This window comes from Cibotium barometz, chromosome 18 (genome assembly GCF_041138505.1).
Source record: "Cibotium barometz isolate CiBa-2024 chromosome 18, ASM4113850v1, whole genome shotgun sequence".
Taxonomy (NCBI): domain Eukaryota; kingdom Viridiplantae; phylum Streptophyta; class Polypodiopsida; order Cyatheales; family Cibotiaceae; genus Cibotium; species Cibotium barometz.
The window spans coordinates 1,706,555-1,850,733 of record NC_141063.1 but is presented as its reverse complement, the minus strand read 5'-3'; the positions used below and the strand labels follow the sequence as shown (position 1 = coordinate 1,850,733).

Below are 144,179 nucleotides of genomic sequence, written 5' to 3'. Positions count from 1 at the left end.
ATGCATAAAAGGATTTTTTTATAAAAGTGTTATTCCCATTGAAGTTGATTTTTATGCATAAATAGATGCATAAAGAATTTTTATATCAAAATTAGAATTCTCTTAAATTTTATGTTTAAATTCTATGAGTCTGATAAATGAATAATTAAATACTCTAAGAGAGAAATTTCTATCGTTTTATATTCACCCGGATTGTAAAAAGAAAATTCAAGAGATCTATCGAGATTGAAATATTCAGATAAATGATTAATTTATTCCTCATTGGAATTCATAACTAATTTAGGAATCAATTAAGTGTATATTCAAAGAAAGAAATTCGATAAAATAGTAACTGAATTTATCAAACCATTTTTGAGAAAGATAGTTCAAGAAAAATCTTATCAGACTCAAACCGTGAATCAGACTATGACCAAGAACAAACTCTTTTGTCAGTTTCGAGGGAAAGAATGGATGTGGATGTATGTGAAAGAATGGATGTGGATGTGTATGTGAAAGAATGGATGTGGATGTATGTGAAAGAATGGATGTGGATGTGGATGTGGATGTGGATGTGGATGTGAAGAATGGATGTGGATGTGTATGTGAAAGAATGGATGTGGATGTATGTGAAAGAATGGATGTGGATGTGTATGCGAAGGATAGATGTGGATGTGTATGTGAAAGAATGGATGTGGATGTATGTGAAAGAATGGATGTGGATGTGTATGTGATGAAAATGGATGCGAATGTGTATGTGAAAGAATGGATGTGGATGTATGTGAAAGAATGGATGTGGATGTGTATGTGATGAAAATGGATGTGAATGTGTATGTGAAGAATGGATGTGTATGTGTATGTGAAAGAATGTGATATGATGTAAAGAGATGTGATGTGACATGAATATATATGGATGTGAAGTGATAGATATGAATGAATGGATAGATATGGGTAGTCATACATGTGAACAATTGGATGGATGTGGATGAATAAGATGAGATGTGTATGAATGAGACATGATGTGGATGTGGTGTAATGTGAATGGGATGAATGAGATATGAAATTGATAGATATGAGTGAATGAGATATGATGTAGTGTGATGTGATGTAATGTGATGTGAATAGGGATGTGAATGAATGAGATGTGATGTGATGTGAATCGGGATGTGAATGAATGATATGGTATGTGAATGGATGAGATGTGATGTGATGTGTTGTGAATCGGGATGTGAATGAATGAGATGTGATGTGATGTGAAATGGATGTGATGAGATGTGATGTGAAACGGGATAGATGTGAATGAATGAGATGTGATGTGAATGGATGAGATGTGATGGGATGTGAATCATGATAGCTGTGAATGAATGAGATGTGAGGTGAAATGGATGTGATGTGAGGTGATGTGGATCAGGGTAGATATGAATGGATGAGATGTGAATGAATATGATGTGATGAGATGTGGATATGGATATGGGTAGATGCGAGTGGATGAGATCTGATGAGGATAAATGAGGAAAGAAGTGATGAGATAGAAAATGATGTGATTGGATGAGAATGGGAATACATATAAAATGGATGTGGATTATATAATATGGATTGATGTGGAACAATGTGGAAAGACGAGAGTTTGTTATAGAAACTGTATTTATGACCTGTTTTTAAATGACTGTTTTATGTTCAGAATGATGGGGAAGCATTTTGACCGTCTTATGAATGAGGTTGTGGAGACCTAACTGATAAAGTTGCAATAGCTGACGGAGAGTCAACGAAGGACGTCTCGCGTAGCAAGGTCAGCCGAGGTCTTGACCAGCCTCGGTTCGATTAAAATGGTGAGCTTCCGGTACGGTGGATGAGGGACCAAGGAAGTGGCCTATGAGTGATTCGCTAGGTGACTTGCGAAGGATCCTAGAGGGTGCTGACCATACGGTGCTCAGGCTTTGGGTCGCCGAAGATACCCACCACACATGCGTCGGGGAAGATATTGGAACAAGGAGTAAGAGTTGTTTTCTGAATTCGGGCATGGATTTGGTTGATTGACCTTGCTGGTCCTCAATGGATGAGTCCATGGCTCTTTATATGGATATGTTGGTTGATCTTGTTGATCTTCAAAATCGGATATTTTGGAGGATTATAATCAGTGATACTATGGTTTCATTAAATGATTGTTTTAAAGACAGCTGAATCTGTGATTGCCTTTTTCACAGCTGAATCTGTGAAAAAGGCAATTTCATATTGGGTGTGTAAGTGGTGTGACTAGTTTTAAGTTTGCATGAATATCCGGCTAGGGGGTCTGGGAACTCTTTTCCCTGGTACCTGGGATAAAACCTAACCAAATTCGTAATTGGATCCCATCACTACAGTGGTTGGGCGGTTGGCTAACCCATGGGACTGGATGGGGTTAGGCTTGACTGATGGATCCCTAAATGAGACTCAATTCTGTTATGGTACGATAGATAAAGTAAATCCCAGATAAAAATTGTTCTATGGAAAAGAATCAACGGTTGTGCCTCTCAATGAGGAAAAAAGTGTTGGTCTCTATGATCCAAGTGCAAGTTTCTTCTTTGATCTGATTAAGTGTCGTTACAGGTTCGGTCGGATCAGTTTGGTTAGTGAGACCTTGACTATGTTAGAGTAAAAATATCCTCGGGGAATCGCCCGTGCTTTCTAGGCGAGGGAAGTTTTTTTGGGTTCGGTTTTGGAAGAACCGAGGGATTAGTCTCTTGTCCAGATATCCATGGGCAAGGCCCCGAGTGAGGGACCCTACCTTGTGCAAGAAGTGCTACTCCCGTTGCTAGCACCCCAGAATTCGTTGCGCGGAGGGGGCACGGATCTTTTAGTTTGGGACCCTCCTTGACATTGATTGGCGCTGAGGTTGCAGGTTTGAGACTCGTGGGTATTTTTGATGATGATGAGACTAGAATCTCTTGTGGAGTGGTTGTCGATGTTGAGGCTTTCCCGAGCATGCGGTTGTCTCCTTTGATGGGGTTTGTCGATGAAGAGGCATAGACTCCAGGGCTTTTCCTTTGAGTTTCTTGTTAGAGATAGACGGTTGCATTGTGGGAACTTCTTTACAAACAGCTATTGATTATGAGGTATCGAAATCTAACTTCATTGGTGAGAATGGGGTTTCCTCATATGCTTTCTCAACCGCATAATTCATGCAATTTGTCTCAAATGACTCTTTTGTTAGAGAGTGTGTCTTCCTCTTGAAAGGGAAGCAGTGTTCCTTTGGGTTTTGTATTTTGGTTGTTTTTTTAAGTTTGGCATTATTAGGCTCAATCACAATTGGTGATCCTGTAAGACACTCAACCATGCTAAGTATGCTCTCCTAAGCTTGCTTTTTGCGTTCCGCATATGTCATATGATCATGATTTTCAATTTGGGGTGGTTGGGTGGGTTCTAGTTTCTTAATTGGTCTCTATGAGGTGCACTAAGTGAAGAGTCAGAACTTGTTTCATCCTCACTTAGCGACATACTAGAACATGTTTCATCTTCTGACTTCCTTTTGATTGTCAGGTTTTCATTATGTTTGTCCATGCGACGAGATCGAATTCTCTTTTGGGCTTTTGGATCCTGTGTCACACATATGGGAGTTGGGGTTTGTGTGGTAGCCTTTGAGGTGGATGCTTCTGTATTATGTGTAGCTTTTGGCTCTTTTGGGTTTATGTTCTCCATGGGCTCCTTTTCCCTATCCTTTAATTCAACCTTGGATTCGATAGTTTGTTGTCCCCTGTTTTTCTTGGGTTTAGAAGGTTTTGTTTTCTCGTTTGGGTTCTGCTTTAAAGCATGTTCTTCTACCCATGTTGATGTATTGTCTTTAAGGTTCTTTTTTACCGCTTCTTGTGCCTTAGCTTGTAAGCATGTAAGCACATTCTAGGGTACCGTGCAATTACCCATTTTGTACACTTAAGATGTTAAGAGTTGTCTTTTGTTAGACAAGTTGTATTGAAGCAACTCGTCTTGGGCAATCTTGGAACATGTGATCGATGCCACATCGTTCACACATGGGTTGCAAAGTGTCAGCGACTATGGGCATGGAAGTATTCCAAATTGTGTAGTCTGCCACTTTGTGAGGTCCACGACAATAGAAACACTGAAGTGTTCGATTAACTGCTTCCTAAGAAGTTTCTACCCTTTGGACTGTTTCTATTTAGTGCACGTGAGATGGGGGTTTTGAGTCGATTGTTGATGAATTGGGACACTTTTTAGTATCATGATCAAAAGATTTACAATATATGCAGTATAGAAAAATAGGTGCCTTGTATATATGCACAATGGGGATTGGGATGGTCATAGTGATTGCACTGAACACAAGGCATTTCGCTACTCACTTGTAGAGGCATTAAGGATGGTTGGTTTTGAAGGAGCTCATCTTCTCTTAGAGATGTGGATTGAAAGCTTTTAAGCAAGGCTGCATAGAATTTGGGGAATAACAATTCTAAGATCAATCTTTCTTTCGCCATTGCTTCACTTGGTTTAGATTAGGAACACCTCATAGCATGATCATCTTCCAGCATGTTATCATCTAAGCGTACTACTTCTTCACAACATTGATCAAATGTTCCCGAGTTGGATACAATGATCAAGTTGTGTAAGCTATTTTTCTTTAAGCCCATCATGAAACATCTCTTCAATTGAAAATCGTTTAATTTTTCCCATGACTCACATCGTGAGTCCAAAGTTTTATTCGAAGGATAAAGTCTCTAATGGATTCATTTGGTTTACACTCAATTGAATAAAGTTCTTTTGCTGCACTCCACCGATCACCTTGTCTTGAAAAACCGTGGATAAAGGCTATTTTCAAGGTGTTGAAGTTGGTATTGATTTCCGACATCAATATGACGACCCATTGACTAGCTTTTCCCTCTAAGCATAGGTTCAACACATGTACCTTAGTGGGGAAGTTTGGGTTTCAAAAGGCCTCGCATCACTGTTCAAACATTTGTATAAATTGAATAGGATCTATTATTCCATCGTATTTGCCCATGATTGTGGAAATCTGTACGGCCGTATTTCTGTATGTCACTAAGGCCGTATGTGAGTGCTCTTGTAAGGGACTCACTTAGTCCTTGGGCAACCCCCCTTCCTAGACTAGTCAGTATATCTAAGGGGTTGAAAAGGGTTGGTATCTATAAGATTGGTGGAAATGTTAGGTAAGGGACCAAAGCCCGCTGGTGGGATCAAAGTTAGAGGGAGTGTAAAACCCGATGACACGCTTGTTATAGGCATGGCCAATGGTATTGGTGGGAGATGCATTTGAGGCATAGATCTCAATGGCTCGAAGATGTCAACCATTGGGTTCAGTCCTTGTGTGATCCCTGGCAATCCCTATCATTACCATGTCTAATTGCCTAAATGCTCCTTAGTGAGCAAGTACACGTTTTTTTTTTTGCTTTTTATATTTTCTCACAGCCCTACAGCCTCAAGAGGCGTGGCATTCTCTTTGTTGGGTCAAACGAGTGTCCATTCACCTTACTTAGCTTAAGCGTTATACGCACGTAAACGACCTTAGAGATATTTTATGAAAAAATTGCATGCTAGTAACTTCCCAAATGGAAGAGGAGGTCCTAAAACCTATTTTTCATCTCACTGTCTTAAGATGAAAAAAAATTCCAAGAAATTTTTCCCTATTTCGTAGCACGTTTTTGAGAGGGTGTTCCAAAAGGAATTTTGAAAAACTTTGTATGAGAGAGTTATAGTATTTTTGAAGTACTACAACTTTGTCTTAAGTGGTTCGTGATTTTATTGTTTAGAACCTACCAGGTAGCCCGAATATGGTTCGAAGTTGTTTTCATGCTATTCAGACTTTTTTTTGCCTCGATTTTCCGATCGAATTTTGAGGCTGCTAGTGGGAGGCCAAAACGATCGATTTTGACTTCGGATGGCCAATACCAGAGTTGAAGAGCTCTATTTCAGCTTTTCTCGATGATCCCTAGAGGGCCTTCATCGGATTCATGATTGAAAAGATACGAGACTCCAAACATGGGTGTTTTTTTTATCGTCGGACCTCCTTTCATGTCGTGAACTAGTAAGGTGCAGTTTACAGTGTGAAGCGGACTTCACACATTTTATCAAATTTGATTTTTTTTTTGGTATGAGGTCTTAAGGCATGAGACCCGTGAGATGCTTGGCCCGTCAAAGGCTTGGCCGTGAAAGGTTTGGCCGTGAAAGGATTGGCCATGAAATGTTTGGCCATGAAAGTTTTGGCTATGAAAGTCTTGGCCATGAAACACGTGTCTCATGCATTTTTTGGGCGCAGACTCCTAGGACATGAAACCTTAGGTCGTGAAAGTGCAAAAATGGTTCACAGCATGAACCCTTTTGTTTTTGCCATAAAAAACACTCACCGAGAATACCAACGAGCAAGAATGGCTTGTTTGAGTGGGTACCATACTCTCTTACCATTTACCACTTCCTTTTATCTTGCCTCTTCAATTTATTTCTTCTCTTCTTCACTAAAACCCTCTATGAAGTGACTAGCATCACAAGTGACAAAGTGTGCCAGTATGGTAAATACATTCTTTAAGATTGGTGACCACAATGGCATCCTCATTTAGCCTATCAATTGAGCAGAGTTTAACTGTCATGAAAGATGTATTAAGAATCTTACTCTTTTAGATTGAGTATCCCACAACAAACATATTCATGATACCAAATCAATAGAGAGATTTTGTAAAACAAATCAAACATTGATGTTCAGGGAAAAAACCATTACTTACAAGTTAAATCTCTGTAATGTGACAACAATGAGGCCCATCTCATCCTTGGCTTATGGAGAGATAATTTGAGCTTTGTTGGTAAAAGCATAATGAGTGATAATGCAAGCTTAATGAAAGGGATGATAAATGAGCTATGGTGGTTCAAGATAAACCATGGTGGTCACATGAGCAAAAAGGTAATTAACTAGCACTTAATCAAGGATTAAGGGAACACAATGGCAGCATAATAAGGAGCTTCACATAGCATAGAAATTCGTGTTTTTCTCATTAGGAGGGCCATCATTTTATAGCCAAAGTGTACAAGGTTGAGTGACATCATTGCTTACATATCATCAAGGGCATCCAAGGCCATCTCCCCCCACATGGCTCCCTAGAATATAGCCTCCAGAGCATCTTCTGAAACTCGCCTATTCCAAGTGGGGGTTTACCCTTCATTCACCTAGATTCTCTTCATATTACATGGTCCTTTTACATTTCATTGTGTGCCTTAACCTTAGGCCATGACATTGATCACATATTCCAACACCCTCCCTTGATCATGGCATGGTATATTGCCCTCCCTTGATCCAAACATTACATGAAAGAAAAGAAGCTTAACTCATAAGGAGTATAGCTCTATAGTACATAAAAGAAGTTAGCATAGCTCATAGGGAGCATGGCTTCTACATTGCGAAAAGAAAATAGCATGACATGAAAACATTCCTACATGAAAACATTCCTCTCCCATACCCCATCATCATCATATCCATGGGCATCATCATCATTTCTTGGTCATGGAGACCCAACCCCCCATCCCCCCTTTAGGGCTACATGGCCTACTGAGAGATATTGTGGGCATCATAAAAATAACACATAACCTACATCATCGGTGGTTAGAGGTGTCCATACATAAACATTTGGGTAAGAGAGGGCATAAACATTGTTGGCTTTAGAAAGCCCAATCTGCATCTACCGCTTCATCAAAAGAGGTAGTAACATTGTTACATGCTTGAATTGCTTCTTCAGAATCATTCGAAGTGCTTGCCATATTTGCCTGGTTGGTGTAGCATTTGTCGGCGAGGTGACCTGGCTTTCCACATTTGGTGCACATTCGTTGGTGCACATTCGCTTTGGCTTGTCTTTGTGGTAGCAATTCTTGAGAAGATGGCCTGTCCTTCCACAATGTGTACATTGGAGTGGTTTGCCGGCTTGCTTTTGAACAAGGTATGCCTGGGTTGAGACAAGATCAATGGCCCTACCTTTCAACTTCTTCTCTTCTTCCAAGAGAACACTCTCTATTCCCTCCAAAGTGGGATCCTGGATGTACTTTAAGGTCGGCATAAGTGTATCATACTCGGATGGCATTAACTTTAGGAGGATGGCTATGGCATCACTCTCCTTGACTGGTTCATTGATGGCTTCGAGCTGGGCCATCAAGCTCTTCATGGTGTTGATGTGAGACGCAAGTGTCTCATCAACCTTGAACTCTAGACTGTAAAAGTCTACTTTGAGACTGATTTTGCTGTGGAGGCCTTGAGCACCAAAGGATTTATCCAATGAATTCCAAGCAATTTGTGAAGATGTTCCATTACTAATGTAATGTATATAACTATCTTCAACTCCAAGGGCAATGAGAGCTAATGCTTTCTCATCCTTGGTTTGCCAAGAGACTTCTCCTTCTCGTGTGGCAGGTTTAGGTATAGTACCATTGACTATGCCCCAAACTCCTTCTTTCATTAGTAAGAACCTCATTTTGACTTGCCAAGTGTGGAAGTCATGACCGTTGAATTTCTTGATGAAAGAGGATGATATGTAAGTTGACTCCATGATTGGAATTGAACAATGCAAAGTATTAAAAGTTAGAATCCCCCTTCACCATATAGATGAAAGAGGATGATATGTAAGTTGACTCCATGATTGGAATTGAACAATGCAAAGTATTAAAAGTTAGAATCCCCCTTCACCATATAGATGCATGATATTATTCAAGAATCCCCCAAAGCCATAAGCCTTTGCATAGTAATAATAACTGGGCCTAGACTTGATTTTCATCCTAGGTTTTCTAATTTTGCTTTTGGGTTTCAATGATTTCTTGATATAAGCTTCATTAGATGATTCCGCATCCGAAGGCATGAGTGATTAATTCAAAGAGGGAAAACTGCCCCAAAAAATAGAGTAAGCTTTGAGCAATTGAATGAAGCTCTTCCCAAATGAGAAACATAAAATGCTTTAAACCAAGTGAAAACCAAGGTGTTGGCTTTAAACTCAGCACTCAAACATGTCAAGATGCTGCTTCAATCTCTGGAAATCTTCTCTGCAACACAACATGTACTGCTACTGATAAATTAGTTCAAACAGCAGCTACAGTGGACCATTGCTCATGAAAATCAACACGTGGGGGCTTCATAGCATCTACATTATGCTCACAAGAGGAATTAGCAAACCATTCACCGTACAGCGCGAATTAGATGAATTTCGCTAGAAAGCAGCGTGCTGTTGCAGAGTTGATTGCGCCGCGTAGAGTGCGTGGGAGCTCACATGGAGCTAGGCATCAATGGAGCCGGCTGCTAGCTTTCTTTTGAATCAAGAAGCTTGTGATTTGATGGATTATAGAGCCCGTATGAAGCAAAAAACCAGCAGGGGGTGAGTTGGAGCTTTAATGGAAAGCTTGCAAAAATGAGAAATATGATTAATGTGGTTAATTACTATGCCTAAGGATAACCAAGGCTCTGATACCATGTTGGTAAAAGCATAATGAGTGATAATGCAAGCTTAATGTGAGCAAGGGATGATAAATGAGCTATGGTGGTTCAAGATAAACCATGGTGGTCACATGAGCAAAAAGGTAATTAACTAGCACTTAATCAAGGATTAAGGGAACACAATGGCAGCATAATAAGGAGCTTCACATAGCATAGAAATTCGTGTTTTTCTCATTAGGAGGGCCATCATTTTATAGCCAAAGTGTACAAGGTTGAGTGACATCATTGCTTACATATCATCAAGGGCATCCAAGGCCATCTCCCCCCACATGGCTCCCTAGAATATAGCCTCCAGAGCATCTTCTAAAACTTGCCTATTCCAAGTGGGGGTTTACCCTTCATTCACCTAGATTCTCTTCATATTACATGGTCCTTTTACATTTCATTGTGTGCCTTAACCTTAGGCCATGACATTGATCACATATTCCAACAAGCTTGCATCCTAATATGTCGATAATTTATGTTACTATAAAGTTCTTCTATATTTTGCATCCAAGAAGATGTCCAGTGATTCCCTTTCCATACAAAAAACATCTTGTTGGAAAGGAAGGCCCATGCTACATTATTTGCAATTTCAACCTCAAATTCATCATTGACCATAACCCAATATTTTCCCATGTAGCCCTTATTTATCGTCCACATCCTTTGAGGTTTCATCTGGCATTGCGATTAAAAGGATGACAGAGCCCTTCGTGCTAATACACCCCTCTACTTCAAAATCCCTCTTTAGAGTGGTAAGACCTCCCTCTCTTCTTGCTTCTTCTTCTTGCCACCTCCTCTAGATGTGCTAGCAAAAGCTCTCTTCCCTATTTGAAGAGATCAAAGACACAAGGAAGACACAAATCAATATAAACAATCCTAAATTAAAATATTTGTAAAAAATGATTTTATAGAGACCTAACCTTCGCAGGCATTGTTGCAAGTGCTAAATCTCTAAAATGAACAATAAGAATTAGAATAAAAATATTAATTAGTGAAAATCATAATAGAAGTCAAATATAAGCGTCACTCCCTTTTAAAAAAACTTTGTTAGCAAAACACATTGGGAGGGAGTACTATTTATATCCACAGAAGGAAAACCCAACACAATATGACCCTAGCAAGCATTTTGAAATGAACTTGAGAAGTGAGCTCTATTTGGCCACATTAAGGCTTGCACTTAAAGAGAGCAAAGATTGAGTGAAATATATATTTTGCCAGCGAAATACTAAATCCCAAAAGGCAACCCCTCACTATTGTAGACTCTCTCTCACTCCATATATATTTCGCCAGCAAAATACATTTAAGAGGTTGCTAAATCCACAAAAGGCAACACGTGACCACTATTCTCATTAGTCTCTCTCACTCCATGATTTTGCCAATGAAATACATAAATAATGTAGTAGGGAAGGGGATAGCTGAACCAAGAGGGATTATTTTTTGTTGATTTCCACATGTTGTCTAAAAAAGGCCACTAAAAAGGTTATAACCTACAAGGTTTAAAAGCCTTACATGTAAGGCTTATACTAAAGCCTTTAAGCTTATGTGTTAAGCTTTCTATTTAGAAGTAGCCCAAAAGGAAGATTAGATGCACACAGACCCATGTCATGTCATGTGTATGGAAGTAGACCCCAAGAACTAGGTTGGGCCCCTAAGTACTTGAATAGCACAAAGATCATGATTGGAACTACCTAAGTGCTCCTTACTCTAGCTCTCATCGTAGCCAAATCTTTGGAAAGATTGTGATTGGAGTTGTTAAAAGATTGTGGTGGTCGGAGCTGCCTAAGTGGCCTCATCCCATATGTATAGCTATCCTCCCATAGGCATAGCTACTCCAAAATGTATTTCGCTGGCTTGGTTCTACGGCTTGGCCATCAGCCTCGTTGAGGCCATTGTTGCCCATTACAGTGTGCTCCTATGCCTAACTTGCACTCCCCAAAGGTCACTCCTCAACTGTCTCGTGATTTCTATTTTGCCAGTGAAATGCTAGAAGAGGGGGGGGGGAGGTTACCTTATTGAGATGTTCCTTTGGAATGCTCTCCATGTAGACCTGTGTGTAGTAGCTCCTACTCCTCCTCACGTTTGTAATGAATAGTTAATGAAGGGTAGGTGTAACCCTTCACTTCTCATCTTCTTTGAAGGCATGCAGTAATATTTTAAAAGTATGAATCTCGGTAATATAATAAACTACTTTTTACTTTGTAGATTTAAAATTCTGGAAGAATATGAAATTGTTTAGTTTTATTTAAAATTCTGGAAGAATATGAAATTGTTTAGTTTTATTTTAACTATGGTGGGCAAGTGAGAATAGGGGAAAGTATACGTGTGAGTTATTTGAACAATGGTAGGTAACGATTTATAAAAGTGGCCAAATCATGAGAAATTTATTCTCATTAAATATTTTGTACGATTAAACTCATTAGTTATTTGCATGTGTTAGTGGTACATACAAAATATCAGCTGTCTAAAATGTGTTAAACTCAATGCTCTTAAAGAATCTTGATTCAAAATCTTTATAATCAATTCGTGCACGTCTTGTTCACATATAATCAATCCTCGTTTTGAAAGCAAACATTTGTGTTTTTTACTTAAATAAAGTGTAATCATTTTAAGTTATGTAAAAACATATCTCTTAACTATTTATTATGAAAATATGTGCTAGCTAATTTACAACTTAACTATATAAATAGTCATCTAACTCCTACTAAAAAATTATTCCATCATTCACTCCACCCATTTTCATATTAACTTCTTTACATTTAAACCATCACCCACTTCACACCCTTGTCTCTCCACATACAAAAGGGAGTAATGGAATTAGCAACCTTAACTAATGAAGATCGTAGAATTTGCATCTTGTTATAATGAATGGAATTGCAACTATTACTAAGGAGAAATTATGTTCTACCTTTGGTATTTCAAAAAGTTCTTTGATCCTCTACCAATTATCTATGCCCACTTGCAATAATGTGTCTTTTGAAGTGCCTAGTGTATACCATGGAGAGAACAGTATGTTTCACTTAGATATTCAATCTGGAGACACCTTCATTGTCAAGGGAGTGAGAGTGATACCTGCAGTAACACCCAAACAATAATAAATCTGGAATCTATTGAGGCTTCCTTAAGTGTGGTGCCTTTAAGACAGTTGCCATGTAAGAGTTCACTAGCGAAAAGCATTTGATATGGTCAACAATCCAACAAGTGGATGCGCTTACCTCTAGATATAATGGGAATCTATTGTTTGAGCTTCCACCTAAATTGTATGGGAGCAGGGGTGAAGGGATTGAAAGTAAGTATGATAGTCATGTGTGGATAGATGAGGTAACAAGTAATATATCTAGATTTGAAGGTGTTGTAAGAATAAGAAGATGTGGAGGCCATTTACAATGCTCCAACAATTTTTACCCCTTTGTTGAACGGGCTCAAACTGTTTTATGAAAAGCACTGGCAAGGGAGATTGGCAAGAAATTGTCCATTTGGTCTGCATTAAGGTTTGCCACCTCTCTATGTCTCTGAATGTCGATGTAGATTGATTATTTGATACCCAACATGTGAGGATGAGATAAAGGTCAATAGATGTGTAATCCATAATGGGCATCATATGCATCCTATTGGGGAAGGGAGCTCTAGAGGTGTTATTAAAGAGGTGAAAGCTAAGTTGAATGACATTATGAAAAGAGATGGTGGTAGACCCAAGGCATTACAAAAGACACTAGCAAAACAAATTGTCCTTGACTTTGTCATCAAAGATGAGCCAAAGGCTATGATGATTGATGTGGAGTTGCAAACACTATTGGAGAGTATTAGACCCACCTTAGACACAAGAAGGTAAACATTGTTTTTTATCAATCCCATGCTATCTTTAGGAAGAAAAATGATGTAATCTTTCCTTGTCTCTTGTCTAGGTTGGCGCATTGGAAGAGGGAGGCAGAAATAGAAACAAGTTCTTCTACACAAGGACTTCATGCTATATTACAACTTAAGAGAAAATGTACTTATGACTTCTTTTAGAGCATGGCTTTCTCGAGACAATTTACCTTCTCTTCTTTTGATCAATGTCATGTCTTCATGATTTCCACCAAGGGGCCAGGGACTGGAGTTGACCTAGTGGACAAGATGAGACCAAGAGGTGATCTTGGTAGCTCTTGGGTGTGCTTTGACTTTTTGAAAATTGGTCAACCATGGCATGCCATGTGTATAACCTCTATGTCCAATAGTTGCAGACCATTGCAATTGGACACTTTAAGGTAGAGGACACAGGATTAGACATTGTTTTGGGAGTTACTTAACAAGGTCATTGGTGAAAGAGGGCTACCAAAAGGCAAAGTTTAGAGGCTTCATGGGGCTGATGAAGCTCAAGCCAATTGGAAAGCCATTAGAATTGTGCATAGATTTTGTTTGTTCCATTGGGAACAAAGCCTTGAAAATGACTCAAAGAAGTGCATACCTCCCACCAAGAAGAATTCAAATTTAAGTGCAAGAAATGGCAAGATGCACCATCCAAAGAGGCAGTAGAGATAAAACTCAAGAACCTTCGTGCATGGTTCAAAAAGGGACATGTAAACAAGAAAGAGACCATGTTGGAGACATGGATTACATGGTGGCATGCAAGAGTTGTGCACTAGAGTAAATACATGCTGAAGGTAATCTCTTTTAATATTCTACTTGTCTACTTGTGATATTAGCTTGCCCTCCCTTGCTTTTTTAACATATGCTGTGTTGGAGCCGGAATGCCGGTGAGCCGGAACATCAGAGTCTTGGCTTGGTCCGGCGCATTTAACATTGTCGTAGTTGCTCAATCTAGGTAACAGTAATGGACCAGCCGGTTAATTGGCCATTATGGATATAACTCAACCATGCTCAGAGCATGAGGCCATCTCTTGTACTACTTCTCGTAAACTGTGCATTTAGCAGTATAAAGATGTAATGAAAATCTGTACACGGGCGTTGCATGAAGCTAGTGGTGTTAAACAACTTCCACATGTTGTTTATGTTGTCTATGCTTTCAATCGAGTAGTATTTACGATGTTTTCTCTTGTAAGTTGATTACACTGTTTTCCATGTCTTTCTGTGTATGTTTTTTGTATCAAGTTGGTGTATTGCTGCGCGCATAACCAGAGACACTTAGTAGGTTATCGCGGGTAGCATCACCCGACAACACTTTAGCAACCATGATGCATCTTGCTGCCTGTTTCACTTGCTGTTTGATTTTCATTGTGTTCAAGTCAATCATTCATTTTCGCACACGTGAACTGCACTACTTGGTGTGGCTAGAAGCTCAGGAACTTCAGTTTGCTAGATCCAGCTCGAAATCATCCCAAGAAGAAGAATCGATAACTCCGCAACCACAACCACTATTCATAGCACCAACACCACACACCCCCTCCCCGACTTCTATGATACAACATGCTTCAGTGATTAGCTATCTCACGGGCAACCCCGGTGAAGTATCCAAAATTCTTTGAGAAATCTTCGAAGGATGGGAAGCCCACATCGTTCTCTTTGACAATGCATGGCGTGAACGTCCCCAACTTGTGGATCGGAACCTCAAGAAGGGAAGTTTTGTACCAACTTTACAAAAAAGTGTGGCTCTCTAGGTTGCTCAGTATGAGTATGCTCAATTCCTGACGTACAATGCAATCAGAGATGCCTTTCTTCAAAGATTTTGAGAAGATAAAACAAATGTGCATGTGCTTGATAAGCTATGCCGGATGAACCAGAAAACCTCACGGTCAAAGACTATGCCGCCAAGTTTCAGAAGCATCTTCGCCAAATGACTAGAGGTAGCGAATCGACCATCGGAAGAAATCTTCAATTCCTACTTCATGAAGGGGTTAAGCAAGTAGTTGAAAAGGGAAGTTTGTTGGTGCCAATCTCACCACTCTAACTCTGGGAGTAGCTGATTGAATCTACTCTTCGCGTGCAGAGCAAGTGTTGGTGGGTATGTCAAGAGAAAAGGCAAGACAAAAAGCAAGAGGAAGTCAAAAAAGTTCACTTACGACTCTTTGGAGGAGGAGGAAGATGATTTTTATGACTCAACTTCAAGTGGGGAATCGGAGGAGGAGGAGGAAGATCACAAAACCAGGTCAAAGAGCAAGAAGGCAGGAAAAACAGCCAAAGAGATGGTAGCTGTGGCTCAGTTGACAAATGAAAGAGCGAAGTCCCCTCCCAAAATCCGATCAAGCACTCGGTGCTCAAGGTGTCAGAATCACGGACATGGAGCCAAAGAATGTGGCTTAAATGAGCTCCTCATGTGCCATTTGCAGGACAGCCACACACAGCACCAATGCATGCAGATGCAATGGGAGGAGAGCGCCTCAACAACCTGCAGTACAAGTCCCAATGATGGCAGCAATTTAACCCACCCCACCAATGGCTCTGTAGGATCCATACCAAAGGCCACCATTCCGCCCACGCGGGAATTTCCCTCCCAACAAGTGCTCAATGGCCCGCTTTCACGTGCTTCTATTGCCATGCACCAGGTCACCAAAAATCCAACTCTGAGATCTAGAAGAAGCATAGAGCCAAGGTGGAAGAAGCCCAAGCCTCAACATCAGGCCCGCCAGTAGTGAATGCCATGGAAATCCAAGCTCTGGAAGAGCACAAAGGAATCAAGTCGACCATAGAGGTGGTGGAATCATCAGCCATGGTAGTGACCAGGCCCATGCAACCCGAGACTCTAGAGGTGGGGAAATACCCAACCTCAGATCAGAAGGGGAAGCAAAAGGAGATCACCTAGAAGGAGAAACACAAGGTTCACATGGAGGTGTCTGATTGGGTAGAGAAGAGCCAAAAAAGCTCAGCCCGATCTGTCCGGCAAGATGCAAAAGTTAGCAAACATCCGATTAATATAGTACAACAACCCACAAACCCGGGAGGAGAAGTGTCCTCAACACGGGCAAAGAAAAACCCTCAGAAAGGTGCAGAGGCACCGAGGAAGGAGGATCAAACTTGCAAAGGGAGAAACATTGCCGTATGATCTGTGGGAAGATCTGAAGCAGTAGTCAATCCATATGTCAGTGGAATGGCTCCTCATACTAGTGCCGAACTTCAAAGAGTAGCTAGTACGCCACCTGATGCCCCATGAGGAGACGACGAGACCATCACAAACTCTAGAAGCCATGCACATTGAGAAGATGGAGACTCCAATGAAGGAAGCCCTAATCTATGATGAAGCCATCCCAATGATACAAGTCAAGCTGTTTGGAGTGGACATAGAAGAAGTACTGCTGGATGGTAGATCGGGAGTCAACATTTTGTCTGATACGACATGCCCAAAGGATCACATTAAGAAATTGGGATCAAGCCCCATTCATGATAACAATGGTGGCTGATCACCACCGAGTCCAGCCGCTCGGATTAATATGCGGGCTCACTATATGGAAGTCTCTGGATTGACCTTCTAGATTACAGTGGTGGCGCTCTGCATGGAGGATGTAAAAGGTGCCTCCCTGATGTTACTGGGAAGACCATGGCTCAAACAAGTATGGATCAAGCTGGACCTGGGATGCGGATAGAATAACCATCCGGAGAGGCTAAAGTCAAGTCGTAGGAAAATGGAGAACCCTTTACGACCAAAAATAGCCGAAGGACTAAACATGCTGGAAGGACTGGACTTGGATGAAGAAGAGGAATATCTCCAGCAAAACGTAAATTTGATCAGCCTGTTTGAGGTTGATTGAGGTTGATCATCCAATTTGAGGTTGATGAGCCTGTTTAAGGTTAATGTGGTCCGTATCATGGAAAAATACCAACCAGCCTATAATCACAAGAAGGGAGTTGGCAGGGTTCAGCAGGATCTGAGCAAAGGGGAATCTCCTGATGAGGCCCAAGATTTTTATGAAGACTTACCCGATGATGGTAGTGTATTGAATCATTGCATCAATAGAAGGCCTTTGAAAGGGACTTGAAGCAATCCAAATGGGTGAGCTGATCAAACTGAATCTCGGTACAGATGCCGACCCAAATTTTGTTTGTATTAGTGCTAAATTGGATACTGTAATCCGAGAAGAAATTTGAGTATTGCTCACATCCTTCAAGGATGTTTTTGCATGGAGATACACTGAGATGAAAGGGATTGACCCCCAATTCTACCAGCATCAGATCAATGTGAGGGAGGATGCAGTCCGTATCTGGCAACAAAGATACCGGATGAATCCAAACTATGCAAATGGGTCAAGGAAAAGCTGGTTGGACAAACTGTTGCATGTCGGATTCATCTATCCGATCGATCGGGCAACGTGGCTGTCTCCAATCATTAATCGTCCCCACCAAGAAGAATCAAAAGCTCAAGGTCTGTGTGGATTACAAAAAGCTTAATGCCACTACAATTTCGCACCCTTTTCCTCTGCCGTTCACTCACAGATTCCCTACTGGGATGCAATAGCCGACCATGAGATGTATTCATTTTTGGATGGCTTGAGTGGCTACAATCAGGTCCAAATGGCACTGGAAGATCAAGAGAAGACATCCTTCATCACCGAACGCGATGCCTTTGCATCCAATGTGATGACCTTTGGGCTACAGATTACTCAACAACATTTCAGTAGATGGTTCAGGAAATTTTTACCGAGTATTTGACAAGCTTCATGCGGGTGTTCATCGATGACTTCAATGTCTTTGGGAAATCATGCCAACACCTGATGCAACTGGAGTTGTGCTTGTCAAATACCAAGGTTCGAGACTGAGCCTAAACCCTACAAAATGTGCATTTTCCATCCAAAGCGGTATGCTCCTTGGCCACATACTATCTGAGGAAGGCATTGTAGTGGACCCGGCCAAGGTGGAGGTAATTTGGAAAGCTCCAGTCTCGACCAACGTGAAGGAGCTGAGAAGGTTATTGGGCCAAGTCAGATGGCATAGCTGGATGCTCCGATATCTAGCACACGTAGCAGTCCCACTGAACCAACAAATAGCACAAATAAAAATACCACTAAACCAGAGCTGAAGCATGCCAATCTGGAGTGGACAAAGGAATGTGACATTGCATTCAAGTGACTCAAGTTGATGCTAACCAAAGCTCCTACAGTCTAGGCACCCAATTGGGAATTGTCATTCCATGTCTCATGATGCATCAGATGTGGAAATAGGGAGTGTCCTGATGTAGGAAGCCAAAAAGAAGTGGTTCTGGCCTATCTATTATGCCAGCCGGAGATTATCAAATGCGGAGCGGAAACTGCATTTTGCCCAAAATACAGCCTTCACAAACATGTTTCAATGGTGCCTCAAGAGGGGGCAATGAAGCAACCATATCAAATTTCTGCAAACGCAGCAAACTAGCAAAGTTCAGATGACCAAAACGAGCATGCCATAGTTTTGCATCTGAAACTGCCTTTTCATCAGAAACTGCATTTGCTGAATCTTCCACACACTTGTCATAAGAATTGAGCCTATACAGCCCACAAAACAAGGTGCCAGATGTAATAATCGTATCACCAGAAGTCAAATCATAAACAGTACATCTGTCATCCACAAATTTGACTACAAATCCAAGTCTAGCAAGCGCAGAGACAGACAATAGATTCTTCTTTATCCCTGGCACATACAAAGCATCTGAAAGTGTGAAAGCGCTACCATTTGCAGCAATAAGCATAATTTTACCAATGCCCTTCACTGGGTAAGAAGCATTATTGGCACATGTGATAGTATTCCCATTAGGGACAGCCTCAAGAGAAGTGAACATATCACGATGCGAGGTAATGTGCTTTGTAGCACCACTGTCAAAATACCATACATGAGAGTCAACAGAAACTGCCAAATATGCATCATGTACAGATGGGTCATACTGGCAATACACGCTAAACGCCCATTCTGTATCCTGCACAACATTTGCAGAATCTGCATTTGTAGAAGCATCCGCTATTGTGGCTGCATTTGACTCTTTCTTCTTTGCCTCTTTAGCCTTTAGCTTAGGGCAATTCTTAATGACATGATCATTTGCCTTACAATAGTTGCACCTGGTCTTTTTCTTGCCTTTATCAAGAGCCTTCTCAGACTTATTGTTGCTACTTGTGGAAGGAGAAGAAGTTGCAGACCTACTAATAAGAGAAGAAACAGTGGAAGGGGCTACCTTACCACTTCTTCTCTGCTGCTGAGCAGCAATAAATGCTTGATCAACTGCACGCTGCCTGGCCCTGTTTTGCCTGGACTGTGCTTCTTGCAAGAGCTTGTTGACTAAAGTACCATACTTGACAGCATCAGGTCTGTCCTCATTAAGAAGTCTCCACGTGGAAGCAAAAGTCTGATATGTCTCAGGTAAAGCATCAAGAATAGTCTGCACAAGAGAATGATCAGGAATAATCTCACCTGCAGAAATTAACTGTTCTTTGAGATCTTTAATCTCAGCAAGAAAAACATTCATGTCATCATCTTCCTGCATAATCTTCAATTCTAGCTCTTTACGCAGGTAAGCGATTTTTGCCTCGTTACGACCTGCATACAAACCAGCTAGAATATCCCAAGCCTGTTTTGCTATTTTAGCTGAACGAATATGTGGGGTGATGTTACGTTTGACAGAAAGTGCAATCAAGGCATGAGCCTGCGCATCTTTACCATCCCAACGAGCTTGTTCAGCAGTGGGTAAAACAGCAGCAACAGTAGAGCTGCTAGAACCTGCAACATCCTCAACAAATCCTACATCCACAGAACCTGGACGTACATCTGTACCCTGCACAATGTTCCACACTCCTTTTGCAACCAAAACATGCTGCATCATGTATGCCCAAAGTGGGTAGTTGCTGTCTCCATCGTTTGTCTTCAGCAGACAACATGCGAAATACATCATTACTGTTATCAGCCATGGCCATTGACTGAAAACTGATGCAAAAGCTGCCTGTAATGAAGCAAAGATTGAACAGAAAACAACTCGTGCTATGTAGCACGGTCCACAATAGAATACGTATGCCTGTTTTGCAGAAAACTGCACTGTCGAAATTTCTGCAAAAAATGACGAAAACACCTCAATCAGAGAACGTGAGTCGGAGGGTGCTAGCGGCGTAGCCCTCGGAGCCGATGCCTGCTCTGATACCAATTGTTGGAATTAGGGTTGCAGGAAAGCACACAAAGCTTGGAGAAGAAGAAGCAAGAATGCACACAACACAAAGTGTATTAGATTGTGTCAATGTACAAAAGATAAGTTAGCCCTAGAGTGATGGGCGTATATACAAGCCGGGGGAAAAAACCTCCTAAAGAGGGAAAAAGTGCCCCGACGGTCCTAAGTGTGTTCACACACATCACTGCCTATATATATGGCAACATGGAGTTGGGGTGTCAAGCCTCTGGATCACATAGCCAAAAAGCTAAGTCCTCAAGGAATCCCTACACATCGCTTAGATTAGCTTCTGCCAACTAGATGAAGATAACCACAGTCATCCAAAAGTAGAGAAAGAAGTGGCTAGGACCGCCATTCCCAGTTTCGGCTATTCGAAGAAAAAGATCCGGTCCTACTATTCCAATCTCGGTTGGGTCTGCATTCGGGGAAACTAAAGGTGTAGTTGACCCTTCTAGATTGTGGAAAAGTTCTATGATGGAACATTCCTACTCGAGACGCTCACAGGGGAGTGCTTCCAAAAGCCGGTGAACGACTGCCACCTAACCCTTTCATTTATGGGGCGGTGCCAGTAATCCACTGCCTAGAAATTGATCACATTAATATAGGCGTGCTTCTAGGGACAATCATCGTAGATTTACCTAGAAAGTCAAATGAATTAATACCCTTTAATTCATGATCACTCAATTGTTGCATGGCAATCATGCACAAAACAAGGCATGGTAACTATTTTTAACTTTTCATGTAATGCTGTTACTTTCTTACTAGCGCCTATCTTTTGCATGTAGAGTATCTTATTGCATAGAGCTTTCTAAGATACAACCCTCCAACTACGCTAAGCTTTTCACAAACCATCGCCTTACTTACATCACTTGTTGCACTCTCTTATGGCACAGCGCCTTCTTCTCCTCTCACAGCCATGGTAACCTTCGAGCCCTTTAACAACATCCTCACAAATAGCGTAGAGGTGAAGGGGTGGTTGGAGCTGCTGATTTTCTTAACATGCCATGGCACATAATCCCATTGCACCCTGTAGTTGAACTTGTTAGGCAACGGCGCGGGGCACAACCATTAACTTGCGGGGCTCGAGAAGAAGCTTACAGAAGCCTTGGTGGCCAAACGCCTCAAGCTCTCCCTTGAAGGCCTTACAGAGATCGCCCCGGCAAAGCACGAATACATGGTCCGGCATTTTGGGGACCGAGTCAATGGAGAGCACAAACTAGGGAACCACAAGAACGCCACAACCATCCTCTGCTACATAATGTTCCTGGAGACCCTGTGGCTGTAAAACAAAACACAGCACATCTCTAAAAGAAAGTGGCAACTAGATTAACCTAGATTTAGCCTAATTAGCCTTGGATTAGCCTAGATTAAGATGATTAGCCTAGGTTTAGAGCAAGAAGAGAAAGTAAGAGACTTGTGTATTTATGATTATCAAAAGGTATCAAAAATATGGTGTATGTGGCCTATATACATGACCCCCCTTTCACATTATCATAAGTGTTGTCCATGGCCATGGTCAATTGGCCTTGGGCCCATCATTCATATGAGACCATTCCACTTTGTTACAAACCATCCCCACCTAAAAGGTTTGGTCCTCGAAACCATTGATATGTACAATTACAATTCTCATGGATGGAGTATATGTCAATGGACTCATGTCAACTTGAAGCTCATGCTCACACCATGTATGGGAGATTAAAATCACATGTATATAGTTGTAAACTACTCAATAAGCCCTCAAAATAAGCCATAACTTCTTCCCCATAATGGCATAAGAACCTTGAGTAGCTTCCAATCATTTTGCATCCAATTTATAAGGGTATAGGGTTGTCTACAATGAATTTACAGTAATTTCCAGTAAGTTAATTCAATGTTCATGACCCTCGTTGGACTTCCAAAATGCATCCAACAACCATTCAAATCCTTCCAATGTAGAGGCGGGTCGCTATGAAGCTTCTTCCTTAGGTAGCCCTCACCATTTGACCAAGTACTCCACTAATGTACGATTGTTGCGAAGGACTCTTTCTCTCGTACCCAAAACCACTTCCGGCACATACTCAATCATTCCCTCCTCATCCACTAGAGGCAATTCATCTTGCACAAATACCTCCAGCCCAAGGTAAGCTTTGAGATGTGATACATGGAACACATCATGAATCTTTGAGGTTGATGGAAGTGCCAATTGATATGCAACTTCACCATTACACTGCACCACCTTGTATGTGAAAGATTCCTCCCTCCAACTTTTGAGGTATAAAGGTGTAAGAACCTCCCCTTCTGTTCTTGTAATTATTCCCCTCTATGAAATAAAAGAAAGATCTTGTTTTACCTAGTTTTGGCCTAGAGAGAGAAAATATCTAGAGAGAGATAATCCAAAATTGAGATATCTTTGGATATAAAAATTCTCCTAATATCTAAAATTGTTTCCCCTAAAATAGAAGTTCAAAATGAACTTTCTAATGTGCATTAGGAATTAATTGAAAATAGTATAAGGGACCTTAGCCTAAGGGTCTACATTTTCAGAAATTTTGGATTATTGTCCAATTAAGGTTCCAATAGGCCAATTGGATTAATCCAAGTGTTCAGATGAGATAAATCCAAAGAATAAAAGAAAATACCCAAAAATGAGTAAATGCTCACATAAGATGAAGAGTTGACTGAGTACAAGGTTTATTAGTTAAAAATTATGAGATATTACTAAAAAAATGAGATATTTTGGAATAATGATGCATTTTTGACACCTCGGTAAGGAAAGGGGGACTCTTGAGGTAGGCTCCTCTTTCACATGTGTGGAAGGGTTTTTAATTCAAAAAAATTGTGATATTTTTATCTCTCCTCGATCAAACCAAATCAAAAAGGGAGCCAAACTGGTCCAAATCTTGTCCAAATTGAGTCAAATTGAACCTGGAAAATTCTAGAACCCAGTTGGACTTGGTTAGTGGCTTCCCTCACCTATAAATAGACCCTCAGTCATTTGTAATATACTATTGGAGCCATACTATGCAAGTATTATATTAAAATAATCATATTTTCTATTATCCTTTAAATTTTTCTCTCTCTTGGGGGCTTGGAGTTCTCTCTCTCTACAACAACTCTTGGAGTTGCTCTTCTTCTCTCGGTGGACCAATTGATTGGTCGGGGGCTTCACTGCTGCTAATAGAGAATCAAGCCAAACTTAGAGGTAAAATCAATTTTTATGGTTTTTTTTCAATTTATCTCAATGACTTTCTTCTTCTCAACCCCTCTCAAGCTTGAGAAGCTTTCCAAATAATTTTTTTAATTCAAATCAAGCTTTCCCTTAAAGTCTTAATGCTTAATTAAGAGAAAGTTAATCTTTATGCTTATTTGTAATGCTTTCTTTAAGTAAATCTCTCTCTCTCTCAAAGAATAGCCATCTTTATAGCTAAATCCCTTGAAAAAGGATGCTTCTCAATGATAGTCTCTTAATTCAAAGCTAAACTCTAGGCTTGTTAAGCAAGAGATTAAGAAAATGATATTTTTATGATTTTGTGTTAACAAAATAATGGTTATTTCTTTTAGATTATTTATAAGTAGTTAAAAACTACTTTGATTGATTCTAAATGAGAAATAGATTATCCTATCAATTCGAGAAAAGAGAAATAATGGAATGAGCTTAATCTAGTGGGATAATCATAATTAAGTTTATGATTATGGTTAAAATTATGATTTAAATTCATAGTTTGACTTTAAGCATAAAAGAGGAACTACTATCATATTTTTATTACAAGCTTTTATTCTTTAGAAAAAAATTGAGAATTATCAGTAATAGCAAAGCGAAGCTATGGTAAAATTTTTAGAAAATAATACATATCTTATTTTTATGCATAATGCTAAAAAAGGACTTTCTACCATATTCTAAGATTGGACATCCTATGCAAAAAGAATGATTTCTATCATATTCATGAGAAATAATTTTTTTTATAATTATTTATAATTAATTGATTATGAGAAAAGAGTCAATTTTGGTAAATTTATTTTTATACAAAAAGAGAAATTCCCATGATATTTGAGATCCAAGTAATTAAATGGTACAAGAGGAATTTTTGGTAAATTTATTTTTATGCAAAAAGAGAAATTCCCATGATAATTGAGATCCAACTAATTAAATGGTAAAAGAGGAATTTTTGGTAAATTTATTTTTATGCAAAAAGAGAAATTTCCATGATATTTGCGATCCAAGTAATTAAATGGTCAAAGATGATTTTTTGGTAAATTTATTTTTATGCAAAAAAGAGGAATTCCCATGATATTTGAGATCCAAGTGATTAAATGGTAAAAGAGGAGTTTTTGGTAAATTTATTTTTATGCAAAAAGAGGAATTCCCATGATATTTGAGATCCAAGTAATTAAATGGTAAAAGAGAAATTTTTGGCATAATTCAAATTATGAGTATTTATCAAAAGTGAAATTTTTAGCATTATTAATTTTATTGGGAAATATGGGTAGAATTGATTTTTGTAAATCCCATGAATCTTTTACTCAAAAGAAGAATATTGAATATATTTCACTTAAGAAATTTGAGAAATAATATGAAAATATCCATCCAGAAAAAGTACCTTTAACTAGTCCAAACAATTGGCAAAAACTTAGAAAAGTCCTATCGGTATCGAAAGTAGAAAACGGTACTAAATGTGAATAAGATGTGAATGCGATGTGATAAGATGTGAATGCAGTGTGATAAGATGTGAGTGGATGTGATGAGATGTGATGTCATGTAAATGGATGTGCATGTGGATGTGATGAGATGTGGATGAGATGTGATGTGATGTAAATGGATGTGGATGTGGATGTGGATGTGGATGTGGATGTGATGAGATGTGATGGGATGTGATGTAAATGGATGTGGATGTGGATGTGATGAGATGTGATGGGATGTGATGTAAATGGATATGGATGTGGATGTGATGAGATGTGGATGAGATGTGATGTGATGTAAATGGATGTGGATGTGGATGTTATGAGATGTGAATAAGATGTAACGATATGTGAAAGGATGTGATGTGATGTAAATGGATGAGAATGAGATGTGATGATATGTGAAAGGATATGATGTGATGTAAATGGATGAGAATGAGATGTGATGTGATAGATATGCATGTGAATGAATGTGGGATGTGAATGGATGTGATGGATGTGAATGGATGTGATTAGATATAAATGGATGAGATATGATGTGATAGATGAGATGTGATGTGATATGGACTTAGGTAGATGTGAACGGATGTGAAGTAATGTAAATAGATATGAACGTGATGTGATGATATGTGGATGTGATGTGGATCTGAATGAATGTAGATGGATGTCATGTGATATGAATGGATGATATGCAATGTGAATATGTTGTGATGTGATGTGATGAGGATAGATGTGGATAGATGTGATGAGATGTAATATGATGTGATTGGATGAGAATGGATGAAGGACGATGGGAATACATATGACTAGATGTGGAATAAGCAATGTGAATTGATGTAGAAGAATGTGGAATAACGAGAAATGATGTGGAACAATGTGGAAAGATGAGAGTTCGTTAGAAATTGTATTTATGAAACCTGCTTTTAAATGACTGTTTTATGTCAAGAATGCTGGGGAAGCATTTTGACCATCTTGTGAATGAGGTCGTGGAGACCTAAGTGATAAAGTTGCAACAGTTGATGGAGAGTCAATGGAGGACGTCTCGCGTAGCAAGGTCCGGCCGAGGTCTTGACCAGCCTCGGTCCGATTTAAATGGTGAGCTTCTGGTACGGTGGATGAGGGACCAAGGAAGCGGCCTATGAGTCAAGCACTAGGTGACCTGCGAAGGAGCCTAGAGGGTGCTAACCATACGGTGCTCAGGCTCTGGGTCACCAAAGATACCCACGCATATATCGGGGAAGAAAAAAAGAACGAGGTGTTAGAGTTGTTTTTTGAACTCGGGCATGGATCTAGTTGATTGTCCTTGCTGGTCCTCAACGGATGAGTCCATGGCTCTTTTATATGGATCTATTGGTTGATCTTGCTGATCTCCATCTGGATTTTCTTATGTGATCATATTACCGGGTACTATGAGCTAGGAACTATTGAGAATGCCGCTAAGTGAATAGATGGTGAGCGTTATGGTTGCCGATGATGCCATAGGTACACCGATGAAGGAATGATTAGAAATTAGAATTCAAGCTAGATATTTTGGAGGATTATGAGTGATCAATGATACTATGGTTTCATTAAAAGATTGTTTTGAATCTGTGAAAAAGGCAATTTCATATTGGGTGTGTAAGTGGTATGACTATCTTGAAGCGCCGGCTAGGGAGCTTGGGAAATTTTTTCCCTGGTACATGGGGTAAAACATAACCAAATTTCTAAATGGATCCTACCACTACAGTGGTTGGGAGGTTGGGATTGGTGGGGTTAGGCTGGACTGATGGATTCCTAAAACGAGAGTCAATTCTGTTACGTTACGATAGTTGAAGTAAATCCTCGATAACCCTTGTTCTATGGAAAAGAATCAACGACTATGCCTCTTGATGAGGAAAAAAGCGTTGGACTCTATGATCCAAGTGCAAGACTCTTCCTTGATCTAACCATGAGACTTACAGGTTCGGTCGGATCAGTTTGGTTAGTGATGACCTTGACTACATTAGAATAAAATATCCTGAAGAAATCGCCTATGTCTACTGTGGGCGAGGGAAGTTTTTCCGGGTTCGGTTTTGGAAGAACCGAGGGATTAGTCTCTTGTCAGGATATCCATGGACGAGGTCCCGAGTGAGAGGTTCTGCCCTGCGCAAGAAGTGCTACTTTCGCTTGCTAGCACCCCAGAATTTGTTGCGCGGAGGGGGCAGGGATCTTTCAGCTAGTATCAGAGCAAATTGGCTAAAGTGGATCAATGAAGTACCAGTAAAAGATTGTAATTGTGTGATGAAATTCATACAAATTGATATCGAGAATGAAGATTCATAAATTGAAAATTGGATCTTCAGATGGAAGTACCGCAATTGTATGGAATCCCTGACTTGCTTGAGGCCTAGATATGATGGAATTTACCTTATAGCTCCAAGGACCGTGACTACCCGTATATACCATGGGTATATATGCAGCTCTTTACTGATAATATATACGAGTAAATCTAAGACCTTAAAGTTATAAGCAAAAATGCTATCCAGAGGATGAATTCGAATGCTGGTTGATATGATTTTTGAATTCTCGTTGAGAATTGATGAATTGATTTGGATTCTGATTGAAAGATGATGATTTCTGAATTCTGGTTGAAAGAAGATAAGTTGAACAAAGCCACAATGAGGATGAATGGGACGAATCCTAGTGATGATGTTAGTAACTAGAAGACGATTATGACTTTAGCAAATCACTATGAGATTAGTGGATTGTGCTGACAGATTGTTGCTATTTGACCTTTGACCCAACGGATCTAATTAAGGAATGATAAATTGAGAATTTGCATAATTGAAATTTCCGTGAGGAATGTTTAGATGGAATTTCTGGTCTGATGGACCATTATTGTGTTAAGAATATGAATGAATTATTCTCTGATATAATGAGTTCTATATGTTCTTCTTGTAGAAGGGATCTTTATCCCAGGATTCTGTGGGGGGCTAACCAATCTAAAGAACCCCAAAATGAGTTGGATCTAAAGACGAATTTGAATTATAAATAAAGTGATCTTTTCACTCAGCGTCTTGGTTAATTTGGAAAAAAGGGACTTAACAAGAATTTTCGTATTAATAGGATCATGGATCGAGGTCGTCGTGGTAGGAATGTTAATCCCCAACTCGATGAGGAAGAGCTCGGGACCCGAATGTTCGTAAAACTCTTTATAGATCGCAGCCTGGACCTTTCAAGGGTGAAGGGGAAAACTTGGGCGAGGCTGTGGAGAAGTGGACCGAAGCAATGGAAGAATACTTCGATGTCACCGTGTACAATGAGAAGAGTAAAATGGCTCCTGCAAGGCTAAAGATAGTAGAAACAGCTAGAGTGGCATGGAGAAACCATTGCGAGACAAATCGTCTAGAGATCAGAACACCTAGACATTGAATGATCTCAAGACTTACCTAAGGAAGAGATTCTGTCCTCCCGACTTTTTGGAAACCAAGATGAATGAATTCTTAGAATTAACCCAAGGGAGCAGAACTATTGAAGTGTATCACCAAGCGTTTGCTCTCCTCCTCAAGTACTCGCCATCGCTAGATGAAGAACAGCTGATGGCCAGGTTCATTCAGGGACTGAACGAACCTTTAAATGTCCTAGTGAAGAATGCCAAGCTAGTTTCCATGGTCGAAGCAGTGCGGATGGTAAAGGATTTTGCCAAGGCCTTTGATGTCAAGGTCCAAAGCCAGCACCATCATCTTTCAAAAGATTTCTAGCTCGGGAAGGTGATTCCACTCTCCACCGCCTAAGAGACAACTAGGTCAATCTCATGATATGGGAAGTTCTAGGATGGAAGAAAGGTCCTTTTCCCATAACTCAATCCCCTGGAATTCAACTTTAGAAGTTCCACCCTTGAACAAAGAAGTGAAATGCTATAACTGTCAAGGATTTGGACATCGCAGTATGGATTGCACAACTCCTTTTGGATCAAGGTTTGCAGGGCAGGGAAGTCAGGGACCAAGATTCCAGACTCCAGCTCCTTCCTTCTAGAGTAATCAAGTTCCTTTCCATCAAAATCAGGGAAATCTCAGAGGTAGACCCTCTAACCAACCCTCAGTTTCAATCCAAAGTAATGCAAGACCTCCACCTCAGAATAGGGGAAGTCAAAGAGAGATGTTCCCAAATCAGCCGTCCACTTCCAAGGCAGTAACGCTGGAAGTGATTCAAGAGGAAGAAGATGAAAGAGATTATACTCCACTTGCAAGATGAGTACATCTCGCGTTTTTTAAGTAGGGTAGGATGTAAGATTTCTCCCTCCAGCTTTTGAGGTGTAAAGGTGTAAGAACCTCCCCCTCTCTGAAATAAAAGAAAGATCTTATTTTACCCTGTTTTGGCCTAGAGAGAGAAAAATGTCTAGAGAGAGATAATCCAAAATTGAGATATCTTTGGATATAAAAATCCTCCTAGTGTCTAAAATGGTTTCCCCTGAAACAGAAGTGGATATGTTGTGATGTGATGTGATGAGGATAGATGTGATGAGATATAATATGATGTGATTGGATGAGAATGGATGAAGGACGATGGGAATACATATGACTAGATGTGGAATAAGCAATGTGAATTGATGCAGAAGAATGTGGAATAACGAGAAATGATGTGGAACAATGTGGAAAGATGAGAGTTCGCTAGAAACTGTATTTATAAAACCTGTTTTTAAATGATTGTTTTATGTTAAGAATGCTGGGGAAGCATTTTGACCATATTGTGAATGAGGTCGTGGAGACCTAAGTGATAAAGTTACAACAGCTGACAGAGAGTTAATGGAGGACGTCTTGCATAGCAAGGTCGGCCGGCCTCGATTCGATTTAAATGGTGAGCTTCCAGTACAATGCATGAGGGACCAAAGAAGCGGCCTATGAGTGAAGCGCTAGGTGACCTGCGAAGGAGCCTAGAGGGTGCTGACTATACGGTACTCGAGCTCTGGGTCACCGAAGATACCCACGCGTGCGTCGGGAAAAAAAATGGAACAAGGTATTAGAGTTGTTTTCTGAACTCGGGCATGGATCTGGTTGATTGTCCTTGCTGGTCCTCAATGGATGAGTCCATAGCTCTTTTATATGGATCTGTTGGTTGATCTTGCTCATCTTCAACGCAGAGTCCATCTGGATTTTCTTATATAATCATATTGCCGAGTACTATGAGCTAGGAACTATTAAAAAAGGTCCTTGAGTGAATAAGTGGTGAGCGTTTTGGTTGCCAATGATGCCATAGGTACATCAATGAAGGAATGATTAGAAATTAGAATTCAAGCTGGATATTTTGGAGGATTATGAATCAGTGATACTATGGTTTCATTAAAAGATTGTTTTCACAGCTGAATCTGTGAAACAGGCAATTCCATATTGGGTGTGTAAGTGGTGTGTCTATCTTGAGGCACCGGCTGAATCTGTGAAACAACTAATTCCATATTGGGTGTGTAAGTGGTGTGTCTATCTTGAAGCACCAGCTAGGGGGCCTAGGAACTCTTTTCCGTGGTACCTGGGGTAAAACATAACCAAATTTCTAAATGGATCCCTATCACTACAGTGGTTGGGAGGTTGGTTAACCCATGGGATTGGATGGGGTTAGGCTGGACTGATGGATCCCTAAAATGAGACTCAATTTTGTTAAGTTACGATAGTTGAAGTAAACCCCGGATAACCCTTGTTCTATGGAAAAGAATCAATGGCTGTGCCTCTTGATGAGGAAAAAAGTGTTGGACTCTATGATCCAAGTGCAAGAGTCTTCCTTGATCTGACCTTGAGACTTACGGGTTTGGTCGCATCAATTTGGTTAGTGATGATCTTGACTACGTTAGAATAAAATATCCTGGAGGAATTGCCTATGTCTACTGGTGGGGTGGGCGAGGGAAGTTTTTTTGGGTTCGGTTTTGGAAGAACCAAGGGATTAGTCTCTTGTCCGGATATCTATGGGCGAGGCCCCAAGTGAGAGGTTAGTCTCTTGTCTGGATATCCGTGGTGGGCAAGGCCCCTACGCAAGAAGTGCTACTTCCGGTGCTAGCACCCTGGAATTCGTTGCGCGAAGGGGTAGGGATCTTTCAGTATGGCCCATAGTAGCAACAATGAGGTAACTTGGTATTTATTGTGTACTTGAGAGAACCATATCTTGTCTTGGGAATCCTCAAGAATACCCAATAACCTTCCATGAACTCCAATAACCTCCGATGAGCATGAGCATAATGCCTCATCCTTTCTTGAGCTTGCTTCGTATTAGCTTTGCATTGTTGCAAGAGTGCATCCAACTTTTCCATCTCCTCTTTCGCATTAGGATTCACCCCTTCTTGCTTTTGAACCATCATTGGCATATTCACTTTGTACCCATAAAGTGCCTCAAAAGGTGACATACCAATGCCCTCATGATGCGTGCTATTATGAGTAAACTCGACAAGCGAAAATCACTCATCCCAAACACCTTGCGTATCATGGCAATAGTGCCTTAAGTAAGTTTCCACCCACTTGTTCATCCTCTCGATTTGTCCATCGCGGTTTCAGGGTGATAGGTCAATACAGTCCCCCATGATCTCAAACAATGTCCTCCAAAATGAACTCATAAACTTCACATCTCGGTCACTAACAATTTGTTGTGGCAAAACTATTTTGCAACTATAGATGCTGAAAATTTGACCTTGGAAGGAATAAACTTCCATCATAGCATAGATCCCATGATGATTTACCACATTTTGAACTTCGTAAATGGACTCCCATCTTCTTTAGCTACCTTTTGAGTTGTGTGGTATTGATCATCTTGATACTTGGCACATGAGTTCTGGTCAATGTAACCTCATGGTTTCCATGCATAAAACTCATATACCCTTACTATAAATTCATGTGAAACAACCCAAGAATCACCAACCAATTGCATCCCAAAACAATGTCAATGGGACCCAATACAAGTAAATCAGCCTTGCAAGTAGAATCATTTGTGAGAATCAACCTCACATTCTTGCATACCATTGTGCAATCCATTTTCGCTCTATTAGCCACTTGAACCTCATGCCACAAGGACAAAGCTATGGGCTATAATTTAAGATTGTACATGGACTTGGTGTTGATAAAGCTATGTGTGCTTCCACTATCAATCAAAACATGTGCCACCCTTCCATTAATGCATGCCTTCAACCTTAATGTATTGGCTCCTTTGCAACCAGCATAGGCATCACTTGAGATATTGCATAAGGTAGCTATTTTGTCTTTGTCATGATAAGCACACATAGGCATTGGTAACCCATCATTATAGTCAACATCTCCCTCCTTTAATCCACTCGGATCAAAGGAAAATTCACCATCCTTCTCTACATCCTCAGCGCTCTTAGTTTAGTCTGGTAGAACGTAGGTCTCTTCAAAGTACTCCTACTCATCCACATCCTCCTTAATTTCTTCATGGCAAGGTTCGATGAGAATCATGCTTAGGGTCATCTTCTTGGCCTTACAAACGTTCCAATGATCCTTGTTCCATTTGTCACCACATTTGCAGCATAAACCCTTTTCCTTCAAGTCATTAATACAATCTTCTCCCAAAACCTTGCTCTTGTTAGATTCTTTTGCATCAACTTGCTTCCCATCACCATGTGGAGGTCGAGAAAACGAATTACCAAACTTGAAATTTCCTCTTCCACCTCTTCCATATATGGTTGGGAATCTAGGAGGACCCGTGTGATAAGCAACTTCACTTGAAGATTTGCCCAAAGTTGAAGTAACAATATCAGGCCTAAATCCATGCCTTGATCCACTAGCATGTGTATATTTTACCTCATAAATCTCTGCAAGAAGCATGGACCCCTTGACAGTGTCGGGCCTTTCAGCATCCACCATCAACCTTGATGTTGTTTTGCATCCCTTTGATAAACTTCCTCAATTTGTATTCCTCGCTCAAGGCCACATGAAGTGAAAACTTCATAAACTTGTGCACATAGTCCTTGACATTTCCCATTTGAGTAAGATCATTCCATTTCTTCACCATCCTTGATCTATTGAGGGCTAAAACAAAGGTTCTCCTCATCTCAATCTTGAAATCATCCCAAGTAGTGATCAAATAGCCACCATGAGCATTCAAGTGCCACATAACCTTCTATATGCAAAGTAGTAAACAACACCTTGGCCCTATCACTACCTACTACGAGGACCAAGTTCAAAGTAATGCTCCATCTTGTCAATCCATTCTTCAAACTCCTCATTGGTTGAACCTTGACCCTTGAACTTGGTAAAATTCAACTTGTCCTTCACTCCCTTAAACTCATCTTCATCACCACCTCAATGAGCATACGGTCTATGCTCCCTTGGTCTAACATGATTTCCCCCAAACTCATAAGTGATGAGGTCTACCATAATTAGGTTCCATCCCATTAAAATAATGATCCATCTCATCAAAGTGATGACTACCCATGTGTGAAGGATGATGATCCATCTCATCAAAGTGATGACTACCCATGTGTGAAGGATGATGACCCATCTCATCAAAGTGTTATCCATTCATGTGTGGATGATTCCAACTTCCATTCACTCTTGATTCTTCCAAAACAATTCCTTTGCTTTTATCCACATTTCTCCCTTGCATTGAAGAATCGCCATTCATAGGACCATACATAGGCATCCCATAACCACCTTGTTACATCATTGACATTCCAAATGTGCTTGGTGCATCTTAGGAGGCCCATGACTTAATTCAAGTTGGTGAGGACTAACTTGAGGTCGATGTGTAGCATTTGCATTTGAAGTGCCCATGGTAGATCCAAGAGGTTGGGGTCCCAATGCTTGAGAAACCATTGGATCATTGAAAACTTCTTTTTCCTTGCCCAATTCTTGCCTTAAGTTAGTGAACCCTTCCTTAATCTCAGCAAACCTATCATGCAAAGTGTCACTAACTCTTTGGAATTGTTGATTCATAGCTTCAAATCTTTGATCCAAGCGGTTAAAGAAAATTTCCTCACTTGCATCATCTTAAGATTTTTGGCCTAAGCTCTCCATAATCTAGAGCAATTTCTTCATAGTATTTTGTTGATCAAGATACATCTTCTCCATCAATTGCACAATCCCTAGATTCTCAATAGAACCTTGTGGTATGTGTGACCCTTGATGCAAGTCAACATTACTTTGCACATGCTCTTGAGCATCTTATCTTGCTTCCGAAACACCACCCTCATGCTCAACTACTTCCTTGAAAGTAACCTTGGCCTTTGACTTGGATGTCATTGGAAAACGACCAAATTCAAGTTGGATATGTTCCCAAACTCCGATTTACAAGCTCTTTAGCTCTATAGAGAGGCAATGACGTGTAGAACCCCCGTGCATGATCACTTTGACTAAGGTCAATGCACAAGTACTCTCTGTTTTGACTTCTTTGAAAAGTCAACTGGTGAGTAACTTGCCACTTTGACCATGCAAATGGAGTCCGATTCTTGAAGTCTTTAGCTTGCCGGAATGAGGGCAGAGCATACTATCTAGCTATGATGTCAAAATTGGTTCACTCCAAAAACCCTAGTTTTTGTAAAAATAGGGTATCCAGTGGAAAAATGGGTGTAGCGGATAGTTCGGGTGTCTGATTAGTGAGGTTTAAGGCTAGATGGGAAGCTTAGGGTATGTGGAACCTAACCCTATGCTCAATTTGCTAATATGAAGTGCTATTTTTACCTAAGCCCCACTTTAACCTTTTTGCATAATCTTCCAATTAGACAAGTAATCGTTATCAGAATTGAGTGCTTGATAGCTTGAATTGTAGCCCTTAGTACAAGATTTCAAGCTATTTATAACCCCTCAAATCAGCTCTATCGATTGTGGAGTGAATTAGGATTTAAGGTTGCTTTTATGCATGGATTTTGACCAAATTTCAGTAACATCTCCTTTGTTTTTGCAACCAAATCTCAATATAAACTCAATTGAAAATCAATTGCAACACTATATCACATGCTTGCCAATTCTTTGACCAACAAACTGCATCTTTTATAAGCACTTGAGAGTCAATGTAAAGCATTGAAGCTTGCGGATCTCCCGGCCAAGCTCTTCCCACCCTCGTACCTAGGTCAAAACTAGGCACAAGTTGGGGCCATGTCTTCACCACCGGTACCTATTCCTCCACCTTACCGCTTTTCCAAGGCACTCATAGCAGGGCGGATTCAAGATATACTCCCCCGGTTTTTCCAAGGCACTCATGGGCAAGGCGGATTCAAGACATACTCCCCCGACCTATCCTCCAAATGCCGAGGTACCCTCACACATCACTTGATTACTAGGAATTGAAATGTGAGTTGTATAGAATGAACTTGAAAGTGTATATGAATTGACTAGAAATTTGGCACTTATAGATGCATGCCAATTTCCATCGTTACAAGAGTGTAATGGTGGTGATGATGAGGATTACAAGGGTGAGCTTTGTAAAGATGTCTTCCAAGCACCACTTTCAATTGCTTGCCGTTCACAATGCTCAAACATGTGCCTCTTCACAAGAGCATATAGCATACCTCATATCATTTGCATCCCATGATCAATGACATACATCATGAAAGGAGTCCAATGCCACCAATTGAACCATGGGAATCCTTAGTGCCAAACAATGCTGAAAATGGAACTAAATCCCCAAATTGCTTCCAAGAAAATGACAAGAATGCTCAAATCTTGCTTAGGGTTCTCCTAATGCTTCTAGATATCTCCATTCTTGTAATATAACTTATAACTACTTAGCATTGGTAAGGGAAAAACCCTAATAGGGCAATTTACAACCCATTTCTACATCTTAAGCACACATTGAAATGCCTTGTGTCATGTAGGGAAACATTCCAAGCAATAATCCTTGTAGAATGCTTAAGGAAATTACACTTCCCTTAGGCACTGACTCGTGCAAACAAGATAAGGGAAATTTGTATGAAAATGGCCATAATCAAAGCTCTAATCTGCCATTAATGCTTCATTCCCACTATAGCCAAGTAATATGGATGATTCAGTACCTTATTATGACACTCATGTCATCGATGAACTGCCATGAAGATACCATGAAAATGCCGTTTCCAAATAGTTCGTTAGCATAGCGAATGTCAAGCTTAGGAGTTATAAATGCTTGGTTAAGCTTCTTTCCAAGCTTAATCAAGGTTCTTTATGGCTTACAACTCCACAATGGAGAGAAACAAATGAACGGCGACCTAAATCGCCGATCAACGCTTGTGCAACAATCCGGCCATCAAACGCAACATTAGAAGGTTCTTTGTGTTGATCAAGATGAGGCACATGAAAACCCTAAGTGAATGCTACAGCTCAGCCCCCCGATTGAAACCATATTTCTCTCAAGACCAAGCAAGAAGAAGAAGAAGATTACAATGTTTTGGATTAACTTCTAATCAAGATTAGCAGTTTTTCCCCTAATTTTGGTCCCGCATTCAAATTTGGACGGCTACCCTAGATTTTGGTCCACAATGACCCAAAGCCCTCAAAAAGCTTAGAACAAACCAAAAATCAAAGAGATTTCCATCATCCCACAATCACCATACCCATTTCTTGATCAAGAAGTCAAGAAATCAAGAAAATCAAGAATTCCTCAAATTTTCTTGAAACTAAGATGGAAATGGATCAAAGACATGGTTCTGATATTGATGAAAGAAAGTGGCAACTAGATTAACCTAGATTCAGCCTAATTAGCCTTGTATTAGCCTAGATTAAGATGATTAACGTAGGTTTAGAGTAAGAAGAGAAAGTAAGAGACTCTAGGTTTAGAGCAAGAAGAGAAAGTAAGAGACTTGTGTATTCATGATTATCAAAAGGTATCAAAAATATGGTGTATGTGACCTATATACATGCCCCCCCTTTCACACTATCATAAGTGTTGTCCATGGGCATGGTCAACTGGCCTTGGCCTTGGGCCCATTATTCCAGTTTGTTACAATCTCGACAGCCATGGGATGGATCCGGAAGGCTGAGAAAGGCCGGGCCACCCTCTGTTTCAAGAAGCTTCAAAAAGAGGCAACCCGCCTGTAGAAGAGTAGCACCAATACTAAGATGGGACAATTGTTGATGGTGTTGTTTCCATTCGACGTCGGGCTAGTGAACTCGCCCCAGGAAGAAGTGCAAAACCCTCTAGAACCACAACTAGAGCGACCCACAACTCACAACCCAATCGAGGTGTGGTCAGTTTGGAAAGGACGGTTAGCCTGGACTCCGAAATGGGACGCACCAGATCAACGACCATGGTGTCGGAGTTCAAGCGCAAGCTGGTGCTAGCATCCCAACTATCCCAAGAAAAGAAGCAACGCGTACTTGTGGAGCTACAGACCACGAAGCCGGCTGACCAACCTCCCACAGTCTCAAGCGTCCCTGCCCAATCAGTGGTGGTCTCAAGCCAATTGGTCCCTTCGCCATGCCATGGCAACACTTTCTTCAAGACACTCTCTAACTCCCATTGCTTACATCTTTGCTTCAAGACACTCTCTAACTCCCATGTGACACCTTTATCATTGATTACATCTTTAAATTCATATTTTCACTCATTAACTTTTATCTTCTTACAATCACCACTCCAGAAATAACCTTTGGAGGTGTACACATTTGAGATTGATACTTAACTGAGTGAAGTGTGCGATGTTATGGAACCACATGATTAAGGCTAAGAATCAGCAAGGCACAGATCTACTAGTAGTGATAGAGCAAATGATCCTTAAAGATAAACTATACTAGTTACCCTTGTTAAAATAGGATAGGTTTGGATCGATAGTATGATTGGAGATATTTGGATTCATTATTTGGATCTCTTTGTTAAAATCAAAAAGTAATAGAATCCGAAGGTATGCGATGCAACGATTCTCAAGTGAAGTTGGCTTGGTCAATTGTCATTGCGTAAATATGTGAAATTGCCAATAAGTGTACTATATGCATATTTAGAATAGTATTACCTCAAGGACATAGGAACATAAATTGGGATTAAAAACTATAAAATTTAGAGATACTTCGGGTGATTATACTCAAGGATTACCTAATACAAAACTTAAGATTGTTTGGGTTAAATTTAGGTATGGAAAGGTTTTCATCAAACTATGAACTATTGTAAGCTATAACCTATATGGCTTGATGAAGAATCAATATCGCTTTAAACAAGGGCATTATTACTTTGCATGTATTGATTGGACCAATTAAGTAAAAGGGATTGTTAGGCAATCTAGTTTGGAATACTATGCTTAGGATTCTTATGTTAACCCAATGGTCTCCTCGATTGAGTAAGGCATCGCTTAAAAAGGGTCAGTTGTTGTTGATGACTTAAGATTTGAAATAAGTTGTGGATGATGACTTGGATTAATGCTCTTTGGGTTATGAGAGTGCAACATGGCTTAGCAATTAGCTATTGAGAAGTTAGTTAAAAGCATGGATAATAATAATGCCCAAGTCCTATATAAGCAAGGGGTGTGCTTATAATTTAGTGTGTTGAGCCAACCTTATGTGGGCCTAGATCTAGATAAGCCCTAAAGGTGGATCTTGGATTGCTAAGCTTTGTAGGCTCGTATAATGCATTGCATGGGACGAGCATAATGGTGGTTTGACTATTAGGTCTTGAGATGTGAACTATGATGTTGTACCCATTCGATTCTCCCAAGCTTGGGGGTGGTTCAAAGTAGTGAACCTATGATTTGGAGGTGAATTTGTGCATGTTGCTTTTCTTGTGTGTTTACTGTGTGTACGTGTATGTGTGCTCTGGATGCAAGATGATCACGAGACTATTGCGAGGATGTAAAATGGCGGGCCTACCTCTCCATTGCTAGAGATGGAGATGTGGAGTTTATATCTCATTTGGGCCTAACAAAGACAAACTTTTTGATGAGGGAGTTCATACTAGCGCTAAAAAATAATGTATTTTTCAACCAATCAAAATAAGGACAAGTCTTAAATCTATTCAATTTTTGTTTCCAAAATCTCTAATATATGCGAGTTTTATAACTAAAATATATGAAAAACATTCCTTAAAATAAGGGCTACTTAATATCTTGCTATGTTTTCTTAATTATGGTTGGCACAAATACACAGGCACAAATACACAAGAATGCCATTTTTTTTTCCAAGCATTGGTTGAGACTATACATGCCAAATGAAAAACTAGAGATATCTAATGCAAGTTGTGGTTCTGTAGTGTGGGTGGTGTGTGGACCATAAGAGATGAAAACTCATGCACATGGCAAATGACAATTTGTGTAGAATTAGTGTCTGCTCTGTGAAGCCATGAGGTTGAGCTTTATACTTGCTCGGGATAGAGATCCTCAATAGCTGATGGGAGATGCTTAGAGCCTTTTCCCACACACACGACGAAGTATGCTTGAAGCATTCAATGATCAATTTTAATGATTGAATCTCCTATGGGTTATTATGGAGGTAACCATGATTATGAAAACCTCACAGTTAGGATTGGGATGGCCAAGATTCATATAATGTGCGACTAAGTTCACAATGTCAGTCCTTAGATTCACAATTGGGATTGGGCCAATTCACAATGTCTGTCCTTAGATTCACAATTGGGCTTGGGATGGCCAAGTTTCAGATAATCTGCAACTAAGTTCACAATGTCCGTCCTTAGATTCACTATTTACAAGCAGAAAATGCAAAAGGGAGGCCGTGAGAGTGTGACATTCATGCATTGCATTGGAGTGGTAGGTAGGTACTAGGAACCTTACTTACTACCTAGCATTAAGGCTTGATGGTGCCTTTTTTCAGGGTTTTTACTAGCGGCAAAGGTTTGTTGGTGTAACAGTCACACCCAAAAGGGCGGCCGTGTAAATAGGCCACGTGAAGCGTGGAGAAATCCGTGTTCCTTGTTATTATTTGCTGACATAATTCTTTCCGGGCATGGGGGCCCTCACAAGAGGGGGCATGGAAAGATTGGATGCCGTTGAGTTGGGGGCACGAAATCAAAGGTCGTGGCACATACCAACACGAGGAAGAGGAGGCTGCTGCTGCTTACAAGGCCCAACAGAAGAAGCAATCTTGCCGAATTAAGGCAATTCTATCGCCCCCCCCTACACGAACATCCATGTCTGTTTTCTTGAAGGAACGGCTCTTCTCCAGCTGAATGAAGGAAAATGAATGAAGTGAACTCCTGCACTGGGGCTATGAATTCCGCTGCTTCTCAACAGCAGCAGCAGCAGCAGCAGCAGCAATCTGTTGAGCAAGCTTCTTCTTCAACAACGACCACCACTACTACCACCCAACAGCAATCTGCTACCTCTGCTACAAGAGAGAGCCCTTGCCACAGCTTTTCACAGGAACCCAATCCTGCATCTTCAAAGAAACCCTTGCCTGGCTTCGCCCAGCAGAAGCTCAAGGCCATCTCCCAGCGCACAGTTCCTCTCCTGAATGAGTTGAAATGCCTGGTGCCGGCTGGGAGTGCTCAGCAGCAGGCTCTGCAACAGCAGGCCCTTCACCAAGCAGCACTCCATCAGCAGGCTCTCAAACACCACCACGGCCTTCAGACCATCACAGCCCACAGCCAGCAGCAGCAGCAGCAGCAGCTGGCTTCTCATCCACAGGGCAACATCAAGAACCCTCAACATGCAGCTTCTGTATCCGCTTGCCTCACTCCACAGGCTCTTGCTACAATGGACAGACAAGTAGCAAAGGTGGAACCCATGGAAGTTGATAGGTTGTCTTCATACTCAGGGCAGCACCAGGAAGTGGTAGGTTCCAGTACCAGGACCGGCACTGATGGAGAAAGCAAAGTATATGATGGTTCAGGCGGGGGGCATACTTTTTCTGGTAGTCTGCAAGGTGATGATCACAAGTTTCAGCCTATGCTGCAAGATGGAGGTTTTGCTGATTTGAATACCGAGCCACCTGCAAGCGAGAGCAAGCATTCTACACCAACTGCTGACAGGGCATCTCATGCTGAGTGGAGCAGGTAGACTTGTGTTTGTAGTTCTGTGTGCATTTGCATCATTCTCCCACACGTGTGCTAATGCTGTGATCGGGTCCTTTGCTTCCATCCATGCATTTGCTGTGAACACAGTGGTTGATATTCAGCCAAGTTCTCCATGGTGCTAGGGTGCTTCTGTCCGCACGCGTGTGTGTGAATGTGTGTGTGTGTGTGTTGTGTTTTGGTTTTTTGTCCAGACTCTTTACAGTATAAGGCTGTGGACAAGTGCATATACGGTGTCTGTGTATTTGGTTAATTTTAATGGTAGTGCAGTTAATTAGGATAGTTCTCTTTACATTTGGTTTGTGATGGCATGGATGATGTGGCAGTTCACTGTGTATTTGCCAATTCTCTATTTCCAAGTGACGAAAGGAGAGGAGATAAGAGTGCTTATACATGCTCCTTTCTCACCCATCATCGAAATTAAAAATTTCCCACATTGCTATGTCATTGCGCAAGCAATAAAGGGTCTTGTTTTTTTTCTATTGAAATGACTAGTTCATGAATAGTTTTATATTGGTTAGCACAGCTACAAACATTTATCTCATCATTTTTGCTTTGTCAGATCGTTACTGGAGGAGCAGACGCAAAGGCTTAAGCAGGCTAAGGACAATAGTTTACTCAAAGATGGATCAGATTGCTGCAAAAGGTCAGTGAAATCAGGAAAAGTAAGGCCAAAGTTGAAGGGGTTAGAATCGGGGGTGGATGGTGAGATGGATTCACAACTCATTGGAGCTCTTGCAACTAGAGAGGAGAATATCAAGGGTCTCAAAGCTGTAAGATCAATGTTCTTCAAACACCTTTCAAGATGTGGGCACAAATTTTTGGATTAAGAAATACAATTTCTTAAAGCTGTAATAAGAGATTCAGTTGATTCTATGATGAATTCAGACATTAGTTGCTCATTGGGATTTTTCTGGTCTCTTTGACTTGTGCTGTAGATTTTATGTTAAAACATTTTGATTGCTTTTGGTTAGTGGAGATTCAGGCTTGTTTAGAGGGAAGACATTTAGCGAGGCTTACCAAGGAGGTTTTATCATGCATAAACTTGCTTGAGCTTTTCTTCTTTACCTATGTAGATGTATGGCCACTGGCTTTGCAGTCGTCATGGAGTTTCAGTCAAGGTTTTCCTTCATAGTTGTCAAAACGTCCTTATAGAATGGAAATCACCAAAGTGTTTTGGAAACAACAAAGAATGAAAACCGGAAACGGATCCCAATGCCATGTCATAGGGTTAGTTGTATTCCATAGATAGGCTTACATGCACAAGTATGATTTTGTGCAAGATTATAACTTACTTGAAGGTGCACCACAATGGCAATGACACAGCTTCAGTGGACGATGCTCATGATCTTTCCATTGACAACTAGCAAGAACATTATTTTCACAAGAAGCCCGAGAGTGCACATGTACTTTTCTTTCTTGCCCCTTCATCATAGAACCATGAGGTTGACCATGTAAGAAGGCAGTTTTGATGTCCAACTGATGCACAATCTATCCATGATGTGCAACCAACACAATAATACACCTGATGGTAGTCATATAAGACGTGGGTGTAAAGGTCTTGTTAAAATCAATCCCCTTCTGTTGGGCATAACCCTTAGCAATAAGCTTGGCTTTGTAGCGATCAATACTACCATCAGCTTTCCGTTTAAGCTCACTTCGTACCCATGGTGTGCTTGCCATATGGCAAATCTGCCAAATCCCAAGTGTCATCATGTATGCAATCATACTCATCTTGCATGGCCTGCAACCAATGATCACTTTCTTGTGCTTCTTCAAAAGAAACGGGTTCTTCTTCATTACATGTACTGGCAATAAGAGAGTTTCACAAGTGAAATGGATGTATGATGAGAACTTGCACGTGTCTGACTAGGCAAGGGAACATCCAATTTGCTGTCACGTAATGTATCCAACTCCTGGAATTTGCCTTAATCTTGCCCTAGGGCTGTCCTACAGCCCTTTCATCGCTGGTGGGTTCAGCCTGGGCCTTCCTGGCCCTCATGGGGGTGGTTCCACACCATTCCCATGCCCACACTAAGATCCAGGGTAGCCCTATGGGCTGACTCCTTGTCCTAAACACTAACTACTCAGTGATCTGGTATCCGGTACCATACCAGATACACAGAATCACTGACATCATTCTAGAGGGAGACTCACAGCGCGGACTGGCACTGTTTCATGTGCAGGACAGTGCACACCTGACCTTAGACTCCTATGCAGGACAATGCACACCTAACCTCGGACAACTGAGATGGATCCTTGGCTAACTCGTCCCGGACTGGGCTCACATGGGACCAGTTCACCATCCCAGGTGCTGCACCTTCTGTACAGAAATGTCTACATGGCATCCAAGTGCGGGATGCACGTGACAATCTAGGCACCTGGCTGGACTCTTGTATGGCTGTCTGTTCGTCATCCACTGCATCATCCACTATGCCCTCATCTAAGGGTTGATCTGCGGGCGATCCATATGCTGATTTTCAGCCATTGGGGGATTGATTTTCAGCTCTTTGATGAGCATTTGACCGCTCCACAAAAGGCTGTCCCGAATTGAAGAAAGGCAAGAGTGTATCAAATAGATCTTGTGAGCCTACATCTTACTGTTTTTTACATGTGAGCATGGGTTGAACCGAGTTTTCTTCAAATCTCTACTCACCAAAATCCGCTTGCTAGCCAGATGGTAGAGTCTATAACCCTTGCTCTGTGAGCTGTATCCCACACAAATACATTTCACAGCCTTATCCTTGAGCTTATGTCGTCTTTGCTTAGGCACACAAGCATAAACCGGATAACCAAAAACTTGCATGTGAGCCACCGAGGGCTTCCTGCCATTCTAGGCCTCATAAGGCGTGATAGACTGCAAGGCTTTTGTTGGGCATATGTTGAGTACATGTGTAGCACACGTAACACCCGGCAAATCTTGGCCCTTGACCATCCATCGTCGTCTCCATCATAGTTGTTGTCATACGCCGTACGACACAACCATACGGTACCCTATGGACTATCCCCTCTCCCAACCCCCCCCCCCCGCCCCCCCCCCCCCCCCCCCCCCCTTTTTTTTTTATGGCCGTTGGCTGTTTTTTACTATTATGGGGCTTGCTTGCTTTTGGTGTTGATTTGGGCTCGGTTGACTTTTGGTGTGGATGCAAAGGGTCTATTCTCTCTATCCTTGTGATCATTGTTCTGTACTTGGAGGGTTAGTGAGGCACCTTCCTTAGGGCGGGCGACAAGAAGCAAAGGCTTTTCCTCAACTCTTTGGCCTCCCTTTAAAAAGTTCTCTTCCAACCTTCTCTCCATCACAAGTTTCAAGCTCTTAAGCTAAAGCTCTCATAGCTCTAGCCTCTCAAGTGCAAGCTCTCATTGCTCTCTCTTGGGCCTTGGCCCTTGCAGGGCAACCTCCTTAGCGATGGCGACTTTGGCGAGGGCTCGGAGGTGCCCTCTTCTCCTAGAGATGATCTCAGCGAGAGCTCTGATAGTGATGCCATCTCCATCTAGGTCCTAGGATTTAGATTCTAGCCTCTATCCTCTTATCCATTTTTTTGTACTCACTTTTTTGTACTTGTGCCTAGCACGCATTGCACCGATCTTACGGTCTAGCCGCCCTTAGTACTATGCTTTGCTGTAACTTGTTGGAATTTTGACTTATAACAACCTCTGAGCTCTCTATCCTTTCAAATTGATAATCTACAAATTTATAAGCGTTAAAAAACCGTACTTAATAGTATCGTATTCCAAAATTTCATATGGTACAGTAAATTCTTGTACGAAATTTTACGGTACCGTATCGTACGACTGTACGCCAACAACTATGATCTCCATGAGAGTCCTGTTCTTCCTCTCAGCCACACTGTTTTGTTGAGGTGTGTAATGCACTGTGCAGGGATGTTTTATGTGTAAACAGAAGGACAACTGTACATTGAAAATCTTATCAATCATGAAAACTGAAAATACATATGAGCATGCCAGACAAAAAGAGATGACAAATCTGCATAGTACACCACACTAGGGGCCAGAAGATGGGTTGACACCCCCCCCCTCCCCCCGCGCCCCCCCCCCCCCCCCCCGCCCTCCCGGCCCCCCCTTTTATGGTTAGATTACCAAAAAGGAGTCTGCTTCCAAATACAACTTCACGAGTGCCGAGGGATTCTCCACTAGCTAGCAACTTTTTTTCCCCTCATCTTCCCTCATGATCCCTTTTTGGTCTGAGAGGGGGTGTTGAAAATATACCCAAAACAGGTATTTACCCAGCCCAAAAAGGGCCGACTTCTATGCTGGCTGCCCAAAACCTCATATAAATATGAGGCTTCCCCCTTGTTCATGGACATGAATCAACCCACGTGGTGTTGGCGCTCGGCGTTTTTTCTCCTCTGCGTTTCATTGCATGCTGGACACCTCATTGACTGCACATCACTGAGTGGATCGCCATCTCCTGCTGGTCAGAACTCGGACGGCTCACATCAGTGCTGTTGCCGCCTACATCAAGTTCATTTACAGCGTTAACTGTTGCCGGATTGGCCGCCTATATCAGCCTCACATCAGCGTTTGGGCCGCCCACAACAGGTTCTCCTACAGCGTCTTTTGCTGCTGGACTGGCCGCCTACGTCAGACTTATATCAGTGTTTTCATTGCCTACATCAGGCCTGACTTCATCTTCCACACCAGGGGTGACTTCATCGTCTACATCAGGCTGTCTTCAGCGTTTTCCTCGGGCTGACATCAGCCCTACATCAGGCTCATATCAGCGCTTTCATCAGGGTCACTCCAGCTCTGTTAGCTGCGTTTTGTGGGACAGCAGCTCTCTGCTTATTCGGAGTCTCACACAGAGCTAGCTCATGTACTGGAAGTCATCTTTTATATATACATCACCATTGCATGCTGTGTGTTTTACTCTGATCTTTCATATATTTGGTCCTTTGGTCTCTTTTGCCCTCACACATGTGAAGCACTTCCCCTCTCTCATGTAATCAAAAATATGCTGTCTGGACATCTTAGAATCATCCATTTTACCCCCCCGACTTCTTATTTGAGCCCCCTTTTGCATCCTTGGACTCATTAGGCATAAACTTAGGTGGCTGTCCACCCTTTTTCTGCTCATTTCCAGCTTTGAATTTTCCCTTGTATGAGCTGAATTCTTGTCTTTTTGATGCTCCCTTACCATGCAACTCCCCAGAAATAGTGGCTGAGTATACGAGCTCCTGTAAGGTGTTGTGGGGATACACTGCAAGGCTCTTTTGAATGATTCGTTGTAGCCTTGACTCAAACTTTCTTTTCTTCTCGTCCTCACTAATCGTCATGAAAGGTGTGACTTTGAGAAGAATCCGCCAAAACTTTGAAACATAAGAGGAAACGGATTCGCCTTCATCCTGTGTTAGCCAATCCCATTCCTTTCGTACATCCTTCTCGAAGTGAGGAGGAAGGAACTGATCATAAAATTGCTCTTTGAAAGCACTCCATGTACGGGCAGTTGTCCTATCCAAAAGCTTTGCCATCCACCAATCACTTGCAGTCTCTTTAAGATGCATATCCACATGCCTGAGCATAGATTTCTCGGTAAATTCCTCAGTGCAAAAGGCTATTTCAAATTGCCTTATGAAAGCAAGTGCCTTGGTAGTATCCAACTTTCCATTATAGCTCTCCAATTTGATGTCCTTGTTCCCTGACTTAAACTCTTTGGCCTTCTTGCTATGACGAGCATCCCGACGCTCTAATACATCATCCTCCTCGTCATGTCTACGATGGCGACGGTGCCCAGATCTAGGGCTGATTTCCCGTGTAACACCTTCCACTCTGGATGGAACTTTAGGAGCAGGAACATACCTAGAAGGTGGAGACGCCATCGACAATGCATGAAGATCTTCTGCATCTCTCAAATGGGCTGAAAACCCCTCATTATCCCCATGAGCTGCATGTCGATGTGCATCATCTCCTCGGGCTGCAGTTCAAGTCCCCTCAAAACACTTGCTCGGGCTACATGCCCACTTACATCACTTGCTCGGGATGCATACCCTCTTACATCGGTGTTGTGGTTTGCATGCCCTCTCACATCACCAGTGCAGGCTGCATGCCCTCTCACAACATCATCGGAGTTCCCTTCACGGGATAGCTTGTGAGGTTGCCGTGTGAAGACCCACTTGCCCTCATCATCGAAAACATCGCCATGGCTTTTTAAATAAGCAACAACCAACTCTCGAGGTTTGCCGATTCCCATCTGTTGGGCAATTGCATCAAAAGTGACCACATCAACCTTGACATGAGACTTTGATTCAATGTCCCTTTGAACATCAGGATCTCTTTGCAAAGCACGGAGCTCTTCAAGCTCATTCATCAAGGCATCAATATCCTGCTGAACCTCAGCCTTGGCAGACAACGGTGGATCGTTATCCACCAAAACCCCAACATGATCACTGTCTCTATCTTCTTCCCACATGTGGCGAGTATGGGTGATAGAGTCCTGTACAGAATGATCTGACTAGCTGGCCACAATTTATCTTCCAGCTTTGAGAAAGAATAGAATTTTTTGTGCCCCGGAATCGCTCTCTACTAGTTCCCCAAGTATGATACCGAATAGATGTAAGGGTGCAACAGTGTCCCTACACAGACAGGAGGGCCACAAAGTCTTTTCGCACGCTCACTGTCGCTTAAACCAAAAGTAACCTCTTTCAAGGCACGACAATAAGACGAGGGCTACCTTAGAATCCCAACCTTCTCTCATAGATAATGACTCCTTACAGCCATATCCAGCATCATATTAGGTACAACTGTATAGAAAGCCAAGCTTTGATAGTAGATACCAATGTAAACGGAAGGGCAACTGTACACCGAACTAGGGGCTAGAAGATGGGCTGACCCCCCCCTCCCCCCCCCCCCCCCCCCCTTATGGTTAGATTACCAAAAAGGAGTCTGTTTCCAAATACAACTTCACGGGTGCCTAGGGATTCTCCACTGGCTAGCACCTGTCTCTTCCAGTACAATATGAAAGCAGATCAAAAACATATGCAGAATTTTGTTGACAATTCTCAACACAAGAAGGCAATTCGGCGTCAAGCACATGTAGGACAACTTTGGACAGCCCATAGCACTCCCGCATCAGCCCGGAACAACCCTATAACTTCACCTTCCTCTTGTATGGCTCACAGGACAAGTCGACCAGCCATGAGGGGCTGTTTACAATAGTCGATCAGCCCTTAGTAGCTATAGAAGGATGCAACCAGCAGTACACAAGCGTGCAAGCCCCTGGTCCGAAGGAAAACTGTCCAGATGCACTCAACCAGGTCTTCCTCTGTTTTTATGATCTGTCCAGCCTCTGTCCAAGCTGTAAATAAGCCGGCCAGGAGTGCAGAACATGCAGAAGGGGTCGGCCAGCACCTCCCATGCACCTCTTAGGTTTTTGTCGCGGTAGAAGGCTGTAAACAGCCTATAGAAGCAGTCGACCAGCGCCCATGCACCAGGAAAAGCAGGCGCTTACCACAGAACTGGAGTTTTTCTCCCATAATATGGCTTCCTGCTGAAAATAGCCCACACGTGTGCTTTTCTGTTCCAGAAGGGGGCGTCTACCATCAGTTGGTTCAAATCTAGCCCGGTGCCCACCTTATGGCTGCCACATGTATTAAAATAGTCCTGCCCAGTGTGAATACCTTATAAGTTGTCCGGCCACTTATAAGTGTGTGTGAACCTGCACCCATAATTATTAATATATGAAACCATAAAGCTGTAAATTGGGTTTTTGGGCACACTTACCACCTGCAAAACACATGTAGACCGGTGTGCACATACACGTCCACAGGGTGCCCATGCGTCCCTGGCCCCATGGACAACGCAGGTAGAAATCTCAGGCATTGTCTAGGCAAACAAGACAAGTCATCCAAAGATAAAATCAAAGTCATGCACACACATGAGTGCAGCTAGACTGGAAGAAACACCCATATGCTCAGTTGTATCCGATAAAATGTCTAGGGCTCATGATCCTTCCGGAACCTTCCCAGAACATAAATACAAAAGATCTCCAAGATAGCTAGTCCCAGAGAATTACATCATGTCCATGAGCCATACATGTACACCATGTCAGGCCCCACAAGCCACATGTACTATCATGTTAGGGTACACCAGCTATACATGTATTGTCATGTCAGGCGCCATATGCCACACAGACACACCATGTCAGGCTACACCAGCCATACATGTATGTCATGTCAGGCTCCACATGCCACACATGAATAATAGAAAAACAGAAGCTTTAAGGAATTTTGTGACATTATGCCTCTTTCAGCCATAAATGCAGCAAAATCCTTTGACATATACTCTCCACCTTTGTGTGTACATAATGTACCAAGCTTCTGACCAGACACATTTTCAGCCATTGACAAGAAGTGTCTGAAGCAAATAAATAACTCATCTTTACCCGTCAAAGATACACCCAGGTATGCCTTGAGTAGTCATCAATGAAAGTAACGAAGTAAAGGAAACCACCAATAGTCCTTATCGGATTGCATACATCACTATGCAAAAGCTGTAATTTTTGGACAGCTCTTATACATCTGTCTTTGGGGAATGATGCCCGTTGCATCTTGCCAAGAATACACCCCTCACATGCATGCTTGAGTGGGGCCTCAAGCTATGGCAACTTTGACACCATATCATGTCTTTCAAGGTGTAACAAACTGCTGAAATTTAAGTGACCAAAGCAGGCATGCCAAAACACTCATGGTTTTATTAGCAACCACGGAATATGCATTATGTGTAACAAATTGCTGAAATTTAAGTGACCTAAGCAGGCATGCCAAAGCACTCATGGTTTTATTAGCAACCACGGAATATGCATTATGTATATAACTCTCTCATAAGAATCAAGCGTGTACAAACCATGGCATAGTGTGCCAGAAGCAAAAATAACATCACCATCTCTCTTGTCATGCACAATACACCTGTCATCCATAAATTTGACCACTAGGTCTGTCTTAGTAATGGCTAAAACTAACAAGGTCGTCTTCTTGATGCCTGGTACATAGTCTGCCCTAGTAATGGCTAAAACTGACAAGAAGTTATTCTTGATGCCTGGTACATAAAGTACATCCTTGAGTGTAATTGTAACCTGGCCAACACCTTTTATTGGATATGAAGAGTTATTTGCACATGTCACACTACCACCTCGGGGAGCAGTCCCAAGTGTACTGAACAGCTTACGCCGTGACATGATGTGCTTGCTAGCACCACTATCGAAGAACCAAACATCAGAGTCAGATACTGACATGCATACATCCATTGAAATATCATAGCCCAGTGCACCATAAAAACCACTCGTCGTGTGCATTATTTGCAACATCTTTCTTCTCAGCACTTGGTGTTGAAGCATCAGCCATTGTCATTCCGGCATTCTTCTTTTTTTCCTTTTCTAGTCTCTTTCGGTACTCATTGATGTAGTGCCCATGCTTCCTGCAGTAGTCGCACTTACCATTCTTCTCCTAGCCTTTTTCTGCATTCATTGATGTAATGGCCTGGCTGCCGATAGTAGTTGCATTTGCCTTTCTTCTTAGGCTTATTAACATTCTTCTCGGCATCCTTTCCAAAAGATTGGGCTGATTTTGCCTATGGCTTATAGCGGCCCCGAGAAAAGGCTTTGTCTTTATCTTTTTGACTAGTAACAAATGCCTGATCTCCCACTTGCATACTAGTTCGGTTTTGCCAAGATTGCTCTTCTTACAAAAGCAGTGCAACCAACTCATCAAAAGTAAGGGAATTGGGGTTACCTTTATCATGAGCCAAAGTGTAGATGCAAAACCCTGGTATGAATCCGGTAGAGCTATGAGAACAGTAGATACCAAAGAACTTTCCACCAGATAGGCCTCATCAATACATGCGAGTTGCTCCCTGAGATTTTTAATCCTTGTGTGGAACTCATCCATTAAATCTCTCTCATTCATAGGCCGAACTCTAACGGCATGTGCAAGTAGGCCACTCGTGCCTTGTTATGCACTTGGTAAAGCGCGGCAAGTGCATCCCAAGCATGCTTCGCAGTTTCACATGAACGAATATGAGGAATAATACTCCTTTTCAATGAAAGTGTCACTAATGCATGTGCTTGTGCATCGCTGCCATCCCACCTGGCTTGTTTTGTTGTGGATGCGGAGATAGATGCCACAATTACATCTGAACTTGAATCACAATCCAAAGTAGCTATACTATTCTGCTGTGTTGGTGAGACAGGGCATGCCTCAATGCCAATAATAACATTCCAAAGTCCTTTGGTGATCAATACATGGCGCATCATATAGGTCCGCAACGGGTAGTTGGTCTTGTCAAGCTTATCCTCAGCGTAAAGCATCCCAAATACATCACTGCCTTCCATTTTGCCTGCAAATAACTAATCTTTGACTTAGAATGCAAATATCCCAACTACCTGTAACTAATGTCAATGCCCACTGAATGCAACCGAAATGGTTGTTAGTAGATCATTGAAGATGATGAAAACTTGTAAAGTCTATGAAAAATTGCAAAGTGTAGAGTGTGGAAATGATACTTCGCACGAATGCAAAAATCAACGATAATGTTGACGATGCTGTTGAAGCTGTTGAAGATGAACTCGAAGATGCGATATCGAAGATGATGACGACACTGTTTACACACCAAATACTGCTGCTGTTGTGTAGAAAACCCAAAATCAAACAAAAACAGTTCGAACTGACACTTCCCCGGGATGCTTGTAGAATGCGAACAAGCCCCGAAATACTCCAAAACGCGCTAATATGTTGTTAACGTAGTTAACAACATACTATATGGTGTACCTTCTCCACCTAAGAGGATAGCTCAATCTGAGACAATCAAAAGAGCAACTCTAGGAGAAGATGACAAGGGGATGAGAGCCAAGAGAACTTGCTGTGATACCAATTGTTGGAGTGGAGGTTAATGTTGCAACACACACATAGATGTAGCAAGTAAGGAGAGATAGATGGAAGCACGACACTCAAATAGATTGAGGAGAATGAGTGAAGGATGAGTGAATTGACATGATAAGGTCACTTACACACTCATAAGAGTGTAAAACGCTAGGGAGAAAAACCCCCTAAAGAGGGAAAAAGTACCCCGGCCCATTATTAGTCCACATCCTATAAATGTTACACTTAGGACATGCTCTGATGGTATGGGACGCCAGAGCTTGTGGGGAGTGAAACCTTAGCCCCTAGCTTGGGGGAGATTCCTGATGGAATCTACAGTTGGGAGATGAGTTTGCTCGCATCCTTCTAAGTTATTTTAACCTTGTGTGTTTAGCTTGTGTATTAGGCGATCCTTTGGGAGGGATCTTACGGTCCATAGTGTTTGCATGGTATGCAACTTCAACATGTTGGTCTTCATAGGAACATGCGTGGGGTGTGTGTGTGTGTGGGTGATACCAAGTTCTATGTCATGTGCTCTCTCTCTCTCTCTCTCTCCCTTCTGTCTGGGTTTTTGCATCAGCATGTTTGAGATGGTGTTTAGGGCTGAAAGAAGACTCTCAAAGCTCCGCATGTAACATTGGTATCAGAGCATCAAGCTCAGCAAGGCTAAACGTGATTCAGTCCCATATGAAGGTGTATAGGTCCAAGCTACAGGAAAGTGCATAGGTACGAAGCCCAAGGCAAGGAACACAAGACCGAGAAGAGCTCCCAGGAGGTTGGTTGGTGGTGTTCCACAAAGCCCAAAGGGGATGGCAGTCCTGTGAGCCGGGAAAGGCTTTCGGGCAACGGTTCCAAGGGAGGATGATCCTCGAAGGGGTGGAGTGAGAGTGCCAGACTCATTTCTCAGGAATGAAGACCAAGATAGTGTTCAGCGATAGGGCATGAACGGAATGGGGACTGGATGGAACAGATGCATAGATCTTATTCAGAGTTAGAGTGGATTTGGGGACTGGGCCGAGCATTCAGTGAAAAGGTTGCCAGAGTAGAAAGGATGATAGAGGGACTTCGGGAATAGAATGGGATGATGACATTCATCCAAGAAGCAGATTGGAATCCCGTCATCAAGTTTAGCAGAGGGGGATGTCATGTGCACACACATGTACAGGCTTATCTCAGAGGCTAACCCTAAGGAGGTAACAAGATAAAGAAGAAAAGATCAGAACAGAACCAGATTTTTGGAGCATATACTGTGGAGCATCTTGTGGAAGGACACAAGGAATAATCCTGTCGGCTACAACATTTGTGAGATTTATTTGTCTAGGAGCTGGCCGACCAGCAGTCGGCCAGTCCATGAGGTGCTCTCAAGCCTATATAAGGCTTATGTGCTCATTGTTTCATTCATTCAACTCCTTGTTGAGTTGGGTCTAGACATAGACTAGGGTTAGGGTTTGTTTACCTTTTCTAGAAGGCAGCCTATGGTTGCAGGGAATTATGTACCTTTTCGTACCATATGAAATACTGAATTTCCAGCTCTCTCTCTCTCTCTCTCTCTCTCTCTCTCTCTCTCTCTCTCTACTCTCCCTTCTGTCTGCGTTTTTGCATCAGCATGTTCTAGATGGTGTTTAGGGCTGACAGAAGACTCTCAGAGCTTCCGCATGTAACATTCTACACCCACTATTGGGCACTGATGACGGTAGTGGGGATGTAACACCTCGAACCCACTCCTTCAGAAACCACATTCTACACATTGTCCCCTCCAGAAAGCCCCAATCTACTTTGTCATAGGCTTTCTCGAAATCAAGAAGGAAAACAATGAATCTTGTTGATGCATCCTAGCCGAAGTGGTCGCCTCCCAGAAAGTGAAGATGTTGTCTAGCATGATCCGATCCTAAACGAAACCCGTCTCTGTATCATGTATCAAGTCAGGGAGGAAGGGAAGTAGTTGGTGGTTGATAGCCTTGGCTAGAATTTTGTAGGCAATCCCTAGGAGGGTGATGCGTCTCCACTACCGAATCTCCAATTTGTCACCACCCTCCTTGGGAATCAAATGGATCAACCCCTCTGCCAACGTCTCTGGCATGGCTCTCGTAACCATTATCTCATTGAAGGTAGCTTTGAGGCGGCCTTCCATGAGATCTCTGTGTCGGAGAAATAAGGAGACTAGAAGCCCGTCCTCTCCGGGGATTTGTCCCTTAGGTAGTGTCGTCATAGCCTCTACGAGCTCCTCTGATGTGAAGGGGGTCGAAAAGAAGCCTGGAGAGCAGGAGGAACCGCCTCTCTCGTATGTCGCCAAACCCACCCTGGCCTTGCAACTTGCGGATACCATCTGTCGGCATGTGTGGGCTTGCAATCTAAAAGAAATTCCCTGTGACCTTGTCTCCCACTTGCCTCCAAAAGGAGGCTCTGGCATGGTATCTGCACCGCTCCTCTATGGATTTGAGCTCTGTACGAGCGGCAACCAACTGACTCTCAATCCATAGGCTATCTGGTGCACTCTCTTGAAGCTGCTGTAAGGAAGCTAGGCCGCATCGAATGCTCCTCTCTTGCTCTCAGAAGCCAATCAATCTGCTCTACATTGCCTTCTGCATTAAATTGCTAATCTCTCCATGGCTTTCATCCAAGGAGCTTGCGGTTGCTCCCGAGTGAAAATCTAGCCTCTTTGGCTATCGGGGATCTGGTTGCTCAAATGTCTGTCTTGCCTCCAGGGGTCCTCCAGGGTAAGAATAACCAGTGCATGATCGGAAAAGGTAGTTGAAATAATATACCAAAATATCATGTGACATTGGGGATATAAGCATATGGTTCATTAGGTCTATAGCCAACTTGGTGTGAACACTCTAGGTGTGAACTACCTCTTAGTTAAGAGTCAAAAGATAGGGTGTGGTGCCTATAAAAGGGTATTGTACTTGGTGGTTTATTCATCTCGTGTTGTGCCCACTTTGATCTCTCTTGTGTGCTCAAGCTTCTCCTTCTCTCTTTTCTTCACACTCCACCATCATGAAGATATTTTACCCTCCATAGCTCCATGATTGATCACTTGAGATTTGCCAACATGGTATTAGAGTCATGATCCTCAGTCATCATCACCATGTAGCCTAGACCACCATCAAACTTGCGTTTTCTTTTCTTTTCATGCTTGGCTGATTACCATCTTGGGCATTGCCATCTGTAAAGGTGCTACAGTTGGTCGAGATGAGCAGGAGGGAACAACAGCAACAACATAAGCAGCCTCAAATATGCTGCTGTACAGCGGCAGTCCAACGGGGTCTCCATGTGATAGTTTGCACCGACCAGACCGTGCGTGTGTTGGGTGGGTGTTTCTCCAAAACTCACAGATTTTCAGTAACACCAGCATGTGTTTTTCTCCAAAACTCACGCATTTTCAGTAACACCAGTGACCAGCGTTTTCTTGGAGATAAGGTTCTCTCGTTTATGCATAAACATTGAAGTTTGTAATCAGTACGTCACACGCACATGTGCAAACTTGGATCTTTGACACGAGGGATCTTGTTTGGACCTTGTTAAGAAGTTTGACTTCTACATCAGCATGTGCAACGACACATACATCATCACTGAGTCTTCCATCAAGATGGGAGATAAAATCTTCATCAACGACTTCTTCATCGACGATAAGAAGTATATCACCGATCATTACTCTGCTTCATTGAACACATCTATCTCCGGGTTCTCTGCCATGGCCCATGAGCCAAAAAAGATGACCCAAGCATCCACGACGCTGCAAAAGAATCTTGACCGGCATCAAGGGGGGAAATTCTTCCCAAGCTTTTTATCTATTTTCTATTTTATATTGAATCAAGGGTTCTCTACCCGGGTTGTCTTGCAAAATCTAAATATTTTGGATCTCTTTTTGGATTTTGTATCGCCTTGATGCTATAAAAGGCATAGGTGGCTTCTTAGACTAGCTAGGTCCAGCCCACCTGTTGGTCACTCCTCTATCCTAAGTGAAATGTAATCATAACTAGATGTCTACCATCTGTCATCATAACTGGTAGTGTAAACGTCCATGAGTAAGACCTACGGGCACTTGGATGGTCATATTAAACTGCATTGTAAACAATAACTAGAGCTAGCATTAATATCATAGTAGCCATGGAAGAGTGTTCACACCAAGTTGGCTATAGACCTAATGAACCAACCATATGCCCATATCCCCAATGTCACATGATATTTTGGTGTATTATTTTCTTTTAAGGAAAGAGGCTTCTATTAAGCATGAAAAAAGCATACAACAATCACGGCTATAAGCCGGAATAGAATAGAATCACCCCAATATGTAAGGTGTCCTTGAGCATCATGGTGCCATGAAAGACCTGTTGGACTAGAGGAAAAGAAAATGCCATGGTCCCACTCACACATAAATACAACGCGCTTTGCTTGAGCGGAACGAGAGGATCCCTGAATACCAACTCAAGTAGCCATGAGTTTATGGATGATATCACCCCATATAGTGCTAATGCACTGACACTCAAAATATCAAAGTGAAATTCAACACCCTCCCTCAACAAAATAAGGTGTGAACTACCTCTTAGTTAGAGTCAAAAGATAGGGTTTGGTACCTATGAAAGGGTATTGTACTTGGTGGTTTATTCATCTTGTGTTATGTCCACTTTGCTCTCTCTTGTATGCTCAAGCTTCTCCTTCTCTCTCTTCTTCACACTCCGGATATTTTATCCTCCATAGCTCCATGATTGATCACCTGTGATTGCCAACGGGAGTACCTGCCAAAATACCAATCATGCCACCACGATCACAAGCCCACTCATCTACATAGAACCTCTAATCAAGTTTAAGGTTGTTACTCCTCTTGTTGGATCTCGAGAAACATAGACCCCCAAGGCTATGCCCAAACTTTGGTAGATGCCAAGTGTCTTGCCTCCTAAGAGCCAAAATCAACTCCTCCCAAGCCGAGTACTCTGTACCATAAATTGTAGCCATGCCACCTCCGAGCGTGTCCTTTGTCGACTCTAGCATGTTAAAATCTCCACCCATACACCAGAAATCCGCCTGTGGAAGGGATTGATGAACTCTACTTTTGAAGGTGGTTATGCTTGGTGCAGCGTTCGGCGCTTATATGTTTTGAAAGCCCACATAGTCTTCTCCAATCCTGATTGTCACCCACTGAGCTCGACCAGTGACAAAGGTGCTTGAGTCAACCACTGTAGGAAAAAGTTGCTCTCACTAATGCTTACTCCACCCTGTCCCAAAGGGGCCAAAAGAATGGGACCAGAAGGTGTAACTCCTGCCCTTTGCAGCGGCGGGTACGCCCCTCTGAAAGATGGTGCTCCTCAATGAAGAGGATGTCAATGGGTCCACCAACTGCTGCTATGTGAAGCTCCTCTTTGAGGTCACCACGCTCTAAAAGCATTGTGGACCCCTCAAACCCTGAATGTTCCATGAGACAATCCACATAGCTAAGATTTGTGGGAGGTGGAACTGTTGGAACTGCCCTCTAGTTGAAGAGTCTTGGGCGTGGGTTTCGATGGAGAGTTATATAGTCAGTCCTGGGGCCAACCCGCGCCAGATGAGCATGAATCCTACCCTCCATGTGGAGCCACTCTGTCCAAGCCCTGGAGTATGCATGCTCTGGACTCCACCTGTCTCGCAGTGTAAGTATCTGTAGGAGGGTGGAAGGGGTACTGTCACTGAAACATGAAGAAACACAAAAAGAAGCACCTCTAGGCTGGAGGACACCATCTCCCCTTCTTGATCTGTGTGGCCCGAGCCCTCCAACTCCATCCGAGCCAAAGGACAGGGGTAGGTAAGCACATCAGATACACAGATCATGCAAATGGTGTGTGAGCTCTATTGCTTGCTAGTGAATAGTGGCGGACACTGACTCCATGCTCCAGTCCGTCCCTAGCGTTGCACTCAAGGGGAAGGAGAAGATCATCGCGCCACTCTCTGGGGTTGAAGGTCTGGAATGATGTAACCCCACACATATACGAATGGGAGCCACCGTCTCCTCAAACATACCACCTCCTTCGATGAGAAGCCGTTGGAAGAAGTTGTAGTAAAGTGGCTGTCCCAGTACCCTTTGGGGGGGGGCGGGACGGCCCCCACCGGAGAGGCAGCGTGACTGACTGGCTCCGTGAAGTGATGGATCAAACGACGGACTGAGCTAGCTGGCTGTCTCTGCTCCGGGTCTGTCCTCGACAGTTTCCTGCATCGGGCGCAATAGTTCTTTCTTTCAGTGAGGGTCGGCCATCTCTGGTCTTCACCCTTCAGGTGGACTCCATGGCAACCCCTCCGTCATCCCCGGCCAAGGCCGCCGTTGCTTGCTTATTTTCAGAGGGGAACCTCCAGCTCTCACCTTCGACAGTATCGTCCCTCGAGGCCTCCACCCTGGTATGTAAGACTATGGGTAGCCGCCTGGCGCACGGACAACTCAGGGATCTGTTACAAGCAAGCCTTCTTGGTGTGCCTCAAAAGATCACTAATATTCATCCCTTGGGGTGTGGCTGCTACCAGGTTGAGTTTGATTCGCCTACAGCTTCGGATGCAGTCTGCAGCTGAGCCTCGTCACATTGCATGTGCCCATGCCTTCTTTGCGAGGTGGCAGCATGGCTTCGACCCAACATTTGACCTTTTGGCTGGTGTCTCAGGCTTTCTCGTGACAATCTGCTTTCCAGGTCTTAGGAAGGAACACCTTCCTCTCCTCCCGGTGATAGGCGGTGCTATTGGGAGAGTGATGGACCCCCCCCCCCCCCCCCCCCCCCCCCCCCGCATTCCCAGTTCAAATCCTCCGTAAGTAGGTGGGTGGGAGGACCACAGCACTGGTGACTCCAAGGGCCCCTCCTACACGTTGTACTGCGGAGTGTCAATCGCTTCCGATGATCAGCTTCATGAGGAGCGCCAACACCGCATATCATAATGCCTTTTCAGATTAGGAGGAGGTCTTCGATTGTAGCTATTGACATGCAATGCTAATCTTCTTTTGAAAGTAACAAATGTTAAGCCTTGGGGGGAGAAGCTCAAAACTCCACAACTTGATCCTTTTCTAATTTAATCAGGTGGTTTGTTTTTGCATTTTCTTTCAATCAAGTCTCTATGAAGCGTTGTATAGTGCATAATGTTTTAGTGAAACCATTTCAATTTGTAAACTTGTTAAATGCTTGCTTACTTCCAGTCATGATGCATGTTAAACATGTGTACTTTTTATCATTGGGATAAAGCTTAAGCGTTTGGTGGATGCTCTGTTTATACTAGTACTAAGCTTTTTCTGTATCTCACCAGGGTTTGATTCATGTAGCTCATAAGATGCCAAAAAATGCACATGCCCATTTTGTATTAGGGCTTATGTACCAGCGGTTGGGCCAGCCTGCAAAGGTAAATCCTCCACGGAAATTTTCTAATAAAATTTAATCTGTGTCAGTCATTTGCTTCTATGGCTTTCTTCTGACAAGGCATTTTTCAGGCGGCTTCTGCATTCCAAAAAGCTGGCGAGATCTTGAAGAAGGCAGAGGAAGAGCTGGGGCAAAATAGAGGTCAACTTCTGGCAGCTGTGCAGTGTCACTATGCTGTGGTACTAACTCAAGTGTCAAGCATGTATCTGAGCACTGCCGTTTTGGATCATCAGGACTGGTTTTATGACTGCATGTGTGTCTGTATTTTGGATTTTTAGAGTATGCTACAGGCCAGCGTTGTTGGTAAAGTATGCTTGGGTAGGGAATTGCAATCAAGTGAGATAGAAAGCTGGATAAAGAATTTAAAGGTAGCAGTACAAACAGATCCTGGCCATTTGTTAGTTTGGAATACCCTAGGGTTGGTACTTCTTCAGACTGGCCAAATCCAGGTAAATTACTTTGAAGAGCTATGGTAACTGTTATTTAGGTTTCTCAGCTAGTATATCTCTGATTTCATGTGTGTATTGTTGGCAGAGTGCAATCTCAATTTTCAGGTCATTGCTTTACGTGGTTCCTGACTGTCTAGATGCTCTTGCTAATCTTAGCGTTGCCTATTTGCACAGGTACTTTCTTGTTGTGTAATGCCCTTAGTTTTCTTTTTTATCAAGCTGCAGACTTCTCATTGTAAGGTGTTTTTCTTAGTGATTATATGGATGGATCTGGCAGTGTTGGTCTAGTTTTTTTTATTTTTGTTTTTATTTTTAATGTACTGATTTTTAGGTGCACATTCATTTATATCTGCTATGCAAGCAAACCATGTTTTCTGACAAGGAATTACATATTGCTACATTTGATTTTTTTTCATGGTAAGATGGATCATCATAGTCCTTGGAGGTCTTATATAGGGTTTTACCTTGGACTCCATAAAACCAGGAGAGTAAATTCAGTGCGTGCTACTAACAATTCAATCTAAAACATTTTCTAATTCCTCGTGCACATGTGCGCCCAAGTCCGGCAAACTTTTTTTACCCAATTAGAAGTTCACATTTTTGGCCAAATTCAATGCTTTGTTATCTTCAGATAATCATCCCTCAAGCTACACTGATAAATAATCAAGAGTTCCTTTTCTTAGAGAGCACCTTTGACTCTCTCAAAGATGTCAATCCTTAGTGTCACTTAACAATTGATGAAACTCATGGTCCTTGGTGCAACTGACACTGAATATTCATGCCAAGTTACGTCTTATCCACACTCCTGTTGTCCACTATGATAATTGAATGCAAGACAATTCTCTTGGCCTGTATGTAACTATACCTATCTCTAACTCCTTCCATGAGTGTCACACAAATAGCCAAAAGGTTCATTGTTTTGTGGTAAGAGACCAAGCTCTTCATATATATGGAAGCTTACCCATGATCTAATCATGTGCAACCATGACATGTCTTAGGTAGCTCGGTTCTTCAAAGCTCTAGGGTGAGGTCAATCCCCAAAAGTCTTCACAATCTCCAAAGTCTTCAAGACAGCCCTCCAAAGTCTTCAAAGTGAGTGTTCCTATGCCTTCCAAGTCTTCAAAAAAGTATTCATTGGGCGTCAAAGTGTTCTGTAATGGCCTTCAAGAAGATTCAAGAGTCTTCAAAGAACTCTCCAATGCACAAAAACAGCCCTTGACACAAGGAGTAGCTTCTTCAATCATGTAGGTTACCTTGTAAATGGTTCTTAGTTATCAACCCAGCTCCAAACTGAATGTACAGCAGTAGAGATGGTATGGTACGGCTGCAAATGGGGTTTCAGCAGGTCATACAACAGCATAACACCGGGAAGGTACCAAACTGATTGTACAGTTTATGGGCAGCTACAGATCAGACTGGACAGGTTAAGGTGCTGCAAATTTGTATTAATAGCATGGATTGGGAAGATCAGGTCGTACAGTCCACACGCAGCAGTAAGGGTAACTATCAACTGGCCACACAGCACACAATGATGGTGTAGAAGCTGGCTGTGCAGCTGAAGGGTGTGAAGGAGAAGTGATTAAACAAAAAAATGGAGATGAGATGAAGGTTGCAGCTTGAGAAACAAAAAAATGGAGATGAGATGAAGGTTGCAGCTTGATGGAGAGATGGATAAAGAGAACCAAGTGCATGTACGGAAATTGAGTGGAAGAGCTGGTCAACCTCCTCCTTGGTCTCCTACCAATCCATGCATGGCTATTTTACCAAGTGGTGGGTGGTCCCACAGATTTGTGAGCTGCCCACTGCCCACCCACATGAAGGGTGGCCCATTTAATGATGCCCACACCTCTTTAATAGGTGTCTACACTTTATTAATGGAAGGGCATCGTGTTTACTTAGTGTTGGCCATCGGAATTACAAGTTGTCTATCCTGTTTTTAATGTAGTGTGTGTACCCTACCATGTACACATCAACAATAAAACCTTGATAATAATCAAGGGGTTGGGTTTTACACTTACCATGCGGAAAACCCATAAGACTCACTTATCAGGTCTCAAACAGGTTCAAGCACATGAGCTCACGGGGGTCCCTGGGCTTCCCTGGACCTGTGGACATACTTTAAAATCTAGACACACTGGAAAACAATTTCATGCATGCAGATCATTTCTAGGAAGACATGCTTAATGGTAATGCATCGACAATCTCCGCTTGTACTCCATCAAATTTAGAAGCAAGGCGTTTGACATCCCCTGGCTTCTAGATAGGGCATCCGCCAGGTGCAACTCTTTGCCGAGGGTCGGGATCATCACATGACCTACAAATCTCTCTGACCTCATGTGAAATCTCTGCATTCGGATAGAGAGAATCGTGGATACGGGCACGGAGGGATGCCATTTGAGTCCCCGGTTCCTGAGGCGCAAAACAACTGGGCAATGATCTGACTTGGTGGTGCGGCGTGCCAGTCATGATAGCAATGGTGCCTCCCCTCTCCAGACCTCAACCAGCCACATAAAATCTATCCAATCATGCAAAGTTACATCCGTCCCCGCTGTTGCGGAGTAAAATGAAGAGTTAGGCCTCCTTTTGTAGTCATCCTCTGTCCAATATTCCCTGCCATAGAAGGAGAGTGTGAATTTGTCCCATGAGGCTGTCTACAAGGCGTGTGTGTTCTACTCTCACAGCCACCCTTTTTGTTGGAGTGCTGCTCAACCATGTTGAAATCCCCTCCAACTATCCGATGATCTACCTGGAGGTTTGTGATGGTGTCCCAAAAGGCACCCTTTCACCTCTCACATTAGGTGCATAAATCTTGAAGATGCCCGATTTCTGATCCTCATGCATGACCATAATCCACTACGCTCTTGCAGGTATGATAATACCATATCTAATAACATGAGGCATAAGTGACACTGCAACAGAAATGCACATCTACCCAGGACCAATAAGTGTAGCCAGAAAGAATCTTACCTATTTTACCACACAAGGTGTATCCAATTTGTGCAAGTGCGCATCCATAGTTCCATGTGTAACTGCAGGATGGAGCTCATTTTTCACAAGGAACTTCCTATTGCGGGTGGGAAGCCCTGCATTTTCCATGAGGCAATCCTTATGGTAAAGATGTGGTTTTGACCCTGGACCTAAGCAAACACTTAGTTGGCGTCTTTGCCCGCCTCTCATAATGCTGAAGGAGGGGTAATCACTTTGCACCGTCTTTGCATGTGTGTGCAATACATGCCGCCTTGCAAGGCATCGTTATCATGCTTTACATCCTGCAAAGCCTCATGAGATGCGACATGTCCTGGACCCTACACATAATCCCCCATGCCATGTACATCCTGCATACTGTCCAACCCCAGCAGGGAGGACTCAACAAAGTCATTTTGGCCTGACGCATCATCCTTCTATGAAGATGACTCAGCAACCTCATCACTCTGACCCAGTACATCATCCTGGGGACAATGTCCGCGGAGGCAGTGGCCACGTGGGCGGTAGAGGTCAGTGAGGCAGCAGGGATAAGGGGCACATGTAGGACCCGCCCAAAAGTTGACCCAATGGCCTCCAGCATCAGCCAGTACGTGTGTGGAAGACCTGGGAATCTGAGTGTAAGAGGAACTTCTTCAACAAGGTTGAAATAGCTGGTGTAGGGTGGATCTCCCTCGCGCCCAATGGGAATGGGCTGCCCTTCAACACCTCTGAGGCTGCGTCCTCAGCATCGAAGTCCACTTGGAAGAAACCCCTCCCAACCAACCTAACATCTTTGAAGTGGAGTGCGAAGTCAGAAGGCAACATTGCAAGTGCCCAACCACGGGCCTGGAGATGGGACGGATGTGAGCCAAAGATTTTGGCAATGATGGGTCGTTATCTTGGTACCTTTTTCGATCTCAGCGAAAAGGGTTGCAAGCTCGGCTTCTGTAAAATTTATATGGTTCGCCCAGCTTGTGGAGGATGATTAGCCATGATGCTAATCTGATAGAAAAAGGCCGACTTGAATCCTGATGGAAAGTGTTCCGTGCCGAAGACTGCAGGAGAGGAGGGATAGAAGCAGGGAAGGCAGAAGGAAAGGGTGGGCAGCGGGGCAAGCAGCAGAGGAGGGCGGGCAGCGAGCAGCAGTGGAAAGGGCAACATGGGCTGCAGAGGGGGGGGGCAGCACAGGCAGTAGGGAAGCACGGGCAGCAAAGAAGCGTGGGCAGCAGAGAAGAGAGGTGTGGACAGCAGAGGCAGGGGCAGCGAAGTGGCAGAGAGGGATGCAGGAGAGGAGAGGACCGGAGAAAAGTTTAAGCCTCCAATGTTGGACCCATAGTTGCAATGAAAGACATTTGTAGCCCAGCTGGGATACAAAACTTTTAAACATACGACACTTCAAAAAAAAAAGTACCTACCATCAGCTCTCTACAACTTGCTCGTGCTCATTTCTGCACCAAATCTGCCCACCCCAACCTGCTTGGGACTCATGCATCGTGATTTTGTGGCTGGCACAATCTATCTTTGCTGATTTTGTCTGATTTTTGGAGAAAATCAAATTTTGAAATTGGGGATCTTTTGCCAGGTTGCCCCATTTGTCCTTGCCAGGCTGCTCCATCTGTACGGTGTGTGATTTTACACGTCTTTAAGGCATGTTCTGTGATTTTATGTTATCAAGCATAAAATAAGGTGGGTTCTGGAACTTTTTGGGACTTGTACCCCCCCCCCCCCCCCTTTGTGGGTGTGGACATGATTGAATGGGCCACCCTCCATGTGGGTGGGCAGCCCACAAATCTATGTGATGCCACCAACCACTTGACAAAATAGCCATGCATGGGTTGGCGGAAGCCCAAGGAGGAGGTTAACCAGCTCTTGTACACATTTTTGGTCCAAGCACTAGGTTCTCTTGATCCATCTCTCCAGCGTGGGCTGCCGACTTCATCTCCATCATTTTTATTCAAGTGCTTCCCCTTCACACCCTTCAGCTGCACGGTCAGTTTCTACCCCATCATCTCTACTGTGTGGCCAGTTGATAGTATTTTACTGCTTCTGATGGACTGCATGACCTGATCTACTGTGCATCCAGTTGATAGTATTTTTATGTCATGGCCAGATTTGCAGCACCTTAAGCTGTCCAGCATGATGCGCGGCTGCCCATAATTAGTGCAACCAGTTTGGTGTTGTGCTGCTGTACTAGCTGTACATTCAGTTTGAAGCTGTTTTAATAACTATCAAGTCATTTGGGAAGTACCTCAAGGGCTGTTCTTGTGCATTGGACATTCTTTGGAGACTCTTGAAACTTCTTCAAAGCCTTTGGAGGGCGCCTTGAATGCCAGTGAATACTTTTTTGAAGACTTGGAAGGCTTTGGAACATTCATATGAAGACTTTGAAGACTTTGGGGGACTAGCTTGAGGTCTTTGAAGATTGTGAAGACTTTTAGGGGGCAACCTTACCCTAGATCTTTGGAGAACTAAGCTATCCGTGCTGAAGAGGAGTTTGCCCAAGGCCAAATACACTTGTGACTTAGAGTTTTGAAGAACCGGGTTGCCCGTTTGGCAAGTCCGTGAGAGCTTGAGGAGAACCAGAGCATCATTTAGATGGAGACTTCCTCCACCTACATGATGGAGAGAGCTGGAGACTTCTTCCATCTCTCTCCATCATGTAGATGGAGAGAGACTTCCTCTTGACTCAGATACGGCTGTGATGAGGACTCCCTTGCCCGGTAGTTAGCCCATTAAATATCCAAGTGGAACTGCTTCATCGACATTCTTGTCTATTCTTTCATTGCAAGGTTGAGAGATGGAGAGTTCTTCCATCAGAGAGACTTCCTCTTGACTCAGATGCACCTGTGATGAGAACTCCCTTACCTGGTAGTTCGGCCATGGAATATCCAAGTGGAACTGCTTCATCGACATTCTTGTCTATTCTTTCATTGCAAGATCTCCAACATGTAGATGGAGAGACTTCCTTTTGACTCAGATACGCCTGTGATTAGGACTCCCTTGCTCGGTAGTTAGCCCATGAAATATCCAAGGGGATCGTCCTTTTTTTTTTTCCGGGAAAAAGATCTTTCAATTAGTTAAAGAGAAAACAGCCACAAAGGGCTAAGTACAACCACGATGGGCTAGATACAAACTTGCCTCATATAAGGGCGGGAAACAAGTGATCAAAGGGGAAGAGATGCTTCTCCTCTGGTTGGCCGCCCTGTGAGGAAAAGGCTATCTCATACAAGGGGGGGGGGGACAACCACACAGGTGGTCTGTAATGCCAAATGGGGTCACCACCTTTATCTGTGAGGAAAGGGCCAGGCCTCCAAAGTCTCAAGAAGGCTTCCCGCCGCTTTCGCATGCGATCAGAACCTCCCTGCAGCTTCCCCCACTGACCGTGGAGGGTGTGAATGATATCAAGCCATATGCTCCTGATAGTCTTAGTTGGTGGAGTGTGGGTACCCTCGATGGCCTCGCTGCATCTAGCACGCCAGATGTGCCAGGATTCTATGCTACTACAAATCTCCCATCTCTGGCATGAGCTTGGACTGGTATTGCTGCAATAGAATGGTGGGAGACCTGAAGGGCTAGTCCTCCCCCATCCTCCTCATGAGTCCACACAGGTGGTCTGTAATGCCAAATGGGGTCACCACCTTTATCTGTGAGGAAAGGGCCAGGCCTCCAAAGTCTCAAGAAGGCTTCCCGCCGCTTCCGCATGCGATCAGAACCTCCCTGCAGCTTCCCCCACTGACCGTGGAGGGTGTGAATGATATCAAGCCATATGCTCCTGATAGTCTTAGTTGGCGGAGTGTGGGTACCCTCGATGGCCTCGCTGCATCTAGCACGCCAGATGTGCCAGGCTGCTATGCTACTACAAATCTCCCATCTCTGGCATGAGCTTGGTTGGTGGGGCTGTGACTGGTATTGCCACCAATAGAATGGTGGGAGACCTGAAGGGCTAGTCCTCCCCCATCCTCCTCATGAGTCCTGACCACTCTAGCCTCGGTGGCCCAAGCGATAGTACCCCAAGTGATGATCCGAGTCGATGCCCTGTCCATAGCGAAGATGTGGGGAATCCGCTGCCAAATCTGCTGAGCCTTCGGGCAATCCCAAAGGCAATGTTGCTCAGACTCCTGGGGGTGGCCGGTAGCCGCACCTCGGGCAAGCTGATGACTGACCTCCAACTGCTAGCCGAGTACTAACCGCCAAACTCCTATGTGCCATTAGCCAAAGAAAGAGAGTGATCTTCCTCGGCCGAAAGCTGTCCCAAAGCCTCTTCCAGAAATCTGAAAGGAAGCGCTGTGATAGGCCTTGAAAGTTGAGATTGCCAGTGTGTTGCTACTGCTGGTGTGCCATCTATCTCCGACATCTGGATCTTGTGGCCAAGCCATGCTATATATGCAAAGAAGGGGGCATCCGGAGTCTCCTCTTGATTTGTGGGATCATGCCAAGTCCACTCTCTCTGGTCCCACTGCAACCGCGTGAGAGGTTGGCACTCCCAAATCCATAGCCGCTATAGTCTCTCCCTGGCCACTTTGGTCGGTGTTAGATCTATGTGCCATTCCCGTGCCCGAAAACCAATCACCCTCACCCTCTGCAAGGTGTAGCCTCTGAAATCGTCCAAGGGGTGCTCTGATCTCTCGAGTCTGCCATGGGATCCAATAGAAAAAGTGAGCAGACCACTGTCCTCATCTACTTCATGGACCGCCACGAGGATATCATGTCTGGTAAACATGCCTAGCCACATGGGGAGGGGGGGGGGGGTCGGACTCTGGAATAGGAGTCAACCACTTTTGAGGAATAGCCGAGTCAATGTCGATGTTGAGACTGTCTCTACCTTGGATCCTTGTCAGGCCTCTCTCTTGCTCCTCCTGAGGTAACTATTTGTGTGCAATCCAATCTCTGAGAGACCTGGCTGGTCCCATGCTCAAGGCGCCCTAGGATATATGCAGTCGGCGGGCCCCTAGCATGTGGCCACTGGGTAAACGGATCAGGAGGTTCTATAGTAAGGTTGCCGAAGCTACTCATTTGAGGCAACTGGAACAATCTGTCTGAGGGCTGGCCTAAGATGATCCCAAGCACGAAGTAGACTGGCTGCGAATTCGTCCTCAAAGGCTGTGCTAAAAACATGGGCTCACATCTCTATGAAGATCCATCTAGTACTTTGTGGCCACAGGCCGGGCCCCCAAGGCTCGGAGTGCGGGCTGAAATCTAGGCCAAGAGGAAATCCTTCCAAGGCTCACCACCGGGTAGGAGTCCTCTAACAATCAACTTGCCCAGTAGGGCACAACTTTGTATAGCGGGATCGATGAGGTCAAGCCCTCCTCTGCTATGTGGCTGAATGATCACTCTCCATGCCACCTTGGCCTTGGCTGGCCTCCCATCACTTCCAGCCCACAAGAAGTTCCGGATCAATCGCTGTACCTCGCCAATACATGCCCGAGAAAAGGACCAGCGCGAAGTGATGTACCACATCGTGGCAAGCAGTACCTGGTTCGCCACCACCACTTTGCCGGCTAAGAATAGCCTCTCCGAGCTCCAATATAAAAGCTTTTTCCGAATACTCAAAAGAAGTGGATCGAGCTGCTGCTTGGGAGATATATCAATGCCAACCTGGCAACCGAGGAAGTGGCCTGGAGTGCCCCTCGGGATCCACTGGAAAGCCTCAACTGGTTGCCAAGTCGGGGCGGGTGTTGACCCTACCCAAAAACCACTTCTTGTGCCAGTTGATCTGCGCTCTTGGTGCACGGCACAAAATCTCAATCGCCTCCGCGAATCTCTGGAGATTCCCAAAGTCTCCTGCAAGGTAGGTTGCTATGTCATCTGCAAACTCTGAGTCCATGAGCTCCTCCTGCATGCGGAGGGGAAGGCGCAATCCCTGAAGTCCGGTCTCCTGTGCGGAGAGAAAACTACTCATGGCCTTGGCGACAAGTAGGAAGGGGTACGGTGCCAGAGGACAGCCCTGTCGAACTGAGAGAGAAACGGGGAATCTGTCACCTCGGGCTCCTTGAATGAGAACCTGGCTGTGTGATGCTGAATAAAGTCCTGAGACTCGATGAATCCACTCCATGGGGAATCCCAGCCGGCTCATTGTGCCCTCGAGAAAGCTCCAATCCACCCTGTCATAAGCTTTCTCAAAGTTTAGGAGTAGCACAATGAGGAGACCCATCACCCTTCTAGGGACGGCCTATAAGATTTTGGCCAAGGCCATCAGCAACAAGAGACTTCCGCCTTCTCTCCCAGACTTGAGCCACGACACTCAGACTGGTTTTGTTTAGGATCGGAGCATTCAAGCCCCAAAGGGGAACTACTTCATCGACATTTTTGTCTATTCTTTCATTGCAAGGTTTTAACTCAAAATCTCGTGATCCGGTGATCACACACAAGCTTGTTCTACATCTAGTCCTCTGATGGGAATGGGGATTGGTCCACTTTGACGCCTAGTGTGGTGTTGTTGGTGCTAGTTTTGTGGTGTTTCATTTTATGGTAATTGGTTCAGTCTCCAAGATCCATGCACCTGTGTTACATTGGTATCAAGCCTAGGCTTCCCTCTTTTGGTGGAAGACGGTCCTATCTCATGAGTCTTGATTATTAATCTGGTTAAAACATAGTGGCCAGGAATGTTGAGTGGTGTAAAGGCCACTCCTACACAACAAGAAGGCCAAGGTGCCGCTGGAAAAGAGAAACTCTCACTGTGGTGCAAAGTGCAACGTTTTCCAGAGGAGACAGCTAAACTCAAAGCTATGCAACAAGATTCGGAGGTGAAGAAGATATGGACTGCCAAGAAAAAGGAGGAATATTTGAAAAGAATACTTCTATTTGGGCACAAAGCCCAAAGAGTCAGCCTTGTATATTTGACCAATAATGGGCATGTGATAAGAGAAGCAACTGGCACATTGGCTTTCAAAAATCCACCCTGCTGGGCTGCACATGGTGATGCATTGGAGAGGCCAAGCCCACTACTTGGAACAAAAAAATTAAGCTATGTCCCCTCTTCTGTCTTTCAACTTTGGCATGGAGATTGCGACCACCTTGTAGATTCGAGGAGGTCCAAGAGCATGACTCATGATCGAGAGAAGAGGCACTGAGAACAAACCCCTTGACATGAAGGAGAAGAGAAGAAGCATAAGGAAACTTAACACAAGAAGCGGCAATGGGAGAGGATGAAACTCAATAACTTCCATGGTGAGTTTGCTGCGAATGAAGCTTTCTCTTTCATTTCTCAATTTGAGATTGCATTACCAGTTGGGCCAATTTGAAACATATGCTATATGCACCATTCTTGCCTCCAAATTTTAAAAGAATGTGTGCAAGGAATGGGATTGGCTGTCCCATCCTATATCTCAAAGTTTTGGGATCTTTTGCACAAGATAACACTGTTTATGAACATCTCTGGTGGAGAGCAAAAGAGGAAGTTTAAGTCGGGACTCCAACCCATTATTTGACAAGAGTTGGAGATCCACCCAAATCAAACTATTGAATAGCTTACAAACTCTGCATTGGCTGCAGAGAATATACACATCAAATAGCTTCAATCTCTAGCATGCATAAGGGCAAAGAGAAGGCCCATTATAATCAGCCCAAGGGTGGACGGCCACCTAAGAGAGATGCAATGGATGCCAAAGAGGATGATGATGCCTCCAAAAAGAAGCTGGGGGACAAGCAATTGACAGCCACCTAAAAGAGATGCAATGGATGCCAAAAACAATGATGATGCCTCAAAAAAGGAGCTTGAGAGGCAAGCAGTATGTTCCCATATTGTCCCAATAGCAAAGAACAACTTCTATGAGTGAAGGAAAGTGCTTCAAATGTGGTAGCCAAGACCATGTGTATGCCAAATGTCCAGACATGGAAAGCAGAAAAGCATGCAAAGCTTGGGACAAGTTGAATGACCAACAAGCCCTCTTCTTGTTTGATGGTTGTTCGACAGATAATTTCATATCTACTTGGATGGCTGTTGCGACAGGCTTTGGATGTGCCTAAGAATGGCTATGGCTGCATGCTCTGCATTTGGTGTACAGGTAATGCCTGTGATAGGCAAATTATGCATGCATATACAGACCATCAAAACTTTTTGGTTGCACCATTACTTGGTTGATCTCTACTCTTGAGAATGCCTCAGCATACACACATGAATTCAAGGAAGGGTAACGACACATAACATATTACTTTATTGCATAGAGGCCGGCAGTATGTCATAGATCTGGGACAACCAAAAATGCAAGTTCATGCTATCTTTGCAAGCATTTGTGCTTACATACAATGTATGGCTCAAGGATTAAGAGAGTTGGTATTTGAAACATACCTTGTATAGAATATGTGGATCATGGTACCTACTATAGCAAGGCAACTATAGACAAGATTGTGATACATTGCATTTGTATAGATCCATGAGCAGCATCTAAATATCACCGATACCAACAAGCATGCACTGATGGATGCAAGCTTATCAGTTCCTACCGGTGCCCAACCTGTTGGGTCTGGGTTTGTCAGTTTTCACCAGGGCCCACAATCGTATGCTGAATTGGTGTGCGATTGAATCGTGTTCTGAGCACGGATATCTTACTCGTGGGCGGATGAGTTGAATCAATGGTGCCAATTGTTCAGAGGCCTCATGAGTTGGATGTGAGCAATCGGTTTTTCACCGATGCCCATCATGTTAGGTGTGAGTTGGTCCATTGCGCGTATGAGCAGAGTTGTGAGCCAATTTGGTGTGACTCTGGACCACATCTCGGTATGCATGTCATTGTTTGGGACGTATAGATTTGATTTCACCATTTGCAGCAGTCAAATCCAGCTCCTTGATCACATATCATGCTTTGTGACTAAATCGGGTCGTTGTTTCACCTTTGCAACAAGATCAAGAGTGGTTTGCCTTTTGCACACACGTAGACCCCTCTCAATTGAGAAAATTTATTAGGTATTTGCATTGGATCCCAGCGAGTGGGAATGGAGGCATGCTAGCAACCCGATGAAAAGCATGCTCTTCTTTAGTTATATTGTGTAGAACGCCAGCTGTAAAGACCACATACATGGAAACCCTAATAGGGTTAGAAGAGACCCGCATCGAATCTGAATTCGATGACCGTGATAGATTGCAGCTAGCTCCATTCCAGAGCCACCCCCGAGCTTGAGGTCAAATTGCCATGACAGCTAGGCCTCGACATCTAGGCCATGGCGTCCCATACCACCAGTACACATGTCCACTTGTAGCTACTCTGGCCTTGAGGTCCTGCTTGCCCAGGCGTAGCTCCTCCATCGTGAGGGATCCTCATAATAATCATAAGTGACCCCTAAGCCACTTACATAATAATAACCGTGCTATAATTGACCCTCTCCTTTATTAAGGATGAAGAGGGATGCTTTACATTTCTTTGGTGCTATCATTTGGTTGACACATCGGGCCCGGGGAATGACAAGGATCTGGTCATTATGGTCAGTTAGGCAGTTGCTCGGTGGTGCTGTCTTCAGGACTTGCCGGAGACAGGATACGCCCCACTTGCACAAATGTTGGATAGTGCATGGGAGATTATTGCTAACATTGCAACATCACACATTTGGAAGGCTAGATGCACTGAGGCCATTGAGGGCACTTTAGTGTATGATGCACCGTGCCTTTGCAGGATTTTGAGTGATAGCATCCACACCCTTATGGCTACTTTGGGCCAAAATCTAGGGATCTTTGAGGGCTGTGGAGAGAAAGGGCGACCAGTTAATGAGAGTGGGATCATAGTATCTTTTTCACTGTCACTCATATGGGACCTTGTTGTCAGCACAAGGCACGTGATTGGTTGAGATTTTCCCCTTGTTTGGTTTGAAATCTCCCTCTTGTATACTTTTTCATACTTGATCTATCAAGTCTCTTTTCTAGAAAAAAAAAGTTGCTCCGAAGCTCATATACAGCCTCTAACTTTGCCCTTTAGGCGGTTGCAAGGAATAATCATGTCCATGTGGCACCGGATTAAGGTGTGCACGTGGCATGAGCCCAACAAGTACAAGTGAATCATACGTCGTCGTCCTCATATAGTAGCAATATCCACCTCTTGGGTTGTTGCAGCTCCTTGAATGTAGCCATGTCAAGGTCTCTCTACGGTGGCATAGCTCCATCAATGATTAAGTACATACCAAATCCCTCTCTAAAGAGGCAACATAAATCTAAGGTATCTCAAGAAGACACTGACGGACAACGAAGGCATGATATGCTAAAGCCTAGTAGTTGTCTTAAGACTGGTTGAGTGATGGCAGTGTGGGGATCCAAACTCATGGATTTCCATAATATTGAGAATGGTTCTCCATCCAGAAGTAGTGTGTGTCCAGTTGTGGCATCACATACGGGCGGTCTTTTTTTGCTGAGTTTTGTCTTTGATGTGTTTTGCATGTTGTTGACTGAGAGGGCGTATAGCAATAGCTAGGTGTTTGGACGTCAAGATGGAAACTCCCGGTGTTTGTAATCTCTCTATACGTGCCCCAATCTGGTACTCTTGTGTCTCCTCCTTGTCATGTGATGCTTGTTCAATAAGAACTGTCCTCCATGGATCACATTAAAAGGCCTTTGACATTCTTGCAAGTGGTTTAAACATTGCCTCAACACCTGGGTTATCTGGCGCTGAACACTTTTCTCTTCTCAAAACTATAACATGCATTCTGACTCCAAATAGCAAAGAAAGGAAGTATTCTCCGAGCTTTCTCTTGCAAAGCTCTCACCATCTGGAGAACATTCTCCTATGTTGCCAGTTGACTAGATACCAACATTGAATTTTTCTAAAACATTCTCCAAAAATGATATACACCCTGGACGAAGTATAAGGTATCTATTTGGAGCATACATAATGGATTGGTGTAGAGAACATGGCTGGAAGCAATGCTTCAAGAGTAATCCATTCGTGTCAAAGCCCTATGGGCAGGATTCGGTGGTATGGGACACCGGAGTTACACACGGGACTATGGGATTGTGCAAGAAGCCCTAGCCTTGGCTTGGGGGAGATTGGCAGATGTCGGTCGTGGGGAGGTGAGCTAGCTTGTTACCTCATGATTTGGTTAAGGACTAACCTTGGTTTTCAGCTATGTTTAGGGAGACTCAAGGAAGGGCTCAATAGTTGGTATCTAGTATCAGAGCAATCCTACGCGGAGGTTGAAGAGGTATGTGTGTCTAGGTGTCATAATTGTCAGATTTCTGAGGTATTCCTCTCATTGTTTCTCCTTCTATCAAATTGATGCTCTACAGAAGTTGTACACGGTTTTTTGTGGGCGTCAAGGTTTCATAAGCCATGCCTATGTGTTGAGTTGCTTAACCATGGTGTCTCCTGATAAAGGGGGCCTTACAAAGCATGAGCTAGCTAAACCCATTACAAAACAGAGTGAGGGTGGACATTGATATCCAGCACAAATCCCTCTCCGACTAGGCAATGAAAGCGGTCTCTAATTTCATAGTATGCTGGACATTGAAGGATGGCATACCCCTCGGTCTCAACGTCATGCATATCACATACTTTGCATGGTTGTGGCTCGTGGTTGTCATGTGTGGATAGCACCTCTCTGTGTGCCTCGTTGTTGATCCTATGTGATGAAACCCAGAGGTGGTCCATGGAGATCCTGAGTGCATGTGACATGAATACTTAGGTAACATGGCATGCAAATAAGCACATATGTTGTCACTATAAAGAACTGATCTCTGTGTAGGCTCATCGTTCATGGAAGAGTCTCTGGCTGTAAATGAAAAGCGGTGAAGCATCTATAAACAGACCAGGGGTGTCATCCACTTCCTTGCTGTAGTATACCAACAGTTCTCAGCTGCTTGTGATGCAAGATGTATCGATGAGGATAGGGCTAGCCATGGGAGTCATCGTCAACCTTGTGTAGCGTACCCTCTCTATGTAAGTAACCAGCTGAAATGAGGTATCTGTACGGAGAGGGTGGGCTACAAACTCTGCTAGACTGATGTGTTGTGGAACGGAGGAGTTGCAGCACATACGAGTCGTGAGAGCATCTCAGTCTTCTAGCCAGATCCAATCATGTGATGTGAAATCTACATCCTAAAACAGTGATCCATACATGGCTGCTGGTCTAACTAGTGAGTCAAAGAGAAGGGACTTTGTTTGGACTTATTGGGAACTGGTGCTTGGAAGCATTGCCTCTCCAAGCATGCTAGGGATGCATACCGTCTGACTAATCTTGCCTTAGGTGTTGGTTTCATGAGGACTAATCTTGCCTTAGGTGTTGGTTTCATGAGGAACTTTAAGCCTTAAAATACAATTCTAGACTTCCTCACTACTTCACTTCAACTTTGAAACTATCTTTTTGCAGCCCCTATAACTCGTTTGGAAGACCATGGCCTTTGTCTTGCCAAGGTTAACATGCAAATCCCACTCCCTACAGAAAGTGTATTTCGTCCAAGTGTCTTTGCAATTCTTGTGCTGTGTGTGGAAGTAGGTACTTCATATGCATAGAATAGAATACAGACTACTGTTTCAGCTAAAGTGGAGCCCTTGCCACCGATTTTATAAATAGAATCTGCTATATAGAGGTGAAAAGGGGAGAGAGGATAGCCTTGCTTTATGCCAAAAAAAAAAAAATTTGTGGGAAAAAGATCCTTCAATTAGTTAAAGAGAAAACAGCCACAAAGGGCCAAGTACAACCACGAAGGGCTAAATACAAACTCGCCTCATATAAGGGTGGGAAACAAGTGATCATAAGGGGGAGAGATGCTTCTCCTCCGGTTGGCCGCTCTATGAGGAGAAGGCTATCTCATACAGGGGGAGGGGGGGGGGAAACAACCACACAGGTGGCCTGTAGTGCCAAATGGGGTCACCGCCTCTATCTGTGAGGAAAGGGCCAGGTCTCCAAAGTTTCAAGAAGGCTTCCCGTCGCTTTCGCATGCAGTCAAAACCTCCCTGCAGCTTCCCCCACTGATTGCGGAGGGTGTGAATGATGTTGAGCCATATGCTCCTAATGGTCTGAGCCAACGGAGTGTGGGTACCCTCGATGGCCTCGCTACATCTAGCATGCGAGATGTGCCAGGTTGCTATGCTACTACAAATCTCCTAGTGCTGGCATGAGCCTGGATGCCAAACACCTGCAGGTGGAGCTGTGACATGCACTACTGCAATATGATGGTGGGAGACCTGAAGGGCATGGCCTCCCCCATCCTCCTCGTAAGTCCTGACCACTCTAGCCTTGGTGGCCGAAGCGATAGTACCCCAAGTGATAATCCGGGTCGATGCCCTGTCCATAGCAAAGATGCGGAGAATCAACTGCCAAATCTGCTGAGCCTTCGGGCAATCCCAAAGGCAATGTTGCTGAGACTCCTGGGGGTGGCCACACCTCGGGCAAGCTGCTGGCCACCCTCCGACTGCCAGCCAAGTACCCACTGCCAAACTCCTGTGTGTCGTCAACCAGAGAAAGAGAGTTATCTTCCTCGGCTGAAAGCTGTCCCAAAGTCTCTTCCAGAAATCTGAAAGAAAGCGCTGTGATAGGCCGTGAGATTGTCAGTGTGCTGCTGTTGCTGGTGTGCCATCTATCTCCGACATCTGGATCCTGCGGCGCGGTCGAGCCTCGCTGTATATGCAAAGAAAGGGGCATCCAGAGTCTCCACCTGATCTATGGGATCATGCCACGTCCACTCTCCAGGGTCCCACTCCAACCGTTGCAGGACAAAAACCACGGGCTCGCATCTTTGTGAAGATCCATCTAGTACTCTGCGGCCACGGGCCTCCAAGGCTCGAAGTGCGGGCTGAAATCCGGGCCAAGAGGAAATCCTTCCAAGGCTCACCACCGGGTTGGAGTCCTCTGACAATCAACTTGCTCAATAGGGCACGGCTCTGTATACTTGGATCAATGAGACCTAGCCCCCCTCTTCTACGTGGCTTAATGATCACTCTCCATGCCACCTTGGCCCTCGCTGGCCTCCCATCACTTCCGGCCCACAAGAAGTTCCGGATCAAACGTTGTACCTGGCCAATACAAGCCCAAGAAAAGGCCTAGCATGAGGTGATGTACCACATGGTGGTAAGCAGTACCTGGTTCGCCACCACCACTCTGCCTCCTAGGGATAGCTTCGCTTGAGCTCTAGTGTAGAAGTTTCTTCCGAATACTCAGAAGAAGTGGAGCGAGCTGCAGCTTGGGAGAGAGATATGCCAACCTGGAAGCTAAGGGATCAGACTGGAGTGCCCCTCGAGATCCACTGCAAAGCCTCAAGTGGTCACCAAGTTGGGGTGGGTGCTGAGCCTACCCAAAAACCACACGACTTGTGCCAGTTGATCTGTGCTCCTGATGTACGGCAGAAAATCTCTATTGCCTCCGTGAATCTCTGGAGATTCCCAAAATCTCCAGCAAGGTAGGTGAAACCGATCCCGTCAAGTGGGAATAGACTCCGTTGGACACCCACACGCGTAATAGCACAACTTAATATCACAATTTGAAATGGACAACTTAATAACAACTGGAATTTGAAATGAAATGAAATGAAATAGATGGACACCAGCACTGGGGCCGGAACAAGCCGACCCCCCCCCTCAATATATGATATATTATTGGGAGTATTTAACAAATACAATGCTCCATGGGTTCAAAGAACTAGATGATGTCCATGTACAAATGAATACAGTACCAAAACAAGAGGTTCGAAGTCGACGTTCGAAGTAGAGCGACCACTTGAGTGGTCCAGTCTCTACGGTCCTGTGCCTTCACTGGACTCCACGGAGAGCGCCCCACTGGTGTTCCAGGACCACTCACAAACAGGCGCTCCCGTACTAACGCCTGGCTCTCCTGATCTCGGCACCTTTGGACCGCGGTTCTCCAAAAGCTTGGACTACCCGGCACCGAACGGGTGTTAGCCGTAGAGAGAATCCCTTTTCAGATTTACCACAAAAATCTTTACTTAAATCTGAAATTCACTTACTTGTAGATTGCTGATGGAAGACCAATACCCAAGGTGTCTGTGTGCAGCTACTTGAGAGGGACACCAAGGTGCAGCAGCATGTCGAGAGGAATAGCTGCCTGGGGAAAAGTTTGGCTGGCTCCCCACGTTTGCATGTGGGCGGCCAGCTTCATAGTGGTGTGGGTAGGTGACCATGCACCCACCCCCCCACACACAAAGGTTAAGTGTGGCTCCCCACCTTGGCCCCTATGTGGGTGCCCATAGTGGGTGCCCACTTTTAAGTGTATGTGAATATACAACCTTATAAAACAAAAGGTTAGAAAATAAAGTATTAAACCAACATGTGCAATACACTTACCACCTGTTCACACGCAACAAAACTCGTCAGAAGACAGAGCAAACTTCACGACTCACTGGCAGGCATCCCCGCTCAGTAAGTGACACGTCAAACATGCAAACACAAAAATACAAGTCATGCGAAAACAGTTTCAAACATGCAAAACATGAGTGCATGTGCAAATAGTATCATGGACATATCTCCCGTTCATGGAACAAGTACAAAATATCTGTCGGCACAAAAGTGGCACGACATAAAATATAAATCCTGGTCTTCCTATGGAGTGACAGTCCCATAGGTAAAACACAGTTCCAGGCACTAGCCTCCCTATGGAGTGACAGTCCCATAGGCAAGACACGGCACGAATACTGGCTCTTCCATGGTGTGACAATCCCATGGATAGAACACAGTCCAGGTCATACACGGGTGGTACCAGTCTGGCTCCCGTCCATATGACACCTTCCTGCTAACACACGGGTGGCACCAGTCTGGCTCCCGTCCATGTCAAGCAAAAATACTGGCCTCTTCACATGAGACACCGGCCTGGCCTCAAGTGAACGAGACACAAAAACTGAAGATGGACCAAATGGTCGGCCAATTGGTGACAGTAGGCTGCCCATCCGCCCCTAGGCATATGCCCCTGGGTAATGCCTTCACCGCCTCCACTAGCTCCTCTGCGGGGAAAGGGGTCAATAAGAAAGACCGAAGGGAGAGGGGAACCACCTCTCTTGTGTGTCTCCAGACTCTCTTGCGTGCATCCATCACCTGGGGGGATAATGGGGCACCAGTGAGAAGAGACCGGAAGAAATCCGTGGCGATGGCTCTCACCTGTGGGGGATCAGAAACAATAACTCCATCTTGGCCATGTAGCCTGCGAATACTGTCTCTCCTCATGTGAGGGCCAGCTATCACAAAGAAATCTCCAGTAACTCTGTCACCGGCTTGAGTCCAGAATGAGGCCCTGGCATGGTATCTATACTCCACCCTCTTCTCCAAATCTCCCTGCGGGCAGTAGCGATCTGACTCTCAATCCACGGGCTGTCCCGGGAACTCTCTTGAAGACGCTGAAAGAGACTAGGCCCCTCCTTAGACTCCTCTCCTGCTCTCGAAATCCCTCCAATCTCCTCTGGGCTGCCTCCTGTAAGAAAATACCAACCTCCCCAAGGCCCTCATCCAAAGTGCACGCCGGAGATCCTGGGGAAAAGTCCAGACCCGCCCATATCTGCTCAATCCGGCTACAAATCTCAGGGTCTTGAATGAGGTTGTCTGGAATCCTGGAGCTTGCAAGTCTGTCATGCCTCCAGGGTCCTCTAGGGATAGAATAACTGGGGCATGATCTGAAAATGTAGTGCCTCCTAGAATACCAACCATGCCTCCACGGCTGCAAGCCCACTCGTCAACATAAAACCTGTCTAGCCAAGAGAGGTTGGGGCGAGTGCTCCGCCTATCCGATCGAGAAAAGCTAAGACTCCCAGGGCTGCGCCCAAACTCTGGAAGATGCCAAGAGTCCTGTCCCCTAAGAATCAGTATCATCTCCTCCCATGCAGAGTACTCCACCCCTGAGATAGTGGCCGTGCCACCTCCAAGTCTGTCCTCTGCTGCCTCTATCATGTTGAAGTCACCGCCCATGCACCAAAAATCAGCTTGGGGAAGGGCTTGTCGGACAATGCTCCAGAAGATAGCTCTACCTGTAGCCGCATGCAGGGCATAAATGTTGAGGAAGCCAACGCTGTCCTCTCCAATCAGAATGGTAACCCACTGAGCACGTCGTGGAACTATGACTCCTAATCCTGTCACAAACGGCAAAAGCTGCTCACGGACAGAGAGAGACACTCCTCCCTGCGTCCCTGAAGGGCCGAAGGATGGAGACCAAAAAGTATGACTCCTGCCTGGTAGAATCTGTTAGAAGTCATCTCCTGTCTAGATTTATACACCAGGGCCTTTGTTGTGGGTGTGCCCGCCCTTATGAGGTGTTTTATCATTTTTCCCCACTCTCCGTATTTTTCCCCTATTTTTTCCCATTTTTTTGAGGCTTGGGAGGGCTGCCAGGTGATGTCAGGAGCACTCTGAAGCTGGCCGACTGGATTTACATCAGTCGTGGGCTATCAGAGTGCTGGCCGACTTGTTCTGTCTAGGCGGAGGCATCTGTAGCTGGCCGACTGCTATTTTCAGCAGTCGTGGACATATTCCTCAGTCGTGGGCTTTCCTGATGCTGGCCGACTGCCCTCTAGGGGAGTATATATAGGTCCTCAGCCCCCATGCCTTATTTGTATCATATCTCGGGATCTTCTTGTGTATATAGAGCAGAGTTACACGCCTACATCTCTCTCTCTCTTGTGCTGTTTTTCTGCCTGCGTTTTTGCTTTTGCTCTTGTGTTCCCAGATTTGGTCATCATCTCCGCTGCATATTCTGACATGGTATCAGAGCCCTAGGCTCTAGATAGGTCTTGGGATTTGTGTGAGCAAGAGGGGGCTGTTTTGTGGCTGATTGGTGGACTGTTTTGGACTGTTCGGGAAGAGGAGAAGCAAGAGGAAGGCGGGCTGATTTGCTGGACAGCCACTTGCAGGTATCAGTTCTTTTTGTTCCCACCCACCCACCCTCTTCAGAGTACATCCCCGCTATGGCAGATCTGGTTGAGATGGCCGAGAGACATGTGAAGATACCGACACTCCCCACGTTCTCGGTGGACCGTCAGTTGGACGGGAGCAACTACGGCATATGGAAGGTGATGATGGAATCCGTTCTGGAGTCCTACGATCTCGCCGATTTCGTCGTTGTTGGTGTTCCACGGCCGGAAGTAGAGGAAGGGGAGTTACCGTCGATCCGAAAGGACCGGGAGGCCCAGACACAGATGTGGGATCGTGTCAACGCCAGGGTCCGTTCGTTTATTTTCCTCAACTGCACACCACAGGTAATCAATCATGTAAAGCATATGACGCTGGCCAGAGGTATATGGCAGCATTTGGCCTCACTTTACAACAGGGTATCGCCCATGAAGAGGATTTCCTTGGAAGTACAGATGCGGGTTATGAGCCCTGCAAAGTCGTCGACAATGCGGGAGCATATTAACAAGCTGCAGGCTCTTCAGCAGGAAGTTCTTCAGGCTGGGAAGGAGATATCGTCAGAGGACATGGCCATCACGTTGCTGTCACATTTGCCCTCTTCGTACTCAGCATTCTACTCGTCGTTGATTACCAGTGGTGGCAGGCTCAGCACCATCACGTGGGAGGAGCTTGTGCCCATGGTCCTGGACCAGGAGGAACGATTCACGAACCCTCCTCAGGGTGGAGGTTCGGAGGCCTTTACTGGCCAACGGTCGAAAGGCCGTAACTCGGGCAAAGGGAAGGCTTCATCGGAGAAGTCTTCTGAGAAGAAGTCCGACGTTGACCGCGAGAAACTGAAGGCAGAGAGGACCTGTAATGATTGTGGCGAGAAAGGCCACTACTGGAGGCAGTGTCCCAAGCGGAAGACCGAGAAGGGTGAAGACTCCTCAGCAATCACGAAGACTCCGGCTTTTGTGCACCTGGAGGTGATGGACACCGATGTTTCATTTTCTTCAGGCAGGGAGGAGATCGGAGGACTCTCCGCAACGGATACTCGGGAGTGGATTCTCGATAGTGGTGCTTCCAGGCACATGACTCCTTCCCGTTCTGGTTTACAGGATCTCTGCAGGCTTTCTGGTCATATTCTTACTGGGGATACGTCCACTATCCCAGTTCACAGTGAGGGCAGGATGGAGATAGTTCCCGATGGCAGAGGGGGGAAGCATTCCTCCCAGGTATTGTATGTTCCGGCACTTGGCTTTCATCTGTTGTCAGTGCATCAGGTTTGCAAGACTGGCGTACGAGTGGAGTTTGATGAGCATTTTGTTGCTCTCCGGGACAAAGCAACAGGCCAAGTGGTTTGGGAAGGTGGAGTGGAGAATGGAGTTTACAGGCTTTCAGCACTCTCTCTCCCAGGTCCTCAGGATTGTGATGAGTGGCAGTCTGGTAATGGCTACTCAAGTGTGGATACGCTGCAGGAGCGGGCTTTCCAAGACCAGGTGGTGGATAGCTTGCCAGTAGATGGCAGCAGTTGGCAGGAACTTTCCAGTACTGAGGTTGGTAGTTCTTGTGTTCGTGAGTCAGAGGAAGCTGAACAGGTCACTTATGCTCTGATGTCTCGTAGTGTTCGGGACATAGAACTTCCAGTAGTTGAGGATGTTCTTTCTACGGGGACCTTTCGGAAAGCCAGGCAGGTGACAGGTGATTACTTGCAGAAGGAGGTGGTTTCTCCAGGCTTTGTGGTTCCGGATTCAGAGGGGGTGGTTGACAGGTTTCAGAAGGCCTTGCGTGGTCTTCAGAAGGTTTCCAGGACTTGCTTGTGCACCGTAATAACAGGTGTTGATCCTTGTGAGCAGTGTGATGTCTCTGTGACTCGGAAGCTGTATGGTTCCTTGATCTGGTTGATGGACACTGGATTGGACGGGAGCTTCCTGATGAGGCGGTTGAGCTCTTGGTTGCAGATGTCTCTTTGTGAGGCAGGATCGCGTTTCCTGTGGTTTCTGCGGCATGCGAAGGATCATGGACTCTTCTACACAGGAGGGGGATTGTTGGATGGAGTACGACTCCACGGTTGGAGTGACTCGGTTTGGGGAGGAGATCCGGACACGAGGAGATCTACTTATGCCCGAGGAGCAGTTTTACGGAGCATGAGGAGGTTACATTGCAGGTTTGGGCTTCCACTGGAGGAACCCTTGGTCATCCAGAGGCACTTTGTTCGTGAACAGATTGTTGCTGATGACATCTTGTTGGAGTTCTGCTCGACGGAGGACAGTACGGTGGACCTCTTCACGAAGTCGCTCTCAGGATTTGCTCAGGCGGCACCCCAGCTCCCAGTGGTTGGTCACACAGCCAGGAGCTGAGAGGGGGTGTTAGAAGTCATCTCCTGTCTAGATTTATACACCAGGGCCTTTGTTGTGGGTGTGCCCGCCCTTATGAGGTGTTTTATCATTTTTCCCCACTCTCCGTATTTTTCCCCTATTTTTTCCCATTTTTTTGAGGCTTGGGAGGGCTGCCAGGTGATGCCAGGAGCACTCTGAAGCTGGCCGACTGGATTTACATCAGTCGTGGGCTATCAGAGTGCTGGCCGACTTGTTCTGTCTAGGCGGAGGCATCTGTAGCTGGCCGACTGCTATTTTCAGCAGTCGTGGACATATTCCTCAGTCGTGGGCTTTCCTGATGCTGGCCGACTGCCCTCTAGGGGAGTATATATAGGTCCTCAGCCCCCATGCCTTATTTGTATCATATCTCGGGATCTTCTTGTGTATATAGAGCAGAGTTACACGCCTACATCTCTCTCTCTCTTGTGCTGTTTTTCTGCCTGCGTTTTTGCTTTTGCTCTTGTGTTCCCAGATTTGGTCATCATCTCCGCTGCATATTCTGACAGAATCTTCCCGCAGTGGTGGATATGCCCCTCAGTAAGATGGTGCTCCTGAAGGAAAAGAATGTCGATAGATCCCCCCACGATAGCTCGATGCAACTCTCCTCTAAGACGCCTCATCTCTGAAAGCACTGAGGCCCCCCTAAGCCCTGAATGTTCCATGAGACAATCCTCATATCAATCTCTATGTGAGGCGGAACTACCGGAACTGCCCTCCATTCGAAGAGTCTTGGGTGCGGGCTTAGATGGGGAATAGTCACAATCTATCTTGGTGTGGAGTCGCACCAAGTGGGCGTGGATCCTGCCCTCTATGTACTAGCACTATGCCTGAGCGCGAGAGTATGCATACTCTGTGCTCCATCGATCACAATGGAGGTATCTGTAAGAAGGGGGGAGAGGTACTACGAGAGAGGTATGCATGAACATATCTGACGAGATGGGCCGGGTGGACTCCGCTTGGGGGGGTGGGAGGAGTGAGGGAGCCCTTGATGGGCCTCGCTGCACTGTGCTTGCCAAATGTGCCATGCTGCAATGCTGCAATGCTGCCAATGATCTCCCACTGCTGACAAGTGCCGGGGGACCAGGCTACTACTGGGGAGTCGGGAGTGGGGATAGACTCTATCCTGCAATGGGTGATCCTGAGGGCTTTACCGTCGTCTATCTCCTCATAGTGAAGGGCGGGTCCTGTCTCCGTCACCCAGGCTACTGGCCCCCAAGTGATGATCTGGGAGGAAATCCGGGAGGTGGTGAGATGGCAAATAATCCTCATCCAAACCTGCTGTACTTTGGGTCAATCCCGAAGGCAATGACGTTTCAACTCCTGTGGGTGGTTGCATCTCGTGCACTGTGCTGGACAACCACCACTGGCCAGCCACGTGCCAACTGCTAAACTCCTGTGAGCTACTTGCCAAGGAAAAGAGTGACCTTCTGAGGTCAGAAGCTGTCCCACAGTGGCTTCCAGTAGTCTCTGAGGACGCTAGGTGAGATGCTTGGGAGAACCAGTAGTCTGCTGAAGCGGGAGTACCGTCGATGGATCTGGTGGCCTAGCCTCACCAAGTAGTGGAAAAAGGGGGTGGTTGGGCTCTCTGGGCTGAAGGGTTCTGTTCACTTCCACTCGCCTGGGTCCCATTGAATCCATGTCAAGGGTTGGCCCCCCCAGAGCCAGAGTCTCCAGGATCTGTTGCAAGCTACCTGTGCCAGGGGAGGGTCGATGTGCTAGTGGTGCTCATGGAAGCCGATGATCCGGACCCTCTGAAGTGAGCCACCACTAAAGTCCTCTGTTGGCAAGAGGGTCCAATGTCCATGACATCTGACTGAGAAAATGAGAGCTGGTCCCCCGTCTGAACCTAGGAACGCCAAGGGGATGTCGTGCACATGAAAGCTCCCAGCCACTAAGGGGGGAAGGGAATCTCTTGATAGGTCAAAGGTCGGGAAAAAAGATTGCTTTTTAGTCTTTCAGGAGTAAGACCACTTCGAGCAGCCAGTATCCTATGCCCCTGCTGCTGGGAGGTACCTTCTGGGTTGACAAGTTTATTGTTTCAGTTTGAACGCAGTTGGTGCACCAGGTTATTGAGCTGTTTATGCTCATTTATTTCAGCAATGCATAATACATCATTGGGTTAGGTAAAGAAAAGGGGCAGGTAAGCTTGAGGTTTGGAGCTCTGATAACCTAACCTCTAATTGCATGTCAATAAAGGTCATGCTGTTACCAGTTATGGCTGCCTGAAGCTTGCACTCTTCCTTGGTAACCTGGGAGATGACCAAAATATTAGACATTGAAGTTTCTTTCCAAATGGCATGGAAAATGGGGCTAGATGCTACTTCTTTCTATCTAGGGGGTTGCCTTCAAATCTAGAGTTGAAAAGCCAGGCAAAAGTGATGTCTTCTGGAGCATCTGTTTAGATATGTAATTCATTGGCAATCATTGTGTTTTCATGTTATCTTGGTCTTTAAAAGAGAATCTTGTCTCGTGTGAAAAAAATTGTCATATGAAACCTTGTGATATGTGTATTACTATTGGTGGATTGCAGTGGTCATTTAGTAGATGCTACTCGTTGCCTTCAATTATTGCTGGAGAAAGATAGTTCTCATCCTGGGGCTCTTTTGAACTATGGCACTCTTCTTTTATGTCAGTATGGCTCAACCTTTGCAGGTAAGTTGAATGCCTCACCTTTTGCTTTGAAAAATTTTCAACCTATGGTCCGCCCTTTTTTTACGGATTGAACCGAGGGTGACCAAGTCTGTTTGGCAAAATGCTCGTTTGCAATAAGTAACCCTTTCACGAAGTTTCAACTTGCAAGTGAAACTTTTACAATGCTTAATGCCTCATCTTAAGGTGGACAAATGTGTAGCTGGAGTATCTGAGTGCCTTTCGTTATCAAAATGGGGTTAGAAGCTTTTTCAATTGAGGTGGTGTCTCCAGGAGCTTATGAAACATAACTGCTGCTGTGAGAAAGCTTGAAAATGCTTGAGAGTTCAAATATGAAATGCCTCAAGGAGTATGGTTGAGGAGCATACAAATGTGCGAAGGATCCTTAGTCCTGCATTAAATTGTATGTATCCTCTCAAGCCTGCCAGGTCCTTCGACCTTAAGTCATACCTTACACCCTATCCATATGGTGAAACTTCCATGTTTCTTGAAAAGAAAAACTCCTACAGTTGTATCAGTCTAGAAATTCCATGTCACTGTACTAGTTGGGCTGTATGAGAAGATCAGGGTAACATTTGAAGCAAATGGCTTATCACGTTGTATAGAAGCATAGGATCTGGCACAGGCATGATGGGTTTGGGGGTTAGGGCAATTGTTAACTGCTTCTCGGCCTCCTGAGTCCGGGAAATCTCGGTTCTCTATTTGTCGGCGTGTAGCCAAGTCCTCGTTCAGGGAGCTTGAGGGGAGTATTTTCCTATCTCCCGCTCAGTGCACCAGGGCTGCCCCTTGGCTTCTTTTCTTTTCCTCTTCGTCGTGGAGGCAATGAACAGCTTGCTGTGAGCGCAAAACACATCTTCAGGGCTGTTGGGTGTTGGACTCACACACTCACACACACAAACCTGCACATAAGGGTTAGGTGCAGGGTAGAGAAGCTCACACACAGAAATGAGAGAGAGAGAGAGAGAGCCAAAAGTGTGGTATCCACAAAATGCAAGTCAACCCTTGCATGTGTGCCACGTCCATATAATATAGAAGTACAAAATATTATATGTTAAGAGTGTCCTTTCACACTTGATGTCCAAGGGGAAAAACCACATGGGAAAAAGTGCCCTTGGTTAAGCCCTGTTCACACATAGCACTACCATAAGTGAGCATATGCCTACAAATCCCCCCTGTAGTGGAAGTGTGAACCTGTACAAGGTAGCAGATCACTCTCTGCATGAGAGTAAGCCCAAAGCTTTGCGGAAAGCTTCAAACTTTTCTCGAGGTAAAGCCTTTGTGAATAGATTTGCAACATTATCCTATGTAGAGCAATAAGATAAACTGATCTCCCCTGCATGTAGCCTCTCCCTGACATAGTGATAATGAATCTCTATGTGCCTGGTACGTGCATGAAATACTGGATTTCGTGCCACGGCCATAGCACTCTGGCTATCAGTGTGAGAATGGTGGTGGGTGTCTGCTGACACTCACGAAGATCAGCCAATAGTCTCCTCAACCATACACAATCTACTGTAGCTGTAAAGACTGCCCTGTACTTAGCCTCACAAGTAGATGTAGCAACAGTGGGTTGCTTTTTACTCAGCCAAGATATGCATGAACTGCCAAAAAAAAAACAATTCCCAGTGGTGGATTGCCTGGTATCATAATCACCAGCCCAATCTGAATCACTGTATGCATAAAGCTGCAAGCTGCCCCCCCTGGGATAGAACAAACCAAGATCCAGGGTACCCTTAAGATAACGAAAGATGCGTTTGACTGCTTGCCAATGCTTTGTGCCTGGGCTGTGCATGAATTTGCTCAACAAAGACACCCCAAAAGATATGTCTGGCCTCGTGTTACACAAGTAAATGAGGCATCCCACTGCTTGGCTGTAAATGCCGGCCTCAAAAGGCTCTCCAATATCATGCATAGTAAGCCGTAGACCTGGTTCTACCGGAGTAGAAATGGGCTTACATTCATCCATGTGAAACCTTTTTAGCAAACTTTTTATGTACTTAGTTTGCTGCATAACAATGCCATCATCTGTATGCATAAACTGTATGCCGAGATAGTAGTGTATAGGCCCCAAATCTGACATATCAAATTCAGCTTTCAAATCAGATTTGAAATCTGAAATTTGTGCTTTGCTAGTACCTGTAATGAGCATGTCATCTACATACAAGATGACTGAGAATATCGGCATCGGTTTTCTTCACATACAATGTGCTTTCAGCTGGACTATTCTCATAACCTTGGCTGGTTAGATGAGCATGTATCTTATCATACCAAGCTCTTGGAGCTTGCTTTAACCCATACAATGCTTTGTGCAACCTGCATACTTTATGTTCCTCACCAGGAACATAACCAATGGGCTGATTTACATATACTTCCTTTTGTAAATCCCCATTTAAGAATGCAGTTTTGATGTCCAATTGATGCACTTTCCATCCTTTATGGGCAGCCAATGCAATCACTGATCTTATTGTGGTCATTCTTGAAGTAGGAGCAAAAGTCTCTTCATAATCTATTCCCTTTTTCTGGGAGTAGCCTTTAGCCACAAGTCTTGCTTTGTACCTGTCAATAGTACCATCAGACTTTCTTTTGACTTTGTACACCCACTTTGTTCCAATTACATGCTTGCCTTTAGGCAATTCCACAAGATCCCATGTATTGTTCTTCATGATAGAAGAAATTTCAGCTTGCATAGCTTGCAACCAATGCTCATTCTCATGTGCTTCTTCATAAGAAGAAGGCTCTTCTGAATCAAAGAGACCACCCATTGCGAATGCAGACTCCCCACGATGTACATTCAAAGCATGGCTGGAACTAGCCCTTGTTCTACCTGTGAGTGGAGCTGCAAGTTTGCTTTCTTGCAAAGTTTTCAGCAACCATCTTGGCACTGACTTGGCTGTGTCTATGGCTGTTTGCTCTTCCCTGACAAGATCTTCCACTTCTTCCACAGAAGGGGGCTGAATGGCTGGTTGCTCCACATGTTCTACATGAGGATTTTCTTGTGTAGGGGCTGGCTGATCTGAATCCCCCCTAATTGCAATGGGTAAAAGTCCATCAAACATGTCCTGTAAGCCTGTATCATTGCTTTTATACAAGCTGTACATGGGCTGTTCTGAATTTCCAGCAAATACCACATCTCTACTGACAAAAATCCTTCATGTAGTTGGATTATAAAGACGGTAGCCTTTGCTTTCATTACTGTAGCCCAGAAAAATGCATTTAATTGCTTTGTCATCTAGCTTTGTTCGGAGTTGTTCTGGCACATGTGCATATGCCAAACACCCAAATGTACGCATATAATCCATTGTTGGTTTTCGGCTATACCAAGCCTCAAATGGTGTTATGGTTTTCAAAGCTTTTGTTGGACACCTGTTCAACACATGAGTTGCACACATTATAGCTTCCATCCAAAATTTGTGAGGCAATTTTTGTGCTTTCACCATGCATCTTGCCATCTCCATGAGAGATCTATTTTTCCTTTCAGCTACACCATTCTGCTGCGGTGTATAAGGCACAGTACATTGGTGTTTGATGCCCTTTTGAAGCATATAATCCTTGAATGCATTTGACATGTATATTCTCCACCTCTATCTGAGCGGAGTGTTTGGACTTTACATCCACACATTTTTTCAGCCATTGCTACAAAGTGTCGAAAGCATGTAAACACATCTGCTTTCGCTTTCAAAGGGTAAGCCCAAGCAAACCTGGAGTAGTCGTCAATGAATGTGACGAAGTAAAGATGCCTCCCTATGTATGAGCTGTAATTTACTTTCAGCTCTAACAGCTCCATCTTTGGGGAATGGTTTTCGTTGTATCTTTCCCAAAATACACTCCTCACATACATGTCTTGGTGGAGACTCAAGAGGCGGCATATTATCAACCATATGATGCTTCTGCAAAAGCATCAAACTCTGAAAATTTACATGCCCAAAACGAGCATGCCATAGCTCTGCATCATGCATAGCAGGAGTATTGGCAGCCACTGTATTTACATCATAAGTGCGCTTGTCATAGCTGTCCAGCTTATACAAGCCTTTGTATCGTGTTCCAGAAGTGACTATTTCATAACCCTTTGATGGGTCTTTTACCAAACACTTCCCGTCTTCAAATTCAACCTTTAAACCTTGGTCGTTTATGGCTGAGACGGAGAGCAGATTTTTCTTTATCCCTGGAACATACAATACATTTTTCATACATATATTGGCACCATTGGCTGCAATAAGTATGACATGACCAGTTCCCTTTAATGGATATGTGGTATGATCTGCACATGATACAGTGCGGCCATTTGAAGCATAAACCAAGTGCTGAAATACATCTTTGCATGAAGTGATATGGCTAGAAGCACCACTATCAAAATACCATGATGCATTCTGTCTGTCAGATGCAATGCAAGACATATCAGTGTCTGAAGCACTTGGTGTGTCACTAGTGCATGTGACCAAAAAAGTGTACTCTTCCTGGATTACATTAGCTGATTGCTGTGCTTTGTCATCAGAAGAGTCTGCTACTGCATTGCCCGCTTCTTTCCTTTTCTCTTTTGCAATCCGCTTCCTACATTCACTGATGTAGTGTCCAGGCTTATTGCAGTAGTGACATTTGCCCTTCTTTTTGGGCTTGTTTGCATCCCCTTTGTCAGACTTTTCACCACTAGAAGAGGGCTGTCCATGACCAGCCTTGCTAGACTGTTGTCCCCCATGCCTAAAGCTCTTTGCTTTACCCTTATCCTTGGCTGTAAATGCCTTTTCTCCACCACGGTTGCTCGATAAGTTTGCTCTTGTTTGCTCTTCCTACAAGAGTAAACCCACGAGCTCTTCAAAAGTGACGAGATCACCACCTCCTCTCATTGAGAGGTTGAGAGAGGTGTGAAATCCCAAGTAGGAAGGCGGTAAAGAATGAAGAGTGTTGGTGACCATCTGTCTGTCTGGAATAACCTCATCAATGTTGAGCAATTGTCCCTGCAAATCTTTCACTTTGGTGAGATGATCTGCCATAGAGTCACCCTCATCCATAGAAAGAAGATCCAATTGCCTCTTCAAGTAGGCAACTCTTGCCTCATTGCGTACCTGATACATTGCTTCCAATGTGTCCCATGCAAGCTTCGATGTCTTGCATGAACGAATGTGCGGAATAATAGTCCTTTTCACTGAAAGGGCTATCAATGACATGGCCTGTGCATCTCTAGAGTCCCATCTCTTCTGCTCTTGTGTGGGAGCAAGATCTACATCAGGTGCTCTTTGAGCACCTCCCTTTTGAGGCGTGGCTGGCTGTATGGTAAGTGGGCGTATGTCATCACCACACACGATGTCCCAAAGCCCTTTGGCTACCAGCAAATTACGGATCATGAAACTCCAGAGGGAGTAGTTAGATCCATCCAGCTTGTCCTCCTGGGTGAGCACACCAAATACATCTGTAGCATTTTGTGCCATGTCAACAAAATATATGTGCAAGCAAACCAAGCACCAACGTGCACTGCCAGGCAACCAAATGTCCTGTGCAAATGTATGCCTGCAAACCAAAGCAAGTGTAAACCTGCACCAAATTGTCCAATTACACACAATGTGTATACATACGCGACAAATCGCAGCTATAATGCCCAATTACATGCTCCAATTTGAAAATCCTCAATTTTTATGCACTCCAATTGCTTCAATGTGCATCTAATTGGCCAATTTTCACAAAAGCCCCAAATTTCTGCAAGTGAAAGAGGTTCAATTTGTTGATTTTGACCTCAATTTCGAAAACCCCCAAATTGCAGGCAAAGCAAAATGTCCATTTTTTTTTAATTTGTCCTGAAATTGATAAATCCCCCAAATTGCACCTGCAATTTTCCTTTCAATCTGACTTGCACAGAAGTGTCTGCAAAATCTGCATATGACCTGCATTGGAATGGCTGCAAATTTTGTATTTGTGTTTGACCAAAAATTTGTACAGAAAATATCTTTGGCAGCACTTGTGAGGAAGGAGGTGCTTGGTGGTGAGCAGACAGTCGAGTAGAGATAACGGGCCAGCAGGCTGGCCAAGTCGTGCAAAACAGTTGTTGGAAGGAGTCGTTGCAGCTGGAGAATCAACGTTGAGGAACACAAGGAGCTGCAGGCTGGTGCGTGTAGCTGGCAGCCAGGTGGAACCGGGTGCGTGTAGCTGCAGGCGTCGAGGAGGCCTGCAGACCGTGGGCGTTGAGCAGGTGTCGGACCAACTAGAGGCGGGCGCTGTGCAGGTGTCGGGTCCCAGTGAGAGGCGCAAACACGCGTAGGGAAGCAGTACGAGCAGGGCGCACGGCGCTGGAGTCGGGCAGGGTCCTCCGGCGGCCTTGGACTAGCAAACAGAGGCGAAGGACGAGCGCGCAGGTTCGCGGGTGCCTGGAGTCGATGGTGGAGGGCGGACGGCGGCCGGAGCAAGAATGGCGACGGCGGGTCGAGACGTAGACGGCCTGAACAGAGGAGCGACGGCCAGAACAGAGGGGCGTCGACGGACGTGGTCGGCCGGAACGGAACGGCGAGTCCAGACGACGGTCGGCCGGCAGCTGCTGGGATGGAGCGCAGGCGCGCCTGGGCGGCAACGAAACTGGGCGCCGGCTGGAGGCGGAAGAACCGCCCGCGAGCTGGGCGGCGCACTAGTGCCGCCCGTTTTTGGCGGCCAGACGGTGGAGCAGCGACGGAAGCCATGGACGGACGGCGACGGAAAAACGCAGGCGACGGAATTTCGCAGGATTTCTTCCAGCTGCAGATTTTAGGGCCAGCCCCTAGCTCTGATACCAAATGTTGGGTGTTGGACTCACACTCACACACACAAACCTGCACATTAGGGTTAGGTGCAGGGTAGAGAAGCTCACACACAGAAATGAGAGAGAGAGAGAGAGAGAGAGAGAGAGAGAGAGAGAGAGAGAGAGCCAAAAGTGTGGTATCCACAAAATGCAAGTCAACCCTTGCATGTGTGCCACATCCATGTAATATAGAAGTACAAAATATTATATGTTAGAGTGTCCTTTCACACTTGATGTCCAAGGGGAAAAACCACATGGGAAAAAGCGCCCTTGGTTAAGCCCTATTCACACATAGCACTACCATAAGTGAGCATATGCCTACAAGGGCCTCAGCCTTCCCATCTGCACCTTGGAGGAGCTTTTGGATGCGGAGTTTGCGGATGACGTTGCTGCCTACCTTTCCTGCTTGGAAGAGGATGCTTTTCAGGCTTCAGCGGATACCAAGAGGTTGGATGCCAGTTGGGCATCGACATCACCTTTGAGCAGCAGATAGCCCCCCTCCTCCTGAGCATTCGCAGGAAGTTACTTTACTGGAGTCTGGAGCCCGGCTTGTCTGTCCTCGGCAGGCTGGGTTGTTGTGGTCAACCAGGTTCTGTTGGTGGCCACCATGTGGTACATTGCATCCTGCTGGGCTTTCTCTGGCTAGTGCACTGGCTAGGTCCAAAGGCTTATTCGTAACTTCCTATTTTCTGGCAGTGATGGCTGCATAGCTAGGGTCAAGGTCTTCACAAGTGGGGGTCGGGCATCATCAATCCCGCAGCTTAGAGAAGAGCCCTCTCGAGCAAGTTGATTGTCCACAGTCTCCAGCCAGGAGGAGAACCGTAGGAGGATTTTCTTGTTGCTTGCATTCTTACCCACACCACCTCCCACGGTGGACTGCGTCCCAGTGGCGCTAGGTTAACAGCACTGACCCACACACTCAGCACCTCATCAAGGATAAGTTTGCAGGCAGACTCTTTCGTGGTTCGGAGGCACTTCGCCTGGCTCTCTACCAGTCACCTCCCGGTTGCGACGAGCGCCGCCTCTTTGGAACTCAGAAGGCCCTCTCTTCCTATGGCTGCAGGCACATCACAGCCTAGCTGCCGGCATGTGGTCGGACATTGTTGGACGCCCATCACTATGCAGACAGTGGAGACTCAATGCCATTGCCTTTGGGATTGTTCAAAGGTCCAGCAAGTTTGGTGGAGGATTCTCAAGCTTTTCACATCAGAGCTCAACACTCTTTGCTAAGTTGCTTGAGGCATGATAGCTTGGGCTGCAGAGGTGGTCGTGGGCATGGCTTTACTTTATGAGGAGGATGGCACATGCCACGCCTTACAGCTCACCCATTTTCAGATCTCTGCTCTCTCAGCTTCCTCGGAGGCATGATAGCTTGGGCCGTGGAGGTTGGCGTGGGCATGGCTTTACTTTATGAGGAGGATGGCACATGCCACGCCTTACAGCTCACCCATTTTCAGATCTCTGCTCTCTCAGCTTCCTCGGAGGCATGATAGCTTGGGCCGCGGAGGTGGGCGTAGGTTTGGGGATGGCACATGCCACGCCTTACAGCTCACCCATTTTCAGATCTCTGCTCTTTCAGCTTCCTGGGTCCTAGTCATCAAGGGATCCAGAGTCCGAAGTGTGCTTGCTGCCTTCCATGAGATCCCAGTGACGAAGGAGACTCAAAGCCCATCCTCTCCCAGGCATTTGCCCCTAGGTAATGCCGTCAGAGCCTTTGCCAACTCCTCAGATGTGCTAGGGGTCATGAGGAAAGTCCGGAGAGTGTGCGGGACCACCTCTCATATGCTACCAAACCTGCTTACCTGCATCTGTGAGGTACATGCTGGCCTCGTAATCTGTAGATACCCTCTCTCCACCTATGTGGGCCTGAAATCTCAAAGAACTCCCCAGTGACCATGTCTTCTGCCTGCGTCCATTGGGATGATATCTGTACTCCACCTGCCGCTCCTCGATGGATTTGAGCTCTGTACGTGCAGTAGCCAACTGGCTCTCCATCCACAGTGCACTCTCCTGAAGCCATTGTAGAAAGGCCTCTCCTGCTCTTGGAAGCCAGCCAATCTGCTCTGTGTTGCCTTGTGTAATAAACTGGTGATCTCTCCAAGGCCTGGATCCAAGGTGCCTGCAGAGCAGCTGCTCCTGAGTGAAAATCTAGCCTCTCCCAAATCCCCTCTATCCCACTGGAAATCTCAGAGTCCTGGATGAGGCTATCTAGAATCCAAGTGCTCAAATGTCCGTGCTGCCTCAAGGGGTCATCCAGGAGAGAATAACCTTTGTGTGATTGGAGAAAGTAGTGCCAACCAAAATACCAATCATGCCACCACAACCACAAGCCTACTTGTCCACATAGAACCGATCTAATTTGGATAGGTTAGGGCCTGTACTCCTCCTGTCAGATCTGGAAAAACATAGGCTTTCGGGACTATGTTCAAACTCTCGAAGATGCCAAGGGTCCCCTGAGAGCCAAAATCAACTCCTCCCAAGCTAAGTACTCTCTACCTGATACTACAGCCATGCCACCACTAAGTCTGTCCTCCGCCGACTCTAGCATTTTAAAATCTCCACCCATACGCCAGAAATCCACCTGTGGTAAGGACCGACGAACTGTACTTTAGAGGGTGACTCTACTTGCTTCTGTAGCATTCGACGCGTATACATTCAAGAAGCCCATAGAGTCTTCTCCAATCCTAATGGTCACCCACTAAGCTCGTCCAGTGACAATGGTGCCTAAGTCCACTAGTGTCGGCTACAGCTTCTCACTAATGGAGATGCATACTCCACCCTGCGTCCGAGATGGAGCTCTTCTCTAAGGACACCACGCCTGTGGAAGCACTGGGGCTCCCCAAACCCTGGATGTTCCATGAAACAATCCACATAGCTAAGAGCGGTGGGAAGCGGAACTGCCCTCCACTTGAAGATTCTTGGGCATGGGTTTCGATGGAGAGTAATCACCGTCGGTCCTGGGGTGAAGATGCGCCTGATGGGCACGAATCGGGTTTGGCGCAACCGAGGGGTGGCGAGAGTGCTAGAGAGGCTGAGTGGGGGGGTGGAGGAGGTTGCCGGCTTGCCGTAGGCTCTAGAGAGTCACCTAGCCCCTTGGGAGAGTGAAAGCCTGGAGGGGGATCTCGATGAGGTAACAGTCTCTTGAAGGGGTGGGTTGGGGTAGGTTCCTCGAAGGTATTGAGGGAGGCCCATCACTGTCGAGGGGTTGTTGAGGTAAATGCTCGAAATGGTTCTTTGACACAACCGTATCCTCTTAGATCCTGCCAGCCTTGCTCACTTATCGGTGCCGCTCTGCTCTAGAAGTCGGTCGGCAGTTCCGCCTTGGGCCAGCAGTTTGCCCCTCTCCTATGCCGGTCTCGACCGAGGATGCATCCTAGTACTCTGGTACCTAGGGATGTGTGTCTCGCCCACCCTCATGGGGAAGGTGTGAGCTGGGACCTGTGCCTTGGCGGGGTGGGGGGGGGGGTGGGGGGGGGGGGGGGGGGGGTAAACTGGAGGCAGTTGCTTGGACTGCCGACGAGGACAAGCTCTACCGAGGTGTACCATCTACCTGTAGATGAAACATTGGCTTGGGAGGCCAAAGTACTCAACTCTTTGCAAAATAGGGTCCCCCTGCAGACTAGGGAGCAGAATGGAGTGAGGCACTATCTCCGAGGAGGCAATACAAATACAAAGGGATGGAATCCTTGCCATCCGTGCAAGAACCAAAGCGGCGGGGGGGGGGGTGGGGGGGGGATGGATTCCATCACTCTTCCAATAGCACCACCTATCACTAGGAGGAGAGGAAGGTATTCCTTCCTAAGACTTGGAAAGCATACTGTCACAAGAAAGCCTGAGACGCCAGCCAAAGGGTCGGACACCGGGTCGAAGCTGTGTTGCCACTTTGCAAGAAGGCCTGGCATGCAGTGCGATGGGGCTTAGCTACATGACTCTGTCCGAAGCTGCAGGTGAATCAAACTCAACCTGACAATAGCCACACCTCAGGGATGAATGGCAGTGATCTTTCCAGGCGTGCCGAGAAGGCTTGTCTATAAACAGATCCTTGAACTATCCGCGTGCCGGGCAGCTACCCACAATCTCTCATACCAGGGTGGAGTCCTCCAAAGAAGCGACTGTCGTAGAGCGAGGAGCTGGAGATCATCTTGTGAAAAGGAGAGGCAAGGGACCACATCCTCGGTTGGGGATGAGGGAGTGGCTGCTATGGAATCCTCCTAGGGGTTGAAGACCAGAAGATGCCGAAACTTGCCATGGATAAAAAGCCCCCGAGAGTGATAAGCACCTGTTGCACAAAATGGCAGGCTGTGCAGGGACAGAAGAGCTGGAGATCATCTTGTGAAAAGGAGAGGCAAGGGACCGCATCCTCGGTTGGGGATGAGGGAGTGGCTGCTATGGAATCCTCCTAGGGGTTGAAGACCAGAAGATGCCGAAACTTGCCATGGATAAAAAGCCCCCGAGAGTGATAAGCACCTGTTGCACAAAATGGCAGGCTGTGCAGGGACAGAAGGGCTAGCAGTGCTGGCGAGGGGGCAGAGACAGAACAGGGTGGGGGAGGCTGAGGTGAAGAAGGGAGGGGCAATGGTGCTGCGGAGAAAGGGTGAGGCGGGCAGTGATGGGTGCAGACGGGCAATGGGGGGAGCTCCAGCTCGAGCTCAACATAGTTACTTTGTGTGGCTTTTATTTGAGCCTTTATGGGGTGTTTAGTCAGTTGCATGTTTGGGGAGTTACAAGTTCGGGTCATGTTTCTATCTGGGGGCCAAGTTGTGTACATTCTAAAATTGTAAGTTTGGGTGGAAAAAGGGCACTTGGAAAGGTCTAGAGGTGTGAAGGTCGGCCACGTGTACGTAGCCATTTTAAGAAAGGTGATGGGGAGTAGTGTCTTGGAGTAATGGAAGGGTAATTGATGCTTGTGTAGTATGTATGTATGTAAAAGGTGTGAAATTTTAAGGTTTTGCTGAGTTAGATGTTAGGTTTTCTTTCTCTCCTTAATTCTTCCTTAATCTCGTGAATGAAAGTATTGTTGCATTTATCTTAAATTTTCCTTGACACTTTTTGGTGGAGATGATGGGCAAGCTTGAGGTCACAAAGGACAATGGGGTTAGGGTTTGCTAGGATTGTGAGGATTTTCGTGATTTCTGTGAGAGAATTTTGTAGTGGCTGTTTTTTCTGTGTGTTAGGGTTCATTTTACATCAGGCATAGAGGAAGATTTTAATGATGATTAAGGAGTGCATTAACTTGCTGATTTGGGAAGAGAGAATAGAAGAGAAAGAAAGAGAAAGTAAAATTAATGTCTACGAAAGACCCAAAGGGTCTATGAGGCCAAAAGATGATACAATACTGCCATGGGTATGCTAAGCCATGGAAAGAAAAGTACCGAAAGAAAAAGCAACTGCTGCCAATGCCTGTGCTATAAGTGCAATGGTGACGGTGATACCATCCTTGGCCAGTACAGATCTGCTGGCTTCATACAGACTTACTGTCATTCAGGTTGCACTGTAAACCAATTTAACATGTGAGTTAGGCTATTGAGGGCATTCAGACATCATGTACATGTTTGTCCTCCATCTGGTCTGATTGAGCCCACATCCCCTCTATTTGAAATGGGATTAAGGCAGGTCTCTGTCAGTAGGGTCAGATTGACTGCTTTCGTAGGCACTGGGGATGAGTCCCTTTCTTTCTCGTTGATACTAGGATCATTATCACATTCCTTACTGGCTCTACGACTTTTGTATATTTTGTTATACTTGAAATAAGACGTATAGTTTTATGTGCCAGATGTGGCCTCTATCAGTCAGACTCTGCCATTCAGGTTGCATTGTAAACCAAATCATTGTGTGAGTGTGCTATCGGACATTTTTGGGCAACACACTGAGTACAATTACCTGATTGCGAATCTGGGCATTTTTGCAAAGCATACTCTTATGATATTTTCCTTTTTTGGTGTTTTGGCATCATCTTTAAGTTTTTAAAGCGATTTCAAAAACCTACTGCTTGCAAATCCTTATTTTACATCTCATTAGCCCACTAAGTACCTGTTTTTAAGCATGGGATGATATGAGTAGCATAGCATTTACTTTGATGACAAACTGTCAGGTGCAGGAGCTGGAGCTGGTAATGGAGCTTATGAGTCACAAAATGTGGCTGCTATGACAGCTCAACAATGTCTTACAGCTGCATTAAAAGTGGACCCAAAGGCAGGCCACTTATGGGCAAATTTGGCTGCAGCATATACAGTGTTATGTGACTATTGTGGTGCAACAAAATGCCTTGAGCAGGTAAGTTGTGAACTTTGTTACTTGCTGCCTGATCAAATTAGCTTCCAAGTTATTTCTGTTTGCAACTGGTGCAAATCATTACATGAACATAATTGAGTGCATATCAGCGTGATCACAATGGTGTCTTATGAAGGCGCCAACTTACTGTGAATTATCAGGATCTCTCCCTTTTCTTTTTGGAATCATGTTTGTGGGCCATGTTTTCAAGTAGAATGTGTAGTTTTGCACATTTGCACTCTCACCATGCATGCAGAGATTTTAGCAGAGACACAAAAGGACTCACCCATGCACATGCACATGCACATGACTTTTCTTTCTCACAATCATAAATATTTTTTTGTTGTTTCGATTGTTTCCTGATTTGCACTCAAATGATTGTTTTTACAGGTCAATTATTTGGTTATTGTTGCCGGCGTTTCTTAACAAGAAACCTAATTAGATAAAGAAACCTAATTAGATAACCAAATTGGGATTTCATTCTTGATGCAAATCTCAAAAGCACATATTAAAACACAACTTTTAGTAGATGAGACGATGTGAGACAAGCACAAACATCAAATGTGCACAAGACCTGAAAGACGAGGGGTGTGAGAAAACATATTAGAATGATACAGGTATAGAAGGAGGACACTGCAGACTGGTCAATGCCAAATTGGGATTTCATACTCGATGCAAATCTCAAAGGCACATATTAAAACACAAGTTTTAGATGAGAGGATGTGACACAAGCACAAAAATCAAATGTGCACAAGACCCGAAAGACGAGGGGTGTGAGAAAAACAGATTAGAATGATACAGGTAGAGAAGGACACTGCAGACTGGTCGATGCCAGTCGAAATTGATTAAAACTGGTATCATTATTCTCCATAATCTTGTGCTACTCTGCTTATGGACTTTGAAGCTCTAGATGCTTTAAAATACAACTGCCACTTAAATTTTTCCTTATTTTGCTTCTTTAGCCCTGCCTTGTTGTTTGGTTCTCAGAACTTGCCTGTTCTATTAATGCAAACTGCCCTTTTTTTTTTGTGCAGTCAATACTATCACATGAAATCGCACAAAAAAGGTTATGCCTAACTAGCATGGCTCGTTGAGTCAAAGCTCCAAATGGCCTGCCAGAGCAAAATGCAATCATCCTTGGGCTTTCCACAACTAGCCTTGGAGGGTATTAAAATAGCTCAAGATTGTTTATGCAAATGAGAATTGTTCACCACGGGTTGTTTGAGGTTGGTCAGATGGTTAGCTTCGTAATTGCTGAGGACTCTAAGGTAGTGAAAACTGGGTAAGTTTACAAGATTTCTCCCATGTTTCACTAGCCTTGTAAAGATAGAGGTAGTAATGAAGTGAGCTATAAATGAGAATTTGAGTCGAGGGTGAAGCATGCAGTTCCTCATGCGGATATACATAAAACAATTCAAATAGCTCAAGATTGTTTATGCAAATGAGAATTGCTCACCAAGGGTTGTTTGAGGTTGGTCAGATGGTTTAGCTTCCTAATTGCTAAGGACCATAGTGGCACCCGGTTCGCGCACTGCCCAGGAGGTACGGTTCGGTATGGTCGATACATACAGTTCGGTACGGTACGGTGGATGTACGGTCGACTAGGATTCGACCGTTTTTTTTTCCTTCTTTTTTCTCACCATTTTTTGGGGCTGTTTTTTTTATCTTTTTTTCACTCACAAGTGCTCATTGCTCAAGTCTAACATAAAGAGATAATGGAGGCAAGAGAGAGTCTTCTTTCCGATGAGTAACTGGTATGTTCAAAGGATCAGTCTCAGTCTGTGCCTCAAGGGCTCTTATTGACAGACATATTTGCAGACGTTGACCAAGTGGAGGGATCCATGTCAAGAGGACAACCTTTGGGAGAGGTTTGAAATCTCTCAAGCAGCAATCCCTAGATTCAACCTCAGGAGAACAACTCTAGGGAGGGCTCAATCGCAGGAGGATAATTCTTGGGAGATGGTTGAAATCTTTCATCAAGGGGCAGTTCCTGGATTCAACCTCAGGAGAACTCTTGGGAGGGCTCAATCTCAGAAGGATAAGTCTTGGGAGATGGTTTTATTCTCAAGAGGCAATCGTGGATTTTCTTATTATGAGCTTCTCTTTCTTATGGTGGTGCTTTTATGGAGGAGGGATGTTGTCGTGTCCTTAGGTCATGGCATTTGGTAGAATGGCATTGGATAGGGACACATATGACTATTTTTTTCTCTAGAAAAAGATCCTTCTATCAGTGAACATAAAAAATGTCTGCCCGTGGGTGGATTACCCCCCTCTGTAGGGGTAAAGTGTTCAAAAGAAAAAAGGAGGGGATGCTCCCTCCATGGCTGGCTGCTCTTGGAGGGAGACTACATCCTGGGGGGAGGGGGGAAAAGCCACTCTGGGGGCCTATAGATAGTGCCAAGTGATATCTCCGTCCCTGCTGGTGAGTCTTACAAACATCTTTTTCTCTATGGCAGTGGGCCCCTCCCAAACCTTGGACGTTGATGGTGAGTAGTCAGAGTCTGTACGAGTATCGAGACGCTCCAAGTGGGCACCAATCTGCCCATCCAAATATGTCCACTTGGCTCGAGCCCTGCTGAGGGTGGATTGGAGGCGGACCTCGTGTTCAGGTACCTGTAATTGTGAGTCATCAAGAAATTCACATGAAGGAAGACAAAGAGATGTGCCTCAATCCCCTCCACCTCAAAGGATCCATCCTCCAACCTGTGGCTGGAACTGTCTAGCTCCATCCTTGCCAGCGGCCACTAACAGTGGCTAATGGTGTCGGTGAGGCGAAGGTCACTGATGTGGTGAGAAAAGTAGATGGCCTGATCATGTATGGCTGAAGCTACTAAGTTGCAGTCCTAGTACCAGTCGTGTCCAGGGTGATGCTCAATGGAAGAGGGAAGACGGGGCTAAATATTGTCTTAAGAATTAATGATAAATGAGCTAGTGTAAAGTAATGATAAATGATAAATGAGCTAGATCTTACCAGCCCTCTTGTTAATGTTATATGCACTAACCGATGTTGGATTTGCAAGTCAAAATTAGTTGAGAAATCACTAGAAGGCACTAGCGAGAGAGGATCGCAACCCCAATCCTACGTGTTTGTTTCATTTGGGCACCACAGACAAAACTCTCTTGGAATACCTATAGCTGAGATATTCAATTCTGATTGAAGCGATAACTTGTCGGAATGAACATGCTAAACAAGTTCTGTATTGAGATATGGGAAAGCTTTTGTACACATACTCCTTTTTTATATTCATAAATCTTATGCAGAGAATTTAATGTTTGGTGCTCATGTTTTAGAACTGGCAACCACATTTTTTATTGCTTGTTTGATCTTCAATAAAGTCTTATTTCCTTGCAAAGAAGCTGTAGGCTGTTTTCTTTTCCTTGAATCATTTGGATTCTTATTTCTGCATTTTGTGATATAGCAAGCCGTTGTGAGGATCAAAAGTGACATAAGAGCAAGCATCATGCTTGGGTTTTGATAAAAAACAGATAAATACTGGGCGAAGGTACAAAGGGGAAGTTGCCTTATGATGTTTGTGTTAAAAGCATGTGCTATAAAGGAATTTATGGACTACTTCCTTCTTGTAGGAATCCGAGAGTTAGTGTAGTGTTAATACATCCAATGGGTTTGAAGGAATAGGAATCCATGAATCAGTAAGGGGAGATGGCATCAGACCATTACAACCCTCCCTTGTTTTGCAAAGGATTTGTGCCCATTTTGTTTGGTTGTGTCCTTAACCTTACTCATGTCCATGCATGGGATTTTTTTGTTGTCATCACATTGGGTGGTGATCACACCACCCTTGAAATTTTGTGTTGGAGTTGTTATGCATAGGTGTAGCTTGTATAAGGTGCTATATTAAAGCATAACATTGTTGGATTAAAAAAACACAAAAAAACGTTTGCAAACCAGTGTTTGTTTGTGCTGCTGCTAATCAGTTTTTGTTAGTTTTGAGCCAATTTGAGTGTCTTCTTAAAATCTTTTCATAAGAATCTTCTTTGACACTTTCTCAATAGTTAGTTCTCATTCTGTAACTCATTTACAATTTCCTAATTGATATACAAACTTTTCATGACAGGCTTCCAAGCTTGAACCTAATCGGTTGTCAACTAGGTATGCAATTGCCATGCACAGAGTGCGTGACTCACAACACTCTCATGATGCTTCAGAACAGCTTTCCTGGGCTGCCAATGAAATGGCTTCAATCTTGAGAGAAGGTTATTCAACAACCATCCAGCCACACATAGCCTGGGCAGGATTAGCCATGGTGAACAGGGCTCAACATGAAACAGCGGCTGCTTTTGAAGGAGACGAGGCGGACTTCAGAGAATCCAAAGCTAGAGCTTTTCATACCCTGCAGCAGGTTGATGTTGTTAGCCTTTCACCATTTTAAGTATGTAATGTAATTTTGTGGTGATTGTTGTGATTTTTTCGAGCTTTACCTCAGAGAGAACATAGCAATGTCTGTGGCTTGATACTAATCCCTGCCCTTTGGCTGCAGTGAATGGATTTTTTCCAGTTGTTGTCTCTGGTGTTAGCTTAGATAATTGGCAGTTCATGACTTCTTGTATAATGCTTGTGCTTCACTTCCTGGGTTGGGGATTCTCACATGTGGTGCTCACATGTTGTGAAGCCTTGGACCTCTAGTCTCTCTCACTGTAATGATAGCATCATCCCTGATCTGTGTAAGCGGGCATCCAGCTGCCGTGAAAGAAGTCTCCAAGGAGTGCATCCTAATCATATCTTGAGGTGACCTATGGCTGGTCCACCTTCCCAAGCTAAGTAGCTCCCCAGCCTATCGTCTCTGAGACGTCCTGGGGCTGTTTCCCATGAAGTAGAGCCCCAAGCATCGCTGGTCTGGGAATTCAGTAATCCTGGATAATGAGCCAAATTCCTCGGAGTGGAATCTCCCCCAAATCTCATAATATACTGGCCATCTGCAAATCTAATGATCCTCCAACTCGACCTCTAGAGAGCAGTGACTATAGATCTTGTCCTACTTGGCAAAGCCCTTTGTGTTCCTTGTTTCCACTCAAAGGCGCAGCGATTAGACTTGCGGGGGGCGAGGGGGGGAGAGAGAGAGAAAGAAAGATAGAAATAAAGAAAGAAAGATTTTATTAACGTCTTCCAAAAGTCCGAACTCGGCCTATGAGACAAATCAGTGTACCTGTGTGGGGTATCCTCTGTCATCCCAACAAAATGAAAAAGTACTGAACTAAAAAGCTGAATCTGGGTGTGCAATAAGTACAATGAGTGGGGGAGGGGATGGAGCTCTACTACTAGGAGAATGCAAAGCTATATGCATGGAGTATACAATCATGATATGCAACCTAGCTAGCTCCATCTTGTACCATACTGGGGGTATAAAATGGTATACATCAATGAAGGGGGTGTCCACAGCTCCCTGAAGAACATGCCTGGGTCTGCTCTGAAGCGAGCTTGTCGCTCCACACCCTCTCTGTGAAACTGAGCTCTGATCTCTGTCATCTCTCTCTGGTATAGGCGTGGTGTCCGAAAGCAAGGTGTCCTCTGTCTCCTGCGGGCTCTGAGTGTCTCTGCTCTCTAGAGAGTAATTCCCTGCTATGTAGGGGCTGGGAGTGGGATGGATCTCTGAAAAAATGTAGTAATCTGTGTCTGTCGTCCCCCCTCTGGAGCTGTCTGAGCCTGTAATGATGTCTCTTTGTGACGCTGTATGTCTAGAATGAATCTCCCCAGTATGCACTGGTCTACTGCCTCAAAGATCTGGCGTAGGGAATGTGGCTCTCTGAATAAAATGGGATCTCTCTCTCTCATGGCTGTATATGCCCTGCATCTGCATACATAATGCTCCTCACTCTCCACCTCCTCTCTGCACAATCTGCATACCCTCTCCTCTCGGGGGATCCGTGCTACTTTGGCAGTCTCGATCTCTACTCTCGGGGGATCCGTGCTACTTTGGCAGTCTCGATCTCCAATCGATGTGATGAAACTCTAAGTTGACCAATAGCCACTTGGGACCCGTGTGGTAAAAAGCCCTCCATGTATCTAGGCCTCTCTATAAATCCATCATCAGTGATACTCATGAAGTGATCTCTGTAGTATAGCATCTTCGGTGGAAGAGGCTGTGTAGGCGATATCCATGTCTCTCGTGTACAGAGCTCCCATAGGTCCTGTCTCAATACTCTGTTCCTCTCACTATGAGAGACGGATATGTGGTGCATCCCTGTCATACTGGAATGGTGGTAGATGATCCATGTCTAGGCCATGCTGTGAGAACCACTGTGTGACCTGTGCATACCATGATCCTCTGTCTCCTGCCTCAGCCAGTTGTCTAGATGCCTCAAAAGCTCTGTATGACAATCTGTCCTGTGGCATCTCTCTGAATCTGTCTAGCAGGCATATAGTCTGGAATATGGCCTCTACCATCATAGGAGGCGCAGCAAACTCTGCTCGGATAATGTCATGAGGTACTGACGGTTTGCTGTGTATCATGCGTGCCATCATGAGGTCCTGTGGTCTCTCTATCCGTGTCCACCAATGGGTAGCAAGGCCTCGCACCCATATCGCTGCTCCATACATCAGTGCCGGTGTGACTAATGTGTCAAATAGCCACCCCTTCGTCCGGGGCTCCTGAAAATGCACCTGGTGGCACTGTCTCTCTAGCATAGCCAATGCTCCATATCCCCGTGTCAATCTAGCTCTGGCTGCTGAACCCATGGTGAAGCGCGTGGCTATTGCAGAGAAGGTAACCCCTAGGTACACGTATGATGTCACCACCTCCACTTGGCGTCGTGCAAGAGTGAATGTCAGCTGACTCCTGCCCTGTCTCGATGTATGAAAGACCATAACCTTGGTTTTCCCAAGGTTCACAGTAAGACCCCTCTGTGTGCAGAAATCATCGAGTGCACATAGATGCTGCTGTAGACCTCATGGAGACTCAGACACTTATACAATATCATCAGCATAAAGCATAATATGTACTGAGGTACTTGCTAGATCAACTCCATCTCCACCTCCCCGTGTAATGAAGTCAGCCACCTCATCAATGTATAACCCAAATAGCGTGGGGGAAAGTGGGCATCCTTGCTTCACACCAATGGTGCTAGCAATAGTCTCGGACATACCTCCTGGGCATCTGACTCGCCCAAAAACTTGCTCATATAATGCATAGATGCCCCATGTCATATCTGCTGGTATGCCAAGAGATTGCAGGCGCTGAAAGAGCCTCTCTCGTGGTACTGTGTCAAATGCCTTGCGGAAATCCACAAAGCAGCAATAGAGCTTTCTCTTCCTCACTTTGGCCTGATCAATCATACATCTCAAAGTGAATACATGGTCAGTGGTAGAGAAAGCTCTCCTGAAGCTTGCCTGCCCTGATGAGCGTAAACCTGCTCGCTCAGCATATAAGCTAAGCTCTTGCTCCAACACTGCACCATAGAGTTTGGCCAATACGTGGCCAACCATAACCGTCCTGTAGTTGCTCGGATCGAGCATATCCCCTGTTTTGTGGATCGACACAATGGTATGCATCGTCCACTCCGCAAGTAAACCCTCTGCTAGTGCCCTGTTAAACAGGTGTGCAAGAAAAGGAGCCAAAGTATCTACTGCATATATGAGATGCTCACCCTGTAGGCCCATATGCTCGGCGGCCCGTCCATGCTGCAGGCGGCGGATAGCTTCCTTTACCATTGAGTGGGTAAAAAAGCTAGCTGTGGTAGGTCGAGGCTCCTGTGGGGGCTGAGGTATAGGTGGCTGCTATGGGGCGTGGTATAGGCCCTCTGCATATGTGTGCCATGTCTGTGGGTCTTCAATGGGTGTCAGTGTCCGGGGCTCTCTGAAGTGCCGCCATGAGATAGGGCTATCTCTACTCATGAAGAGATGTAAGATCTCTAGCTCCTGTATCTCTGCGAAGGCCCGCCTTTTGCGGCGAGTAAGTCTCCTCATCTCTCTCCTCGACTCCTGCTCTGTGATGGCTCCCAAGGCTCTCTATAAGCGGAGCCGGGAGTACCATCTGTTCTGGGGCATAGTCCCAGATCTCGCAGGCTCTCCTGAGTGGACACGATGTGGGAAGCTCTGTAGTGCAGCCGTGTGTAGGAGTGATGCCAACTGGGCTGTAATGGTATCCATAGGTGCCAGGGGATCCATGAGTAGGAGCCCATCCTCTACTCTGCCAGTGTATATGTCTACCATGTCATGTGTGAAGCATATGGTAGTGTGTGGCGTCGGTATGTGAGGGGCTGGTGATATTGGTGATCCGGCTAGTGAAAATGCCAAGTATGTATGATCTGCCCCAATAGGACGAGGTGGGATGGAGAATGAGGTGACAAGCTGTGATGCCTCCAAAGACCCCATGATGTAGTCTACCATGGTGCCTCGGGTCCGTGTATGACCCCCATGTGGGAAGCATGTCAGTCCTCTTGATCCCGGCCACTGTAGCATCCCGTTATAAATAACGAGACGATGCCTGGCTCCCAACTCTAGTAAGTGGTACCCATAATGTCTTCAATCTGGTCCAGTGTCCGCCTCTGATGCCCGACTAGCGCCTATCTCCTTTGGATCCACAGGGTGGAGGATCTCCATGTCATCTTAGTCATACACCTCACACTGTCTGCTCTGTGTGTGGGCATCGAAGTCACCCATAAGAAATACTTCCCCTAGTGTAGAATAATGCATAATCTCCTCTGACAAACAAGTGTATGGCGAGGCTCCTGCTCCTCCTCCTGTGGCATGTCCTCTGTAATGACATAGGAGGATCCTGATGGAGGAAAGTAACATAGGGCTATGTATATAACCCTGTCCTGTGAGAGCTGTAAGCTGATCCACATGTATCTGGCCTCTGGATCCTGTGCTACCACTCTCAGTCTCCCCTGTAGCTCCCGTCTGAATAGAACTGCTACCCCCCCCCCCCCCCCCCCCCCCCCCCCCCCCCCCGACCCTCTCGAGGTACCCTGGCGTGTGGTCCTCCTGTATGCTGACTCCCACTGGAATCCCTCTACTCGAGGTAGCCCTCTCTCTGGGCTCTAATGTGTCTCTGTCAGAAGTATGATGTCTCTCCCCACCATAACATGCTCCAGTCGTCTTGGCTGCACCCATAGTGAACCATTACAGTTCCATACTGCCGTGTGTATCTTTGTCAGTGGCCTAGTCTGTGTCCCATAGGCCCCAAACCTCTAATCCATGGGCCGGCCATCAATGATGACCCGACCATCTTGATAGAAGGCCTTCTTGCCTTCTCTCCTCACGTGTAAGACTCGTGGCATGCAAGCTCTCCTATGCTCTAGCTACATCCTCGTGAGATCATCATCCAAGAAAATAGGAGCTCCCTCTAAGCCTCGTAGTATGACCCTCTTCCTCGTGAAGGTGACCCTCTCCGTCTCCTGCAAACTGTAGGATGAGGGCTCGCTTGCATGTTGAGTCTCTCCCGACTCTCCATGCTTTGGTGAAGGGGAGAGGGTCCTCTTCCCTGTAGCCTAGCTTCATGCATAGAAGCTGTCCATCTTTCTCGGGAGTGGAGTTGGGTGTCTCGGCTATACCTGGGACTCGAATGTTGAGGCGGCGGGCATGCCTCATCTTCTCCTCCTCAATGGTGGTGTGAATGATTTGATGTTCTTCCCTTTGAGTCTCCTCCCTCACTTCTTTACGGATGTTCTTCTTCACCACCTCAACCCATCCTGACTGCTTGGCTTCGAGTTGTATTAACGTCTTCAAAAGGCCAAAATGACGTATGAGACCCAAGGGTTACATCATATCCATGAGGTACATCATGCTGGGTACAAAATAGTAATAAAGAAAGATAACAAAAATCTAGAACTATAAAATCTGATCTAGGTACATGAGCAGAGAGCTCTCGTATCACCCTAATACATCCCCCATGGGCCGCTGTGACGTGGTGCTCAAGATAGTAAAATTGAGCCGGCGTGAGAAGGTCCTGCGATGATGGGAGATGATGGCCCGGATCCTCCTATGGTGGTGTGGCGGTGGGCGAGGGCCATGGGGTGTGGTGAGAGAGAGAGAGAGAGAGAGAGAGAGAGAGAGAGAGAGAGTTCTATTAACGTCTACAAAAAACCAAGGGGTCTATGAGACCAAAAATGTTACAGTGTGTCCATGAAGTGACAAAATCATGGAAAAAAACATGATAAGAAAACCCAACTAGAGCTGAGTGAAGAAACAACAGCCTTGTAAGTGCCACTAGAAACCCTGCTGCTGAGTGGTGTGCAGGCTGCCTAGCGGCCATCTACATGAACTGAAATTGCTGTTTGGACCACGCTTTGCATGTGAATAGTGCCCGGGATTACCCTGGATGCTGCCTACATCATTGGAGGGTTCCTGATTCTTGTGGGGACCTCGTGCTTGGTGATCTTGCTGAGATTCATCATTGGAGAGAGACTGAGAGTGCCCAGGTGCTGTGAGGATCAAGATCTTGTTGTTGTGCTGGAGCCTGGTGGTGCCTCTACTCTTGCTTAGTGGCTTGAATAGTAAGCAGGCATCTCCCCTTGTCTTGGACTTGGACGGTGGTGTCTCTACTCTTGCTGAGCGGCTTGAGTAGGAGGCAAGCATGGAGTTCTCCCCTTGTTTAGTGGCTTAGGCGGTGGATGGTTCTTGATCTAGCCCTGAGGCTAGGGTTTGGAGTTACTGTTTGATTTGTTTTCATGCTGTACTTGGAAATCTGGTGCAAGGCACCCACCCTCATACCTGTATTTGTAAAGTACTCTTTCTGGAGTAAAGAATTTGTAAGGGAGGTTGGCCGGTTCCAGCCCCACAGTGTGTCTGTGTGTGTTTTCTTTTCATGTAAAGTGAAAGGTGTTCTAAGTTGTCTATTGTTTAAAAGGCTTGTTATTGTGAACACAGTAGTGAGAAAAAGAGCCCCTTTTGTTTCGGTCTCGTTACAGATTTGGTGTCAAATCCTCCGCCTATTCATTCAGAGGCCCAGCACCCGCCACTTCATCACATGGGGTATAGTGCCCTGGATGACAGAGGTAGGGGAGGCTTTGCACCATGAGGATGGCACTGGCATTGCCCCCTCCAGTTCTCACACTCCAAGATTACATGGCCATCTCAGACTCAGCCGTACAAGCATCCTGTTGGACCCCCAAGATGTGGGTATGCCAGCATTGGGGGCTCATCATTAGCATCTTCGCCTCACATATTTGGTGTGCGAGATGTCGCGAGGCTATTGACGATACTCGTATCCCTCCCGTTGCAGAGATTGCCCGGCACATTTGGACCGACATCATACACTCTTTGAAAGACATGGGAGCGCCTTATTGGTGATTTCAACTGGATGCAGCAGAGGCGTACATCTTTTCTCCTCATGTGGAGCCAGGGCCCTTTCCTCACTGTGGACCCAGAGCACGCGTCATGGCATTACAAGCCTCCATTGCGTCCTCCCCTTCCCCTTTCTTTCCTTGGATGCAGACTCCCTCTGAGAGAGGCCAACCGGAGAGGGTGCCCCCCCTCCTATTTTTCTATTATACCTCTTTTTTTTTCCAAGAAAAGATCCTTCCACTAGTTACCACTCCCTCTGAGAGAGACCAAAGTGATACAATAATGTCCATGGCATATCTCCATCATGGAACGGAAAATAAAATAGAAACAAACAAAAGAGATTTTCACTAGAGTGATACAAAACTGTCTGTGGAATCTCATCATGGAATACCAGGAACGTGGAACACGAGAGGAGTATCAGCCCCCAATAGATGGTATACCACTCTCCAAAATATCAAGCATGCGGCTAATGAGTATGGCCGAGAGGTCTCCCTCAGCTATGTCACGTGGAGAGGTAGCTCAAAGGCGGTGGAGCATGTCCTGGATCTAGAGCTGATCAGGGGATCGTGGCCGACGTCCACCGGGGCCGCTATCATAACTATCTCATCATGGAATGGAAAATAAAACAAAAACAAAACATAACTATCTCACTGAGGTGATACAAAACTGCCCATAGGAACTCATCATGGAATACCACAAACATGGAACATGAGAGGAGCATCAACCCCCAATAGATGGTATACCACTCTCCAAAATATCAAGCATGGGGCTAATGAGTATGGCCGAGAGGTCTCCCTCAGCTACGTCATGTGGAAAGGTAGCTCGATGGTTGTGGAGCATGTCTCTGATCTGGAGCTGATGAGGGGATCGTGGCCGATGGGTGGGTGGGTGGGGGGGGGGGGGCATGCATGCTGGAATGCGGATGCCTGGTCCGAGGTAACTTATCTCGGGCGAGGTGGGTCCGGAGTAGCCCGAGGTGGGTCCACAAGATCTGTTGCATGGGTGTCCTCCTCCACCTCTTGGGTCCGAAAGAAATTGGTGATGGTCAGCCAGTGAGGGAGGGGTCAACTAGGGCCGAAACTCTCTCAAGAAAGTGTCCCCGTGTCTACGGAGCTCAAGCAAGAAGAGACCTAGGCAACATTGGGCTGGGAAGTCAACGATTCTGGAGAGTGGACCAAATCCCTCACGAAACAGACAGTGAAACCTCCCGCGGATCTCATAGTATACTGGGTAGTGGCATATGTAATGCTCGTCTCTCTCAACCTCTGTGTAGCATAATAGGCATATCCTCTCCTCACTGGGTCTCTGTATGAGCTCCCTGGTTCTGAAGACATGCTTAGCTCTACCTGTCTTCACTTTGAGGCGATGGGATGACACCCGTATTTGGCCAATCACAATCCGCATGGCAGGGGACATGTTAACACTCTGGTAGGTGTAGAGGCTGAGAAGATCCAACCGGATAACCCGGTTGGTGTTGTCATGAGAGAGCCGGAGAAAAGGGAAGTCTAGACTGTACTGAAGGGGTGGTAGGTGGTCCATGCGGAGCCCATATACCGAGAACCAAGTGGAAATTAAGACATACCATAGTCCAGAATGGTCGTCGAGTGCTAGCTATCTCGAGGACTCTAAGGCAAGCCTCCGGTACCTATTGGGATCCATGTGACTGATGCGATGGAGGTATGTGACTGTCTGAAAGAGAGCATCCACTACCATCGGGGCTGCAGCAAACTCTACTTGGATAATCTGGTGCGGGACTGATAGTTTGTTGCAGATCATAGGGGAGAACATCATGACTTGGGGCCTCTCAACTCGCTGCCAAACCTCATCGGATAAATCTGGCCCCCAGAAGGTTGCTCCATACATCAAGGCTGGTGTGACGAGAGAGAGAGAGAGAGAGAGAGAGAGAGAGAGAGAGAGATTAACGTCTACGAAAGACCCCAAGGGCCTATGAGATTAAAAGTAATACAATGGTACCATGGATATACTAAGCCATGGAAAACTAAAAGAAAAAGTAAAATGAAAACATCTAACAATACATGTGATCACGAGATGATCCTCATGTGACGACACCTGCCCACGGCCAGAACCGATTTGATGGTGGAGTGAATGTCAGGCCTCTGTGATGGGAGCGTGACATGTCGGCGAAGAACCTCACGAATCTGTCTCTGTGTGGTGGAGGGTCCTGATGCTCTGGGTCGGGGACGTCTGGCTCACAGAATGGATCGAGCTCTCTCACTAAGAAGTCCTTCAGGGCGTGGAGTTGGGAGTGTGGGTACGGGTGGTGGGCTCTGATGTCATAGTAGAGGAATTGTTGTGGGCAGTGGATTCCGATGTGGATGGATTCCAATGTGGATGTATGTACCACAAAGAAATCTGTGATAGCTCTCTGTGAGGCGTCCTGTCGGAGCCAGGACTGTCTCTTAGCATGTTGCCTCAACACTACATCCCTGTGTCGTCTGAGCTCCTTCAAGTACATGCCCATGCACCTCTAATCCTCAAACTGTATCACCCGTGTGAGTGGTCCGAATCCCTCTCCGAAGAGGTAGTGGAATCTCTCTCGTATCTCATAGTAAGCCGGGCAATTGAGCATGTAATTGGCCTCATCCTCTACTGCTCGTGTGATGCATATTGTGCATGTCCTCTCCTCATGTGTGTGTGTGTGTGTGTGTGTGTGTGTGTGGATATGTGTGTTGATACGAATATGCATGAGTCTCTCTTGATTCAGGGCGAGGGCTCTCTCCCTGATTCAGTTGTTGTTATGCAGCATTGATTTTGCTGGCTGTTCACTGCATATACCTTTGTACAGATTTGATGTTTGATGCTCCAATAAAATGTCTTTCGTACAATATTAGAGGACTTTGTGATCCAAGTAAATTTAGGTTGTTTTGGCACTATGTACATAAAATGCAGCCTCATCTGGTGTGTGTGCAAGAACACAATCAGCATACCTTAGTGGGTCAATCAGGTCACTTTGCAGGTTATGATATATTTTATGCGGGCAATCAGCATTACTCGGGAGTTTTTATGCTTGTTAAGCATGATCTACAACCAATGTTGGCCTACAATGATTCTGCTGGCAGATGGATGGTCATTCAATGTTTATTGTATGGACAAATTTATGAATTTGCAGCAGTTTATGCACCACAAAGCTCAGCTGACAGGGCAAATATATGGTCACAAATGTTGGCTTATCCCTGGCTCCATAATGCATTCCTTTGTGGAGATTTTAATAATGCTCCATCTCCTGAATTTAACTCCACTGGAAGAACTCATATGCTTGGAGCTGAACACAGAACATGGAATGATTTGCTCTCTTCTTGCAATATTTTGGACCTATGGCAACATGTATTCCCTCATCTGCAAGGGTTTACTTTTAACCACAATGCTTTTCCACATATCTGGACACGTCTGGATCGCTGGTACTTGTTACATGCTGACCAATATGATGATTTTGTTTGCAAACTATGGATTGATCGTTCCATGTTACTCTCTGATCATTCTCCTTTATGGTTAGGCCTTTATTTCGACATGCCACAAGATCTCTCTATTCTTCAGAAACATAGGCTGTTGCTTTTAAACAACAGTTATCTTGTGCATGCTGATTTCAAGGAAATGGTTTTGCAAGCCATTGAGCCCTTGCCCCTTCAAATGCATGAGGACATTGACATTGCTTGGTTTCAATTTGTTCAGCGCATGCAGGCTGTGATCTGTGATTATGGTCGTTATTACATGGCCGACTTGCGGGATCAGATCTTGCAGGCTAAAGAAACATGTCAATCCATGGCTGATCTTGCTCAGTATAGGATTTTAAATACTAATGAACAAGATTCTTTAATGCAGGCTAAGCATTTCCTCATGCTAAATGATCAGAGAAAATTGCAAAAATGGTTGACACGTTCGCGACATCGAGCTATCATAGATAAGGGTTGCTCTTCCAAAGATTTTTTCAAAAATCTACATGCTTCAAGACAAAAGGAATGCATCAGAAGGGTGAAAAAATCTGATGGTCAATGGACTCATTCTTTATCGGAGCTCTCATATATTGCTAGTCAGCATTTTGCAGCCCTTTTTGCTAAACCACCAACTACTTCGTCTGACATACTTGATGCTCGTTATGCTTTATTGCATCATGTTCAACCCATTATTTCTCCACAGGATGCATTGGAATTAGAATCTGCGTTCACTGATATTGAACTTAAAGATGCTTTACGTTCAATGGGTCGATGGAAATCTCCCGGATGGGATGGCTTGACAGTGGAATTTTTCCATGCTTTTTGGCCTCAGTTGGAACAATCATTGCTGTATATGATTAATGAAGCTTGGGCAAATGATGTACTACCATCTTCTTGGAAAGAAGGATTGGTTAAGCTTTTCCCTAAACGGGATCTTTGTGAAGTTTTCTCTGATTGGAGGCCCATTACTCTTATGCCTGTCATCTATAAGCTTCTGACTAAGATGTTGGCAAATCGTATTAAAGGATTTTTACATGATGGTTTGCATCCTGCGCAATATGGTTTTGTGCCTCGGAGGCAAATCAATGATAATTTAGCCAATGCTTATATTGCCATTGAATATGCCAAATACACTAAGCAGGATGTACTCATTTTGCAGGTTGATATTGAGAAAGCTTTTGATTCTGTGCATTGGGACTATATAGCTATGACTATGAGTTCTCTTGGTTTCGGTGCAAAGTGGCAAAATATTGTGTATTGGCTCTATAATGACAGTGATGCTTCTTTGATTTTGAGCTCTTCTCTATGAAATTCTTGGAAATTGGGACGTTCAGTTCGCCAGGGTTGTCCGCTTAGTTCCTTGTAGTTTGCTATTGCCACACATCCTTTTCTTTGCTATTTGGATTTTTTGCAAGCCACTGATGAAGTGCATGGCTTACAGCTTCCTGCTGGGCATACTTTCCTGGCTCAGGCTTATGCTGATGATTCTTTTTTTACGCCCAAGAATACGCAACAAGATCTTCAGAGATTAATGAAGGCTTTGGAACTTTTTGGTCTGGCTGCTGGTTTGAAAGTAAACTTCCGTAAGTCTACCTTGCTTGCGCTTAGTGTACAGCAATGGCATCATGTATTGTGGCCCGGTGGAATACCTCGTGCTGGACATATCGTTCGTCATTTGGGTTACCCTTTGGGTTGGCAGCTGTCATCTTCACAAATGATTCAATGGGTTATGCTAAAATTGAATCGCAAAATTGATTATTGGCAGCTTTCCACTTGGCCTCTTCATGTACGTCTCAGGATAGTGCAGGCTATTGTGATGGCTTACATACAGTTCTTTCTTCCATTGATTATGTGGAGGAAAGCTGATATAGATCGGTTTATGTCTCTGGCAATGGCAATTGTGTGGAAAACTCAACATCATAAAAAGAGTCTTCGTCTTTTGTCAATGCCAAAGATGTGTTCTCCAAAGATACATGGTGGCTTGAACATATTGAATATTCATTTTCATGTGCTTGCTCGTAAATCCACTTTGCTGTTGGAATTTGTACAACAGCGCCAGCCATGGGCTATTATGTTGGGTCATAAGTGTATGTCTATGTCTTCACCTGCTTTTGGAAAGTGGACTGTTACGTATTGGGATGCAATTTTCAGCCATTTCAATGGAAAGATTGTCGGCTGCCCTGTTTCATCTAAGTTAATTTTTGCCTGGAAACAGATTACGCAATATCTTTTTTGGAATCCGAGGCTTAATGCGCAATCTTCTTCGCTTCGCCTTGAGAGTATTCATTGGTCGAAGGTTTTTGATGTACCCCTGGCTCTACGTGAGCCTAGGAAGGCATATTTCCTTTCAAAGAAAGGACTTTATCTTATTGATGATGTTTTGGATGCTGCTGGCCATGTGCTTTCTTTTGTGGTTGCCGCCAGGAAATTTGGTCTGGGGATGCATTATAGATCAATCTGGCAGCTTATTCGAGAGCTTCTTGCTCCTTTTGAACCAATTGCAGATTTGGATCGTTCTGATCGTTTGGTTGATTGGAGCCTTAAAAGAGAACAACCTGCACGAGGCCCTTTATCAATGGCTAAACTTTCGGTTCATTTGATATATCATTTCTTGTTGCCTGCCTCTTGGGTTCAAGAACATGCAAATCAGATTTGGCATCTTCATAAAAGTCAGGCTTGGTGGAAACAGCGGCTTCATTCTCTTTGGAAATGCAGTCTACCTTTGAAAAGTAAACTTTTTTTATGGAGATGCTTGATTGGAGTCTTGCCAGTCGGCCTTTTCTTGGCTAGGCGACTTTTGGCACCTTCAACTTGTCATAGTTGTGGTGCTTCTCAAGAGACAGTCTTTCATCTTTTATGGAGTTGTCCTCTCACCAGGACTTTATTGGATCGGATTGCTACACGTTTGAGAGCCCGCTTCCGACAGGCACCCTTTGGGAAATACTTTTGGATCTTCGGTCTTCTCCCTTCACTCCTTAGATCCTATAAAGTCTTCTTTGATTGGGTTCGCTATTGGGCTTTATGGACTACGTGGGAGTCTCGCAACAGGATAGTTTTTGCTGGGCCTCATTTGGATGCTTACTCATTCTTCCGTTCCTCTCTTCAGCAATCTTTATATGACTGTCTCTCTCTTCATGAGATAGACTCATCTCTGTATGCTCTTTTTACAGATTGTTTTTAGATGTTTAACTATGTTCACACTGAACATAGTGAACACTCTAGTAGTTTCCCTTGTATATGGTCTTTTTGGTGGGTTTTCCTCGTTTTGAGGTTTCCCACCTGTAATTAATGACATGAAGCTTTACAAAAAAAAAGTGTGTGTGTGTGTGTGTGTGTGAGAGAGAGAGAGAGAGAGAGAGAGAGAGAGATTTTCTTAATATCTATTGAAGACCTCTATGAGGGCGAGGGAATCTGGCTCTCTGGAGGGAGGCTGCCTGATCTCTGATGACTCCGCAGGTGTGAGTAGCCAAGACCTCTTGGGATCAATGAGGGGGGATCGGCTGCTGAGTGTCCCATATGCTCCGTGTGGCAGGTAGTGCCGAAGTAGGTGCTGGCGGCTGTATCTGCTGTTGGGGGTTGAAGGAATCTGTGATGGAGAGAGATTTTAATAACGTCTTCAAAAAGACCCAAGGTTCTTTGAGACCACAACATAGCACACGTGATCCAGGTATGAACTGTAAGTCAAAAAACATAGAAAGAGAAGAAAGTCATATCTGTCTAAAGAAACAGGACCCATGTACTACGTGAGCCCTGCATGAACAAAGATGCAGTTAGGTACTATCATCATGTGGCATCACCCCCTCTGATGTCTGAATACACATAATCAATTTCTACCTCCCATACTGGGGCCACTCAGCTGGAGTATGTCACTGATCTGGGGCTAACGATGGGATGGCCTGGATCTCTCCGGATGAGGACATCTGGATGACAGAAGGAAAGGCACCCTCTCTTTGAGAACTTAATGTGTGCGTGGGGCCATCACGCCTCAAGCTCAAGGTTTGCCCTCCCCGTGAAGCAGTGTGCTTCCATGATATGAATGTCCCCTTTTGTCATGGTGGGGCTGAGTATCAATTGTGATCACATGGTGAGGGCCAAAGAAATCTGGGTGTAGAACGAAAGAAAGAAAGAAAGAATGATGTTATTAATGTCTACGAAATATGTTTATGTTTTCTTTCTGTTTTATTTTCCATTCCATGATGAGATATGCCATGGACATTATTGTATCACTTTGGTCTCATAGGCCCATTGGGTCTTTAGTAGATGCTTAATATATCGTTCTTTCTTTCTTTCTTTCTCTCTCTCTCCGCGTGCAACCTACAGCCCAAACATCCTCTCTCTCGCTCTCTTGGACGCAATCTGCAGTCACCTCTTCTTCTGCTCCTCCTCCTCCTCCTCTCTCCCCCAATTTCTTACAAACTCCCCAATATTCCCGATTCCCTAAATTCTCAATTGCCCAATTTCTCATAAATCCCCAATTTCTCTCGAGTCACAATTCCACAACTCCCCAATTGCCCAATTGTGACCACAATTGCCTAAGCTTTTAGCATATTTTAAGTGCCTAGCTAGCACTAGGTAGGCCTACAAATAATTCTACAAACTACAAGTTCTAAACCATTTTATTGTATTTATATAGAAAAAACTACAAAACCTCCGCGTTTCTTAGCCAAAAGACCAAATGTTTTGTCCCGAAACTTCAAAAACCCCGAAGTGTTTCTGGTGACTATGCTTAACTATGACTCAAACTTTGCAGAGCTACTCCTATTGGCCTAGCATGACAACGGACATTGCGCTATATGATCGAAAATATATTTGTCAGAAGGTCAAGTTTGATCGACAAAAGCTAATAGGATTATTGAACCCATTGAATGTTATATGGGAGAGTATTGCTATGGATTTCAACTTTGGATTGCCAAAGTCTGACCTTTTCAAGATACCAAGAAGATCAATCATGTATGTTATTGGTTGGACCTTTCAGATCATTTGAGGATACATAATGCCCTCCATGACAGCTTATTGAAACCATAGACATGGCTACCCTTAGAGGAGCCTGTATTGGAGGATCCACCAGGGGTGGAAGAGCCAATACAGATTGTACTTCATTTTGTGAGAAAAAGAAGAAAGACGGTGGTCAAAATGTTCCTTTTGGAATTATTCGCTATTGGATGCGAAATGGATGCCGCAGGAGTACCTCAAGGACTATCTAGATATGCTTCGAGCTTATGAGAAATCGATTGGTCCATGTGTATTTGAAGTACAGGCATAAATGTTTTGCGAACAAGACAGACTCAAGAGGGAGGGATTGTATCTCTAGCCCTCTTCATTGTATATATATATTGGAATGAGATTGATCATTATGTTGCTTATATAATGGTTACTTGGACAAGCTCTAGTTTGGGTGGCAATGATGTCAGATAGCCCGAGGAGCAAGACTTGTATTTAGGTAGCAACGATGCCAGATGTGTTAGCACATTCATCCCCAGTTTTTGCTCATATTTGGAGTCCCCTTTTGGTCCCTTTTCATGGCTTTCGTTGTGGGCTGGCCACCCTATTTTTGTATATTTTTCTGGCATTTTTCCCAGGTCGGGTACCCCATGCCATAGTAGTATCTTGGCTCAGGGGGTCCAAGATAGTGGTTTGTACAAGTTGACTGCTTTGCTTTCTTATGGTTCTTCTTCAGCTCTTTGGCATGCTCGGTTTGGCCATTTGAGCTATCAGCTTCTACAGTGAGCTTGGAAGGATGGGTTGGTTGAGGGTTTACCGACCATCAATCTTCCATCTTCTGTTTGTTCCTCTTGTTTACAAGGGACGCAACACCGAGCCGCCTTTCCGAAGGAGGCGACACACATATATTCGACATCACTTGCTCTTGTTCATGCAAACTTGTGTGGTCCTATGAGTACCGCGTCTTTGAGTAAGGCATTGTACATGCTCGTGATGGTGGATGACTTCTCCAGATATACTTGGGTCTTCTTTCTGAAGGCCAAGAATGAGGCTTTTTAGCACTTTTGTGATTGGAGGGTTGAGGTGGAAAAAGAGACCGGTTCCTCGGTCAAGGCTCTCAGGACCGACAAAGGGGGTGAGTTTACATCCCAAGAGTTTCAACAATATTGCAAGGCTCATGGCATTCGGAGACAGCTTACTACAACATATACTCCATCACAGAATGGAGTTGCAGAGAGGAAGAATAGGACCATTATGGAGATGGCCCGTGCTATGCTTGAGCTTTCTTCGTTACCTCGACGTTTCTAGGCTGAGGCGGCTTCTACTGCTGTCTACATTCAGAAGAGGTCTCCTACTACTACTCTTCTAGATAAAACTCCATATGAGGCTTTCCATGGTGAGAAGCCCTTTGTTGTTCCATTTTGGGTATTTGGTTGTTCGGCGTATGTACATGTGCCTAAGGAGCATCGCTCCAAGTTGGACTCGAAGTCTCAGCGCATGACTTTTCTGGAATACAGTACTGTGTCCAAGACATATCGTCTTTATGATCAGCATTCCGGCAAAGTTGTGAGCCGTGATGTGGTGTTCGACGAGACTCCTACATCTTCAGAGGGTAGTGGTGAGCTTCTTCTTCCTTTGTCTCCTCCTCCTCCCTCTACTTCTGTTACACCTCGAGCTATGGATCTCAGTCAGATGATGATGACTCTGCTCCCCCTCCGGCGAGTTCGAGCAGATCTATGCCTGGATGGTATTTTCAGACAAATGATGATTTGGGTTACGTGAACTTTCTTCTGCTCCTCCGCGTGGTTCTCTCAGGCGATCTTCCAGAGTTTCAGGGAAATAAATTCATGATGGCAACATGTTTGTTAGCTATGCTCTTATGTCCTCTATCATTCATGGTCCTTCTGATCCCACTTCTCTGGATGAGGCTCTTTCACATGAGCCTTGGCATCGTGCTATGGAGGCAAAGTTGGATGCTATTGAACGGAATGGCACTTGGACTTTGGTGTCTAGGCCACTGCAGCGTAAGGTGATTGGTGTGCGTTGGATTTTCAAATCGAAGTTCCGAGCTAATGGAAGCTTGGACAAGCACAAGATGAGGTTGGTTGCCAAGGGTTATGCTCAGCACCCTGGAGTCGACTTTGATGAGACCTTCGCTCCGATGGCCCGGATGACTACTATTTGCACCGTTCTTGCTCTTGCAGGACATCATAGATGGCCCATATTCCAGATGGACATCAAGTCGGTTTTCCTGAATGGAGAGCTTACACGGGAGGTTTATGTTGATCAGCCGCCGGGATTTGTTGTTCCAGGCAAACAGGATCAGGTGTACCGTCTGAAGAAAGCTTTATATGGTCTGAAGCAAGCTCCGCGGGCTTGGTACCAACGGATTGATGAGTTCTTTCAGAAGCTCGGCCTGCACCGTTCTCATGCAGATTTGAACCTTTATATCCTCCTTGAGAGGGGCTTGATTGTTATCATTGTGGTCTATGTTGATGACCTCATCTTTACAGGTTCTTATTCTGTGAGGATCCGTTTTGTCATGGATGCTTTGGAGACAGAGTTTGAGATGATGGATCTTGGCCTTTTGCATTATTTTCTTGGCTTTGAGATTTGGTAGACCGCGAAGGGCACTTTCTTCTCTCAGCAGAAGTACACACCAGAGATACTTGACAGATTTTAGATGACTGGATGCAGATCAGTATCTTCTCCTATGGATACTAGTGAGAAGCTTTCTCTTCTTGATACTTCTGGAGGGATTGATCAGGGACAGTATCGGGTTCTTGTCGGTTGTTTGGTTTGGTTAAACTACTCCCAATTGGACGTTTGTTTCGTAGTCAATTTATTGAGTTCTTTCTCATCCAAACCCCGTCAACAGCATTGGCGGTGTGCTCTTTGAGTTCTTCGGTACTTGCGTGGTACTCTAGACTTTGGCATCTTCTATGGCCAAGGGTGCACTCTTCTTGGATGGTCTGATTCAGATTGGGCTGGAGATCGAGATACTCGGCATTCGACCACTGGTTGTGTTTTTCACTTGGGTCTGGAGCCATTTCATGGAGCAATAAAAAGCAGCCTATTGTGGTGCTTTCCTCTACACAGGCGGAGTATCGTGTGGTTTGTTATGCTGTATGTGAGGCAATTTGGTTGCGGAGATTATTGGGGGAGCTTGGCTTTCCTCCTACTGGATCTACTCTTCTTTGGTGTGACAATCAGAGTTGCATTGCCATCACCTAGAACCCTGTGTTTCATGCTCATATGAAACACATCTCTCTCTCTCTCATAGGTCATTATGGCCTTTTGAAGATGTTAATATAACATTTCATTTCATTTCATTTCTCTCTCTCTCTCTCTCTCTCTCTCTCTCTCTCTCCCCCCTTGCACTCTCTCTCAGCACACTCTAGTGCTTGTTTGCTTCTGCTTTGTGCACTTATTCAAGATGACCCCTTGGACAGGCCTTTGTGCTAGATATCTTTGACCTCATAGTCGGGCGGTCATTGCGACCAAATAGCCCAGATGACTATTGATGAACAATCGGGTAGTCATTGCAACTAGATAGCCTCGATGACTGTATTGGACTTCACAGTCGAGCAGTCATTGCGACCAGATAGCCTAGATGACTGTAATTGGATTCCATAGTCGGGCGGTCAATGCGACCAGATGACTATTGATGAACTCTTGGCCAGCCCTAGTGACCAGATGGCCTTGAGGATCGATTGAGCGGTTTCCTTCGGGAGCCAGATAGCTCAGTCTCGGTTTCCGATGAAACCAAACAGAACAATTGCACTGGAGGATCTTTACTTGTGCATCGCATACTGATGTGTCTTTGACTTTGTGTGCTGTTTTTTATGTGTGGACAATGCTTGGATTTATGGCATGTGATAGACAAATGATGCGTATGTGTTTGTTGACTAGATTTTGTCTAGTTTTTGCATGAGGTAAGTATGCATTTATTTTATCTAACACATGTGATAGGCCATGAAGAAGAACCATAAGGACAAAGCCATTGGTTAAAGAAAATGCATAATAGAGATGCTACCAGATGAGTAGATGACACCACACATATGGAGAAAGACCAGATGCACAAGCTCACTAAATGGGGCTAGTACTTGGAACATATGGATATACTTGGAACATACGGATATGCTTGGAACACTTCTATTCCGCAATCAAGGACAACTGCGATATAAGAGGGAGAGAATGTATAGAGATGTTGCTAGATGAGCAAATGACACGGAAAGCATGCATTGGCTCTCAATGACCATTGGAAATTGCATAAATGGCAAGTGAGATCACATCAAAACCCCTTTTGGATAAGGGTTGCTCATCTAAAGCTTTTTTCAGAAGCTTGCATGTTTTGAGACATGAACAATGTATATCTAGAGTGATGAAAGAGGCTGGCAATTGGACACAAGACACACACTAGCTAGAGCATGAATGCGTTATACATTTTCAGCATGTGTTTGCAACATTGCCCAGATGACTCTTGATATTCGTAGGCCCCAGCAGGAGATTTTTTCTCATGTTTCCAACATTGTAGGTATGGATAAAGCGGTTGATTTGGAGTCTATGTTTTCAGCTACGGAACTGAACAGGCCAGTAAAAGCACTAAATGGAAGACTTCAGGATGGGATGGATGGACTGAGGAGTTCATTTTGCAGTTTTGGCCTATGCTTGAAGCGTCACTTTTGCTTATGATCAATGAGGCTTGAAATTTGGGCGTCATGCCTTCAGCTTGGCAAGAGGGACTAGTAAGACTGGCGCCAGAAAGGATTTGTGTCAAAAACTTTCTGATTGGTGCCCTGTTACCTTGATGCCAGTGATTTATAATTTGATCACTAATCACTTCAAAAAGATCTTGAATAGGGTTTTGCATTGAGCACAATATGGCTTTGTGCCTCGTATACAAATAATAGATAACATTGCTAATGACTATGTTAGTATAGAGTGTGCAAAATATACCAAGCAAGATGTGATCTTATTGTTGCAGGTTGATACCACCAAGACTTTTGATACAATCCAATGGAATTACATTGCAGAAGTCGTGTCATGGCGAAGTTAGGTTTCGGTCCAAAAATGTAGAACATAATTTAGTGGTTGTATCGAGATAGCATTGCGAGATATTGGAAAAAGGCTTATCCTCTCTATGGGCTTTGGGTAGATCTGTTCGACAAGGTTGCCTTCTCAATGCCTTGCTCTATGCTATTACTACTCGTCCCTTCTTGACATATATGTATAAGCTCACTAAGGCTAGCAGATTACATGGGCTCATCTGCCTGATGGTGGGCATTCGGTTGCTGAGGCATATGCTAATGACTCTTTCTTCTTTCTTGAGAATACGCAATCGGATCTGCAATGTATCATGAACGCCTTGCATATGTTTGGAATGGCAACACGTCTTTTTATCAACTTTAAAAAATCAAAACTGTTGCCTCTTAGCGAAGGTGACTGGCATTGCATTCTATGGACTGGGAAAATTATATCACCTACACAACATGTGAGACGTTTGGGATATCCTGTGTGATGGAATCTCTACAGATTGGGTGCTGCAAAAGCTTATGGTTAAGTTGGAATATTGGAAACTCTCTACTTGGTTTTGTAGACAATATGGTGTGCAAGAAATCAGTTGGTTTTTTCATTCCATAAGGATTGCACGCTATCACTTCTTTCATAAATCCTTGTGTCAGTCTTTGTTTGACAGCATCCATCTGCATCAGATTGATGATGGCCTGTTGGCTTTGTTTTCTCACTGTTTTTTACCAAGAAGTTTGCCTCACTTTTAAGGGCTTCTTTCTTTGTACAGTGAAGCAATAAAAATAAAAATAAGCTTTTTTTTAAATTTAAAAAAAGTAAGCTAAGAAGGCCCAGTTCCTATGGATGTGATGTGATCTATTGGTCTGACATACCACCTCTTATTTACTCTCTCTCTCTTTCTCTCTCTCATGTGCATTATGGTCCTGTTAATGCACCGTTGGCTACATTCTGCCCCCGACATTTTCTGGATCCAGTAAGAAAATGCGGGAAACTCTGAAGCTGGAGACCATGTGCAACATGGGAACCTCTAAGGCTTAGTCTCCTATTGATGCAAGCATCTCGTGATAATAAGCTGTTTTCTCAGCTACCATTATGTTCTGTTACTTATGGCAGAGAAGGTGGGTTATGGGCTTGTTTACATGGAGGGTTTTGAGGTTGTATTTGTTAATCATGTGGACTATTGTACAGGCTATAGACGAAAATCCAAATGATGCAATGCAATGGCACCAGTTAGGATTATACACTTTATGCACGTTACAATTCAGGTTAGCACAGAGCTACCTGAAGACTGCTATTGCTCATCGACAAACATGTGGAGCAGCATGGTCAAATTTAGGTACATTCACATTTTGATTATGTTATGGCATCATGACCTTGAGTGCTGTTATGCTTTTGTTTTTTTTTTAATGCCTTCTTCCCAGTTATGTGTATCTGGAAAATATATCCTGCTTTCTGGTCAACCATCTTTTCTTGCAGGAATAGCTCTTCAACTATCCGATGATCCCTCACTTGCCGAAGAGGTTTATCAGAAGGCACTTTCTGTAGTTGCCCAAGAGCAAGCGCACAGCATTTTCTCAAACCTTGGTAACCTTTATAGACAGCAAAAGCGCTTTACAGATGCACATGAGGCATTCAAGAAGGCTTTGGAACTTTGCCCCAATTATGCCCCTGCTTGTAATAACCTTGGTCTTTTGTTGATTGCGGAAGGTAAGTTTGATGAGGCTATAAGGATGTTTGATCGTGCGCTACTCTCTGACTCTCTTCTAGATGCTGCTAAATCTAACAAGATGAAGGCAGAGGCACTGGCACAAATCCGTGAACGCAAGCACAACTTTCACCTCAGCAGTAATGGCAAATTGGCAGCATCAGAAAGTTCACTGGATGGATGCACACATTCAGAATCCGGCAATGCTTGAGCAAACATTAGAAAACCTCTGTCAATAATTCCTTTACCAATGGGCATACTTTTCTGTGAGCCCTCTCCTTGATCAGATGCCTGCTGTCAAGAAGCATCTATGACACCCTTGGAACATGGATAGCGTGGTAGTGGGGAGATCTGGCTTTGTAAACATTACTCAATGATATCTTAGTATTCTCCTGTGTATACATCAAGTCCATGTTAGGACTACACAAAACTGCAAAGGAAATCGTAAATCAGAAGACATTGTGTGACCTTGTTGACCTCAGCCTTACATAAACTACTTTGACACTGGGATTGCTGAGAACATTTCAGCTGCTGGCCTTGTAGTATCTCAAGCCACTGTCAATGGAATTTGACTCCATGTATTCTTGTAAGTAATAAGACCGTGAGGTAGCCTGGCGTTACATGGTGTGTCAACAGCAGGTAGTGTCAGAGCATATCATTCAACTGTGGGAACCTATTGCTTTAGCAAAGTACAGAAAACAAGAATGTGCTTCTGAAGTAAAAGCTTCACCCACCACCTAAGTAGCACAAGATTCCAAAATGATTTTCCCTCTCTAATGTGGGTGTTCTCTATTTGCTTGGGCTTTTACTGTTGAGGACATATGAGATTGGTGTGCATGATTGGCAGAAACCTGTACTGCTATTGTATAACCTGGCATTACACAGTGGGCAATTACATCAACAAGTAAAAGCTGGGACATAATGTACATCATACCTCTGAAGTCGTTGCCACAAAATATTGGCAGGGCATTTGAATTTCCCTAGAGCAGACTACAATAAGAAATTTATCTTCACCCTCTACAAAACAAGGGTCCAAAAGGTGCTTTGGTTCCCACCTTTGACATTGTCTTTGCTTTGGGATTCTACTGTCTATAGCAAGGTTGTAACTAATGGGGGTGCCATTCAACCTCACGAACCTCCCATTACATAGACCAAATCATTTCTTGAGCTTTACCAGGAGAACTGGAATGTCACCTAACTGTAATTATATACTGAGCATGTGCTTCCGTACTTGAGGATTGCATTGGGTAAAGAAACCATGAGACATCAGCGTGTGCTTGTATAGTAAGAAAGTCATCAATTTCTTCATGGATTCTCTTGTGGCCTTCCTATTTTCCTGTTTGTTCTCAATGGATTCTGTATGTGCTCACATTTTGTACAATGTTTCTACTATGAAGTTTTGATATAATGATATGATGAAACAATGTTCTTGTTTCAGGTATATCCTTGACATGCTTACATTTTGGCAGTTAAAAGTTCTTCCGCCACTTTGACTGTAGTTATGCTCATAAGCTTTATACTTTTCTTTTGAATGTTCTTATTGACTTGAGGTTCGTGCTGGAACTTCATGGCTCGAATCAAATTTTTCTTGTCTTGTATTTTACACTCATTGCCAAGTCTGCCATGAAGTGGCTACATTGACGCTTTGTTTCCTGCATGTCCCATTTTTGGCATGTCAAGTAGGTGGTACATCCAGTCAACTCTTCTTTTTAATGTCTCTGATTTCTAACCCGGCGGCTCTACCTTGAGGATGATATTATGAAGTGTGGTAGAGAGGCTTAAAAGCCTCTCGATAAGCATCTCCTAGTGAAGACAATGTAATGCTCCTCTGTTTGAGTCTCTCCTCTCAGATTGTTGGCAGATGTTGGCTGAATCCCTTTGGCAGATGTTGACTGAATCCCTTTACACGGTTCTCTCCAAACACTAATGAGAATGGAAATCCTGGGCTTTAAAAATGCCTTCGTCTATATATATACGATAGAAACCACCACTAGTAAAAGCTGAAAGAAGTCCTTGTCAAAAATTAAGGTCAAAAGCTCATAGAAAGGTCTGCCACAAATAACTGGTAGCTGGAACCCAACACTTTGTGGATATTGCAATGCGATGAATAATATAATAAGAGCACTCCCTTCGAAGTCCTTTGAAGTACTTCTTGGTAAGCCCACCTGCTACTACTTCATGCCCCCCAAAAAGATCATCACCTTGGTCTTCTTGAGGTCTATCCAAATGCTTTTGCTCATAGAAGATGTATAGTGCACCCAGGTGGCTTATCAAGCCCTTTAAATAAACGCGGTAATTAGCTTTCAATGGAAATAGCAACACGACAAGAAGCAGTCACCTTGTCATCTTAAAGACCCAATACATGTGGAGGTAATGAACAACCTTGCTTAGTTCTAATGATGCTTTTTAAACCATTGTTTAAGTTTCAACACCATATAACGTGCTTATACACAATCCACCTCAATCACAGAGTCAAGCTCTTATAACCATTATCAAAGCCCTTCAAATTTATATACATATGTATATGTGTGTGTGTTTTTCTAGAATAAGCCTTCCTTAACTTGTGAGAATGTGATCCAAAGTGGAGTAATTAAGTGAATAACATTGTGTTCTTTGGCTTTCACCCTCTACCCTCGTGCAAAAGAGATAACTTCCCCCATATCTTCATAGCTTTGGAGTGCCTTTTTCTCCTTATGGCCGAAACTCCTCATAACCACAAAGAAGATATTGCAACGCAATGAATATAAGAGTACTCCCTTCTCCTTTGAAGTTCTTCTTGGTAAGCCCAATGCCCAAAATTAAAGTCTCTTAGTGCTTGAGGGGCTACGAAAAATCTCACTCTTCCACATGCTATTATACCCAAACATTGTTTGATAGTGATAAAATTTTCCATGCATGGAGAGCTAGGCTCACTCTCAGTGCGTGCAAAGTTCATCACCATCGGGCGACGTTTAGTTGGTCAAGTGGAGTCCAATGCCGAAATTCGAAGTCTCTTAGTGCTTGGAAGGTTAGAAAAAATCTCAATATTTTGCATGCCATCATACCCAAACATTGTCCGATGACGATAAAACTTTGCAAGCATGGAGAGTGGGCGTAGCTCCATATACCTGTAAAGTTTTATCACCATCGGGCAATATTTGGTTGGTCAAGTAGGGCCCAGTGTCCAAATTTGAAGTCTCTTAGTGCTCGGAAGGCTACGAAAAATTTCACTCTTCCACATGCTATCATACCCAAATGTCATCGAACGATGATTAAACTTTGTAACCATGTGGGGTGGGCTAGCCTCACATGCCTGCAAAGTTTTATCACTATGAGTCGACATTTGGTTGGTCAAGTGGCCCCAAGGTGCATCTTCATTTCATGGACTAATGATGATGATATGATAACAACAAGCTCCCACCATCAACCGTATTAAGATCTTTCAAACATGGGAATGCTTCTGAGTCTCTTTCATATTGAAGTCCAGGTTTGAGGGGTTGGATTAGGGTAGCCAGTTGTCCCCTCTATCATCACTTCTTTCTTAAGAATTGTTTTCATCTCCTTTCATTCCTTGATTTAAGATTCCCCCATGACCTTTGTTTTCTTTTTAGTACTCCTTGCTTATGTTGGTTCTTCACTTTATCTAAACCATTGGGAAGCTTTCACATGATCCCTAGTTGAGTAACGATCTCTTTAAGTTACTTCCATTGTGTGTGCTAGTTGATATGCGTGTTCCCAATCACGACGACACTATGTTGATTAAAACCATGTATCACACACACTTATGAAGAACAAGAAGACCTTCCTTTGGGTACTCATTACTCTTGAAGGGGACTCGGCCCTTGTTGTGGTAAAGCTTGAGCACTTGGTCTTTGAGCATAGAGCAGATTGCATCAACCATTGCATTTCTTGCATTTTATAGTTACTGTGGCCAATTGCAGGTTAAACAATTCTTTCAACACCATTCATTAATGCATTTAAATTGGGATGTCCTTATGTGAGGTTCCTCCAATATACTACTAGGTGATTCAATGAATAATAAAAATGTGAAACGGGCTCTAAATGCATGCATATTCATTCTTGTTTGGCAATGAGTATTTTATAGCACTATCGAATGCTATCTGATAGCACTGTGACACTACTACTTTAAAGAACTATGGCATTGCTATGAAGTATTGTGATTGCTATAAAATAGTGCTCTTTTTAGTGAATAATTTACAGAAGCGAGCAATGACCAATTTTACACAATCACAATCTCAATGACAAATACATTTCAAGGAAGAATCAACATAACTATAGAAATAGATGTAGTACAAGAGGTTGAACTGTTTGGGAGACTAGACTTAATCCTAACTCTAATAATATCAAACAATCGTGATAGGACTTTTCTCTTTTAGCTCCCTTCGCCCTCTTTTACTCCTATGAAGCACATTGGAGTTATATAGAAGTAAATGGAATTGATTCTACCTAAAATCTCTACATGATTAAGGCTTATTGCAGTAAAAATTAAATATGTGAGTCTAGGCCGTACAAAAAAAAGGTGTGAGCCTATATACGTGAGTATAAAGGCATGTACCTAGTGCCGTTAATGTAGAGACATGAGTCTAGTTTATACAAAAAAGACATGAGCCTACAGACGTGAGTTTAGAGACCTATTTCATAAAAATCGACTCCATCATAGGCCTATTTCATAAAGTATGTACCCAAGTAGGGGACTATTTCAAAAATAAAATCTGTGAGAGCACAGTTCATATAAAAAAGGTGTAAGCCAAGAGACATGAGTCTAGAGGCAGCATGAACCTATAGACATGAGTCTAGATGCATGAATCTAGAGATGTGAGTCTAGACTTGTGAACCTAGAGACATGAGTCTAGATGTGTGAACCTAGAGACGTAAGACCCTAGGCATGAGCCCACATAGACCTATTTCAAAAATAAAATCCGTGAGCCTAGTTCATATTTGCATTTTTTTAAAAGGATGTGAGCCTACAAACGTGAGTCTAGAGGCATGAACCTAAGGACATGAGTCTAGAGGTATGAACCTAGACGTAAGTCTAGATGCACATGAGCCTATAGTCATGAGTCTATCAGGCATGAATGTAGAGACATGTCACGCCTACAACCATGAGCCCACCAGGTATCACATGACTCTAGCTCTCCAGCAAACCTGTGTGATCCTATTTCATACCCACCTAAAAGAAAGACATGAACCTAGGGATGTGTCTATAGGTGTGAATCAAGAGATGTGAGGATATCCCCAAAAAAAAAAACTCAAAACTTTTTTTTAAAACGAAATTCAAAAAAACTTAATTTTTATAGCTGTAAAAAAATAGACGCACCTAAAATCAATTTTAGACGTGCTTCAGAAAGCATTGGAGACCGTTTCAAGAAGCACTAGAGTCGCATGTTCCACCCAGAGTGAAATCTTTGATACAAACCCGATCCAAACTAATCGTTGGAAATGACAATACAATCAATTATGGAGCATCAAACTACACTTTCTCAAACCCACCTAGCCTTCGCACCTAACCAGCACTCAACAGAGTGCTCAATAGAGTGCTTCCAAGTTAAGAAGGCAAGACTCCTTCGGATCCACCTCAAGCGAGGAGCTTTGGGAAAAATGATGCAACTTGGGGAGAGCACTCACTAGAGTGCTTCTAAGTTAAAAAGGCAAGACTCCTTCGGATCCACCTCAAGCAAGGAACTTTGGGATGAAATGAACTAGATGCAAACAAAAGCAGAGGAACAATGGAGCTAGAAATAGAAGTTACCACGACCTTTTAAGACTCATATTCACTTATTGGCTCTATAAAGAATGACATAAACTAAATTGATCTCTCTTTGGGTGAAGCTTCTCATTGAAGGAGCACGAGCATGACCAGGAACCTCGAGGTTCGCTCCCTCAAGAAGTGGTCAAACTATGTCGAATGCAACAAAGTTTCAAACATTCAGTGTGAAACATTCAGTGTCAAAGCCAAGTTAGATTTATCTCAAGTTGAAGCGACCCACCAATAACCATTGTTATGATGGTAATCGGGATGTACCATCAGGTATAAGTATTCCACAAAACACCCAATAACAAGCACACACAGTGAGAGCCCATTATAAAATCCCCTTCACTATGGAACCAAGTTTCAGTTCCTCTCGAAGCAAGGAACAAGGGGAAGGGTAAAGAGCCAATGTCTAGGGCTACCTCAAACCAAAGGGATCCACAACGCAGGAATTCACATATGTCCTCGGCCACAAAACGAGCTTGCCAGGTTGATATGGGACGAGTGCCATTCAAAACTACACAGCCCAACCCCATGGGATGAGAAATCCCAAAAGCTAAAAAGTGCATAGTCCAACGCTATGGGACAAGAAATCCCAAACCCTAAAAGAGAGGGTTTTGTTGGAGTGGAGATGAAGGTAGCAACACACACACACAGAGGAAGCAAGCAAGCAGAGATATAGAGAAGCACAACACTCAAAGTTGATTGATGAGAATGATTGAAGTACAACTGAAGTGACATAATAAGATCACTTACACACGCATAAGAGTATGTATGTGTACATGCTCAAGGGAAAAAACCTCCTAAGAAGAGAAAAGTGTCCCGATCCACTATTAACATACGTCCATGTGAGACCCCTATCCCTAATAACTCTAAATAATTACAACAAAAGACTATACTAAGGGTAGAGCAACTCACTCGAGGAATCCATACATCAATGTCCTATCACTCGGCTATCTACAAACTTTCTCAACTTAGTTGAACTGGAATAGACCTTATGGTAGGAATTTAGTACTATTCCTCCAAATAAGTCTCCTTCATAATTTCACAAAAACGAGGCATCGACAACTCCCTTAGGGCTCAACACGATTTCTTATTCCTCAATTATGAAGGTGACTATTCTACCTTATTTCTCAATTATAAGGTGACTATTGTACCTTATTTTGTGCCAAAATTTATTACAATCTAAAACTAATTCCTAGTTTTTTCCAAGTTTCTATGTTTACAGACAATTTTGGTCTCAATATAGGTCCACCTATCCACCTACTTTCTGGTGTTTAATCTTTTATTAACTTCAACCATATCCATAGGCTCAGCCTAGCCCCTTCCAATCCTATGGGTCTAGCTTATCGTCCTCCACTGGGCCTATAGAGTCGATGTGAACTCACACATCCATAATTGAGATTCCCTTTTTCGTTACTCACATACCTAGTAGAAAACATATTGCACATGCACTCCATGATAAACAATCTATCTTAAAATACAATAATATAACTACTAAAAGATCGATACACAATATGTCCAAATATATCAACATATAATCACTACAGTACTCTGCAAAATCCATCAATATCTCCACATACCATGACTGTGGTCCTTAGACCAAGAAGGTATGCACTATTGAGCCCAAACACTTTTGGACCACTATGCTGACTGGAGGAGCTCACAAGTCTTACATCCAAACCCAACAATTATGCCAAAATCTAGGGAGCCTCTTCTGATAGCCATTCTTCTCCCAAATTAATAACATTCATGACAATCAGTCTCGCAGGAGCCACATGAGACTGACATGCACATCCAACCCCAGACCTACCCTGCATAATACACTCGAAGCAACTTCTCATCCATCACACCGATCGTGTTGGGAACACACCCACATCAGACCAAGATGGGTCAAGGTCTCAGGCGACCATCTTCGTGGACGAGACTCACCACTTGGGTGACATCCACATGGCAAACCACGCACTTGTGTGTGGCACCTTCACATGCATCCACAAAAGCAAATCTCTAATGAATACAATGTCAGCCAAGTCAAACATGATCAAACAATCATGCATCACACATGCATTCTAAGATTGGTTAATCTTAGCAAGTTTGATGAGAGATCCACGATCTTGAAGTCACAACTTCAATTTGTAGGTCCTCAAATCATGAAGTCCTAGCAAGGTTTCCACCATACCACTAGCAAATTCTGGTATCTCGAGATCATCCTAATCATTCTTAATCCTATTACCAAGAGTCCTTGTTCCTTTAAGAATGAATAATTTTCTACTCTTCCTAAGGTTGAAGTTAAAGATTTAACCATATCTTAGATTTTATGGTTTCCTTTCATATCTTAATGTCCCTTATCTCTTTAGAAATAAGGTCCCTTATCTCTTTAGAAATAAGGTCATTTCACTAACTTTTCCATTACATCATACATAATTCTAATGCTCTTAGGAACTTTAACCCTAAAAATGGGGATTATTTAAGGTTCATCTTGAAATCAAGGTTGGCTTACACTTCTAAGTGCATTTTGCACATTAGGATACACTATTTTCTATTCCTTACAAATTTTTCTCTTTACACACAACTTCATCATTTTATTCCTTCCATTAAAATGAATTCCTAAGCTCCATTACTCACCTAAGGTCTCTTAACCTGTACGGACTATTTATCTTAATTAGGGTGTTTTCTGCCAAATTTCCACAATTTCTTTCTCCTTATTTGACTAGGGGAATGCTTTGTTCTTTAAGGATTTTGACATAAAAATTAAGTCATGACCTATGGGTAAGGCTTTACTCATATTCTTAGTTCTAAATATATTTCCCTTCATTGAGACATAGTTCCATATTGTATTAGAAAGACTCTCTCTCTCTCTCTCTCTCTCTCTCTCTCTCTCTCTCTCTCTCTCTCTCTCTCTCTCTCTCTCTCTAAGATTTTTCTAAGCTCCAACTAATATTTAGCCTTAATTTTATTGTCTAAAATTTTCAATTTTAAAAAGGGTTTACTTTTAAAAAAAATATCCTCCTTCTCTAAGCTTCCATTCTAGAAAGATAAAAGATTTTAGGACTCTCTCTCTTTCTTTAAAGCATGGCATCCTAATTACAATTTCCATGATCAATTCTAGGGTTTTTAATCCTATAAGTTAATACACTTTTATGGGGCTAAAACCTTACTTGGATTAATAAAAAATCCCCCATATGAAAGAGTGATGTGCATATTTTAGGTGCACAATTTGGTGGACAAGAAGGGTACACTTGCACAATCTAAGATTAACATTTTTACTCTAGTTTCTGAAAATTTTGAGGAATCTACTTGGGTGATCTTAGGTCTAAATATCCAACTCAATTGGTGATAATTATGGGCTTATAGCATACATAAATTATTGATTCAAGCTAATCCTATGAAATAGACTAAGGTTCACCATCTAACCTATTTAAATCAAATTTTGTAGTAAATTTATGGTTAAGGGGTTATGAACTATAATTAAAATACCATTTTCTGTTCTATGTTAATTCACAAACAGATGTAGAAATAAAACGAAACACTATTTTTGCATAATTTTCAAATAATTGAGTTCAAATGAGAGAAATGGACAATTGTACTTCAAAAAAATAATTTTTCAAAGGGATTTGGGCACCTATTTATATATAGACTTGATTTTTGATGTGAAACCTTGTTGGGGGGTGATGTGTAGACCTCCACGCCCTCTAAAAGCTCATGAGTTTTTCAACTTGGTTTTACTAAAAGTAGTGCAATAAAGATGTAGATGTGCACAATTGACTACACAACGAGTACCTATGCTAGGTAAAGTACTATATGTACTAGTATAGACTACACAACGAGTACCTATGCTAGGTAAAGTACTATATGTACTAGTATACACTATAATGATGATGAAAAAGATATCTTATAGCCAAATCCCTAGAAGTAGGGGTGCGAAAATGAAGGGGGGAGGGATCCTTTTATAACCCAACTAAGCCCTCTAGCATGCACAACCACCTATGCCAAGTGTGGCAACTGGACTAGATTATGGGCAGTTAGGGGTTAATAATGGACACCATAACTAATCTCGTGCTATCCACTCACAATTTAGTTCACTAGAGATTTTGGTAGGCCATGCATTAGTTAATTATGGGCTAAAGTGAACCTTAGGATATGCTTATTCTAGTTTTACCAAATTTAACTAATATAGGGAGCACAACATCTAGTTTTGGGCAAACCATTTATCACTTATTACCACTTCCCAATTACCACTTTGGACAATTGAGGTGTCCTCATCTCACGATCTAGGGATAATCTTCACTAAGTTCTCCTCTTTCTCCCATGTGGCATCTTCTTTTGGAAAGAATTTTCTTTTGATTAAGTATGTCCTATTCCTCTAACATCCAGAACTTTCTTAGTTTCCAACTCTTATAAACCTTGAACTAGCATAGTTATCTAATCATCCTCCAAAATATGAGTAGGATTTGGGAGATACTTCTTCAATAAGCTAACACAAAAGGCATTATGGTTGTGAAGCTGTGGAGAAAGAAGAATTTCATAAGCTTACTCTCTAATCCTCCAAGTAATAATATATGGTCCACAATACCTTGGTGATGATTTCTTATACTTCCCAAAGAGAGGGAACTTCTCCTGGGTCGTACGAGAAGAAAAACCATATCACCTTCTTTAAATTCTTGGCTAGGTCTTTTAAGATCAGCATATTCCTTATGTCTCTCTTGTGCATCCTGGATATCTTTCTTTATAGACTATATTTGATAATCCATCTCATCTAACATCTGCTTCAAGACTTCCATCCTAATCAATGGATTTGACCAATTTAAAGGTGTGAGACATTCTTTTCCATACAATGCCTTACACGGACTCGTACCAATACTTTGATGATGAGAGACATTATAAGAAAATTCCACCGGATGTAGATAGTTCAACCATCTCTTTAGCTCACAGCCACAAAAAGCTCAAAGAGTATCTTCAATATAACCTGATTGACTCTCTTTGTCTCTGAGTGTTAGTTTTGGGATGATATGCGATATTGAGATCAAGTGAAGTCCCAACTGCTTCAAAAAAGGATGTCCAAAATCAAGCACTAAATTTGGCATCCTTGTCCCTTATAATTATGTGAGGTAGCCCATGAAGTCGAAATATCTCACACAGAAGCACCTTATTAGCAATATGCAATATAGTAAAGGTTTATAATTTGGAATCCCTATCGCTTATAATCTATGAGGTTACCCATGAAAAGTCAAAATATCTCATGCAAAAACACCTTAGCAATATTCAATGTAGTAAAGCTTTTCTTTACTGGAATCAAATGTGCAACTTTAGCTAGCCTATCAATTGCCACAAATATCCATCTCCTTTAATGCATGTTGAGGTCATTCTAGTTAAATATCAATTTTAAACTTTTGTGATATGTCACCAGAGTGAATCTCTGCCTAAGAAGATAGTGCCTCCACAATTTCAATGCATGAATAACAGCTAAAAGTCCCAAGTCATGTAGTACTGCATAATTTTTTTCATGAGGCTTCAGCTTCTGCTGAGACTCATAAGCCAAAGGAAGTCCTTCATGCATAAGGATTTTACTGATAGCAAACCCACTTGCATCAGTGAAAACTTCGAATGGCTTGTTGCATTTTTGTAACTTCAGCACCACGTTGGTCACTAAGGTAACCTTAAGTTTGTCAAATGTACTTTGACATATTCGAGTCCACTCAAAAGGTAAGTCCTTCTTAAGAAGTGTTGTCAAAGGTGAGGTAATCTTGGTATACCTTAAATAAATGTCCAGTACCAATCTGTCAAACTAAGAAATCCTCCGACATCTTTCACAGTCTTTAGGTCTGGCCAATCAACGACAACTTTCACTTTGGCTGGGTCAACTAAGATTCCATTCTTTGAAACAATGAATCCCAAATATTCAATGCAAGCGATACTCTTTTAAGCAAAGAATTGATGCTTTCTCAAAATCTCCAAAACTTTATGAACATGCTTCTCATGATCAACATTCTTGGAGTAAACTAAGATGTCGTCAAAGAACACAAGAACAAAATTATATAAATGTTCTTTATCTCTTACATCATCCGATTGAAAGTTGTAGGGGAATTTATAAGATCAAAGGAAATTACTATGAACTCGTAATGTATTAAAGGTATAGTATGTCCTGCTCTTTGATTTTGATTTGATAGTACCCAGATTTTAGATCAATCTTTATAAATATCTTACCACATACGCCAATAAGGACATTTTAACCATAAAATTCCATAGAGAGTAATTCGACCCATCTAATTTATATTCTTTGGAAAGAATACCAAACAAATCATTTGCAAAGTTGTTTGCCATACCTGACCGCTTGTGAATTCAAGAAGGTAAGATACAAAAAATAAACTTAAAATGAAGTCAATAGGTGTTGTTGAACAATTAGAAAACTACTAAAAAGTAGTAGAAGAATCACCGATTGGAGTCTTGGATTGTTGATGGATCGAGCACCCCGACTTGAAAATCGAACGATCAAAGAAGTTGAATTGGACGATATAAGAAAGTGAAATCGGTTGATTGAAGAAGTAGAATTGGATGTTCAAAGAAAGTAGAATTGATTAATCAAATAAGTGGAGTCGGTTGATTACAAAAAGTAGATTCGATTAATCTGAAAGTAAAATAGGTTGATCCTAAAAAGTAGAATCAGTCGATCTGAGAAAGTAGAATCGCCAAAGTGGGATCAATGAGTAGGATCGCTAACGATTGTGCAAAAAAGAAATTGTTGATTTAAGCGATTGCTGAGAATTAGGTGATTATACTTGAAAACAATTACGCATGAAAACGATTACAGAATTGGGCGATTCCTCCACAGTCAAATGATTGCATATGGAATCGATTGTAGATCTGGGCGATTGCAAAATCGGGTGATTCTATTTGCCATACGTCAAATGCAAGTGAAGTAGTGGAGAAGTCATGTTGAATCGTTTGGACGACTGTGTTGTGGAATAATTCTACTATAGCACTGAGCCAGCCAGCAATACCTAATGCTAGACTATGAATTGACTGTAGCACTATTGTGAGCCAAAGTTAGAAACATCTTCTTCACTATTGAAAAAGAAACTGCCTATGAAGCTATGAAAGCTTCAATGAAAAGTTGAACTGGATCACAGCCCAGAAGAAACTACCACTGCCCAGAAGTGAACTCCAAAGTTTGGTGTCTGCCATCATGAGGAGCTGCAAATTGATGGAAACCAAAAAGAACGAGCTATGGAAAGCTTGGGAGCTTGAACACAATGCAGATTTGAAACAGAAATCAAGATATGGAAATCTTTGCTCTGATACCACTGTTAGCTCTGATACCACTGTTAGCTCTGATACCACTGTTAGCTCTGTGAGTCTAGCTCATAGAATGGAGCTGGACTCACACACACATAATGGTCAAAGACAAGAATACAAAGGTGTAGAGTGTGAGAGAGATTGGCAAGCTCAAAGAAAATAAATGAAGCTCTTTACAAGTACAAAGAGAAGCGATGTGGATGAGGTTACTTATTGTGTTGTTGAAAATTGGGGGCCACTTCTCGTGAGGTCACCCATCCCAATAGTGTTCAAGCCACTGCGCACTTAACCTCCACCACTCCAATCCCTTCCAAGCCACAAAAAATGGTGGAGGAGGGATGTGAATGGCCCTAGTCTTCTATTACTTATAGATGATCGCATTGCTTGGAACTCTATATATGTGGGATGTAGGCGGCGAGGCCAAAACCTTCCAACACCCTCCCTTGGAAGCCAAATTAAGGGGATCCACAGGCTCTAATAATATGAGGCTTAGAGGCTTCTTGCATTGTCAGTGATGTCATGGTTAATACCCTTAGGATTTACCCACATAGCCTTCTTTTTGACTTGTGATTACACCTGACATGTCAGCAAGCTTGTTCAATTAATCATATACGCATTCAGCCTTTGTTCAGCTCCGCTTCTATGAGGAATTGGCGAGTTGACTAGCTCCGCTAACAGCATCTCAACATGGCCTCCACTCTAATCCCTTCTAAGCCATGAAAATTGGTGGAGGAGGGATGAGAAAGGCTCTAGCCTTCTATTACTTATAGATGATCCCATTGCTTAGGACTTTGTGCATGTGGGATGTAGGCGGCCAGGCTACGACCTTCCAACACTTATGTTCTAGCTAACCCTAAGATGCATGTTCACACCTAGATAGCCATGAGAAAAAATCCAATGGAATAAAAGTGCCCATGGCATAAGTACATGGCCTCATAGTATAGTACTACCATGTATATTAATAGCTCTATTACCTCAGAGCAATGGAAACCCACAAAGAATTATGTCAAAGGTGGGAAGTCAATAGGGAGGGGGGAGCACAACCAACACAAACGCATGCCTTCTTATGCAAGGTCGAAGTCCCTCCCCATCTTGCTCAACCCTAAGAACCAAAAAAATAAGCCTTTTGGCTAGGTGAAAACGTAAGCACATAGGATAGAGGCCTTGTCATCCTCACTGAGTTTCTTACACATCATAACATATTTGCACTATGCATAAGTAGGGTACTACATTACAAGGTGCACATATTAGTGAATTGTTATGACCCATGCACAAAATTCAAACATTATCAAAGAGATTTTGCTCAGCAGGAATTGGATAGGTTATACTATTGATGCTTTCTTAAGGATTGTCACCGCCCAACACGTCAATGTTCTCCTTTCAGAGGTCTTCTTTCAGAGGATGAATTTGTAAACCTACTCGATGAAGACACTCTTTTTCCGCTACCCTTGAAGGCATTGCTTGCACCCTTGAGTCTGAAAACCTTCCAACCTTATTGCCCTACCACTAAAGGCTCCTTAGAATGTCTTGAACTTACCGAGCTGTATTTAAACATTTTACAATAACAAATCATCATCGAGGCCTTAGCATAAACAAAAAGTCCTAAGGCAGTCTCAAGCTAAAAAATCACAACACTGGTTACCTAAATGTCTTCTTAGAGCTCAAATTTGTCCCCCTAATGACTTGATTTGGGGGCCCAAATCTACCAAACCTTAAAAATAATACACCCGACAACCCAAAAAAAACTTAGGCCAAACAAATTGTGCTTCAGGCAAAGAAACTCTAATTGCAACTCACCAGCCAAATAAGGTAAGCACACAATAAGTGTGGGTCCCAAAGGTGTTTCTCATAGCCAAAGGTTATTAAACGAGGAAATGCCATCTATTTGGATATACCAAAAAGAAAACTTGGCTAAACCTACACCATTATTGACCCTCTAACTAACAAGTCCACAAATCCCCTTGGGACTAAACTAGACCTCATCCAAAGTATTGCTAAAATTGTCCACAAAGGGTCCATTTTTTGATGTCTATAGGCCAATCCTAGTGAGAATACCTCCCACATGAAGGTTGTGTTGGTAACAAAGTGCTTAAAACGACTTGACATGGTAGGATTGGCCTTACAATTTATTAGACGACTCTTGTCTATAAAAATTTTACCCAAAAAGGTAGCTACTCGTTAACAACCGTGCTAAATTGTTTGTGTGTGTCGTTTTGAGACTCTAGATTCACAAAGAAGGACTTTCATATAGGAAGTGAAGAACTGGTGGGATGCTTCACCATTGACAATAACCTATTTTGTTTTGAACACTCAAGCTTATGCAAGAGTAACTCACTCATGCACTGAGCACATAGGATAGAGGCCTTGTCACCCTCACTGAGTTTCTTAAACAACATAACATATTTACATTATGCATAAGTAGGGTACTACATTACAAGGTGCACACGTTAGTGAATTGTTGTGACCCATGCACAAAATTCAAACATTATCAAGAATTGGATAGGTTGTACTATTGATGTTTTCTTAAGGATTGTCTCCCAACACGTTAATGTTCTCCTTTCAGAGGATGAGTTTGTAAACCTACTCAATGAAGAGACTCTTTTGGCTCTGCCCTAGAATACATTACCTACACCCTTGAGTCTGAAAACCTTCCAACTTGACTACCTACCACTAAAGGCTCTTGAGAATGTCTTGGACTTACCAAGTTGTATTTAAACATTTTACAATAACAAATTATCACCGAGGCCTCAACATAAATAAAAAGTCATAAGGCAGCCCTAGGCTAAAAAATAACAACGGTGGCTACCTAAACGTCTTCTTCTTAGAGCTCAAATTTGTCCCCCCAATGACTTGATTTGGGGACCCAAAGCTACCAAACCTCAGAAACAATACACCAAACAACCCCAAAAAAACTTAAGCCAAACAAATTGTGCTTCAAGCAAAGAAACTCTAATTGCAACTCAGTACTTAAATAAGGTAAGCACCCAATAAGTGTGGGTCCCAAATGTGTTGCTTGTCAAGGTTATTAATGAGGAAATTCCATCTATTTGGATATCCCAAAAAGAAAACTTGGCTTAACATGTACCATTATTGACTCTCTAACCAACAAGCCCACACATCCCCTTGGGACTAAACTAGACCTCATCCAAAGTGTTGCTAAAATTGTCCACAAAGGGTCCCTTTTTTTCCTATAGGCCAATCCTAGTGAGAATACCTCCCACGTGAAGGTTGTGTTGGTAAAAAAGTTCTTAAAATGACTTGACATGGTAGGATTGGCCTTACAATTGATTAGACTGCTCCTATCTAGAAATCTTTTACCCAAAAAGGTAGCAACTGGTTAATAATCGTGCTAAATTGTTTATGTGTGTCGTTGAGACCGCAAATTCACAAAGAAAAACTTTCATAGGAAGTGAAGATCTTGTGGGATGCTTCACCATTGACAATAACCTATTTTGTTTGGAACACCCAGGCTTGTGCAAGAGTAACTCACTCACGCACTGAGCACATAGGATAGAGGCCTTGTCACCCTCACACTTCTTAAACAGCATAACATATTTGCATTATGCATAAGTAGGGTACTACATTACAAGGTGCACACATTAGTGAATTGTTGTGACCCATGCACATATCTCACCTTTAAAAAACAAAACAAAACAAAACAAAACACACATATGGTGATTGGTCGATCCATCTTTGAAATTTCAATCACCAATGAAGGCCAAGTTTCATCATGGCCTTCCAACTCCTCAATTGCATGACCGCTTTTAACAACAACCAATCACTAATCCTTGTCAATGATAATAAATTGTGTGATTCATTTTCTCAATAATTATGCAACCCAACTTTTTCAATTCACATCATACAATCCCAAATCTTAAAGATTGTGTAAACCATGCTGACATATTGAAAGCTCAAGCAAACAAGGGAAATGTACAAGGTACATACAAAAAGATAACCCTCAAAGAATGAAAAATCAAAGGATAAAGAAGCTAGAGGTGGAAAAGGCAGATCGATCTAGCTAAAGAAGAATTAGCTTGGAATAAAAATAGAAAAGCAATGCCAAAGATCCTCCTTAAAAGTTGACTACACAAACAATCCACAAATCAGCACGACTCAAAGAAGAAGCTCAATTACTCCAGCAAGGAACCAACAATTGGTGCTCAAGCTACAAGGTACCCTGATGCCTTAAAGCACAAAATGTGGTGGAGAGGTTAACAAATTGTCATGTTGCATTGCCAAAAAACCCAAAACGTGGTGGAGAGCTTTCATTTATCTTTTTCTCTTTAATTCTTTCATGTATGCATCATTGTCTGAGTCGCATGTGATGAGACATGCATAAGAGTCTAGGTCAAGTTGCATTACTTTTCTAGAGAAGGGTGGAGAATCTCATGTAAAGATCTCTTAAGGGTCTACACCACTCATGCACTATACATTGATACTCACACATTATACACCATGGTTAAAGCCTCGACATCGAATGCCCTCCCCTGCAGATATGCTTACTTGCACTATACATATTGTTTTATTTTATGATGCATATAAGCAGGTAGGTGCTTGCATCATTCAAGCACATGCATTAAGCACCCTTACTTGTTTCAACCCAGGCATATGCATTAGCACTGGCATAAATACCCTCAACATAGGCTGCCTCTCACATACCACCAACTTTCCATACCAGGACCAATCTTCTATACTTGCACCAGACAACTTCCAGCACCAATCCCTCCCAATTGAACCGGGAGGGGGGAATGTTAAGCCCAAGGTTTATGAGGACCACCTAAATGCATTTAATCATTGTAGTAACACACTTTAACCTTGTAATGAATGACAAAAACTATCTCCAAAATTGTACTACTACTACTACCATCATTGACATGAGCAATTCTTAATTAGCCTCCAAAACTATCTCCGCAAGCTTTTTCTAGATCTTGTACTATTGCTTGACAAGGGGAAAAAATAGCTTTTAGCTTTATATTAATAGTACTATCTATTGCTGGCCCATTGATTCCTTACAAATTGCACTTGCTGCTTCTCTTACTATTGATATGCTACAAATCTGTAAGCTCAAACATCTAAGATGTCCAAGTTTAGAAACCATATAATCCTTACTGCTTCTCTTACTATTGATATGCTACAAATCCGTAAATTCAAGCACCTAAGATATCCAAGTTTAGAAACCATATGATCCTTGCAAATCTGTAATTTCAAGCACCTAAGATATCCAAGTTTAGAAACCATATGATCCTTGCAATTAAATTTGAGTTTTAAGATAAAACAATGTGTGTGGCAGACATCACATATGTTAAACAAGAGTGGGTAATCCATAACTATATTAAGCAATGATTTTTCAAGTAATGAGTAATAAATTCAAAGTTAAAATTCTATAAAATATACAAAATAAATAAATTGTGTACCATTTTATGTCTTAAAATTTTAAAAATTAAGTACCATTTTATGTCTTGAATGTTTGTAAGAGATTTTCTAATATTAGTTGTTTGTAATATTTCTTCAACATTTTGCAATTAAGAATTCCATGTTGAACACACTAGAGGGCTAGCACCACCTAGCAAGGTGCTCATCTTTGACAACAATCAATTTCAACATTCAACAGCTATGTAGATGCCACTATCGTATCCTCATTTTGTCCACTTTATTTCTTTGAAGAAGAGATTGACTACACACCGCTTAGTGTTAGGAAAAGCATTAAGATAAAAATGACAAGAATGGCAATTACTAGATAGTAAGCTTATTTTTCAATGTGTTATGCTTTTATGTTAGTTAAGATGTGATCCACGGAATCGATGATAAAAAATAAGACACACAACACATTGTGGAAGCAAAGAACCAAAGTTTGGTTCCTTGCTAGCCACATAAAGGTTTACCTCTTTCTTTGAACCTTTAGCCTTAGTGAAGTCCCAGGAGGAACATTGAAGGGTCACTCCCATTAAGGACTCACAATGCCACTTAAATTTGGGTCATAAAAATGATGCATGCAAGATAAGCACATAGCCGATGTAAACCCTTCTTACGAATCTGCATCCATAATTAAACGCTCACAAAACACGCTATTATGCACATTGTTGGGCCCATTTGAGCCCTCAGCTATGGCAATAAACATCCGCTAAGTCTTCGTCAACCCACCACATTACTTCTTCCATATTATTACCCTACTCAATTGCAACTATGGAAACTCCAATCACCATATCTCCATTGGGTCAAAACAGTACGATTTTGTAAAGATTTGTCAAGTTTACATCAAATCTCTGGATCACCCCTCTCAAATAGGTTCCTAATTTTCATAAGGGGCGAGTATTACTTTATTGGTTTAACAA

General features: G+C 43.8%; 1 protein-coding gene across 2 annotated transcripts; it reads left to right on the top strand.

Annotated features, from left to right (window-relative positions):
- Positions 1–39,940: 39,940 nt before the first annotated feature.
- On the top strand, positions 39,941–126,153 carry LOC147628818 (tetratricopeptide repeat (TPR)-containing protein). Of its 2 annotated transcripts, XM_086811973.1 has the most exons (11): positions 39,941–40,976; positions 41,557–41,767; positions 59,117–59,209; positions 59,298–59,405; positions 59,505–59,675; positions 59,761–59,849; positions 85,289–85,410; positions 98,256–98,437; positions 102,511–102,795; positions 124,289–124,436; positions 124,577–126,153. In XM_086811973.1, the coding sequence occupies exons 1-11, from the start codon at positions 40,162–40,164 to the stop codon at positions 125,014–125,016; spliced, it is 2,664 nt and encodes an 887-aa protein (XP_086668099.1). In that variant the 5' UTR covers positions 39,941–40,161; the 3' UTR covers positions 125,017–126,153. The 2 variants fall into 2 exon arrangements, with proteins under 2 accessions (XP_086668099.1, XP_086668100.1); XM_086811974.1 differs by lacking the exons at positions 124,289–124,436; positions 124,577–126,153 and adding an exon at positions 123,057–123,258 and having other exon boundaries at positions 39,944–40,976.
- The last annotated feature ends 18,026 nt before the right edge of the window (positions 126,154–144,179 follow it).

Excerpts from the sequence above, each read along its gene's own strand:
- LOC147628818 (XM_086811973.1), top strand. The coding sequence starts at position 40,162 with ATGAATGAAGTGAACTCCTGCACTGGGGCTATGAATTCCGCTGCTTCT. Across the intron at positions 59,406-59,504 it reads TGCAGTGTCACTATGCTGTG|AGTATGCTACAGGCCAGCGT; the intron begins GTACTAACTCAA and ends TTGGATTTTTAG. Across the intron at positions 59,850-85,288 it reads AGCGTTGCCTATTTGCACAG|TGGTCATTTAGTAGATGCTA; the intron begins GTACTTTCTTGT and ends GGTGGATTGCAG.